Raw genomic sequence first — 135,588 nt, forward strand, 5'->3', positions numbered from 1 at the left:
GGGTAAGAGTTAGGTGTTAGGGTTTGTGTTAGCATTGGGGTTGGGGTTATATTTCGGTTAGGGGTTCGGTGTTCTGGATAGGTTTAGAGTTATTGTTAGTGTTAGTGTTAGTGTTAGGGTTAGAGTTAAGTTAGACTTCGGGTTAGGGTTAGGGTTAGGATTAGGGTTTGGCATTAAGTTTAGGGTTAGGGTTAAGTTGAGGTTTAGGGTTAGCGTTAGGGTTAGGGTTATAAGTGAGAGTTAGGTTTAGGGTTAGTATTAGGGATACGCTTATGGTTAGGTTTAGGATTAGATTTTGGCATTAGGGTTAGTGTTATGGTTAGGTTGAGGTTTAATGTAAGGCTCATGGTTAGGGTTACAAGTTAGGTTTATTGTTAAGGTTAGGGTTAGCAGAAGGGTGAGGGTTAGGGTTAGATGTTAGTGTTTGTGTTAGGGTTATGGTTGGTGTTAGGGTTACGTTAGGGTTAGAGTTAGTGTTTGGGTTTCGGTTAGAGGTTAGTGTTAGTGTTAGCGTTAGTGTTAGAGTTGGGTTAGGGTTAGGTTTAGGGTTAAGTTTAGGATTAATGTTAGGGTTAGAGGTTAGTGTCAAGATTAGATTTAGGGATAGGTTTAGGGTTAGGGTTAGGGTTAGGGTTAGACAGAGTTAGTGTTAGGGTTAGCCTTAGGTTTAGGGTTAGAGGTATGTATTAGGGTTAGTTGTAGGGTTAGTGTTGGGGTTAGAGTCAGAGTTAGGTTTAGGGTTTATGGTTAGGCCTAGGGCTATGGTTAGGGTTAGTGTTAGGTTTAGGTTTAGGATTAAGCATACAATTAGGGTAAGGGTTCGAGGTTATGGTTAGGGTATTGGTTAGGGTTAGGTTTATGGGGAGGGTTAGGGTTTGAGTATAGTGTTAGGGTTAGGGTTAGAGGTTATGGTTAGGGGTAGGGTTAGGATTACGGTGAGGTTTAGGTTTAGGGTTAGGCTTAGGATTATAGGATTAGAGTTAGGCTTAGGGTTAGGGTTAGGGTTAGAGGTTAAGTTTAGGGTTAGGTTTAGGGTTAGGGTTAGAGGTTAGTGTTAGGGTTAGTGTTACTGTTAGGGTTAGGGTTTCGATTAGGGTTTGTCATTAGCATTAGGGTTAGGGTTATATTGATGTTTAGGGTTAGGTTTAGGGATAGGGTTACAAGTTAAGTTTAGTGTTAGCGTTAGTGTTAGGGTTAGAGGTTAGTGTTAGGTTTAGTTTCAGGGTTATGGTTAGGGATAGGGTTAGGGTTAGGTTTAGGGTTAGGGTTAGAATTAATTTTAGGGTTAGATGTTAGTGTTTGGGTAAGGGTTAGGTTTAGAGTTAGGGTTAGGATTAGGATTTGGGTTAGGTTTGGCTTAGGGTTAAGTTTAGTTTTAGGGTTACTGTTCGGGTTAAAATTAGGGTTTGGCGTTTCGGGTTAGGGCTGGGGTTAGGGTTAGGGTTAGGTTTATGGTTAGGGTTAGAGTGTTACGGTTTGGTTTAGGGTTAGAGGTTAGGGTTAGGGTTTGCGTTATGGTTATGGTTATGGTTATGGTTAGTGTTTGGGTTCGGATTAGTGTTAGGGTTAGAGGTTAGGCTTATGTTTAGGGTTAAGGTTATGAATTAGGGTTAGGGATAGTTTTAGGGTTAGGATATAGGGTTAGGTTTTGGGTTAGTGGTAGGTTTATGGTTAGGTTTAGGGTTAGTTTTAGGTTTTGGGTTAGGCTTACGTTTGGGTTAGGTTTAGGGTTAGGGATAGGTATAGGGTTAGTGTTAGAGGTTAATGTATGGGTTTGGATTAGGGTTTGGTTTAGGATTAGGTTTAGGGCTAGAAGTTATGGTTTGCTTTGGGTTTAGGTTTAGGGTTAGAGTTAAGGTTAGGCTTAGGCTTAGGAATAGGATTATAAGGTTAGGGTTAGGTTTACAGTTAAGGTTATGGTTTGGGTTAGAGGTTAAGTTTGGGTTAAGGTTAGTGTTAGGGTTAGTGTTCGGTTAGGGTTAGAGGTTAGGGTTAGGGTTGGGTTATGGTTACGGTTAGGGTTAGGGTTAAGGTAATGGTTATGGGTTAGTGTTAGTGTTAGGTTTAGGTTTAGGGATAGGTTTAGGGTAAGGGGTTAGGATTAGGTTTATGGTTACCATTATGGTTATTGCTCAGGTTCAGATTAGTGTTAGGGTTAGTTGTTAGGCTTATGGTTAGGGTTAAGGTTATGGATTAAGCTTAGGGTTATGGTTAGGGACAGGGTAGGTTTAGGTTTAGGGTAAGGGTTAGGGTTAGAGATAGGGTAAGAGTTAGGATTAGGGTTAGACCATAGGTTTAGTGTTAGGGTTAGGGTTATTTTTAGGGTTAGGGTTAGAGTTAGGGATAGGTTAAGATTTAGGATTAGGGTTAGAGGCTAGGTTTAGTGTTAGGCTTAGGTTTATTGTTAGGGTTAGGTTTACGTTTAGAGTTTAGTGTTAGGTTAGGGTTAGTGTTATGGTTAGTGTTGGCTTTAGGGTTAGTGCTAGAGTTAGTGTTATGATTAGGTTTAGGGTTAGAGTTAGTGTTATAGTTAGTGCTTAAGGTTAGGTTTAAGGTTAGTGTTAGGGTTAAAAGTTAAGTTTAGGTTTAAGGTTAGGTTTAGTGTTAGGGTTAGAGATTAGTGTTAGGGTTAGGGTTTGGGTTAGGGTTATGGTTCTAGTTCAGGGTTAGTGTTAGCATTAGGGTTATAGTTAGGGTTAGGGTTAGATTTATGTTTAGAAGTTAGCGTTAGATTTAGTGTTAGGGTTATTGTTAGTGTTAGGGTTAGTCTTAGAGGTTAGTGTTAGTGTTAGGGTTAGGGTTGAAGCTTAGGTATAGGGTTAGGTTATGTTTAAAAGTTAGCTTTAGTGTTATGTTTGGGGTTAAGGTTACGTTGAGGTTTAGGGTTATGGTTAGGGTGTTGTTTAGAAGTTTGGCTTGTGTTAGTTTTAGTGTTAGGGTTAGGGTTATGTTTAGGGTTAGGCTTAGAGGTTAGGTTTAGGATTAGGGCTAAGGTTAGGGTTAGGGTTAGTGTGAGGTTTAGGTTTAGGGTTAGTGTTAGGGATAGTTTTATGGTTAGTGTTAGAGTTTAGTGTTACTGTTAGCTTTAGGATTAGGTTTATGTTTAAGTTTAGGGTTAGCGTTAGGTTTAGGGGTTAGGTGTTAGGGATAGGTTAGGGTTACAGTGAGGGTTACGCTTAGTGTTACAGTTCAGATTAGGGTTTGTCATTAGGGTTAGGGTTAGGGTTAGGTTGAAGTTAGGGTTAAGGTTAGGGTTAGGTTTACGGTGAGAAGTTAAATTTAGTGTTAGTGTTAGGGTTAGGGTTAAGGTTAAGTTTAGGGTTAGAGGTTAGTGTTAGGGTTAGGGTAGGTGTTATGGTTAGGGATAGGGTTAGGTTTAGGTTTAGGGTTAGGGTTAGAATTAAGGTTAATGTTTTATGTTAGTGCTAGGCTTAGGGTTAGGGTTAGGGTTAGGGTTAGGACTTGCCTTAGGGTTAGGGTTAGTGTTAGTTAGGGTTAGGCTTAGTGTTAGTTTTATTGTTAGGGTTAAGATTTGGGTTTGGCGTTAGGGGTTAGGGTTAGTGTTAGGATTAGGGTTAGGGTTAGAGTGTTAGGGTTAGTGTTAGGTTTAGCGTTAGAGGTTAGGTTTAGGGTTAGGCTTATGGTTATGGTTATGGTTATGGTTAGTTTTTGGACTTGGATTAGTGTTAGGGTTAGAGGTTAGGCTTATGCTTACCATTAAGGTTATGTATTAGGGTTAGTGTTAGGGTTAGGGTTAGGGTTAGGCTTGAGGGTTAGGTTGTAGTTTTGAGTTAGGGTTAGGTTTAGGGTTAGGTTTAGGGTTAGGGTTAGATTTGGGTTAGGATAAGGGTTAGGGTTATGTTTAGGTTTAGAGTTAGTGTAAGGGTTAGTGTTAGGGTCAGGGTCAGGGTTAGGTTTAGGTTTAGGGTTAGGATTACGGTTAGGGTTAGGGTTAGGGTTAAGTTTAGGGTTAGAGTTAGGGTTATGGTGAGGGCTAGTTTTAGCGTTATGCTTAGGATTATAGGATTATAGGATTATAGGATTAGAGTTAGGCTTAGGGTTACGGTTAGTGTTAGGGTTAGGGTTAGAGATTAGGGTTAGGGTTAGTGTTACTGTTATTCTTAGGGCTTAGGGTTAGGGTAAGGGTTACAATTAGAATTTGTCGATAGAGTTAATTTTAGTGTTAGATTGAGGTTTAGTGTTAAGGTTAAAGATATGGTTAGAAGTTAAGTTTAGTGTTAGAGTTAGGGTTCGGGTTATGCTTAGTGTTAGAAGTTAGTGTTCGGGTTAGGTTTATGGTTAGGTTTAGAGTTATCATTAGGGTTAAGTTTAGGTTTATGGTTAGGGTAATAATTAATATTAGGGATAGAGGTTAGTGTTAGGTGTTGGGATAGGGTTATATTTAGGTTTAGGGTTAGAATTTGTTAAACAGGTTTAGGGTTAGCGTTAGGCTTAGGGTTATTGTTAGGATTTGGCTTAGGGTTAAGGTTAGTGTTAGGATTAGTGTTAGGTTTAAGGTTGGGGCTTGGCGTTAGAAGCTAGTATTAGGGTTATTGTTAGTGTTAGGTTTAGGGGTAGGTTAGAGTGTTAGGGTTAGGGTTAGGTGTAGGATTAGAGGTTAGGGTTAGGGTTAGGGTTAGGGTTAGCCTTATGATTAGTGCTTGGGTTTGGAGTACTCTTGGGGTTATAGGTTAGGCTTATGGTTAGGGTTAGGGTTATGGATTAGGGTTAGGGTTAGTGTTATTGTTAATGTTATGGTTAGGCTTTAGGGTTAGAGTGTGGGTTGGGGTTAGGGTTAGGTTTAGGGCTAGGTTTAGGGTTAGGGTTAGGTTTGTGATAGGTTTAGGGTTAGGGTCAGGTTTACGGTTAGAGTTATAGTTTAATGTAAGGGTTAGGGTTAGGTTTAGGATTAGAGTTAGGGTTAGAGGTTATAGTTAGGGCTAGGGTTATGCTTAGAGGTAGGGTTAGGGTTAGGCTTAGGGTTATAGGGTTACGGTTAGGGTTAAGGTTACGGTTAGGTTTAGAGTTTGGGTTAGGTTTGGGTTTGGTTTTGGTTTAGCATTAGGTTTAGGGTTAGAGTTAGAGGTTAGTGTAATGGTTAGGATTATGGTTAGGGTTAGGGTTAGAGGTTAGGGTTAGGGTTAAGGTTAGAGTTAGGGTTATGTTTAGGCTTAGGGTTTGGGTTAGGCTTAGGACTACAGGGTTAGGGTTATGGTTATGGTTATGGTTTAAGGTTAGGGTTACAGTTAAGGTTAGAGTTAGTTTTAGAGTTATGGTTAGGGTTAGGTTAGGCTTAGGCTTAGGATTATAGGATTAGTGTTAGGCTTAGGGTTAGGGTTTAGGTTAGGGTTGGGTTTTGTTTAGGGCTTAGCATTAGGGTTAGGTTTAGGGATTAAGGTTAGTGTCATGGTTAGGGTTAGGGTAATGGTTAGGGGTTAGTGTTAGTCTTATGATTAGGGTTAGGGTTAGCATTAAAGTTAAATTTGGGTTTAGGTTTAGTGTTAGTGTTAGGTTAGTTTTAGAGTTAGTGTTATGGTTCGATGTTAGCCTTAGGTTTAGGGTTAAGGTTAGCATTACGGTTAGGGTTAGGGTTAGGGTTAGGCTTTGAGGTTAGGGTTAGGGTTAGGGTTAGGGGTAATGTTAATGCTCAGGTTTAGGGTTAGTGTTAGGATTAGAAGTTCGAGTTAGGGTTAGGTTTAGGGTTTTGGCTAGGGTTACGGTTAGAGTTTAGTGTTATGGTTATGGTTAGGGTTAGAGTTTAGTGTTAGGCTTAGTGTTAACGTTAGTGTTGGGGTTAGTGTAAGGGTTAGAGTTAGGGTTATGGTTAGGTGTAGCATTAGGTTTACTGTTATGGTTAGTGGTTAGAGTTAGGGTTATCATTAAGGATAGTGTTAGGGTTAGGGTAAGTGTTTAGTTTTAGTGTTAGTGTTAGTGTTAGGTTTAGGTTTGAAGCTTAGGTTTAGGGTTAGGGTTATGTTTAGAAGTTAGCTTTAGGGTTATGTTAAGGATTAGGGTTAGTTTGTGGTTTAAGATTAGGGTTAGGGTGAGGGTTAGAAGTTTGGCTTGTATTAGGGTTAGGGTTAGTGTTAGGGTGAGTTTAGCGTTAGGGTAAGCGTTAGGGATAGTTTTAGGGTTCGGGTTAGGGTTAGAGTTATGGTTAGGGTTAGGATTAGTTTCAGGATTTGGCTTAGGTTTAGGGTTAGTTTTAGGGTTAATGTTAGGGTTAAGATTAGGGTTTGGCGTTAGGGGTTAGGGTTATTGTTAGGGTTAGGGTTAGAGTGTTAGTGTTAGGATTAGGTTTAGGGTTAGAAGTTAGGGGTAAGGATAGGTTAAGGTTATGTTTAGTGTTTGGGTTCGGATTAGTCTTAGGGTTAAAGTTAGGCTTATGATTAGGGTTAAGGTTATGGATTACAGTTAGGGTTAGGGTTAGTGTTAGGGTTAGGGTTAGGATACAGGGTTAGATTTTGGGTTAGGGTTAAGTTTAGGGTTAGGTTTAGTGTAAGGGTTAGGTTTTGGGGTAGGCTTACGTTTGGGTTAGGCTTACGTTTGGGTTAGGTTTAGAGTTAGGTTTAAGTATAGGATTAGAGTTAGAGGTTAGTGAAAGGGTTAGGATTAGGGTTAGAGGTTATGGTTAGTGTTAGGGTTAGGGTTTTGTGTAAGGGTTAGGGTTAGGGTTAGTGTTAGGCTTAGGCTTAGGCTTTGGCTTAGGATTATAGGGTTAAGATTAGGGTTAGGGTTATGGTCATGGTTAGGGTTAGGGTAATGGTTAGAGGTTAGTGTTAGTGTTAGTGTTAGTTTTTTGGTTAGGGATAGGTTTAGGGTAAGAGGTTAGGTCTAGGTTTAGAGTTAGCGTTATGGTTAGTGTTCGGCTTTGGACTAGTGTTAGGGTTAGATGTTAGGCTTTTGGCTAGGGTGTGAGTTCGGGTTAGATTTAGGGTTAGGGTTAGGTTTAGGGTTATGTTTAGATTTAGGCTTAGGATTATAGGGTTAGGGTTAGGTTTAGGGTTTGGGTTAGGTTTGGTTTAGGGTTAGGGTTAGGGTTAGGGTTAGGGTTAGAGTTCGAGGTTAGTGTAAGTGTTAGATTTAGGGTTAGGGTTAGGGTTCGGGTTAGAGGTTATGGTTAGTGTTATGGTTAGGGTTAGGGTTATGTTTAGGGTTAGGATTAGGGTTAGGCTTAGGGTTACAGGGTTAGGGTAAAGATTAAGGTTAGGGTTAGATTTTAGGGTTAGGTTTAGTGTTATGTTTAGGGTTAGGGTTAGGCTTATGCTTAGTTTTATAGGATTAGGATTAGGCTTAGGGTTAAGGTTAGGGTTAGAGTTTAGGGTTAGGGTTAGTTTTAGTGTTAGGGTTAGGGCTTAGGGCTAGATTTAGGGTTACGTTTGGGTTTATGGCTTAGTGTTAAGGTTAGGATTAGGGGTTAGGTTTAGGGTTATGGTTAGGTTAGGGTAATGGTTAGGTGTTAGTGTTAGTGTTAGTGTTAGGGTTAGGGTTAGGGTTCGGGTTACAGGTAGATTTGGGTATAGGTTTAATGTTAGTGTTAGGGTAGGGTTAGTGTTGGGCTACTGGTTAGATGGTAGCATTAGGTTTAGTATTTAGGTTAGGATTAGGGTTAGGTTTAGGGTTGGTCTTAGGCTTTTCGTGTTAGGTTTAGGATTATTGTTGGGTTTGGTTCGGGTTTAGAGTTTAGTGTTAGGGTTAGGATTACTATTAAGGTTCGTGTTGGGGTTAGGGTTAGGTTTAGAGTTAGTGTTAAGGTTAGGTTTAGGGTTAGGTTTAGTGTTATGGTTATTTGTTAGGGTTAGGGTTAAGGTTGGTGTTAGGGTTAAAAGTTAAGTTTACGGTTAAGGTTATGTTTAGGGAATGGGTTAGGGGTTAGTGTTTGGGTTAGGGTTAGGGTTAGGTTTAGAATTACATATAGATTTGGGTTAGGTTTATGGTTATTGTTAGGTTTAGCTTAGATTTAGAGGTTAGTGTAAGTGTTAGTGTTAAGGTTACGGTTAGGGTTAGGTTTAGGTTTAGGGTTAGAGTTTATGGTTAGGGTTAGGCTTAGGCTTACACTTAGGATTATAGGGTTAGTGTTAGATTTAGTGTTAGGGTTATGGTTAGGGTTAGAGGTTAAGGTTAGGGTTAAATTTAGGGTTAGGGTTAGTGTTAGGTTAGGGTTAGAGTTAGGGTTAAATTTAAGGTTAGTTTTAGTTAGGTTAGGGTTACGTTTGTGGTTAGTTAGGGTTAGGGTTAGTGTTAGGTTTAAGTGTTAGGGACAGGGTTAGGGTTAGGTTTATCATTAGCATTAGGGTTAGTGTTAGGGTTAGGGTTAGTGTTAGCGTTAGGGATTAAGCTTAGGGTTAGGCTTCACTTTAGGGTTAGGTTTCTGTTTAGGGTTAGGCTGTGTTTTACGGTTAGGTATAGGGTTAGGTTTAGGCTTATATTTAGGGTTAGGGTTTGGGTTTGGTTTAGGGTTAGGTTTAGGGTTAGGTTTAGGGTTAGGGATAGTTATAAGGTTAGGGTTAAGTTTAGGGCTAGGCTTAGGGTTAGAGTTTAATGTTAGTATTAGGGTTTGTTTTAGGGTTAGGTTTAGGGCATAGGGTTACGGTTAGGGTAAATGTGAGTGTTTGGGATAGGGTTAAAAGTTAGAGTTAGAGATTAGTGTTAGGGTTCAGGTTAGAGTTAGAGTTTAGGGTTAGAGTTAGCGTTAAATTTATGGTTACGGTTATGGTTAGGGTTAGAAGTTAGTGTTAGTATTAGGATTGGGGTTGCGGACAGTGTTAGAGTTAGGGTTAGGTTTAGGTTGGAGTTAGGTTTAGGGGTTAGGTGTTAACGATAATGTTAGGGTTAGGGTTATGGTTACAATTAGGATTAGGATTAGGGTTAGAAGTTAGTGTTAGTTTTAGTGTTAGTGTTAGGGGTAGGTTTACGGTTAGGGTTATGTGTATGTTAGGGTTAGGTTTAGGGGTTAAGTGTTAGGGATTTTGTCAGGGTTAGGCTTCAGATTGTGGATAGGTTTAGGGTTACTATTACATATAGGGTTAGGTTTAGGGTTAGGGTTAGGATTTGGGTTAGGTTTAGATATTCGGTGTTAATGATAGGGTTAGGGTTATTGTTAGTGTTACGGTTAAGGTTAGGGTTGCGTTTAGGGTTACAGCTAGAGTCAGTGTTAGAGTTATGTTTAACATTAGGAATTCGGGATGGGGTTAGGGTACTTGTAATTGTTAGGCTTAATGTGAGGTTTAGGGTTAAGTTTAGTATTAGGGTTATGGTTTAAGTTAGGGTTAGGTTTAGGGTTAGTTTTTGGCTTATTTTTAAGGTTAACTTTAGGTCTTAGTGTTACAGTTAGTGTTAAGGATAGTGTTTGGGTTAGGGTTAGGTGTTAGAATGAGATGTTTAGGTTAGGCTTAGAGTTATGGGTACGGTTAGTGTTAGACTGTAGTGTTAGTGAGGGTCTTAGGTTTATGTTTAGGGTTAGGGTTGGAGTTAGAATTTAGGGTTAGGGTTAGTGTTAGGGTAAGGGTTACGGTTACTGCTAGTGTTAGGGTTAGGTTAGGGTTAAGTTTAGGGGTTTGGTGTTAGGGACAGTGTTAAGGTTAGGTTACGGTTTACGGTAAGCGTTAGGGTTACGATTAGGGTTAGGGTTAGGTTTAAGGTTAGAGGTTATGGTTAAGGTTAGTGTTAGGGTTTAGGGTAAGGGTTAGGGTTAGGGTTAGTGTTAGGCTTTAGGCTTAGGCTTTGGCTTAGGATTATAGGGTTAGGGTTAGGGTTAGAGTTAGAGTTAGGGTTAGAGGTTAAGGTTTTGGTTACGGTTAGGGTTAGGGTTCAGTGAGGGTTAGAGTTTAGGATTTGGGATAGGGTTATGGTTAGGGTTAGGGTTAGGGTAATGGATAGGGGTTAGTGTTAGTGTTAGTGTTAGTTTTTTGGTTAGGGATAGGTTTATGGTAAGAGTTTAGGTCCTGGTTTATGGTTAGCGTTATGGTTAGTGTTTGGGTTTGGATTAGTGTAAGGGTTAGATGTTAGGCTTTTGGCTAGGGTTTGAGTTAGGGTTATATTTAGGGTTAGGGTTGGGTTTAGAGTTATGTTTAGATTTAGGCTTAGGATTATAGGGTTAGGGTAAAGGTTAGGTTTAGCGTTTGGGTTAGGTTTGGCTTAGGGTTAGGATTAGGTTTATTGTTAGAGTTCGAGGTTAGTGTAAGTGTTAGAGTTAGGATTAGGGTTAGGGTTCGGGCTAGAGGTTATGGTTAGTGTTATGGTTATGGTTAGGGTTATGTTTAGGGTTAGGTTTAGGGTTATGTTTAGGGTTAGTGTTGGCTTATGCTTAGGTTTATAGGATTAGGGTTAGGCTTAGGGTTAAGGTTAGGGTTAGAGTTTAGGGTTAGGGTTAGTTTTAGTGTTAGGGTTAGGGCTTAGGGCTAGAGTTAGGGTTACGGTTGTGTTTAGGGCTTAGCGTTAAGGTTAGGATTAGGGGTTAGGTTTAGGGTTATGGTTAGGTTAGGGTAATGGTTAGGGGTTAGTGTTAGTGTTAGTGTTAGTGTTAGGGTTAGGTTTAGGATTAGGATAGGGTTCGGTTTACAGTTAGATTTGGGTTTAGGTTTAATGTTAGTGTTAGGGTAGGGTTAGTGTTGGGCTTCTGGTTAGATGGTAGCATTAGGTTTAGTGTTTAGGTTAGGATTAGGGTTAGGTTTAGTGTTGGTCTTAGGCTTTTAGTGTTAGGTTTAGGGTTATTGTTAGGGTTTGGTTTAGGTTTAGAGTTTAGTGTTAGGGTTAGGGTTAGTGTTAAGGTTCGTGTTGGGGTTAGGGTTAGTTTTAGAGTTAGGTTTAGTGTTATGGTTATTTGTTAGGGTTAGGGTTAAGGTTGGTGTTAGGGTTAAAATTTCAGTTTATGGTTAAGGTTATGTTTAGGGATAGGGTTAGGGGTTAGTGTTTGGGTTAGTGTTAGGGTTGGGTTTAGAGTTAGGTATAGATTTGGGTTAGGTTTATGGTTATTGTTAGGTTTAGGTTAGATTAAGAGATTAGTGTAAGTGTTAGTGTTGGGGTTACGGTTAGGGTTAGGTTTAGGTTTAGGTTTAGAGGTTATAGTTATGGGTAGGTTTAGGCTTACGCTTAGGATTATAGGGTTAATGTTAGTTTTAGTGTTAGGGTTATGGTTAGGGTTAGAGGTTAGAGTTAGGGTTAAATTTAGGGTTAGGGTTAGTGTTAGGTTAGGGTTAGAGTTAGGGTTAAATTTAGGGTTAGTTTTAGTTAGGTTAGGGTTATGTTTGGGGTTAGTTATGGGTTAGGGTTAGTGTTAGGTTTGTGTTAGGGACAGGGTTAGGTTTAGGTTTATCATTAGCGTTAGGGTTAGTGTTAGGGTTAGGGTTAGGGTTAGTGTTAGGGTTAGGGATTAGGCTTAGGTTTAGTCTTTGCTTTAGGGTTAGGGTTACAGTTAGGGTTAGGCTGAGATTTATAGTTAGGATTAGGGTTAGGTTTAGGCTTATGTTTTAGATTAGGGTTAGGGTTTGGTTTAGGGTTAGGTTTAGGGTTAGGTTTAGGCATTGGGTTAGGTAAGGTTTAGGGTTATCGTTTGTGTTAGCATTAGATTTAGGGTTAGGTTTAGGGTTAGAGTTAGGTTTAGGATTAGGTTTGGGAGTTAGATTTAGAGGTTAGGGTTAGGGTCAGGGTTAGGGATTAGGGTTAAGGTTAGTGTTAGGGTTAATGTTAAGCTCAGTATTAGCATTAGGGTTAGGGATAGGTTTAGGGTTAGAGTTAGGTTTATTGTTAGGGTTAGGTTTAGGGCTAGGATTAGTGTTAGGTTTAGGTTTAGGGATAGGATAGGGTTAGGGTTAGGGTTAGGGTTAGGTTTCAAAGTTAGGTTTATGGTTAGGTTTAGGTGTTAGGGTTAGGGTTAACTTTAGGGTTGGTGTTAAGGTTTGGATTATGCTTAGGTTTAAGCTAGAAGGTTAGGGTTAGAGGTAGGATAGCGTTAGGTTTAGGGTTAGGTTTTGGGTTAGGGTTAGGTTAGGTTTAGGTTTTAGGTGTTAGTGATAAGGTTAGGTTTATTGTTAGGTTTAGGGTTAGGATTAGGTTTAGAGGTTAGGTGTTAGGGTTAGGGTGAGCTTTAGGTTTAATGTTAGGTTTATGGTTAGGGTTATTGTTAAGGTTAGGGATTAGGGTTACGGTTAGTGTTATTGTTAATGTTTTGGTTAGGCTTTAGGGTTAGAGTGTGGGTTGGGGTTAGGGTTAGATTTAGGGCTAGGGTTAGGGTTAGGGTTAGGTTTGTGATAGGTTTAGGGTTAGGGTCAGGTTTACGGTTAGAGTTATAGTTTAGTGTAAGGGTTAGGGTTAGTTTTAGGGTTAGAGTTAGGGTTAGAGGTTATAGTTAGGCTTAGGGTTATGTTTAGGGGTAGGGTTAGGTTTAGGCTTAAGGTTATAGGGTTAGGGTTAGTGTTAGGGTTAAGGTTACGTTTAGGTTTAGAGTTTGGGTTAGGTTTGGGTTTGGTTTTGGTTTAGCGTTAGGTTTAGGGTTAGAATTAGAGGTTAGTGTAATGGTTAGGGTTAGGGTTAGGGTTAGAGGTTAGGGTTAGGGTTATGGTTAGTGTTAGAGTTATGTTTAGGGTTAGGGTTAGGGTTAGGCTTAGGACTAGAGGGTTAGGGTTAGTGTTAGGGTTAGGGTTAGGATATAGGGTTAGATTTTGGGTTAAGGTTAAGTTTAGGGTTAGGTTTTGTGTAAGGGTTGGGTTTTGGGGTAGGCTTAGGTTTGGGTTAGGCTTAGGTTTGGGTTACGTTTAGAGTTAGGTTTAGGTATAGGATTAGAGTTAGAGGTTAGTGTAAGGGTTGGGATTAGGGTTAGGGTTAGGGTTAGAAGTTATAGTTAGGGTTAGGGCTAGAGTTTTGGGTAAGGGTTAGGGTTAGGGTTAGTGTTAGGCTTAGGCTTAGGCTTTGGCTTAGGATTATAGGGTTAAGATTGGGGTTAGGGTTAGGGTTAGAGGTTAAGGTTTTGGTTACAGTTAGGGTTAGGGTTCGATGAGGGTTAGAGTTTAGGAATAGGATTAGGGTTATGGTTATGTTTAGGGTTAGTGTAATGGTTAGGGGTTAGTGTTAGTGTTAGTGTTAGTTTTTTGGTTAGGGATAGGTTTAGGTTAAGAGGTTAGGTCTAGTTTTACATTTAGGCTTAGGGTTAGGGTTAGGGTTAGTTATAGAGGGTTAGGGTTATATTTAGGGTTAGGTTTAGGATTTGTTTTAGGCTTTGGTTTAGGGTTAGTTGTTAGGGTTTAGTATTAGGGTTAGGGTTAGTGTTAGGCATTAGGGATAGGGTTTGTGTTAGTGTTAATGTTAGGTTTATGATTAGGGTTAGGGTTACGGTAGGGTTAGGTTTAGGGTTAGTGTTAGGTTTAGGGCTAGGGATTAGCTTAGGGATAGTGCTGGGGTTAGGGTTATGGTTTGGGTTAGTGTTACGATTAGGTTTCGGGTTATTTTAGGGTTACAGATAGGGTTAGGGTTAGGGTTACAGTTGGGGTTAGGTTTAGGTCTACGGTTAGGATTAAGTTTTGTGTAAGGTATAGGTTTAGGGTTAGGGGTTTGTGTTAGGGATTGGGATAGGGTTAGGGTTAGGGTTAGGGTTAGGGTTAGGGTTAGGGTTAGATATTTGTGTTAGGGTTAGTGTTAGTGTTAGGGTTACAGTTAGGGTTACGGTTACGGACAGTGTTAGCGTTAGGTTTAGGTTTAGGGATTAGGGATAATTTTAGGGTTAGGGTAAATTTGCCTAAAGGTTAGGTTTAGGGTTAGTGTTAGGATTACGGTTAGGGTTAGGGTTAGGATTATGGGTTATGTTTTAGTGTTAGTGTTAGTGTTTGGGATAACGGTTAGAGTTGGTGTTAGTATTATGGTTAGGTTTACGCTTAGGGTTAGGGATTATGGTTAGTTTCAGGGTTAGGGTTAGGGTTAGGTTTAGGGTTAGTGTTAGTGTTAGGGCTAGGGATAGGTTTAGGTATAGTGTTAGAGCGAGATTTTGGGTTAGGGTTAGGGTCACGAGTAGGTTTAGAGTTACGTTTAGGGTGCACAGTAGGGTTAGGATTACGTTTAGGTTTAGGGTTAGAGTTAGGGTTAGGGTTAGCATTAGGGTTAGTGATAGGTATAGGACTAGGCTTAGATGTTTGGTGTTACTCATAGGGTTAGTGTTAGGGTTACGGTTAAGTTTAGTGTTGGGTTTAGGTTTAGGGTTAGGGTTAATGTTTAGGGTTAGGTTTTGTTTTAGGGTTAGGGTTAGGTTTAGGTTTATGTTTAGGGTTAGGTTTAGGGTTAGCTTTATAGGTTAGGTTTAGGGTTAGGGTTAGGTTTATGTTTATGTTTAGGGTTAGGGTTAGGATTAGGTATTAGGGTAGGGGGTATGGTTAGTGTTTATGTTTAGGTTTCTGGTTAGGCTTAATGTTAGGTTTAGGTTTAAGGATAACTGTTAGGGTTAGTGTTAGGTTTAGGGTTAGCGTTAGCGTTAGGGTTAGGGTTAGGGTTAGAGTTAGAGTTCAAAGTTAGTGTTAGGGTTGGTGTTAGGTTTATGGTTACTGTTAGGGTTAGGGTTAGGTTATGGTTTGGTTTATTGGTTAGGTGTTAGGGTAAGAATTAGTGTTAGGGTTAGGGTTAGAAAGATAGTGTTAGAGTTACGGTTAGTTTCATGGTTAGGGTTAGGGTTAGAATTAGGGTTAGTGTTAGGGTTAGAATTAGGGTTAGGGTAAGTCTTCGGTTAGGGTTTGGTTTAGGTTTTGGCTTAGGGTTTCAGGATTTGGGTTTGTGTTATGGTTAGGTTTAGGGTTAGGGATTAGGGATAGGATTAGGGTGAGTGACAGGGTTAGTGTTAGGTATTAGGTTTAGGGTTAGGGTGAGGTTTAGGGTCAGGGTTATGGGTTAGGTGTTAGGAATAAATTTAGGGTTAGTGTTAGGGTTAGGTTTAGGATAGTGTTAGGGTTAGGGGTTAGGGGTTAGGCGTTAGGGTTAGTTTTAGCATTATAGTTAGGTTTATATTTAGGGATAGCATTATGGTTAGCTTTAGGATTAGGGTTAGAATTAGGGTTAGGGTTAGGGTTAAGTTTAGGTATAGTTTTAGGTTAGGGTTAGGTTTAGGGTTAGGATATGGTTAGGGTTAGGGTTTGGGTTAGGATTAGGGTTTTATGATTAGGGTTAGGGTTAGAATTTAGAGTTAGGTTTAGGATTAGGCTTAGGGTTAGAGTTAGGTTTAGGGTTCTGTTTATGGCTTAGATAATAGGGATATGGTTAAAGTTAGGCTATGTGTTATGGTTAGGGTTAGCATTATGATTAAGTTAAGGGTTAGGGTTAGGTTTAGTATTCGGTTCAGGTTTATGGTTAGGGTTAGTGTTAGGTTTAGAGTTAGGGTTAGGGTTATGTTTAGGGATACGGTTAGGTTTAGGGTTAGTGTTACGGTTTTGGTTAGGTTTAGGGTTAGGGTTAGACCTAGTTTTAGTGATAGTGATAATGTTATACTTAGGCTTAAGGTTATGGTTAGCTTTAGGGATAGGATTATGGTTAAGGTTAGGGTTAGGTTTAGGTTTAGGTTTAGTGTTAGCGTTAGGGTTAGGGTTAGGGCTAGGGTTAGGGTTTGTGTTAGTGTTAGGGTTAGGGTTAGGCTTAGGGTTAAGGTTATGGTTAGGGTTATGGTTAGGGGTTAGAGTTAGAGGTTCGGGTTAGGGTTAGGGTTAGTGTTACCATTATGGTTAGGGTTAGTTTAGGGTTAGATTTAGGGGTAGGTGTTAGGGATAGGTTCAATGTTAGGCTTCGGATTATGATTAGGGTTCGGGTTACGATTAGGTTTAGGGTTCGGTTTAGGGTTAGGTTTAGGATTAAGGTTAGTCCTAGTGTTAGCATTTGGGTTAGGGTTAAGGGTAAGGTGTTAAGGATATGTTTAGGTTTATGTTTAGTGTTACAGGTAGGGTTATGGTTACATTAAGAGTTACAGTTAGGGTTAGTTTTAGTGTTAGGGTTCGGGTTAAGGATTCATGATAGGGTTACTGTTAGTGTTAGGGTTAGTGTTAGAGGATAGGTTTAAGGTTAGGGTTACGGTTATGGTAAGGCTTAAGTTTAGGTGTATGGATTAGGGTTAGTGTTTGGGTTATGGTTAGGGTTAGGTTTAGTGTTAGGGATTTGGGTTAAGTTTAAGGATAGCATTAGTTTTAGGCTCAGCATTAGGATTAGGGTTAGGGATAGGTTTAGTGTTAGGGTTAGGTTTTTTGTTAGGGTTAGGGTTACGGATTGGGTTAGGGTTAGGTTTAGGTTTAAGGTTAGTGTTAGGTTTAGGGTTGGGGTAAGTTTTAGGGTTAGTGTTTGGGTTAGGGGTTAGAGTTAAGGTTACGTTTAGGGTTAGGTTTAGGGTTAGGATTAGGGTTAGGTTTAGGGTTAGGCTTATGGTTAGGTTTAAGGTTAGGGTTATCGTTATGGTTAGAAGTTAGCTTTAGGTTTAGGGTTGGAGTTAGGGTTACGTTTAGGGTTAGGTTTAGGGATAGGGGAAGGTTTAGGATAAGGGTTAGAGGTTAGGGTGATGATTAGCGTTAGGTTTAATGTTACGGTTAAGTTACGGTTAGTGTTAGGTTTAGGGTTAGGGTTAGGTTTAGGGTAGGGATGAGTGTTAGGTTTAGGTTTATGGTTAGGGTTATGGATTAGGGTTAGGGTTCTGGTTACGCTTATCGTAAGGGTTAGGGATTAGTGTTAGAGTTAATTTTAGGGTTAGTTTAGGGTTAGGGTTAGGCTTAGGGTTGCTTTAGGGTTAGGGTTAGTGTTAAGGTTAGCATTAGGGTTAGGTTTACACTTAGGTTTAGGGTTAGGGTTTTGATTAGGGTTAGGGGTTAGAGTTAGATGTTAGGGTTTGGGTTAGTGTTAGGGGTAGCATTTAAGGTTAAGGTTATTGTTAGGGTTATGGTTATGGTTAGGTTTAGAAGATTGGGTTAGTGGTAGTGTTGGGGTTTGGGTTACAGTTCGTGTTATGGTTAGGTTAGTGTTAGGTATAGGGTTTAGTTGTTAGGGCTAGACTCAGGGTTAGGCTTCGGATTACTATTAGGTTTCCAGTTACAATTAGGTTTAGAGTTAGGGTTAGGGTTAGGGTTTGGGTTAGGGTTAGGTGTTAGGTGTTAAAAAATATGGTTAGAGTTATGGTGAGTGTTACTGTTAGGTTTAGGGTTATGTTTAGGGTTACAGTTAGGGTTCTTGTAAAGGTTAGGTTTAGTGTTAGGAATACTGGATAAGTTTAGTGTTATGGTTATGGTTAGGTTTAGAGGGTTGGGGTTATGGTTATGGTTAGAATTATGGTTAGGATTAGTGTTAGCATTTGGGTTTGGCTTAGGGGTTACGTGTTAAGGATATGTTTAGGGTTATGGTTAGGGTTATGTTTAAGGTGAGGGTTACATTAAGTGTTACAGTTAGTGTTAGTGTTAGTGTTAGGGATAGGTTTAGGATTAGGGTTAGGGTTTGGTTTAGGGGCTAGTTTTATTGTTAGGGTTAGGGTTATGGTAAGGCTTAATGTTAGGTGTACGGATTAGGGTTAGTGTTCTGGTTAGGGTTAGGGTTAGGGATAGGGATTTGGTATAGGGTTACAGATAGCGTTAGTGTTAGGCTCAGTATTAGGATTAGGGTTAGGGATAGGTTTAGGTTTAGGGTTAGGTTTATTAGGATTAGGGTTACAGATAGGGTTACAGTTAGGTTTAGGTTTAAGGATAGGTTTAGGGTTAGGGTTAGTTTTGGTGTTATTGATTAGGGTTAGGGCTAGGGTTATGGTTAGTGTTAGGTTTAGGGTTAGGATTAGGGTTAGGGTTAGGGCTAGGAATATTGTTAGGTATAGTGTTAGTGTTAGGGTTAGGGCTGGTTTAGGGATTAGGTTTAGGGTTAGTGTTAGGGTTATGTTTAGGGTTAGGGGTTAGGTGTTATTGATATGTTTATGGTTTGTGCTAGGGTTAGGTTAGGGGTTAGATGTTAGTGATAAGTTTATGGTTAGTGTTAGGGTTAGGTTAGGGTTAGGATTAGGGTTAGGGGTTAGGAGTTAGGGGTTATTCTTAGGGTTATAATTAGGGTTAGGGGTAGGGTTAGGCTTAGGTTTAGGTTTAGGGTTAGCCTTAGGGTTAGGATTAGGGTTAGAGGTTAGCTTAAGGTTTAGTGTTAGGGTTAGGGTTACAGTTTTGATTAGGTTTAGGGATATGTCAAGGGTTAGGGTTAGGGTTAGGGTTAGCGTTAGGGTTAGGGTTATGGTTAGTGTTAGGTTATGGGTTAGTTTTAGAGGGTTAAGTTTAGGGTTAGGGTTATGATTAGTGTTATGGTTACGGCTAGGTTAGGTTTATGGTTAGTGCTAGTGTTATGGTTAGGTTAGGTTAATGGATAGGTTAGGCACTATGTTTAGTGTTAGGGTTAGGGTGAGGGTGAGGGTTAAGTTTAGGGGTTAAGGTTATGGTTAGGCTTAGGTTTAGGGTTAGGTTTAGGCTTACATTTAAGATTTGGGTTAGCGTTAGATTTAGGGTTGGGGTTAGGGCTAGCGTTAGGTTTAGAGTTAGGGTTAGGTTTAGGGTTATTGTTAGCTTTAGGATTAGGGTTAGGGTTAGGGTTAGGGTGAGACTTAGTGTTAGGGTTAGGGTTAGGGTTAAGGTTAGGGTTAGAGTTAGGGTTAGTGTGGGTGTTAGGATTAGGTTTATGGTTAGGTTTAGGGTAAGGGGTTAGAGTTAGAAGTTAGGGTGAGTGTTAGGGTTAGTGTTAGTGTTAGGGTTAGGGTTAGGGGTAGGGTTAGGGTGAGGTTTAGGGTTAGGGTTATGGTTATGTTTAGGGTTAGGGGTTAGTGTTAGTGGTTAGGGTGAGAGTTAGGGTTAGTGTTAGTTTTAGTGTTACTGTTAGGGCTAGGGTCAGGTTAGGATTATATTTAGGGGATAGGTGTTAGGAATAGCATCAGGGTTAGGCTTCGGATTATGGTTAGGGTTCGGGTTATGATTAGGCTTAGGGTTAGCGTTAGGGTTCCCCTTAGAGTTAGGATTACACAGAGTTAGTGTTATCATTTGGATTAGTGTTAGTGGTTAGGTGTTAAGGATATGTTTTGGGTTATCGTTTGGTTTACAGTTAGGGTTAGGGTTACATTAAGGGTTACAGCTATGGTTAGTGTCAGTGTTAGGGTTAGGGTTAGGCCTTAGGGATAGGTTTAGTGTTAGGCTTAAGGTTAGGGTTAGGGGCTAGGTTTATGTTTAGGATTAGGGTTATGGTAAGGCTTAAGGTTAGGGATACGGATTAGGGTTAGTGTTCGGGTTAGGTTTATGGTAATGTTTGGTGTTAGGCATTTGACTTAGGTTTACAGATAGAGTTAGTGTTAGGCTCAGTATTAGGATTACGTTAGGGATATGTTTAGGGTTAGGGTTAGGTTTATTGTTAGGGTTAGTGTTACAGATAGGGTTAGGGTTAGGTTTTGGGTTGAGGATAGGCTTATGTTTATGGTTAGGGTTAGGGTTAGGGGTTAGGGTTAGGGCTACTGTTAGGGTTAGTTTTAGAGTTAGGATTATGTTTAGTGTTAGGGTTAGGGTTATGGTTAGGTTTAGGATTAGGGCTATGGTTAGTGCTAGGAATAAAGTTAGGGATAGTGTTAGGATTAGGGTTAGGGTTAGGGTTAGGTTAGAGGTTAGCTTTAGGGTTAGGTTTGGTGTTAGGGTTACATTTAGGTTTAGAGTTAAGAATAGCCGAAGGGTTAGGATTAGGGTTAGAATTTAGGGTTATGGTTAGGGTTATGGTTAGTGTTAGGTATACGGTTAAATTTATGGTTAGGGTTAAGTTTAGTGTTAGGTTTAGGCTTAGGTTTATGGGTAGTGTATGGAAATATTGTTAGGTTTAGGGTTAAGTTTAGGTTGAGGGTTAGTGTTAGGGTTAGGATTAGGTTTCGGGTTAGGCTTATCGTTAGGTTTAGGGTTAGATTTAGGCATAGGATTAGGGTTAGGTTTAGGGTTAGTGTTATGGTTCGAGTTAGAGTTTAGTGTTAGGGTTAGGATAAGGCTTAGGGTTAGAGTTAGTTCAGGGTTATGGTTAGAGCTTAGTTGTTAGGGATAGGGTTCAGGTTAGGCTTCAGGTTATGGGTTAGGGTTAGGGTTAATCATAACCCTAAACCATAACCAGGTTTAGGGTTATGATTAAGTTTAGGGTTAGGGTTAGGTTTAGGGTATAGGGTTTGGTTTAGGGTTAATGTTAGGGTTATTTTTAGTGTTAGGGTTAGAGTTCGAGGTTAGGAATAGTGTTAGGTTTAGCGTTAGGCTTTTGGTTAGGCTTCGTTTTAGGTTTAGGTTTAAGGTTAGGGTTAGGTTTAGGATTTGGGTTAGGGATAGGTTTAGGGTTAAGGTTAGGCTTAGGGTTAGGTTTAGGGATAGGGTTAGTGTTACAGTTACAGTTTAGGGTTATGGTTATGGTTATGGTCAGGGTTAGTGTTAAGGTTATGATTAGAGGTTAGCATTAGGGTTAGAGTTAGGGTTAAGGTTGGGTTAGCGTTAGGGTTAGCGTTACGGTTACACTTAGTCTAGGTTCGGGTCAGGTTTAGGGGTTTGGTTTTAGGGATAGGGTCAGGCTTACACTTCGGATTATGCTTAGGTTTAGGGTTACTCTTAGGTTTAGGGTTAGTGTTTAATGGTTACGGTTAGGGTTAGTGTTTAGACTTAGGGATAGGATTAGGCTTAGTGTTAGAATTAGGTTTTGGGTTATTGTTAGGGCTTAGATCTTAGGGATAGGATTAAGGTTAGGCTTCACCTTAAGTTAGGGTTAGGGTTATGATTAGATTCAGGGTTATGGTTAGGGTTAGTGTTAGGTTCAGGTTTAGGTTTAGGGTTAGTATTAGGTTTAGGGTTAGGGTTAGGGGTTAGGTGTTAGGGATACGGTTATTGTTAGGGTTAGCTTTAGTGTTAATGTTAGGGTTATGCTTAGGGTTAGTGTTAGGCTTAGTGTTAGGGTTAGGGGTTTGGTGTTAGGGATATTGTTAGGGTTAGGCTTCAGGTTGCTGTTAGGATTTGGGTTATGATTAGGTTTAAGTTTAGGTTTAGGATTAGCATTAAGTTTAGGCTTAGTGTTAGGGTTAGTGTTAGGTTTAGGGTTAGGGTTAAAGGTTAGCAGTTAGGTTTTAGGGATACAGTTAGGGTTAGGGTTAAGGTTAGTGTTAGGGTTAGTTTCAGGGTTAGGGTTATGGTTAGGGTTAGGGCTAATGGTTAGGGTTAGGATTACGGTTATGTTTAGGTTTAGGATTAGGATTAGGGTTTGGGGTAAAAGTTAGGGTTAGGGTTAGGGTTAGGTTTAGCAACAGGGCTCGTGTTACAGTTACAGTTCAGGATTATGGTTAGAGTTAGGGTTAGGGATAGGGTTAGGGTTATTGTTAGACATTAGTGTTAGGGTTAGTGTTAGTGTTAAGGTTAGGGCTTAGTTTAGGATTAGATGTTAGCGTTAGGGTTATTGTTAGGGTTACTGTACGGGCATAGGGTTAGGGTTAGAGTTGTGGTTAGTGTTAGGGCTAAGGGTTAGGGTTAGTGTTAGGGGTTAGTGTTATGTTAGGTTTAGGGTTAGGGTTAGGGTTAGGATTTGGGTTAGGGTTAGGGTTAGGTTTAGGGTTAGGATTAGGGTTAGAGTTTGGGTTAGGGTTAGTGTTAGGGTAATGGTAATGATTAGGGTTGGGGTTAGAATTTAGGGTTAGCATTAGTGTTAGGGTTAGGGTTCGGTTTAAGTTTAGGGTTAGGTTAGGGTTCGGTTTAGGGGTTAGTGTTATGGTTAGGGTTAGCATTATGATAAAGGTTACGGTTAGGGTGACGGATTAGGGTTATGGTTAGGGTTAGGTTTCAGGGTTAGGGTTAGGGTTAGTGCTAGGTATTAAGGTTAGTGTTAGGGTAAAGGCTAAGGTTAGTGTTAGGCTCAGTATTAGGATAAATTTTATGTATAGGTTTATGGTTAGGGTTACGTTTATTGTTAGGGTTATTGTTAGGGATAGTTTTAGGGTTAGGGTTAGGGTTACGGATAGGGTTAGAGTTTGGGTTAGGGTTATGGTTAGGGTTTAGGGTTAGGCTTAGGGTTAGTGTTAGGTTTAGAATTAGGGTTAGTGTGAGGTTTAGAAGGTTAGGGTTAGACTTAGGGTTAGGGTTAGTGTTAGTGTTAGGGTTTGGTTTAGATTAAGGTTTAGGGTTAGAGGTTAGGATTTAGGGTTAGGGTTGGAGTTAAGAATTAGGGATAGGGTTCGGGTTAATGTTAGGGTTAGGTTTACATTTAGGTTTACGGATAGGGTTAGGGTTAGTGTTAGGTTTAGGGTTATGGATTAGGGTTGGGTTAGTCTTAGAGTTCGAGATCGGTTAAGGTTTAGGTTTAGGTTTAGTCAAGGTTAGGGTTGGTGTTAGGGTTAGGGTTTGGGTTGTGGTTAGGGTTAGATTTAGGGTTTGGTGTTATGATTTAGAGTTAGGTTTAAGGTTAGTGTTTGGTTTAGGTTTAGGGTTAGTGTTAGGGTTGTTATTAGGATTAAGGGTTAGGGTTAGATTTAGGGTTAGTGTTTGTTTTAGGTTTACGGTTAGGTTTAGGGTTGTTATTAGGATTAAGTGTTAGGGTTTGGGTTAGGGTTAGGGTTTGTTAGGTTTAGGATTAGGGTGAGAGGTTAGGTGTTAGGGAAAGGTTTGGTGTAGGCTTCAGCTTATGGTTATGGTTAGGGTTACGAATAGGTTTAGGGTTAGGGTTAGGGTCATTGTTAGGTTTAGGGTTAGGTTTGGGGTTAGTGTTAGGTTTAGGGTTAGGGCTAGGGGCTAGGTATTAGGGATACGTTTAGGGTTATGGTTAGGTTTAGGGTTAGATTTAGGATTTGTGTGAGGGTTAGAGTTAGGGTTAGGTTTAGTGATAGGGTTAATGTTATGGTTACAATTTAGGGTTATGGTTAGGGTTAGGGTTAGTGTTATGGTTAGAGGTAAGCGTTAGGGTTAGAGTTAGGGTTAGTGTTCGGGCTTAGGGTTAAGGTTAGCGTTATGATTAAGGTTAGGGCTAAGGGTTAGGGTTAGTGTTAGGGGTTAGTGTTACGTTAGGGCTAGGGTTAATGTTAGGTTTGGTCTTGGTTTATTGTTAAGGTTAGTGTTAGGGTTAGAGTTAGAATTAGGTTTAGAGTTTAGTGTTATGGTCAGTGTTAGGGTTATGGTTAGTGTTAGGTTTAGGGTTAGAATTTAGTGTTAGCATTAGTGTTAGGGTTAGCGTTCCGTTTAAGATTAGGGTTAGGTTAGGGTTCAATTTAGGGGTTAGTTTTACAGTTAGGGTTAGTGATAAATATTACGGTTAGGGTGACAGATATAGGTTAGTGTTTGGGTTAGGTTTAGGATTAGGGTTAGTGTTAGGGATTAGAGCTAGTGTTAGTGTTAATGTTAGGTTTAGTGTTAGGCTCAGTATTAGGATGAGGTTTAGGCATAGGTTCACGGTTAGGGTTAGGTTTATTGTTAGGGTTAGTGTTAGGGATAGGGTTAGGATTAGGTCTAGGGTTAGGGATAGGGTTAGGATTAGGGTTAGTGTTATGGTTAGGGGTTAGGATTAGGGTTAGTGTTAGGGATTAGGTCTAGTGTTAGTGTTAGGGTTAGGTTTAGTGTTAGGATCAGTATTAGGATGAGGTTTAGGCATAGGTTACAGTTAGGGTTAGGTTTATTGTTAGGGTTAGTATTAGGGATAGGGTTAGGGTTAGGTTTAGGGTTGGGGATAGGGTTAGAATTAGGCTTAGTGTTATGGTTAGGGGTTAGGGTTAGTGTTAGTTTTAGGTTTAGGATTAGGTTTAGCGTAAGGTTTAGAAGGTTAGGGTTAGAGTTAGTGTTAAGGTTAGTGTTAGGGTTAGGGTTTGGGTTAGATTAAGGGCTAATGTTATGGGTTAAGGTTTAGGGTTTGGGTTAAGGTTAGTGATTAGGGATAGGGTTATTGTTAGTGTTAGGGTTACGGTTAGGGTTAGGGTTTGGTTTAGGTTTAGTGTTAGGCTTAGAGTTAGTTTTAGGGTTTGGGTTAGGGTTAGGGTTTATGATTAGGTTTAGGGTTAGTGTTAGGTTTAGGGTTTAGTTTTAGAGGTTAGGGTTAGGGTAAGCGTTAGTCTTAGGGTTAGGGTTACGGTTAGGGTTAGGTTAAGTTTAGATTTAGGGGTTAGGTGTTAGGGATATGGTCAGGGTTAGGCTTTGGATTACGGTTAGGCTTTGGGTTATGATTAGGTTTAGGGTTAGGCTTAGGGTTAGTTTTAGGGTTATTATTATTGTTAGGGTTAGTGTTAGCATTTGGGCTAGGGTTATGGGATAGTTGTTACGGTTGTGTTTAAGGTTCTGGTTAGGGTTACTGTTAGGGTTAGGGTTACATTAATGGTTACCGTTAGGGTGTGTTACTGTTAGGATTAGTGTTACGGATAAGTTATCGGGTTAGTGTTAGTGTTAGTGTTAGGGTTAGGGTTAGGGTCTAGTATTATGGTTAGGGTTAGTGTTATAGTAAGGCTTAAGATTAGGGCTATGGATTAGGGTTAGTGTTCTGGTTAGGGTTAGGCTTAGTTTTACTGTTAGCAGTTTGGTTTAGGGTTATAGATAGCGTAAGTGTTAGGCACAGTATTAGTATTAGGGTTAGGGATAGGTTTAGGGTTAGGATTAGGTTTATTGTTAGGGTTAGCATTACAGATAGGGTTAGGGTTAGGGTTAGGGTTAGGGTTAGGGATAGGGATAGTTATAGGGATAGGTTTAGGTTTAGGGGTTAGTGTTAGGTTTAGCGTTACTGTTAGGTTTAGGTTTAGGTTTAGGGTTAGGGTTAAAAGGTTTGGGTTTGTGTTATGGTTAGGGTGAGGGTTAGGGTTAGGCTTTGGGTTAGGGTTACATATTAGGCTTAGGGTTAGGTTTAGGATTAGGGTTAGGGGTTAGGTTTTGGGTTAGAGTTAGGGTTAATTTTAGGGTTAGTATTACGTTTTAGGCTTAGGGTTACGGTAAGTTTTAGCGTTAGTTTTAGGGTTCACGTTAGGCTTAATTTTAGGGATGGGGATAGGTTTAGGACAAGGATTACGGCTATGGTTAGGATTAGGGTTACTGTTAGGGTTAGTGTGAGGGTTAGTGTTAGAGTTTGGGTTAGGTTTAGGGTTAGGGTTAGGTGTTAGGATTAGGATTAGGGATTATGTTTGGTGTTAGGGTTAGGGTTAGGATTAGGTTTAGGTTTAGGGTTAGGGTTAGGGCTAGGAATAGTTTTAGGGATAGTGTTAGTGTTAGGGTTAGGCCTGGGTTAGGGATTAGGTTTAGGGTTATGTTTAGGTTAGGGATTAAGTTTAGGGTGAGGGTTAGGGTTAGGGGTTAGGAATCGGTTTAGTGTTAGGCTTAACGTTAGGGTTAGTGTTAAAGTTAGGTTTAGGGTTAGGGTTAGGTTTAGGGTTAGGTTTAGGGTTATGGTTTCGTTAGCGATTAGGGTTAGCATTAGGGCTAGAGTTAGGCTTAAGGTTAGGTTTAGGTCACAGTTAGGTTTAGGGTTAGGGTTAGGGTTAGGTTTAGGGTTATGGTTAGGTTAGGCATTAGGTTTAGGATTGGTTTAGGTTTAGGGTTAGGTTTAGAGTTAGGGTTAGGGTTAGAGATTAATCTTAGGGTTAGGTTTAGGGTTGGGTTTAGTGTTAGGTTTAGGCTTATTTTTAGGGATAGTGATAGGGTTATGTTTAGGCTTAAGGTTAGGGTTAAGTTTAGCGTTTGGGTTAGAGTTAGGGGTTAGAGTTAGAGTTTAGGGTTTGTGTCAGGGTTAGTTTTAGAGTTTAGGGTTACGGTTATGGTTAGGCTTAGGGTTAGGGTCAGGGTTAGGATTAGGGTTAGTCTAAGTTATAGTGATAAGATAGTGTTAGTGTTAGGCCTAACGTTAGGGTTAGGGTTATGCTTAGGTTTAGAGTTGGTTTACGGTTAGGTTTAGCATTTCAGTTAGGGTTAGAATTATGGTTAGGGTTAGGGCTAGCATTAGGTTTAGTGTTAGGGTTAGGTTTAGGGATAGTGTTAGCGTTAGGGATAGGGTTAGTGTTAGGTGTTAGATTTAGAGGTTAGTGTTAGTGTTAGAGTTAAAGTTAGTTTTAGTGTTAGGGTTAGGGTTAGTGTTAGGTTAGTGTTAGATTTATTGGTTAGGTGTTAGGCATAGCGTCAGGGTTAGGCTTCGGATTTCTGTTAGGGTTAAGCTTACAATTAGGTTTAGGATTAGCATTTCTGTTAGGGTTAAGCTTACGATTAGGTTAGGGTTAGGGGTAGGGGTAGGGTTAGTGTTAGGGTTAAGATTATGGTTAGGGTTAGTGTTACCATTTGGTTTAGGGCTCCGGGTTAGGTGTTAAGGATATCTTTAGGGTTATGGTTAGGGTTAAGGTTAGGTTTAGGGTTACATTAAGGTTTAGAGTTCGGGTTAGTGTTAGGGATTAGGGATAGGTTTAGTGTTTGGATTAGGGTTGTGTTAGGGGCTAGTTTTACGGTTAGTGTTAGGGTTATGGTAAGGCTTAAATTTATGGGTATGGATTAGGGTTCGTGTTCATGTTACAGTTAGGGATTTGGGTTAGGGTTACAGATAGCTTGTTAGGCTCAGTATTAGGATTAGGGTTAGGAATAAATTTAGGGTTAGGGTTAGGTTTATTTTTAGTGTTAGGGTTACGGATATGTTTAGGGTTAGGTTTCGTGTTAAGGATAGAGTTAGGGTTAGGACTAGGGTTTAGGGTTAGGGTTAGGCTTAGGTTTTGGGGTTAGGGTTAGGGTTATGATTAGGGTTAGCTTAAGTTTTCAGATTAGGGTTAGAGTTAGGGTTAGGTTTATGGTTAGGTTCAGGGTTAGATTTAAGTTTAGGGCTAGGAATACGGGTAGGGATAGTGTTAGGGTTAGGGTTAGGTTAGGGTTAGGGTGAGCGTTAGGTTTAGGGGTTAGGGTTAGGGTTTGCATTAGGCTTATTGTTAGGGTTAAGGATTAGTGTTAGTGTTAGTGGTAGGGTACATTTTAGGGTTAGGGTTATGGGTTAGAGATAGATGCTAGGCTTAGGGTTAGGTTTAGGGTTAAAGTTACGTTTAGCGTTATGGCAGGGCTGGTTTAGGTTTAGGGTTACAGTTAGGTTTGGGCTTTGTTTTAGAATTAGGTATAGGGTTAAGTTTAGGCTTAAGGTTAGGATAAGGGTTAGAGTTAGGGTTAGATGTAGGGTTAGGGTTAGCATTTGGATTAGGGTTAGGGTTCGTGTTAGTTTTAGGATAGCGATAGTGTTAGGGTTAGGTTTCGGGTTCAGGTTAGGGTTAGTGTTAGAGTTAGGTGTTAGAGTTATTTGTGAGGTTTAGGGTTAGGGTTATGGGTTAGGTTTAGGTTTAGGGTAGGGGTTAGGGTTTGGGTTAGGGTTAGGGTTAGGTTTAGGGTTAGGGTAATGGATTAGGCTTTGTGTCAGTGTAAGTTTTAGGGTTAGGGTTAGGCTTAGATTTAGGGATAAGTATACGGTTAGGGTTAGGGTTAGGGTTAGTGTTACGGTTAGGGTTAGGATTAGTATTAGGTTTAGGGTTAGGGTTAGGGTGAGGGTTAGGTTTAGGCTTTGGGTTAGGTTTAGGTTTAGGGTTAGGGGTTATGGTTAGTGTTAGTGTTAGGGTTAGGGCTACGAATAAGTTTAGCAATAGCATTAGTGTTAGGGTTAGGGCTGGGTTAGTGATTAGGGTTAGGGTTAGTGTTAAGGTTTGTTTAAGGTTAGGGGTTAGGTGTTTGGCATAATGTTATGGTTAGTTTTAGGGTTAAATTAGGGTTAGGTTTAGGATTTGTGGTTAGGGGTTATGCTTATGGTTAGGGTTAGGGTAAAGGTTAGGCTTATAGTTAGGGTTAGGCTGAGTGTTAAGTTTAGGGTTAGAGGTTAGCTTTAGGTTTAGTGTTAGGGTCGGGGTTATGGTTAGAGTTAGGGTTAGGGATAGGGTAAGGGCTAGGTTTAGGGATAGGTTTAGGGTTAGGGTTAGGGTTAGCGGTAATGTTATTTTATGGGTTAGTTTTTAGCATTATGGTTAGGGTTAGGGATATTTTTACCATTACAGTTACTGTGAGGGTTATGGTTTGTGTTAGGGTTAGGGTTATGTTTAGGGTTTTGGTTAGGTTAGGGATTAGGGTTAGCGTTAGGGTGGGGGTTAGGGTTAGGTGTTAGGCTTATTTTTAGGGTGAGAGTTAGGTTTAGGGTTAGGGTTAGGACTAGTATTAGGTTTAGGTTTAGTGTTAGCATTAGGGATAGGGTTAGGTTTAGGGTTAGAGTTAAGGTTATGTTTAGAGTTGGAGTTACAGTTAGAGGTTAGGGTTACGGTTACTGTTAGGGTTAGGTTAATGTTAGTTTTAGGTGTTAGGAGTTAGGGATAGGGTCAGGGTCAGTCTTCGCATTACTGTTAGGATTTGGGTTACAATTAGATTTAGGTTAGGGTTAAGGTTAGGATTATGGTTACTGTTGGTGTTAGCATTTTGGTTAGGGTATTGGTTAGGTGTTAAGGATATATTTAGGGTTATGGTTAGGGTTATGTTTTTGGTTAGGGTTACATTAAGTGTTACAGTTAGGGTTAGTGGTAGTGTTAGTGGTAGCGTTAGGGATTAGGGATAGCGTTAGTTTTAGGGTTAGGTGCTAGTTTTACCATTAGGGTTAGGGTTATGGTATGGATTAAGGTTAGGGATACGGATTAGTGTTATTGTTTGGGGTAGAGTTAGGATTAGGTTTAGTGTTAGGGATTTGGGTTAGGGTTACGGATAGCATGTTAGCCTCAGTATTAGGATTAGGGTTAGGGATAGGTTTAGCTTTATGTTTAGGTTTATTTTTAGCATTAGGGTTAAAGATAGTGTTAGGTTTAGGTTTAGAATTAAGCATAGCGTTCCGGTTAGGGTTAGTTTTGGGGTTTAGATTTAGGTTTAGTGTTAGGATTAGGGGTTAGGCTTAGGGTTATTGTTAGGCTTATGTTAAGTTTTAGGATTATGGTTAGGGTTAGGGTTAGGGTTAGGGTTAGGGTTAGGGTTAGCATTAGGGTTCAGGCTAGGAATACGGTTAGAGATACTGTTAGTGTTAGTGTTTGGGTTAGGGTTAGGGTTAGGGTTAGGGTTAGGGTTAGAGGTTAGCTTTAGGTTTATGGTTGGGTTTAGGGTTACGTTTAGGGTTAGGGTTAGGGATAGGGAAAGGGTTAGGATTAGGGTTAGAGGTTAGGGTTATTGTTAGGGTTAGTGTTAGTGTTAGTGTTAGGGTTAGGGTTACAGATAAGTTTAATGTTAGGGTTACCGTTAGTGTTAGGTTTAGGGTTAGGGTTAGGTTTATGGTTGGGATTAGGGTTAGGTTTAGGGTTAGGGTTAGGATGAGGATTAGGATTAGGGGTTAGACTTAGCGTCCGTGTTAGGCTTATCGTTTGGTTTACAGATTAGGGTTAGGGTTAGTGGTAGGGTTTGGTTTAGAGTTAGGGTTAGGGTTAGCGGTTAGAGTTAGATGTTAGGTTTAGGGTTAGGGTTAGGGTTAGGGGTTAGAGTTAGATGTTAGGCTTAGGGTTAGGGTTACGGTTAGTGTTAGGGTTACGGTTAGGGTTAGGGTTGCTTTAGGGTTAGGGTTAGGCTTAGTTTTAGGCTTAGTTTTAGGATTAGGGATAGGGTTAGTTGTAGGCTTAAGCTTAGGTTTAGGATTAGGGTTAGGGTTAGGGTTAGGTATAGTTTTAGCTTTAGGATTTGGTTTAGTGTTAGGGATAGTGTTAGTGTTAGGGATAGTGTTAGGGTTAGGGTAGGGTTAGGGTTAGGGTTAGGGTTCAGGTTCGGGTTCCGGTTAGGGTTAGGTTTAGGTGTTAGAATGATATATTAGGGTTAGGGTTAAGGTTATGGTTAGAGTTTAGGGTTATTGTTATTGTTAGGTTTATGGTTAGGGTTAGGGTTAGAAGTTAGGTTAGGTTTAGTGTTAGGGTTTTGGTTACAGTAAGGGTTATGGTTAGTTTAGGGTTAGGTTTAGGGGTTAGGTGTTAGGGATAATTTCATGCTTAGTCTTCAGATTACGGTTAGCGTTCCAGTTATGCTTAGGTGTAGAGTTAGGGTTATGGTTACAGTTAGGGTTAGGGTTAGAGTTTGGTGGGTTAAGTGTTAGGTGTTAAGGTATCGTTATGGTTATGGTTAGGGTTAGTGTTAGTGTTAGGGTTACGTTTTTGGTTACGGTTAGTGTTAGTGTTAGGGTTAGGTTTAGGGTTATGGTTAGGACTTAGGCTTAGGGTTAAGTTTAGGGTTAGGATTAGTGTTAGGCTCAGTATTAGGATTAGGGTTAAGGATACGTTTAGGGTTAGGGTTAGGCTTATTGTTAGGGTTAGCGTTATTGATAGGGTTAGGGTTAGGTTTAGGGTTAGGGTTAGGAGTTAGAGTTAGAGTTTAAGGGTAAGGTTAGGTTGAGTGTTAAGGTTAGGGTTATGGTTAGGGTTAGGTTAGGTTTAGATCTAGGGTTTAGGTGTTAGGGATAGGGTCAGTGTTAGGCTTGGGCTTACGGTTAGGTTTCGGGTAACTATTAGCTTTAGTTTTAGAGTTTGGGCTTCAGTTAGGATTACGGTTAGAGTTACTTTTAGCATTTGGGTTAGGTTTAGGCTTTATTTGTTAAGGATATGTTTAGGGGTATAGTTAGGATTACGGTTAGGGATAAGGTTACATTAAGTGTTACGGTTAGCATTAGTGTTAGTGTTAGGGTTAGGGTTATGGATTTGGGATAGGGTTAGTATTAGCGTTAGGGTTAGGTTTACGGCCTAATTTTATGGCTAGGGTTAGGTTTATGGTAAGGATTAAGGTTAGGGGTATGGATTAGGGTTAGTGTTCGTGTTACGGTTAGGGTTAGTTTTAGTGTTAGGGATTTGGGTTAGGGTTACGGATAGTTTTAGCTTTAGGTTCAGTATTAGGATTAGGGTTAGGAATAGGTTTAGGTTTAGGGTTAGGTTTATAGTTAGGGTTACATTTACGGATAGGTTTAGGGTTACGTTTAGGGTTAAGGATAGGGTTAGGGTTAGGGTTAGGGTTTAGGATTAGAGTTTAGGGTTACCTTTAGGGTTAGGATTAGGGTTAGGGTTAGGGTTAGGGCTATGAATAGTGTTAGGGATAGTGTTAGTGTAAAGGTTAGGGCTGTGTTAGGTATTAGGGTTAGGGTTAGTGTTAGGTTTATGATTTGGGTTAGGGGTTAGGTGTTAGGGATAAGGGTATATTTAGTTTTAGGGTTAGGTTAGGGATAGGATTATCGTTAGGGGTTAGGTGTTATGGTTATGGTTAGCGTTAGGGTTAGTGTTAGGCTTAGGTTTAGGTTTAGAGTAGGCTTAGTGTTAGGATTAGGGTCACAAGTGAGCTTTAGGTTTAGTGTTACGGTTAGAGTTATGTTTAGGGTTAGGATTAGGGCTATGACAAGGGTTAGGTTTAGCTTTAGGGTTAGGGTTAGGTTTAGGATTCGGGTGAGTGTTAGGTTATGAGTTAGTTTTAGAGGTTAAGCTTAGGGTTAGGGTTCGCGATAGGTTTAGGGTTAGTGTTGTGGTTACAGTTATGGTTAAGGTTATTAGTGTTAGTTTGGGTTTACGTTTAGGGTTATGTTTAAGTTAGGGATTAGAGTTAGGGTTAGGTTTAGGGTGAGGTTTAGGGTTAGTGGTTAGGGATAGGTTTAGGGTAAGCCTTATCCTAAGGTTTAGTGATTAGGGTTAGGTTTAGGGTTAGGTTCAATGTTAGGTTTAGTGTTAGTGTTAGGGTTAGGGATTAGCCTTATGTTTAGGGTTAGGTTTTGGGTTAGGGCTATTCTTAGTTTTAGGGATAGGGATAGTGTTAGGGTTAGGCTTATGGTTAGGGTTAGGGTTAAATTTAGGGTTAGAGTTTGAGGTTAGGGTTAGGGTTAGGTTTAGGGCTAGGGTTAAGGTTAGGTTTAGGGTTAGGCTTAATTTTAGGAATAGAGATAGTGTTAGGGTTAGACTTAAGGTTAGGTTTAGGGTTAGGGTTAGGGTTATTGTTAGGGTTAGGATTAGATTAAGGGTTAGGTTTAGGATTTGATTTTGGGTTAGATTTAGAGTTTGGGCTAGGGCTAGAGTTACGTTTAGTGTCAGTGTTACATTTACGGTTTGTGTTAGCCTTAGGGTTAGGGTTAGGGTTAAGGTTAGGTTTATGGTTAGGGCTTACAGTTAGAGGTTAGGGTCAGTGTTAGGGTTAGTGTTACGGTTAGGGTTAAGATTAGTTTAGGAATTAGGTGTTAGGGATAAGGTTATGGTTAGTCTTAGAGTTAGGTTAGGCTTAGGATTATGGTTAGAGTTAGGGTTAGGTTTAGGGCTAGGGTTAGCATTTGGTTTAGGGGTAGACTTAGGTTTAGGCTTAGCATTAGGATTCGGGATAGAGCTTAGCTTTAGGTTTAGTGTTAGGGTTAGGTTTACAGTTAGGTTTAGTGTTAGGCATATGGCAAGTGTTAAGGTTATGTTTGGGGTTAGGCTTAGGGTTAGGCTTAGGGTTAGTGTTAGGTTATGTGTTAGTTTTAGAGGGTTATAGTTAGGGTTAGGGTTAGGGTTATGCTATGGTTAGGGTTCGGGTTAGGTATTACAGTAGGTTTAATGTTAGTATAAGGGGAAGATTTAGGGTTAGGGTAAGGGATTAATGTTAGGTTTAGGGTTAGGGTCATGGTTAGGGTTAGCATTAGGTTTAGGTTTTTAGGTTAGTGTTAGTGTTAGGGTTAGGGTTAGTGTTAGTGTTACAGTTACGATTACAGTTACAGTTAGAGTTATGGTTAGTTATAGGGTTAGGGTTAGGTTTTAGGTTATCGATAGGTTAGGGATTAGGGTTAGGTATTAGTGTTTGGTTTAATGTTAGGGTTAGTGTTCGTCTCAGTATTACGATTAGGGTTAGGGATATGTTTAGGGTTAGGGTTAGGTTTATTGTTAGGGTTAAGTTTACAGATAGGGTTAGGTTTTGGGTTAGGTTTAAGAACAGGTTTAGAGTGAGGGTAAGGGTTAGGGGTTAGTGTTCGGTTTAGGGTAAGGTTTCGGTGTTAGGTTTACGGTTATGATTAGTGTTAGCTTTAGGGTTAGGATTAGGGTTACAGTTCGGGTTAGGGCAAGGAATATGGTTAGGGTTAGTGTTAGTATCAGGATTAGGTCTGTCTTAGTGATTAGGGTTAGGGTTAAAGTTAGGGTTATGGTTAGGTTTAGGGGTTAGGTGTTAGGGATATTGTGATGGTTCATGTTAGGGTTAGGATTATGGTTAGGGTTATGGTTATGGTTAGGGTTAGCATTAGGGTTAGGTGTAGGCTTAAGTTTATTGTTAGTGTTAAGCTTAGGGTTAGAATTAGGATTGAGTGTTTAGCTTTAGGTTTAGTGTTAGGGTTAGGTTTATGATTAGATTTAGGGTTAGGAATATGGCAAGTGTTAGGGTTAGAGTTAGCGTTAGGCTTAGGGTTACGGTTAGAGTTATTGTAGGTTATGGGTTAGTTTTAGAGGGTTATTGTTAGGGTTATGGTTAGGGTTAGAGTTACGGTTACGGTTACAGTTACGGTTAGGGTTAACGTTAGTGTTAAGGATAGGATTAGGTTTAAGTTTATCGTTAGGTTAGGGATTAGGGTTAGGGTTAGTGTTAGGTTTAGGGTAAGGATTAGTGTTAGGGTTAGTGTGTGAGTTAGGGTTATGGTTAGGTTTAGGTTTAGGGTTAGTTTTAGGGCTAGAAATACGGTTAGGGATAGTGGTAGGTTGAGGGTTAAGGTTAGAGGTTAGGTTTAGGGTTAGGGTTATATTTAGGGTTAGGGTTAGGGATAGGTGAAGGGTTAGATTTAGGGTTATAGGTTAGGGTTGCAGTTGTGGTTAGGGTTAGGGTTACCATTAGGTTTAGGGCTACAGTTAAGTTTATGGTTTGGGTTACGGTTAGTGTTAGGTTTAGGGTAAGGGTTAGGTTAGGTATTAGGGTTAGATTTAGGGTGAAGGTTAGTGTTAGGGGTTAGAACTGGTTTCGGGTTAGGCTTATCATTACGGTTAAGGATTAGGGTTAGGGTTAGTGTTAGGTTTATGGTTATGATTATGGTTAGGTTTAGGGTTAGAATTAGGGTCAGTGTTATGTTTAGGTTTAGGGTTAGTGTTAGAGATTAGTTTTATTGTTAGTGTTGGGGTTAGGGTTAGGTTTAGGGTTAGGGTTACGTTTAGGTTTAGGGTTAGGGATAGGTGAAGTGTTAAGATTAGGGTTAGAGGTTAGGGTTATGGTTAGGGTTAGGGTTACCATTAGGGTTAGTGTTATGTTTAAGGTTACGGTTATGGTAAGTGTTAGAGTAGTGTTTAGGGTTAATTTTAGGTTTAGGGTTTGGGTGAGGGTTAGGATTAGGAGTTAGTGTTAGGTTTCGGGTTAGGCTTATCATTAGGGTTAGGGATTAGGGTTAGTGTTAGTGTCAGGGCTAGTGTTAGGGTTAGGGTTTGGGTTAGCGGTTGGAGTTAGAGGTTAGGGTTAGGGTAAGGTGAGGGTTAGAGTTAAGGTTAGGGCTAGGGTTGGGGTTGATTTAGGGTTAGGGTTAGTTTTAGGATTAGGGAGAGGCATAGTTTTAGGCTTAAGGTTAGGTTTAGGGTTAGGTTTAGAGTTAGTTTTAGAAGGTAGGGTTAGGGTTAGTGTTAGGGTTTGGGTTATAGTTAGGGTTATGGTTAGGTTAGGGTTAGGTTTAAGGTTTAGGGTTTAGGGATAGGCTGAGTGTTAGGCTTCATATTACGATTAGGGTTCCAGTTATCACTATGTTTATGGTACATGATAGGGTTAGGGTTAGGGTTAGTGTTAGGGTTAGGGTTAGGGTTACGGTTAGGATTAGGGTGAGGGTTTGGTTTAGGGTTAGGTTTTAGGTGTTAAGGATATGTTTGTTTTATGGTTAGGGTTATGGTTAGGGTTAGGGTAAGGATTAGGTTTAGGGTTAGGTTTAGTGTTTTTGTTAGGCTCAGTATTAGGATTAGGGTTAGGGATAGGTTTTGGGTTACTGCTAGTTTTATAGTTAGGGTTAGCATTACAGATAGGTTTAGGTTTAGTGTTAGGTTTAGGGTTAGTGATAGGGTTAGCCTTAGGGTTAGTGGTTACTTTTAGGGTTAGGTTTAGGGTTAGGGGTTAGCGTTAGTGTTAGTTTTAGGGTTAGAATTAGTGTTATGGTTATGGTTAGAAGGTTATGTTTAGAGTTATGGTTAGGGTGAGTGTTAGAGATAAGGTTAGGGTTAGGTTTAGGGTTGTGGCTTGAGGTTAGGGATTGGGTTAGGGTTTGGGTTAGGGTTCAGGATAAGGGATAGGATTACGCTTAGTGTTAGGGTTAGGATTAGTTTTAGGGTTAGGGTTAGGATTGGGGATTATGTTTAGCTTTAGGGCTAAGTTTAGGGTTACATTTAGGGTTAAGGTTAGGGCTGGGTTAGGGATTAGGGTTATGGTTAGTGTTAGAGATATGGTTAAGTTTAGGGGTTAGGTGTTAGGGATAAGGTTATGGTTAGTATAAGGGTTAGGTTAGGGTTAGGATTAGAGTTAAATTTAGGGTTAGGCTTAGGTTTGGGGTTAGGGTTAGGATTAGGTTTAGAGGTTAGCTTTAGGTTTAGTGTTAGTGTCAGAGTTACGGTTAGGGTTAGGGTTAGGGATAGGGCAAACATTAGGTGTAGGGTTAGGGTTAGTTTTAGGGTTAGGGTTAGGTTTAGTGTTAGGTCATGGGTTTGTTTTAGAGGGTTAGGCTTATGGTAAGTGTTTGGGTTAGGGTTCTTGTTATGGTTACACTTACAATTAGGATTATGGTTATTGTTAGGTTTAGAGTGGTTTAGGTTTAGGGTTATTGTTAGGTTAGGGATAAGGGTTAGGGTTAGTGTTTTGGGTGAGGGTTAGTGTTAGGATTAGGTTTAGAGGTTAGCTTTAGGTTTAGTGTTAGTGTCAGGGTTACGGTTAGGGTTAGGGTTAGGGATAGAGCAAACGTTAGGTGTAGGGTTAGGGTTAGTTTTAGGGTTAGGGTTAGGTTTAGTGTTAGGTTATGGGTTTGTTTTAGAGGGTTAGGCTTAGGGTTAGGGTTTGGGTTAGGGTTCTTGTTATGGTTACACTTACAATTAGGATTATGGTTATTGTTAGGCTTAGGGTGGTTTAGGTTTAGCGTTATTGTTAGGTTAGGGATTAGGGTTAGGGTTAGCGTTATGGTGAGGGTTAGGGTTAGGGGTTAGGGATAAGTTTAAGATTAGGCTTATTGTTAGGTTTAGGGATGAGGTTTAGGATTAGTGTTAGGTCTAGTGTTAGGTTTAGGAATATCGTTAGTGTTAGGGATTAGGCTTAAAGTTTGTGTTATGTTTAAGGTTATGTTTAGGGTTAGGGTTAGGCTTAGTTTTAGGGATAGGGATAAGGTTATGGTTAGGCTTAAGGTTAGCATTAGGGTTAGGTTTAGGGTTAGGTTTTGGATTTGGGTTAGGTTTTATTTAGTGTTAGGTTTAGGGCTAGCGTTAGGTTTAGGGTTAGGGTTAGGGTTATGGGTTAGAGTTAGAGGTTAGGGTTAGGTTTAGTGCTAGTGTTAGGGTTAGGGTTATGGTTGGGTTTCGGGTTAGGGTTAAATTACTGTTAGGGTTAGGGTTAGTGTTAGGGTTAGTGTTAGGTTAGTTTTAGGGTTAGGGTTAGTGTTAGTGTTAGGGTTAGGGTTATGGTTAAGGTTCGGGTTAGGGTTCAGTTATTGTTAGATTTAGATGTTAGGTGTTAGGGATAGGGTCAGGGTTAGGCTTCAGATTATGCTTATCGTTTGCATTAGGATTAAGTTTAGGGTTAGGGTTAGAGTTAGGGTTAGTGTAAGGATTACGGTTAGGGTTAGTGTTAACATGTTTGTTAGGGTTTGTGGTTAGGTGTTAAGGATATTTTAGGGCTATGGCTGCGGTTATGTTTAGTGTTAGTGTTACATTAAGGGTTACAGTTAGGGTTAGTGTTAGTGGTAAGTTTAAGTTTAGGAATTAGGGATAGGGTTAGTGTTAGTGTTAGGGTTAGGGTTAGAGTCTAGCTTTATGGTTAGGGTTAGGGTTATGGTAAGGCTTAAGGTTAAGGGTATTGGTTAGGGTTAGTGTTCCAGTTAGGGTTAGAGTTAGGTTTAGTTTTAGGGATTTGGGTTGGTGTACGGATGGCGTGTTAGGCTCAGTATTAGAATTAGTGTTGGGATAGGTTTAGGGTTAGGGTTAGGTTTATTGTTAGGGTTAGGGTTATGAATAGGGTTAGGGTTAAGTTTAGGGTTAAGGATAGGGTTAGGGTTAGGTTTAGGATTTAATGTTACTGTTAGGGTTAGGGTTAGGTTTACGTGCTAGAATTAGGGTTATGTTTAGTATTAGGTTAAGGATTAGGATTAGGCTTAGTGTTAGGGTTAGTGTTATGGTTATGGTTAGGGTTAGGGCTAGGAATACTGTTAGGGATAGTGTTAGGTTTAGGGTTAGGCTTAGGGTTACGGTTAGGGTTAGGGTTAGAGGTTAGCTTTAGGGTTAGGATTGGGGCTAGGGTTACATTTAGGGTTAGGGTTAGAGATAGGGGAAGGGTTAGGATTAGGATTAGACGTTAGGGTTACCTTTATAGTTAGGCTTGTGCTTAGGGTTAGGGTTAGGTTGAGGGTTAAGGTTACGGTTAACATTACGGTTAGTGTTAGGTTTAGGGTTAGTGTTTGGGTAGGGATTAGGGTTAGTTAAGGTTAGGGGTTAGGGTTAGGGTTCGTGTTAGGCTTATTTTTATGGTTATTGTTTAGGGTTAGAGTTAACGGTAAGGTTAGGATTAGGGTTAGGGATTAGATTTAGATGTTACATTTTAGAGGGTTAGGCTTAGGGTTAGGCTTAGGGTTAGGGTTAGGGTTATGGTTAGGGTTAGGGTTATTTTTACAGTTATGGTTACAGTTAGGGTTATGGTTAGTGTTAGAGTTATGTTTAGGGTTATGGTTAGGTTTGGGATTAGGGTTAGAGTTAGGGTTAGGGTGAGTGTTACGGTTATGGGTTAGGGATAGGTTTAGGGTTAGGCTTATTGTTAGGGTTAGGGATTAGGGTTACAATTAGGGTTAGTTTTAGGGTTAAGTTTAGGGTTAGTTTTAGGTTTAGGGATTAGGCTTAGGGTTAGGTTTAAGTTTAGGTTTAGTGTTAGGGTTATGCTTAGTTTTAGGGAAAAGGATAGGGTTATGGTTAGGCTTAAGTTTTGGGTTAGGGTTAGGGGTAGGGTTATGTTTAGGGTTTAGAGTTAGAGGTTAGGGTTACTGTTAGGGGTTAGGGTTATGTTTAGGGGTTAGAGTTAGAGATTAGGGTTAGGGTTAGGGTTAGTGTTAGGGTTAGGGTTTCGGATAATGTTAGGGTTAGAGTTAGGGTGAGGGTTAAGTTTAGAGGTTAGAGATAGTTGTAAGGGTTAGGCTTAGGATTAGAGTTTGGGGTTAAGGTTATTGTTAGGGTTATGGTTAGGGTTAGGCTTAGAAGTTAGGGTTAGGATTAGTGTTAGGGTTTGGGTTACGGTTAGGGTTATGGTTAGGTTAGTGTTAGGTTTAGGAGTTATTTGTTAGTGATATGCTCAGTGTTACGCTTCAGATTACGGTGAGGTTTCCAGTTACGATTAGGTATAGTATAAGGGTTAGGGTTAAGGTTAGGGTTATGGTTAGTATTATGGTTATGGTTTGGTTAGGTGGTTATGGTTATGGTTTGGATTATGGTTATGGTTTGGTTAGGGTTAGGTTAGGATTATGGTTATGGTTTGGTTAGGGTTAGGTGTTAGTTGTTAAGGATATGTTAAGGGTAATGGTTAGGGTTACGGTTAGTGTTACGGTTTGGGTAAGTGTTAGGGTTAGTGATTAGGGTTAGGTTTCAGGTTATTGTTAGTGTTAGGCTCAGTATTAGGATTAGGGTTAGAGATCGTTTTACGGTTAGGGTTAGGTTTATTCTTAGAGTTAGCATTATGGATATGGTTAAAGTTAGGTTCAGAGTTAGGGATACAATAGGGTTAGGTTTAGGGTTAGTGTTAGGGTTAGTGGTTAGGTTTAGGGTTAGTGTTAGGGTTAGGATTATGGTTAGGGTTAGTGTTCAAAGGTTAGGGTTAGAGATTCGGTTAGGGTGAGGGTTAGCGTTACTATTTGGTTTAGGTTAAGTTTTAGGGATAGTGGCTAGGGTTTGGGTTAGTGTTTGTGTTTGGGTTAGGGTTAGGCTTAGAGAAAGGGTTATGTTTAGTGTTAGGGTTAGGTGTATAGTTAGGGTTAAGGTTAGGTTTAGAGATTATGTTTAGGGTTAGGGTTAAGGCTAGTGTTAGGTTTAGGTTTAGGTTTAGGTTTAGGATTAGGGCTTAAAATAGGGTTAGGGATAATGGTCGTGTTAGGGTTAGTGTTAGGGTTAGGGTTAGGGTTAGGGATTAGGGTTAGGCTTAGTGTTCGGGTTATGGTTAGGGTTAGGGGTTAGGTGTTAGGGATAAGGTTATGGTTAGTGTTAGGGTTAGGTTAGGTTTAGGATTAGTGTTAGGGGTTATGGTTATGCTTAGGGTTAGGGTTAGGGTTAAGGTTAAGCTTAGGTTTATTTTTAGTGTTAGGCTTATGGTTAGGATTAGAGTTAGAGGTTAGCTTTAGGTTTAGGGTTAGGGTTAGGGTTACTGTTAGGGTTAGGGTTAAAAATAGGGCAAAGGTTAGGGTTCACGTTAGGCTTAGTGTTAGCGTTAGGTTATGGGCTAGTTTTACTGGGTCAGGTTTAGGCTTATGGTTAGTGTTAGGGTTAGAGTTGGGTTTAGGGTTATGGTTAGGTTAGGGATTAAGGTTAGGGTTAGTGATAGGTTGAAGGTGAGGGTTAGATTTAGAGGTTAGTGATAGGCTTAAGTTTAGGCTTACCGTTAGGGTTAGGGATTAGGGTTAAGGTTAGGGTTAGGTTTAGGGTTAGGTTGAGGGTTAGTGTTAGGGTTAGGATTAGGCTTAGGGTTCAGTTTAGGGTTAGGGTTAAGGTTAGGTTTGGCTTAGCTTTAGGGATATGGATAGGATTATGTTGAGGCTTAATGTTAGGTTTAAGGTTAGGGTTAGGATTAGTGTTAGGGGTTAGAGTTATAGGTTAGGGTAAAGTTAGGGATAGTGATAGTGTTAGGGTTACGGTTAGGGTTAGGATTAGGCTTAGGGTTAGGGTTAGTTTTAGGGTTAGGCTTAGTTTTAGCGATGGGTTTAGGATTATGGTGAGGCTTAAGGTTAGGGTTAGGGTTAGGGTTACGGTTAGGGTTAGGGTTAGGGGTTAGACTTAGAATTTAGGGTAAAGTTAGAGTTAGTGATAGGGTTAGGGTTTGGGTTAGGGTTAGGGATAGGGTTTGGGTTAGGGTTAGGGGTTAGACTTAGAATTTAGGGTAAAGTTAGAGTTAGTGATAGGGTTAGGGTTATGGTTAGGGTTAGTGTTACGGTTTGGGTTAGGGTTAAGGTTATGTTTAGGTTTAGGGTTAGGCTTAGTTTTAGGGTTAGGTATATGGTTATGTTTAGGCTAATTTTTAGGGTTAGAGTTAGGTTTAGGGTTAGGTTTAAGGTTAGGATTAGGCTTACTTTTAGGGTTTAGTTTAGGGTTAGGTTTAGGGTTAGGGTTAGGTATTATGTTTGGGTTAGGGTTAGGGTTAGTGCTAGGGTTGGGGTTAGGTTTAGGTTTAGGGTTAATCATTGTTTTTACTGTTAGTGTTAGGGTTACGGTTAGGGTTAGGGTTAGGCTTAAGGTTTGGTTTAGGGTTAGGGTTAGGGGTTAGAGTTAGAGTTTAAGGTAATTGTTAGAGTAAGGTTTAGGGTTAGAGTTTAGGGTTAGGGTTAGTGTTCTGGTTCTGGTTATGGTTTGGCTTAGGGTTAAAAGTTAGTGTTAGTGTTAGTGATAGGGTTAAGGTTACAGTTAGGTTTAGTGTTAGGTTAGGGTTAGGGTTAGGAGTTAAGTGTTAGAGATAGGGTCAGGGTTAGGCTTCGGATTACAGATAGGGTTAGGGTCACTATTAGGTTTAGGGTTAGGTTTTGGGTTAGGGTTAGGTTTAGGCTTTGTGTTAGGGTTAGGGGTTAGGTGTTAAGGATATGGTTAGGGTTATGGTTAGAATTATGGTTAGGGTTAGCGTTATGTTAAGTTTTAGGGTTAGGGTTAGTATTAGGGTTAGGTTTATGGATTAAGGATAGGGTTAGTGATAGGGTTAGGTGTTAGTGTTAGAAAATTAGTGTTATAGTTAGGGTTAGGGTTTGGTTTAGGTTTAGGTTTAGGGTTTTGGGCTTAGGGTTTGTGTTAGGGTTTGGGTTTTGGTTAGGGATTAGGGATATGGTTAGGTGAGTGTTAGTGTAAGGGTTAGGGTTAGGGTTAAAGATTAGGGTTAGTGTTACATTTAGGGTTAGGGTTAAGGGTTAGGTGTTAGGGACAGGGTTAAGGTTAGGGATAGGGTTAAGGTTAGGGTTAGGGTTAGGGGTTAGGGGTTAGACTTAGGGTTAGGGTTATGGTTAGGTTTAGGGTTAGGTTTAGATTTAGGGTTAGTGTTACGGTTAATATTAGCATTAGGGTTAGGATTATTTTTAGGGTTACAGTTAGGGTTAGGGTTAGTGTTAGGGTATTTGTTAGTTTTAGATGGTTAGGGTTAGAGTTAGGATTAGGCTTATGTTTAGGGTTTAGGGTTAGGGTTAGAGCATAGGGTTAGAGTTAGCATTAGTGTTAGGGTTAGGGGCTAATATTTAGGGTTAGTGTTAGTGTTAGGGTTACTAATTAGGCTTATGGTTAGGTTTAGCGTTAGGTTTAGATTTAGTGTTAGTTTTAGGGTTAGGATTAGCGTTAGGGTTACGGGTTAGGTGTTAGGGATAGGGTTAGGGTTAGGTTTAGGTTTATGGTTAGGGTTAGGGTTAAGGATGGTGTTAGGTTTACTCTTAGGGTTTAACGTCACTATTATGGTTAGTGTTAGGGTTAGGTTTAGGGTTATTGTTAGCGTTAGAAGTTGGTTTAGTGTGAGGGTTATGGTTACGGATACGGTTAGTGTTAGTGTTAGGGTTAAGGTTAGGTTTAGGGTTAGTGTTAGCATTAGTGTTTGGGATTAGATGTTAGGGACAGGGTTAAGGTTAGGCTTTGGGTTACGGTTAGGGTTAGGGTTACAATTAGGTTAAGGTTTAGCCTTAGGTTTAGTGTTAGATTTAGGGTTAGGTTTAGCGTTACGGTTAGGGTTTGGTCTTAGTGATAGTGTTAGGGTTAGGGTTAGGTTTACGGTTAGGGTTAGGGTTAGTGTTAGGGTTAGCCTTTAGTGATAGGGTTAGGCTTAGGGTTAGGGTAAGTGTTATCTTTAAGTTTAGGGTTAGATTGAGGTTTAGGGTTATGTTTAGTGTTAGGGTTAGAAGTTAGGTTTAGTGTTAGGGTTAGGATAAGGGTTAGGGGTTAGGGTTGGGATTAGCGTTAGGTTTAGGATTTTGGTTATGGTTAGGTTTAGGGTTAGGGTTAGCGTTAGGGTTAGTTTAGGGTTAGGGTAAGGGTTATGTTTAGTCTTACACGTAGGATTACGTTTAGAGATTAGGGTTGAGGTTAGGTTTAGATTTAGGCTTGGGTTTAGGGTTAGGGTTAGGGTTAGGTTTCGTTTTAGGTTTAGGGTTGGTGTTAGGGTTCATGATTATAGTTAGGTTTAGGGTTGGGGTTTGGGTTAGAGTTCGGGTTATGGTTAGACAAGGTTAGGGCTGCGGTTAGGATTAGGGTTAGGGTTATGGTTAGGATTAGGGTTAGGGTTAGGGATTAGTGGTTAGGGTTAGGGGTAGGGTTAGAGTTAGTGTTAAGGTTTTATGGTTTGGGTTAGGGTTATGGTTACGGTTAGGGTTGGGATTAGGGTTAGGGTTTAGAGTAAGTGTTAGTCTTAGGTTTAGGGGTAGGGTTAGCATTAGGGTTAGGTTTATGGTTAGGGCTTAGTATTAGGGTTAAAGTTAAGGTTAATGTTAGGGTTAAGTTTAGGGTTAGGGTTAGTGTTTGGGTTAGCATTAGGTTTAGGGCTGGTTTTAGTTTTAGGGTTAGTCTTAGGGTTAATGTTAGGCTTTGGGCTAGGTTTAGAGGTTTGATTTATGGTTAGGTTCAGGGTTAAGTTTAGGTTTAGCGTTAGGTTTAGGATTTGGTTTAGGGTTAGTTTTCGTTTTATGGTTAGGGTTAGTGTTAGAATTATTGTTAGGGTGAGGGGTTTAGGGTTATCGTTTTGGAGAGGGTTAGGGTTAGGATTAGGGGTCAGGGTTAGTGTTGGTGTTAGGATTGTGTTGGGGGTTAGAGCTATTGTTAGTGTTAGAATTAATATTTGGGTTAGTGTTAGGTGTAAGTGTTAGAGGTTAGGGTAAGTGTTAGGGTTAGGTTTTAGGATTAAGGTTAGTGTTAGGTTTATGTTTAGGGTTAGGGTTTGGGATAGAATTTAGGATTAGGGTTAGTGTTATGTTTAGGATTATGGTTAGTGTTAGGGTTATAGTTAGGTTAACATTAGATTTAGTGTTGGGTTAAGGTTATGATTAGATTTAAGGTTAGGGTTAGGTTTAGGGTTTGTTTTAGAGTTAGCGTTAGGATTAGGTTTATGGTTATAGGTTAGTTGTTAGAAACAGGGTTAGGGTTAGGCTTCGGGTTATGGTTAGCGTTAGGGTTATGAATAGGTTTAGTGTTAGGGTTATGTTAGCGTTTGGTTTAGGGTAATGGTTAGGTTTAGTGTTAGGGTTAGTGTTAGGATTAGGTGTAGGTTTTTGTGTTAGGTTTTAGTGTTAGGGTTAGGGTTATATTTTGTGTTAGGGTTAAGGTTAGGTTTAATGTTAGGATTAGGTTAAGGGTTAGGGTTAGTGTTAGGCTTAGGGTGAGTGTTAGGTTTAGCATTAGGTTTCGGTTTAGGGTTAGCATTAGGGTTAGGATTAGGTTTAGGTTTAGGGTTAGGTTTACTGTTAGAGTTAGGGATTAGGTTTTAGGGATAGTGTTAGGGTTAGGCTTTAGGTTTTGGTTATTGTTAGGGTTAAGAATAGGTTTAGGTTTAGGGTTTGGGTTAGCGTTAAGTTTAGGGTTATGGTTAGTGTTATGTTTAGGTTTAGGTTTATGGATTAGGATTTAGGGATAGGGTTAGGTTTAGGGTTAGGGTTAAGGTTAGTGTTAGGGTTAGTTTTAGGTTAGGATTAGGATCAGGTTAGTAGGGTTAACGTTTAAGGTTAGGGTTAGGGTTAGTGTTAGGGTTAGGGTTAGGTTTAGGTTTAGGTTTAGGGTTAGGTTTAGATTTAGATGTTAGTGTTAAGGTTAGGGTTAGGTTTAGGCTTAGGTTAAGGTTTAGGGTTAGAGTTAGGCTTAGGTTTAGGTTTAAGTTTAGAGTTAGGGTTAGGGATTAGGGTTAGTGTTAGGGTTAGGGTTCGGGTTAAGTTTAGATTAAGACAAGGTTACGGTAGGGGTTAGGATTAGGTTGTGGGTTATGGTTATGGTTAGGGTTAGGGTTTGGGATTAGGTGTTAGGTTTATGGGTAGGGTTAGTGTTTGGCTTAGGGTTAGAGTTTTATGGTTTGTGTGAGGTTTTGGGTTAGTTTCAGGGTTAGGGTTAGTGTTTAGGGTTAGGGTTAGTGTTAGCCTTAGGTTAGGCTTAGGGTTCGGGTTAGGGTTAGTTTTATGGTTAGGGGTTATGTTTAGGGTTTGGTTTAGGGTTAGGGTTAGGGTTATGGTTATGGTTATGGTTCGGGCTGGTTTTAGTTTTAGTGTTAGAGTTAGGGTTAGGATTAGGCTTTGGCTTATGGTTAGAGGTTAGATTTAGGGTTAGGATTAATGTTACATTTAGTGTTAGGTTTAACTTTAGGTTTAGGATTTGGGTTAGGGTAAGGTTTAGTGTTAGGGTTAGGGTTAGCATTATGGTTAAGCTGAGGGTTAGGGATTAGGGTTTGTGTTAGGCTGAGGGTTAGTGTTATGGTTAGGATTCAGGGTTAGTGTTAGTATTAGGGTTAGCATTAGGGTTTAGGGTTATGTTTAGGGTTAGGGTTAATGTTTTGATTAGTGTTAGGGGTAAGAGTTAGAGCTTAGGTTTAGGGTTAGGATTAGGTTTAGAGTTTAGTGTTAGGGTTGGTGTTAGCGTTATGTTTAGTTTTAGGGTTAGGGTTAGAAGTTAGGGTTAGTGTTAGGGTTAGGTTTATGGTTAGGATTAGGGTTAGGTTAGCATTAGGTTTATGGTTGGGTTACAGTTATGATTAGGTTTAGGTTTAGGGTGAGGGTTAGGGTTGGGCTTAGAGGTTATGAATAGAGTTGGGTTAGGTTGAGGGTTATGGTTAGAGGTTAGCGATTGTTTTAGGGTTAGAGTTAGGGTTGGGTTAGTGTTAGGGTTTATGCTTCGGTTCAGGGTTAGGCTCAGTGTTAGATTTGGGTTAGGGATGCGTTAAGGGTTAGGGTTAGTTTGGTGTGTAGTTTTACGGTTAGGGTTATGTTTAGGGTTAGAGTTAGGTTTAGGGTTAGGGTTAGGAATAGATGTTATAGTTCGGAGTAGGTTTAGGATTATGGTTAGATTTAGGGTTAGGGTTAGTGTTAGGGATAGGGTTAGGTGTTAGGTGATAGGGTGAGGGTTAAGTTTAGGCTTCGGGTTATGGTTAGGTTTAGGGTTACGATTAGGTTTAGGGTTAGTCTTACGGTTATGGTTATGGTTAGGGTTAGGTTTAGTGTTAGTGTTAGGGTTCGATTTTGCATTAGAATTATGGGTGAGGTGTTAGGAATAGAGGTAGGGTTAGTGTTACTGTTAGGGTTAGGGTTAGGGATAGTGTTAGGTTTAGGGTTAGGGTTTAGGGTTAGTTATACGGTTAGGGTTAGGGTTGGGGTTACGGTTAGGCTTCGGGTTATGGTTAGGTTTAGGGTTATGATTAGGTTAGTGTTAGTATTAGTGTTAGTTTATAGGACTAGGGTTAGGGTTAGCGTTATGGTTAGAGGCTAGCATTTGGTTTAGGGTTAGAGGTAGGGTTAGGGTTAGGGTTAGGCTTAGAGGTTATGGTTATGGTTACGGTTAGGGTTAGGGTTAAAGCTTAAGTTCAGGTTTCGGGTAAGGGTTAGTGTTAGGGATGGGGTAAGGGTTAGTATTAAGGTCAGTGATTAGTTTTAGGTTTAGCTTTATGGTTAGTGTTAGGGTAAGGTTTAGAGGTTAATGTTAGGGTTAGGGTTAGGATTAGGGTTACTTTTAGGGTTAGGTTTAGGGTTAGGTTTAGGGTTAGGGTTAGAGTTAGTTTTAGAGTAAGGTTTAGGCTTAGAGTTATGGTTTGTGTTAGGGCTACAATTATTTTAGGGTTAGGGTTAGGGTTAGGGTTAGGGTTAGGGTTAGGGTTATGATTAGGGTTAGCATTTAGTGTTAGGGTTAGGGATAGGGTTAGGGTTATGGTTAGGGTTACCATTTAGGGTAAGGTTTAGTGTTAGGTTTAGTGTTATGGTTAGGGTTAGTGTTAGGTTGAGGTTTAGGTTTAGGTTTAGAGTTAGGGTTAGGTTTAGGGTTATGTTTAGGGTTAGGGTAAGGTTTAGGGATTAGGTTTAGGGTTAGGGTTAGGGTTCAGGTAGGGTTTGGTTAAGACAAGGTTAGGGTTGGACTTTAGGATTAGGGTTAGTGTTATGGTTAGGGTTAGGTTTTGGGATTATGGATTAGTCTTACAGTAGGTTTGAGGTTTGGGTTATGGTTAGGGTTTTATGGTTTGATTATATCTATTGTTAGTGTTAGGCTTAGGGTTAGGGTTTGGGTTAGGGTTTAGGGTTAGGGTTAGTGTTAGGCTTAGGTTCAGGCTTAGGGTTAGGGTTAGGGTTAGGTTTATGGTTCGTGGTTTGTGTTATGGTTATGGTTATGGTTATGGTTATGGTTATGGTTATGGTTTGGGTTAGGGTTACGGCTGGGTTTAATTTTAAACTTATGCTTAGGATTAGGTTTAGTCTTTCGGGTAGGCTTAGAGATTAGATTTAGGGTTAGGGTTAGGGTTAGGTTTACGTTGAGCTTTAGGTTTAGGATTTGGGTTATGGTTACGTTTACGGTTAGGGATAGGGTTAGGGATAGGATTAGGGTTAGGGTTAGGGGTTAGGGTTAGGGGTTAGTGTTAGTGTTTTGGTGAGGGTTAGAATTATGTTTACGGGTCAGGGTTAGTGTTAGTGTTAGTGTTAGGGTTAGTGTTAGGGGTTAGGGTTATAGTTAAGGTTAGGGTTAACGTTTGTGTTACGGTTAGGGTTACGAGTTAGAGTGTAGGGTTAGGGTTAGTGTTAGCGTTATGTTTAGTGTTAGGGTTTGTGTTAGAAGTTTGAATTAGGTTTATTGTTAGGGTTAGGTTTATGCATATGGTTACAGTTAGGGTTAGGTTAGCATTAGGTTTAGAGTTGGGTTAGGGTTATGATTAGGTTTAGGGTTAGGTTTAGGGTTTGTTTTAGGGTTAGCGTTAGGTTTATTGTTAGGAATACGGTTTAGGTGTTAGGGATAGGGTTAATGTTAGGCTTCAGGTTACGGTTAGGGTTAGGGTTATGAATAGGTTTAGGGTTAAAGTTAGGTTAACGTTAGGTTTAGGGTTATGGTTATGGTTAGTGTTAGGATTAGGGTTAGGATTAGGGGTTAGGTGTTAGGATTAGGGTTAGGGTTAGGGTTAGTTTTATGCTTAGTGTTAGTGTTAGTTTTAGGGTTATGGTTGGGTTAGGGTTAGAGTTTAGGTTGAGTGTTAGGGTTACAGTTCTGGTTAGGTTTATGGTTAGGTTTTAGGGTTAGGGTTAGCGTTAGTGTTAGGGTTGAGTTTAGTGTTAGTGTTAGGGTTAGGTTTAGTTTTTGGGTTGGGGTTATAGGTTAGATTTAATGTTAGGTTAAGGGTTAGATTTAGGTTTAGCGTTAGGTTTAAGATTTGGGTTAGGGTTAGGTTTAGGTTTAGGTAGCATTATGTTTAGGTTTAGGTTTATGGGTTAGGGTTCTTTTTAGGGTGAGGGTTCGGGTTAGGGTTAGGGGTCACGTTTAGGGTTAGTGTTCGGATTAGTGTTAGGGGTTAGGGTTATTGTTAGGGTTAATTTTGGGGTTAGGGTTAGGGGTGTTTGAGGTGAGGGTTAGGGTTCGGGTTAGGTTTATAGTTAAGGGTCAGGGTTAGTGTTAGGTTTATGTTTAGGGTTAGGGTTAGGTTAAAAGTTAGTATTAGGGTTAGTGTTATTGTTAGGATTATTGTTAGGGTTAGGGTTAGAGTTAGGTTAGCGTTAGGTTTATGTTTGGCTTAGGGTTATGATTAGAATTAGGGTTTGGTTTAGGGTTAGAATAGGGTTAGTTTTAGGTTTAGCATTAGGATTAGGCTTATGGTTATGGATTAGGTGTTAGCGATAGGGTTATGGTTTGGCTTCGGGTTACGTTTAGCTTTAGGGTTATGTATAGGTTAAGGGTTAGGCTTGGGTTTAGCATTAGGTTTAAGGTTATGTATAGTTTTAGTGTTAGGGTTAGGGTTAGGTTAGGGTTAGGTTTCTGGGTTAGGGTTTAGGGTTAGGGTTAGTGTTAGGGTTTGTGTTAGGGTTAGGTTTAGGGTTAGTGTTACGATTAGGTCTAGGGTTAGGGTGAGGTTTAGGGTTAGTGTTAGGGTTAGTGTTAACTTTAGGTTTAGTTTTAGCATTAGGGTTAGGATTAGGGTTCGGTTTAGGGTTATAGTTAGGGGTTAGGTTTTAAGGATAGTGTTAGTGTTAGGCTTTGGGTTATCATTAAGTTTAGGGTCATGAATAGGTTTAGGGTTATGTTTGGGCTTAGCGTTAGGTTTAGTGTTAGGTTTAGGTTTAGGGTTAGGGTTAGGGTTAGGGTTATTGTTAGGGTTAGAGTTATGGATTTCGAGTTAGGGATAGGGTTAGGGTTAAGGTTAGTGTTAGGATTAGTTTTACGGTTTGGGTTAGGATCATGGTTAGAGTTAGGGTTTAGGGTTGGGGTAGTGTTAGTGTTAGGGTTAGGTTTAGATTTAGGTTTAGGGTTAGTGTTAGGTTTAGAGGTTAGGGATATGCTTAGGTTTGGTTTAGGCTTAGGTTTAGGGTTAGGGTTAGAGTTTGGATTAGGTTAAGTGTTAGGGTTAGGTTTAGGTTTAGGGATTAGTGTTGCGGTTAGGATTAGGCTTTGGTAAGTGTTAGGGTTAGGTTAAGACAAGTTTATAGTTGGGGTTAGGATTAGGGTTATGGTTATGGTTAGTGTTAGGGTTTGGGATTAGAGATTAGGCTTAGGGGTATGGTTAGGGTTTGGGTTTTTGTTTGGATTTTATGGTTTGAATTAGGGTTAGGTTTAGTGTTAGGGTTAGGTCTAGCATTAGGGTTAGGGTTTAGGGTTAGGGTTTTATTAGGCCTAGGTTTAGGCTTAGGGTTAAGGTTAGGGTTAGGTTTATGGTTGGGGGTGTTAGGGTTAGGGCTGGTTTTAGTTTTAGGGTTAGGGTTAGTGTTAGGATTAGGCTTTGGGTTAGGGTTAGAGGTTAGATTTAGGTTTAGCGTTAGGGTTAGCTTTAGCTTTATGTTTAGTATTTGGGTTAATGTTAGGTTTATGGTTATGGTTAGGTTTAGGGTTAGTGTTACTGTTAAGCTGAGGTTTAGGGGTTAGCATTAGTGTTAGGATGTTGTTTAGGGTTTGGTTATTGGTCAGCGTTAGTGTTAGTGTTAGAGTTAGGGGTTATGGTTATGGTTAGGGTTAGTTTTAATGTTTGTGTTATGGTTAGGGGTAAGAGTGAGAGGTTAGGATTAGAGTTAGGGTTAGAGTTTAGGGTTAATGTTGGTGTTAGGTTTATGTTTAGTGTTAGGGTTAGGGTTAGAAGTTAGGGATTGCGTTAGTGTTAGTTTTACGGTTAGGATTAATTTTAGGTTAGCATTAAGTTTAGGGTTGTGTTAGGGTTATGATTAGGTTTAGGGTTAGGGTTAGGTTTAGGGTTAGTTTTAGGGTTAGCATTAGGTTTAGGGTTAGGATTACGGGTTAGTTAGTGTTAGGCTTCGGGTTACGTTTAGGGTTAGGGTTATGAATAGGTTTAGGGTTAGGGTTAGATTTAGCGTTAGGTTCAGGGTTATGGTTAGGGTTAGTGTTAGAATTAAGGTTAGGGTTAGGTGTTAGGTGTTATGATTAGGTTTAGGATTAGTGTTAGGTTTAGAGTTAAGGTTAGTGTTAGGTTTAGTTTTAGGGTTAGAGTGGCATTAGTGTTTAGGGTTAGGGTTTAGGGTTAGGGTTAGGGTTAGGTTTAGCTTTAGGGTTAGGATTAGTGTTAGGGTTAGTGTTAGTGTTCGGTTTAGGGAATAGGGTTAGGATTAAGGTTAGGATTACTGTTAGTTTTAGGGTTAGGTTTAGACAAGATTAGGGTTGGGGTTAGGATTCAATTTAAGTTTATAGTTAAGGTAAGGGTTAGGTTTAGGTTTTGGGGTTAGCTGTTAGGGTTAGTGTTAGGTTTAGGTTTAGGTTTAGGTTTAGGTTTAGGGTTAGGTTTCGGGATCGGGTTAGGGTTAGTGTTAGGGTAAGACCAGTTTAGGGTTGGGGTTGGGTTTGTGTTAGATTTATCTTCAGGGTTAAAGTTAGTGTTAGAGTTTGGGGTTAGGGTTAGGATTAGGGTTAGGGATAAGTTTGTGTTAGGGTTAGGGTTTTATGGTTAGAGTTAGGGTTTAGGGTTAGTGTTTGGTTTAGCTTTAATGTTAGTGTTAGGGTTAGTGTTAGAGTTAGTGTTAAGTTTAGTGGTTAGGTGTTATGGATCAGGTTAGTGTTAGGCTTTGGGTCACGGTTAGTGTTAGGGTAAGGGTTAGGTTTAGGTTTAGGGTTAGGGTTACGTTTAGAGTTTAATGTTAGGGTTAGTTATAGGGTTAGGGTTAAGGTTTGGTTTAATGTTAGTGCTAGGAGTTAGGCTTAGTGTTAGGGTTAGGTTTACGGTTAGGGATAGGGGATACTCTTAAGGTTAAGTTTAGGGTTAGTGTTTTTTTTTTTTTTTGTTAGTGTTAGGGGTTAGAGTCAGAGGTTAGGTTTAGGCTTAGGGTAAGGGTTAGGGTTAGGGTTAGTGTCTACGGTTAGGGTTAGTGTTAGGTTTATGTTTAGGGTTAGGGTTAGGATTAGAAGTTAGTGTTAGGGTTACGATTAGGTTAATGGTTAGTGTTGTGATAGGGTTAGGGATTTATTATAGAGTTAGTGTTAGGATTAGATTTTGGGTTAGGGTTAGGGGTTAGGTGTTAGGGACAGGGTTAGTGTTAGGCTTCGGGTTATGGTTAGGGTTAGTATTATGGTTAGCTTTAAGGTTAGGGTTAAGTTTAGCATTATGTATACGGTTAGTTTTAGGGTTAAGCCTAGGTTCAGGATTTGGGTTTGATTTAGGGTTAAGGTTAGGCTTAGGCTTAGTTTTAGGGTGCGGGTTAGGTTTAGGATTAGTGTTAGGGTTAGTTTTTGGTGTTAGGGTTAGTGTTAGGGTTAGAGGTTAGGGATAGCGTTAGTTTTAGGTTTACCCTTAGGGTTAGGGTAAGGGTTACGGTTAGGTTTAGATTTAAGCTTAATGTTAGGTTTATTCTTAGGTTTAGGGTTAGGGTTAGGATTAGGTTTAGGGTTAGGTTTAGTGTTAGGCTTTCGATTAGGTATTAGGTTTTGGGTTAGGATTAGGGTCCGCTATGGGTTTAGGGTTAGGGTTAGAAAAGGTTAAATTTGGGGTTAGGATTAGGGTTAGGGTTATGATTAGGGTTAGGTTTATGGTTTGGAATAAGAGGTTAGAGATAGCTGTAGTTTAGGGTTTGGGGTAGGGTTAGGGTTTTATGCTTTGGGTTAGGGTTAGGCTTAGGGTTAGGGTTAGGGTTAGGATTAGTTTTAGGGTTAGGGTTAGGATTTAGTGTTAGTGTTAGCGTTAGGATTAGAGTTATGGTTAGTGTTAGGGTTAGGATTAGGGCTGGTTTTAGTGTTATTTGAGGGTTAGGGTTAGTGTTAGGCTTTGTATTATAGTTAGAGTTTAGATTTAGGGTTAGTGTTAGTTTTTGGGTTAGGTTTAGCGTTGGTTTTAGGATTTGTGTTAGGGTTACTTTTAGCGATAGTTTTAGGTTTAGGGTTAGCGTTAGGGTTAGGGCTTAAGGATAGTGTTAGAGTGGGGGTTAGAGTTAGGGTTAGGGATAAGGGTTAGTTTTAGTGTTAGGGTTTGTGTTAGGGGTTATGGTTACGGTTAGGGTTTGGGTTAATGTTTTGGTTACGGTTAGGGCTAAGAGTTAGAGGTTAGGGTTAGGGTTAGAGTTAGAGTTGAGGGTTAGCGTTAGTGTTGTGTTTATGTTTTGGGTTAGGGTTGTGGTTAGAATTTAGTGTTAGGGTTAGGGAAATAGTTAGGGTTAGTGTTAGGGTTAGGTTAGCGTTAGGTTAAGGGTTGAGTTAGGGTTATAATTTGGTGTAGGGTTAGGTTTACGGATAGTTTTTGGGTTAGCATTAGGATTAGGGTTAGTGTTAAGTATTAGGTGTTAGGGATAGGGTTAGGGTTAGGATTTGGGTTACGGTTAACATTAGGGTTATGAATAGGTTTAGGGTTATGGTTAGCTTTAGTGTTAGGTTTAGGGTTATGGTTAGGTTTAGTTTTAGGGTTAGGCTTAGTGTTAGGGTTTGGTGTTAGGGTTTAGGGTTAGGGTTAGATTAGGATTTGGATTAGTGTTAGGGTTAGTGATACGATTAGGTTTAGGGTTAGTGTTTGTGTTAGGTTTAGTGTTAATGTTAGGGTTAGCGTTAGGTTTAGGGTTAGTATTAGGGTTAGGATTAATTTCAGGTTGAGGGTTAGGGTTATGTTTAGGGTTAGGGTGAGTTTTTAGGTTTTAGGGATACGGTTAGGGTTAGGCTTCGGTTTATGGTTGGGGTTAGGGTTATGAATAGGTTTAGTGTTACACTTGGTGTTAGCGTTAGGGTCAGTGTTAGGTTTAGGTTTAGAGTAAGGTGTTAGGTGTTAGGGATAGGGTTAGGGTTAAGTTCAGTGTTAGCGTTAGTTTTATGGTTAGAGTTAGGATCAGGGTTAGGGTTAGGGTTTAGGGTAAGTGTTAGTGTTAGGGTTAGGGTTAGGGTTAGTTTTAGGTTTAGGGTTAGGTTTAGGTTAAGAGTTTAGGATTAGGGTTAGGGTTAGGCTTAGATTTAACTTTAGGGTTATGGTTAGGTTTAGGTTTAGGGTTAGGGTTATGGTATTGGATTAGGGTTAGTGTTAGGGTTAGATTTAGGGATAGGGTTAGACAAGGTTAGGGTTGGGGTAAGGATTAGGGTTAGTGTTATGGTTAGGGTTAGGGTTAGCATTTAGGATTAGGCGTTAGGTTTAGGGGTAAGGTTCGGATTTGGGTTAGGGATTTATGTTTTGGTTTAGGGTTTGGTTTGGTGTTAGTGTTAGGGTTAGGGATAGGGTTAGGGTTTAGGGTTAGTGTTAGTGTTAGGCTTAGGGTTAGGGTTAGTATTAGGCTTAGGGTTAGGGTTAGGTTTAGGGTTTAGTTTAGGTTTGGGTTAGGTTTAGGGTTAGGATTAAGTTTAGGCTTAGGGCTGGGTTTAGATTTAGGGTTAATTTAGGCTTAGGCTTCGGCTTTAGGTTAGGGTTAGATGTTAGATTTAGGGTTAGTGTTAGGGTTACTGTTAGGTTTAATATAGGTTTAGGATTTGGATTAGGTTTAGGTTTAGCGTTACAGTTAGGGTTAAAGTTAGTGTTAGGATTATCGTTAGATTTAGGGGTTAGGGTTAGAGTTAGGGTTATCGTTAGGGTTAGGGTCAGGTTTAGGGGTTAGGCTTTGTGTTAGGGTGAGTGTTAAGGTTAGGGTTAGGGGTCAGGGTTCATATTGGTGTTAGGGTTTAGGGTTATGGTTAGGGTTAGGGTTAATATTTGGGTTTGGTTAGGGCTAAGAGTTAGAGGTTAGGGTTATGGTTATGGTTAGGTTTAGAGTTTAGGTTTAGGGTTAGTGTTAGGTTTATGTTTACAGTTAGGGTTAGGGTTAGAGTTAGAATTTAGGGTTTGGGTTAGTGTTAGGTTTATGTTTAGTGTTAGGATTAGGGTTAGAATTTAGGGTTAGGGGTAGGTTAAGAGGTTAGGGTTAGTATTAGGATTAGATTTAAATTTAGGGTTAGCGTTAGGGTTAGGTTTAGGGTTAGGTTTAGGGTTAGCATTTGGGAATAGGGGTTAGGTGTAGTGGTAGGGTTGGGATTTGCGTTAGGGTTTTATGTTTTAGGTTATGGTTTTGTTTAGTGTTAGTGTTAGGGTTAGGGTTAGGGTTAGGGTTAGGGTTAGGGTTTGGGTTTAGGGTTAGGTTTAGTGTTAGTCTTACGATTAGGGTTAGCGTTAGGGTTAGGTTTGGGTTAGGTTTAGGGTTAGGATTAAGTTTAGGATTAGGGCTATATTTAGATATAGGGTTAAGTTTAGGGTTAGGTTTAGGCTTTGGGTTTGGGTTAGATGTTAGATTTAGGGTTAGGGTTAGGGTTACTGTTAGGTTTAATATAGGTTTAGGATTTGGATTAGGGTTAGGTTTAGGGTTACGGTTAGGGTTACAGTTAGCGTTGGGATTATCGTTAGGTTTAGGGTTTAGGGTTAGATTTATGGTTATCGTTAGGGTTAGGGTCAGGTTTTTGGGTTAGGCTTAGTGTTAGGGTGAGGGTTTGGGTTAGGTTTAGGGGTAAGTGTTCATATTAGTGTTAGGGTTAGGGTTAGGGTTTAGGGTTATGGTTAGTGTTACGGTTAATATATGGGTTAGCATTAGGGATAAGAGGAAGAGGTTAGGGTTAGGGTTACGGTTAGGGTTAGAGTTTAGGTTTAGGGTTAGTGTTAGGTTTATGTTTACAGTTAGGGATAGGGTTAGAATTTGGGTTAAGGTTAGTGTTAAAGTTATTGTTATGTTTATGAATATGGTTAAGGTTAGGTTAGCGTTAGGTTAGGGTTGCTTTAGGGTTATGATTAGGTTTAGGGTTAGGGTTAGTTTTAGGGTTAGCGTTAGGTTTAGGGTTAGAGTTACAGGTTTGGTGGTAGGGATAAGGTTAGTGTTAGGCTTTGGGTTACGGTTAGGGTTAGGGTTATGAATAAGTTTAGTGTTAGGGTTAGGTTTAGCGTTAGGTTTAGTGTTTTGGTTAGAGTTAATGTTAGGATTAGGGTTATGGATTAGGTGTTAGGTTTAGGGTTAGGGTTAGGGGTTCATGTTATTTTTAATGTTAGTGTGAGGGTTAGTTTAAAGTTAGGGTTAGGGTTAGGGTTTGAGTTCAGGGTAAGGGTTAGTGTTAGGGTTAGGGTTAGGATTAGGTTTAGGGTTAGGGTTAGGTTTAGGTTAAGAGGTTAGGGTTAGTGTTAGGGTTAACTTTAGTCTTAGGTTTAAGGTTAGGGTTAAGGTTAGGGTTAGGGTTAGGTTTAAGGTTATGTTTAGGGTTAAGGTTAGTGTTAGGATTAGGGTTAGGGTTCGGCGTTAGGTGTTAGGGATAGTGTTAGTGTATGTTTATGGTTTGCATTAGGGTTAGGATTAAGGTTAGGGTTAGGGTTAGTTTTAGGGTGAGATTTAGGTTTAGGGATAGTGTGATGGTTAGGGTTTAGGGTTAGGGTTTGGATTAGGGTTAGGTTTAGCTGTTAGGTTTAGGCCAAAAGGTAAGTTTTAAGGTTAGGGTTAGGGTTAGCGATAGCGTAAGGTTTAGGGTTAGGATTAGAGTTAGGTTTAGGGTTAGTGTTGGAGTTAGCATTAGCTTTAGGGCTAAGGTTAGGGTTAGTGTTAGGTTTAGGTTTAGGATTAGGGGTTAGGATTTAGGGATAGTTTTAGGGTTAGGGTTAAGCTTAGTGTTAGTGTTAGTTTTAGGGTTAGGGTTAGGATTATGGTTAGGGTTATGGTTTAGTGTTATGGTTAGTGTTAGGTTTACGGTTAGGGTTAGGTTTAGGGGTTAGGTGTTAGGGATAGGGTTACCGTTAGGCTTTGGGTTACTTTTAGTGTTAGGGTTACAATTGGGTTTAGGGTTAGGGCTGGGGTTAAATTTAGGGTTTTTGGATAGAGGTCAGGGTTATGGTTAGGGTAACGGTTTGGGTAAGTGTTCGGGTTAGAGTTAAGGTTACTATTAGTTTTAGGTTTAGATTTATTGTTAGGTTTGTGGTTAGTGTTAGGGTTAGGCTTAGGTTTAGATTTAGGGTTAGTGTTAGGGTTAGGATTAGTTTTAGGGTTAGGGTTAGGTTTAGGTTTAGGGTTAGGGGTTAAGTTTTAGGCATAGGTTTAGGGTTAGGCTTCATATTATGGTTATGTTTAGGGTTAGGTTTAGTGTTATGGTTAGGTTTAGGGGTAGGTTAGGGTTAGTGTTAGGTTTCAGTTTACTTTAGGGTTAGGGTTAGGTTTTGGGTTAGGGTTAGGATTTCGTTTAGGCTCATGTATAAGGTTAGTGTTAGGGTTAGTTTTAGGGTTAGGGTTAGCGTTAGATTTAGGTTTAGTGTTAGGATTAGGGTTTCAGTTAGGGTTAGGTTTAAGGTTAGCATTAGGGTTAGTTTTAGAGTGAGTGTTAGCTCTAGGCTTATTTTTAGGATTAGGGTTTATGGTTAGGGTTAGGGTTCGGTTTAGGGTTAGTTTTAGGGTTAGAGGCTAGGGATAGGGTTTGTGTTAGGTTTAGGGTTAGTCTTTAGGTTTGGGGTTAGTGTTAGTGTTCGGGTCAGGGCTAGGGGTCAGGGTTAGGGTTGGGGTTAGGGCTAGGTTTATTGTTTGGGTTAGGGTTTAGGTTTGCGTTAGGGTTATTGTAAGTGGTAGGGTTAGGTTTAGGTTTATGATTAGGTTTAGGATTTGGCTTAGAAGTTAGGTTTAGTTTCAGTGTTTTTGTTAGGGTTAGGCTTAAGGTTAGTTTTAGTGTTAGGGTTAGGGTTAGGGTTAGGGTTAGGGTTAGGGTTAGGGTTTGGGCACGGGATGGGCTTAGTGTTAGGGTTAGGGTAAGACAAGGTTAGGGTTGGAGTTAGGGTTAGGGTTAGATTTATCTTTAGGGTTAGGGTTAATGTTAGAGTTTGGGGTTAGTGGTTAGGTTTAGCTTTAGGTTTATGTTTTGTGTTAGGGTTAGGGTTTTATGGTTATTGATAGGGTTAGGGGTTATTGTTTGGTTTAGGCTTAAGGTTAATGTTATGGTTAGGGTTAGAGTTAAGGTTATGGTTAGGGATTAGGTGTTAGGGATATATTTAGTGTTAGGCTTTGGGTTACAGTTAGGGTTAGTGTTATGATTAGGTTTAGTTTTAGGGTTAGGGGTACGGTTAGAGTTTATTGTTAGTGTTAGTGTTAGGGATAGGGTTAAAGTTATGGTTATGCTTAAGGTTAGTTACAGATTTAGCATTAATGTTTGAGTTAGTGTTAGTGTTAGGCTTAGGGTTAGGTGTTAGGGTTAGGGTTAGTGTGTAGCGTTAGTGTTAGTGTTAGGTTTATGTTTAGTTTTAGGGTTAGGGTTAGATGTTAGGGTGAGGTTTTCAATTAGGTTTAGGGTTAGTGTTAGGGATAGGGTTAGGGATTTGCTATAGGGTTGGGTTAGGGTTAGGGTTATAGTGTTAGAATCAGGGTTAGGGTTATGTTTAGGGTTAGGGTTTAGGTTACGTTTAGTGTTACATTTACTGGTTAAGTTTTAGGGTTGGGGTGAGGATTCGGGTTAGTGTTATGGTTACGTTTAGGGTTAGGGTTAGCATTTTAATTAGATTTAGGATTAAGGTTACATTAGGTTTAGGGTTAGGGTTAGCGTGAAGTTTTGTGTTAGCTTTAGGGTTATAGTTAGGGTTAGGTTTAGTGCTAGGTTTAGGGTTAGGATTAGGGGTTAGGTGTTAGGTGTTAGGGATTAGGGGTTAGTTTTAGGATTAGTGTTACAGTTCGGCTTTTGGTTAGGGTTATGTTTAGGGTTAGAATTATTGTGTTATGGTTAGGTTGAGGTTTAGGGTTAGGGTTAGGGCTAGGATTAGACGTTAGGTTAAGTTTTAGTGTCAGGGTTAGCACTAGGGTTACTGTTAGTGTTAGGTTTAGGGTTGAGGTTAGAAGTTAGGTTTAATGTTAGTGTTAGTGTTAGGATTAGGGTTAGTGTTATGGTTATGGTTAGGGTTAGGGTTTGAGTTAGAGGTTAGTTTTAGGGTTAGGTTTAGGTTTAGGGTTCGGTTAGGGAAATGGTATGGTTTAGGGTTAGGGTTAGTGTTATGGTTATGGTTAGGGTTAGGGTTTGGTTTAGCATTAGGTTTAGGTTTAGGTTTAGGGTTAGTGTTAGGTTTAGGTTATGGTTAGGGGTAAGGAGTTAGGGATAGGATTATGTTTAGGTTTTGGGTTAAGGTTAGTTTTAGGGTTAGTTTTAGACTTGGGATTAGGATTAGGGTTAGGGCTATTTAGGGTTAAGGTTAGCTTTAGGCTTAGGTTTACTGTTAAGGTTATGGTTAGGGTTAGGTTAGGGTTAGGTTTCGGGTTTAGTGTTAGGCATAGGATTAGGGTTAGACTTCACATTAGGGTTAGGTTTAGGGTTAGAGATACGGTTTGGGTTAGGGTTAGGGTTAGGTTAGCTTTATGTCTAGGGGTTTGGTGTTAGGGATAGGATTATGGTTAGGGTTCGGGTTACTGTTAGGGTTAGTTTTTCGATTCAGTTTAGGATTAGGGTTAGGTTTAGGGTTATGGATTTGGGTTACATTTAGGGTAAGGTTTAGGGTTAGTGTGTTGTTTAGGGTTAGGGTTAGTGGTATGGTTACGATTAGGTTTAGGTTTAGGGTTAAAGTGAGTGTTAGGGTAAGGTTTAGTTTTAGGTTTAGGATTAGGGTTAGGGTTAGGGTTTATGGTTAGGGTTAAGTTTAGGGTTAGTGTTACGGTTACGGTTAAGGTTAGAGTTAGGTTAGGATTAGGTTTGGGGTTAGGTGTTAGGCATAGGGTTAGGTTTAGGCTTCGGATTAGGGTTAGGGTTAGTTTTACGGTTAGGGTTAGGGTTAGGTTTGGGGTTAGTCTAGCGTTAGGTTTATGGGTTAGATATTAGATATAGGGTTAGTGTTAGCCTTCAGGTTACTGTTAGGCTTAGGTTCATGATTGGGTTTAGGGTTCGGTTTAGGGTTATGGTTATGGTTTTTGCTTAGGGGTTAGGGTTAGGGTTAGGTTAGGATTAGGTTTAGGGTTAGGGTTAGTTTAAAGTTAGGTTTAGGTTTAGGGTTACGGATAAGTTTAGTGTTAGGGTTAGTGTTAAGTTTAGTTTTAGGGTTATTGTTAGGGTTAGGGTTAGGGTTAGGATTCGCTAACGGGTTAGGTTTAGGGTTAGGGTAAGACAAGATTAGGTTCGGGTTGTGGTTAGGTTTAGATTTATCTTTAGGGTTAGGGTTCGAGTTAGAGTTTGGGGTTAAAGTTTAGGTTTAGAGTTAGGTTTAGGATTTGTGTTAGGGCTATTGTTTTATGGTTAGTGTTAGGTTTTAGGGTTAGTGTTTGGTTTAGGCTTAGGGTTAGGGTTATGTTTGGGTTTAGAGTTAGGGTTAGGGTTAGGGGTTAGGTGCCAGGGATAGAGTTAGTGTTAGGCTTTTGTTTACATTTAGGGTTAGCATTATGATTAGGCTTAGTGTTAGGGTTAGGGTTATGGTTAGAGTTTTGTGTTATGCTTAGTGTTAGTGTTAGGGTTAAAGTTATGTTAAGGGTTAGGGTTAGTTATAGGGTTAAGGTTAACTTTTGGGTTACAGTTAGTGTTAGAGGTTAGGGTTAGTGGTTAGGGTTAGGGTTAGTGTGCAGGGTGAGGTTTAGTGTTAGGTTTATGTTCAGTTTTTGTGTTAGCGTTCGAATTTAGGGTTAGTGTTATGATTAAGTTTATGGTTATTGTTAGAGATAGGGTTATTGATTTGGTAGAGGGGTCAATTTTAGGGTTAGAGTTATGATTAGAGTTAGGGTTAGGGTTAGAATGTCAGTGTTAGGGTTAGGGTTAGGTTTAGGGTTAGGTTTAGGGTTAGGGTTAGTGTTACGGTTTAGTTAAGGTTAAAGTTAGCGTTAAAATTAGATTTATGATTAGGGTTATAGTTAGGATTAGGCTAGGTTTAGGGTTAGTGTGAGGTTTAGGGTTAGGTTTAGGGTTAGGGTTACTGTTAGGGTTAGGTTTATGATTGTTTTAGGGTTAAGTTTATGTTAGGGTTATGGTTTGGGGTTAGGTGTTAGGGTTAGGGTCAGGGTTTGGTTTAGGGATAGGGTTTGGTTAGGGTTAGAGTTAGGGTTAGGGTTAGTTTAAGGTTATGGTTAGGTTTAGGATTAATTTTAGTGTTACGTTTAGGATTACAGATAATGTTAGTGTTAGGGTTAGAGTTAGTGTTATTGTTAGGGTTAGGCTTAGGTTTAGGGTTAGGGTTAGGGTTCGGGATTGGGTTAGGGTTAGGGTTAGGATAAGACAAGATTAGGGTTGGGGTTATGGTTAGGGTTAGATTTATCTTTAGGGTTAGGGTTAGGGTTAGAGTTTGGGGTTAGGGTTTAGGTTTAGGGTTAGGGTTAGGTTTTGTGTTAGGGTTAAGTTTTGTATTAGTGTTAGGGTTTTATGGTTAGTGTTAGGGTTTAGGGATAGTGTTTGTGTTAGTCTTAGCATTAGGGTTATGCTTAGGGTTAGAGTTAGGGTTAGGGTTAGGGGTTAGGTGTAAGGGATAGGGTTAGTGTTAGGCTTTGAGTAATGGTTAGTGTTAGGGTTATGATTAGGTTTAGGGTTAGGGTTATGGTTAAAGTTTAGTGTTAGGGTTAAAGTTATGGTTAGGGTTAGGGTTGGTTATAGAGTTAGGGTTAAGTTTTGGGTTATGGTTAGCATTAGGGGTTAAGGTTAGTGGTTACAGATATGGTTAGTGTGTAGGGTTACGGTTAGTGTTAGGTTTATGTTTAGTTTTAGTGTTGGGGTTCGAAGTTAGGGTTAGGGTTATGATTATGTTTACGGTTATTGTTAGGGATAGTGTTAGAGATTTGGTAGATGGGTTAGGGTTAGAATTAGGATTAGAGTTAGGGTTAGCGTTAGAGTGTTAGTGTTAGAGCTAGACATAGGGTTAGGTTTTGGGTTGGGTTTAGGTTTAGTGTTAGGGGTTAGCATTTAGGGTTAGGGTTAGTGTTACAGTTAGGTTTAGGGTTAGGATTAGCATTATAATTAGATTTACATTTAGGGTTATGGTTAGGGTTAGGCTTAGGTTTAGGGTTAGCGTGAGGTTTAGGGTTAGGGTGAGGGTTAGGCTTAAGTTAAGGGTTAGGTTTAGGTTTAGGTTTAGGGTTAGGGTTAGTGTTAGGGTTCAGGTTAAGGTTAGGGTTAATGTTAGTTTTAGGGTTAGGTTTAGGTTTAGTGTTACTGTTAGGGTTAGAGTTAAGGTAAGAGGTTAGATTTAGGTTTAGGTTTAGGTTTAGGTTTAGGTTGAGGATTAGGGTTACGGTTAGCGTTTGGGATAGTTTAAGGTTTAGGGTTAGGATTAGTGTTGGGCTTAGCGTTAGTTTTAAGGTTAGGGTTAGGGTTAGTGTTAGGTTTAGTTTTAGGGTGAGGAGTTAGGAGTTTGCGATAGGGTTAGGGTTAGGGTTAATGTTAGTTTTAGGGTCAGTTTTAGGGTTAGGGTAAGGATTAGGGTTAGGGTTAAGGTTAAGGGTTAGGGTTAGGTTTAGTGTTAGGGTTAGTGTTATGGTTAGGTTTAGGGTTAGGGTTAGGGTTAGGTTAGGTTTAGATTTTGGGGTTAGGTATTAGGGATAGGGTTAGAGTTAGGCTTCGGGTTAGGTTTAGTGTTAGGGTTACTGTTAGAGTTAAGGTTAGGTTTAGGTTTAGCATTAGGTTTATTGTTAGTGTTAGGTTTAGGATTTGGGTTAGGGTTAGGGTTAAGGTTAGGGATAGGGTTAGTTACACGGTGCGTGTTAGGTTTAGGTTTAGTGTTCGGTTTAGAGATTGGGTTTAGGGTTAGAGTTAGGGTTAGTGTTAGGTTTAGGGTTAGAGGTTAGGGTTAGGGTTTGTGTTTGGTTTCATGTTAGGGCTTAGGTTTCGGGTTAGTGTTAGTGTTATGGTTAGGGCTAGGGGTCAGGGTTAGGGTTAGTGGTTAGTGTTAGGGTTACTGTTAGGGTTAAGGTTTGGGTTAGGGTTATGGTTAGTGTTAGGTTTAGGTTGAGGTTTAGGGTTTGTGTTAGGGTTAGACGTTAGGTTTAGTTTTAGTGTTAGTGTTAGGGTTAGGGTTAGTTTTAGTGTTAGGGTTAGGGTTAGAGGTTAGGGAATGGGTAAGGTTTAGAGTTAAGGTTAGGATTAGGGTTAGTGTTAGGGTTCGGGTCGGGTTAGTGTTAGGGTTAGGGTAAGACAAGTTTAGGGTTGGGGTTAGGATTATGGTTAGATATTTCTTTAGGGTAAAGGTTAGGGTTAGAGTTTGTGGTTAGTGGTTAAGTTTCAGGTCAGGGTTTGGTTTTGTGTTATGGTTAGTGTTTTATAGTTAGTGTTAGGGTTTTGGGTTAGTGTTTGGTTTAGGCTTAGGTTTAATTTTATGGTTAGGGTTAGGTTTAGGTTTAGGGTTAGAGTTAGGGTTAGAATTAGAGGTTAGTTTTAGGGCTAGTGTCAGGGTTAGAGTTAGTGTTACTGTTAGGGCTAGGGTTAAGGTTAGTGTTATAATTAGAATTAGGATTATGGTTATGGTTAGGGTTAGACTTAGGTTTAGGGTTAGCATGAGGTTTCTGGTTAGGTTTAGGTTTAGGGTTACGGTTAGGGTTAGTTTTAGGTTTAGGGTTATTTGAGGGGTTAGGTGATAGGGATAGGGTTAGTGATATGTTTAGAGTTTGGGTTAGGGTTCGGGTTAAGGTTAGGGTTAGTGTTAGTTTCAGGTTGAGGTTTAAGTTTAGGGTAATTGTTAGAGTTAGTGTTAGGATTAGGGTAAGTGGTTAGGTTTAGGTTTAGGGTTAGGTTTAGGGTTAGGGTTGGCATCAGGGATAGGTTAAGGGTTAGGGTTAGTGTTAGTGTTGGGGTTAGTGTTAGGTTGTGGATTAGTATTAGGTTTAGTTTTATGTTTAGGTTTAGGATTAGGGGTTAGGAGTTAGGGATAGGTTAATGTTAGTGTTAATATTAGTTTCAGGGTTAGTGTTAGGATTTGGGTTAGGGTTATAGTTTAGGGTTAGGGTTAGGGTTAGTTTAGGGTTGCGGGTAGGCTTAGGTTTAGGGTTAGGTTAGGGTTATGTTTAGGGGTTAGGTGTAAGGGATAGTGTTAGTATTAGCCTGCGGTTTAGGGTTAGGGTTAGGTTTAAGTTTAGGATTAGGGTTAGGGGTAGTTTAGCATTAGGTTTAGTGTTTAGATGTTAGGGACAGGGTTAGGGTTAGGATTCAGGTTACCGTTAGGGTTAGGGTGACGTTTGGGTTTGGGGTTAGGGTTAGGGTTAGCGTTAGGGTTAGGGTTTGGCGTTAGGTGTTAGGGTTAGTGTTAGGGTTATGGTTTGGGTTAGGGTTAGTGTTAGAGTTAGGATTATGATTCAGTTTAAGTTTAGGGTTAGTGTTAGGGTTAGTGTTATGGTTAGAGTTAGGGTTAGGGTTAGGCTTAGGGGTTAGCATTTAGGGTTAGGGTTAGGGTTAGTGTTACGGTTAGTTTTAGGGTTAGGGTTAGCATTATAATTAGATTTAGGGTTAGGGTTATGGTTATGGTTAGGCTTAGGGTTAGGGTTAGGGTGAGGTTTAGGTTTAGGATTAGGGTTAAGGTTATGGTTAGGGTTGTTAGGTTTAGGGTTAGGGTTAAGGTTTACGTGTTAGGGATAGGGTTAATGTTATGCTCAGGGTTTGCCTTAGGGTTCGGGTTAAAGTTAGGGTTAGTGTTAGTTTTAGGGTGAGGTTCAGTTTGAGGGTTAGCGTTAGGGTTAAGGTTAGGGTTAGGGTTAGGGTTAGGGTTAGGTTTAGGGTTAGGTTTAGGATTAGTGTTGGGGTTAGGGTTAGGGTTAGGGTTAGAGTTAGAGTTACGGTTATGGTTTAGGTGTTAGGGATAGGGTTAGTGTTAGGTTTATGGTTAGTGTTAGGTTTAGGGTTTGGGTTAAGGTTAAGGTTAGGGTTAGATTTAGTTTTAGGGTGAGTGTTAAGTTTAGGGTTAGCATTAGGGTTAGTGTTTAGGGTTAGGGTTAGGATTAGGGTTAGGATTAGGGTTAGGTTTAGGGTTAGCAGTATGGGTTGGGTTTAGTGTTAGGGTTAAGGTTTGGGTTAAGGTTATGGTAAGTGTTAGGGTTAAAGTTTGGGTTAGTGTTATGGTAAGTTTTAGGGATAGGTTTACTGTTAGATGTTAGGTTTATTGTTAGTGTTAGCATTAGGGTTAGGATTAATTTTAGGGTTAGGTTTTGCGTTAGGTTTAGGTTAGGTTTAGGGGTTAGGGTATAGGGTTGGGGTTATTGTTAGAGTTATTGTTATGGTTAGGTTTGAGTTAGGGTTAGTGTTATAATTAGATTTAGTATTCAGGTTGGCATTGCGGTTAGGCTTAGGGTTTGGGTTAGCGTGAGGTTTAGGGTTAGCTTTAGGTTTAGGGTTAGGGTTAGGGTTAGTGTTAGGTTTATTGTTAGGGTCACGGCTTCGGTGTTTGGGATAGAATTACTGTTATGTTTAATGTTTGGGTTAGGGTTAGGGTTAAGTTTAGGGTTAAGGTTAGTTTTAGGTTGAGGCTTATGTTTATGGTTAGTGTTAGGTTTAGGGTTTAGGGTTAGGGTTTGGGTTAGGCTTAGGGTTACGTTTAGAGGTTAGAGTTAGGGTTATTGTTAGGGTAAGGGTTCATGCTTAATTTTAGGGTTTGCGTTAGCATTAGTGTTAAGGCTAGGGGTCAGGGTTAGTGTTCGAGTTTAGGGTTAGGGTTAGTGTTAGGGTTTGGGTTTGGGTTAGGGTTAGTGTTAGGGTTCGGTTTAGTGTTAAGTTTAAGGTTCATGTTAGGGTTATGGTAAGTGTTATGGTTAGGTTGTGGTTTAGGTTTAGAGTAAGGTTTGGGTTTAGCATTAGGGTTAGGATTAGGTTTAGTTTTACCATTAGGTTTAGGGTTAGGGTTAGAATTAGAGATTAGTTTTAGGGTTAGTGTTAGGGTTAGTGTTAGGGTTAGGGTTCAGTTAGTGAAAGGCTAAGGTTTAGGGCTAGGGTTAGGGCTAGTGTTGCGGTTAGCGTTAGAGTTAGGGTTGGTGTTAGTGTTAGTGTTAGGTTTAGGTTTAGGGTTAGGGTTAGTGTTAGGTTTAGAGTTAGGGTTAGGGGTAAGGGGTTAGGGATAGGGTTATGGTTAGGTTTATTGTTAAGGTAAGATTTAGGGTTAGTTTTAGTGTTGGGATTAGAATTAGCTTATTGTTACTGCTTTGGATTAGGGTTAGCTTTAGCGTTAGTGTTATGGTTAGTGTTATGTTTAGGGATAGGTTATTGTTAGGTTTAGGGGTTAGGTGTTAGGCATAGGGTTATTGTTAGGCTTCAGGTTAGGTTAGGGTTAGGGTTACGCTTAGGGTTATGTTTATTGTTAGGTTAGGGTTAGGTTTAGGGGTTAGGTGTTCCGGATAGGATTAGGATTAGGCTTCGGTTTACTGTTAGGTTTAGCTTTATGATTGGGTTTAGGGTTAGGGTTAGGTTTAGGTTTATGGTTTTGGGTTAGGGGTTAGGGTTAGGGTTAGGGTTAGGAGTATGGTTACAATTAGGTTTAGGGTTAGGGTAAGGGTTAGGGATAGTGTAAGTTTTAGGATTAGGGTTAGTTTTAGGTTTAGTGTTAGGGGAAGTGTTAGGGTTGGGGTTAGGGTTAGTGTTAGGGTTAGGTTTAGGGTTATAGGTTAGTTTTAGGATTAGGGTTAGGGTTAGGGATAGGTTAAGTTTTAGGTTAAGGGTTAGGCTTAGAGTTAGTGTTAAGGTTAGGTTTAGGGTTAGGGTTGGCGTTAGGTTTTCGTTTACAGTTATGGTTAGTGTTAGTGTTAGGGTTAGGGTTAGGGTTAAGGTTAGTGTTAGGGTTAGTTTTAGTTTTAGGGTTAGGCTTTGGGTTAGGTTTAGGGTTTATGGTTAGAGTTAGGTTTAGGGTTAGTGTTACAGTAAGGGTTAGAGTTAGAGTTAGTTTAGGATTAGTTTTGGTGTTACTTGTTAGGCAAAGGGTTATGGTTAGGTTTCGCATTAGATTTAGGGTTACGTTTAGGGTTAGGTTTAGGGTTATTTTAGCATTAGGTTTAGGGGTTATGTGTTAGGGATAGGGTTAGGGTTAGGCTTCGGTTTACTATTATGGTTAGGTTTACGATTTGGTTTAGTGTTATATTTAGGGTTAGGGTTATGGTTTGGGGTTAGGAGTTAGGTATAGGGTTAGTATTTGTGTTAGGTTTAGTGTTAGGTTAGGGTTAGGTTTAGGTTTAGTTTAAGGTTAGGGTTAGGTTTAGGATTAAGGTTAGAGTTAGTTTAGGGTTACAGATATGGTTAGTGTTAGGGTTAGTGTTAGTTTTAGGGTTAGGTTTAATTTTAGGGTTAGGGTTAGGGGTCAGGATCAGGTTAGGGTTAGGGATAGGTTAAGACAAGATTAGGGTTCGGGTTATGGTTAGGGTTAGATTTATCTTTAGTGATAATTTTAGGGTCAGAGTTTGGGGTTAGGGTTTAGGTTTAGGGTTTGGGTGTGGGTTGTGTTAGGGTTAGTGTTATATAGTTAGTGTTAGGGTTAGGGTTAGTGGTTAGGTGTTAGGGATCGGGTTAGTGTTAGGCTTTGGTTTACAGTTAGGTTTAGGGTTATGATTAGGTTTAGGTTTAGGGTTAGGGTTATGGTTTACGGTTAGAGTTTAGTGTTAGGGTTAGTGTTAATGTTAGGGTTAAAGTTATGGTTAGGTTTAGTGTTACTAATAGGGTTAGGGTTAATTTTTGGGTTGTGGTTAGTGTTAGGGTTTAGGGTTAGTGTGTATTATTAGGTTAGTGTTAGGTTTAGGTTTAGTTTTAGTGTTAGGATTCAAAGTTAGGGTTAGGGTTTCGATTAGGTTTACGGTTACTGTTAGGGATAGGGTTAGGGATTGGTAGAGGGGGTAGTGTTAGGGTTAGAGTTAGGATTAGAGTTAAAGTTAGGTTTAGGGTTAGAGTATTAGAGTTAGGGTTAGGGTTAGGTTTAGGGTTAGGTTTAGAGTTTGGGTTAGGCTTAGGGTTAGGGTTGGGGTTAGCATTTAGGGTTACGATTAGCGTTAGGGTTAGTGTTACGGTTGGGTTTAGGTTTAGGGTTAGCGTTATAATTAGATTTAGCATTAGGGTTATGGTTATGTTGAGGCTAGGGTTAGGGTTAGCATTAGGTTTAGGATTAGGGTTAGGGTTACGGTTAGGGTTAGTGTTAGGTTTAGGGATTTTTGAGGGGTTAGGTGTTAGCAATAGGGTTAGTGTTATGTTTAGGGTTTCAGTTAGGCTTTGGGTTAAGGTTAGGGTTAGTGTTAGTTTTAGGGTGAGGTTTAGGTTTATGGTTAGTGTTAGGGTTGGAGTTAGGGTTAGGGTAAGAGGTTAGGTTTTGGGTTAGGGTTAGGGTTAGGTTTAGGATTAGAGTTACGGGTAGGTTAAGGTTTAGGTTTAATTTTAGCCTTAGGTTTAGGTTTAGGGTTAGGGCTAGTGTTAAGGTTAGGTTTAGTTTTAGGTTTTGGGTAAGGTGTTAGTAGCTAGGGATAGGGTTAGAGTTAGGGTTAATATTAGTTGTAGTGTTAGGGTTAGGATTAGGGTTAGGGTTACGGTTTAGGGTTAGTGTTAGGGTTGGTTACCGTTACGGTTAGGCTTAGGGTTAGGTTTAGGTTCAGGGGATAGCTGATAGGGATAGCATTAGAGTTAGGCTGCGGGTTAGGGTTAGAGTTCCTTTTAGGGTTAGGGTTAGGGGTAGGTTAATGTTAGGTTTAGGGGTTAGGTGTTAGGGAATGAGTTAGGGTTAGGCTTCGGGTTATTGTTAGTGTTAGGTTTACTTTTGGGTTTAGGCTTAGGGTTAGGGTTAGAGTTAGGATTTGGGGTTAGGTGTTAGGGTTAGGATTATGGTTATTGGTTTGGATTCATGTTAGGGTTAGACTTATAGTTACAATTCAGTTTAAGTTTAGTGTTAGTGTTAGGGTTAGTGTTAGTGTTATGGTTAGGTTTAGGGTTAGTGTTAGTATTAGCGTTAGAGTTCGGTTTAGGTTTAGATGTTACTTTTAGTGTTAGGGTTAGTGCTAGGGGTCAAAGTTAGGGTTAGTTGATAGGATTAGGGTTAGTGTTAGGTCTAGGGTTAGGGTTATGGTAAGTGTTAGGGTTATGTGGAGGTTTAGGGTTAGGGTTAGGTTTAGGGTTAGAAGTTAGGTTTAGTGTTAGTGTTACGGTTAGGTTTAGGCTTATTGTTACGGTTAGCTTTAGGGTTAGGGTTAGGGTTAGAGATTAGTTTTAGTGTTAGTGTTATGGTTAATTTTAGGGAAGTGGTAAGGTTTTGGTTTAGGGTTAGGGTTAGGCTTAGGGTTAGGTTTGGGGATAGACGTAGGTTTAGTTTTAGGGTTAGGGTTAGTGTTAGGTTTGCATTTAGGTTTAGGCATAAGGAGTTAGGTATAGGGTTATGGTTAGGGTTAGTGTTAAGTTTAGTGTTAGAGTTGGTTTTAGGGTTAGGGTTAGGGTTATGGTTAGTTTAGGGTTAGGATTATGTTTAGGATGACGGTTAGGGTTACGTTTAGGGTTACGGATAAGGATAGTGTTAGAGTTAGTCTTAGTGTTAGTGTTAGTGTTGGTGTTAGGGTTAGGTTTAGGTTTAGAATTAGGGTTAGGATTAGGTTTTGGGATCGGGTTAGGGTTAAGATTAGGGTAAGACCAGGTTAGGGTTGGGCTTAGGGTTAGGATTAAATTTATCTTTAGGTTAAGGATTACGTTTAGAGTTTTGGGTTAGGGGTTAGGTTTAGGTTTAGGGTTAGGGTTTGTGTTAGGGTTAGGGTTTTATGGTTAGTGTTAAAGTTTAGGGTTAGTGTTTGGTTTAGGCTTACGTTTAGGGTCACGGTTAGGTTAAAGTTAGGGTTAGGGTTAGTGGTTAGATGTTAGGGATAGGGTTTGTGTTAGACTTTGGGTTACGGTTAGGATTAAGGTTATGATTAGATTTAGGGTGGGGTTTTGGGTTACGGTTAGTGTTTAGTGTTAGGGTTAGAGTTAGGATTAGGTTTAAGATTATGGTTAGGGTTAGGGTTAGTTATAGTGTTAGGGTTTATTTTGGGGTTAGGGTTAGTGTTAGGGGTTAGTGATAGGGGTTAAGGTTAGGGTTAGTGTGTAGGGTTAGGGTTAGTGTTAGGTTTATGTTTAGTGTTAGGGTTAGGGTTAAACGTTAGGGTTAGGGTTACCATTAGTTTTACGGTTAGAGTTAGGGATAGGATTAGGGATTTGGTATAGGGTTAGTGTTAGCGTTAGTTTTAGGATTAGAGTTAGGGTTAGGGTTAGAGTGTTAGTGTTACAGTTAGGGTTAGGGTTTGGGTTACGTTTAGGGTTAGGCTTAGGGGTTAGCTCTTAGGGTTAGGGTTAATGTTATGGTCAAGTTTAAAGTTAGGGTTAGTGTTATAATTAGATTTGGGATTAGGTTTATGGTTAGGGTAAGGCTTAGCTTTAGGGTTACCATGGGGTTTAGGGTTAGTTTTAGGGTTAGGGTTACAGTTAGGGTTAGTGTTAGGTTTACGGTTAGGGTTAGGTGTTTGGTGTTAGGGATATGGTTATTGTTATGTTTAGGGTTTGGGTAAGGGTTTGGGTTAAGGTTAGGGTTAGTGATACCTTTAAGGTGAGGTTTAGGTTGAGGGTTAGTGTTAGGGTTATTGTTTAGGGTTAGGGTTAGGGTTAGGCTTTGGGTTAGTGTTAGGGTTAGAGATTAGGTTTAGGTTTAATGTTAAGTTTAGGGTTAGGACTTAGGTTTAGGGTTAGGTTAGTTTTAGGGTTAGGGCTAGTGATCAGGGTTAAGGTTAGGGGTTAGGGTTAGGTTAGTGGTATGGTGTAAGTTTAGGGTTAGGGTTAAGATTAGGGTTAGGGGTTAGGGTTAGGTTAGTGGTATGGTGTAAGTTTAGGGTTAGGGTTAAGATTAGGGTTAGGGTTATGGTAAGTGTTAGGGTTAGGTTATAGTTTAGGGTTAGGCTTAGGGTTAGATATTAGATTTGGTGTTAGTGTTATGGTTTTGGTTAGGGTTAGTGTTATGGTTTAGTTTAGGGTAAGAGGTTAGTTTTAGGGTTAGGATTAGGGTTAGGGTTAGCGTTAGGGTTAGTGTTAGGGTTAGTGTTAGGTTGTAATTTAGGGTTAGTGTTAGTTTTTGTTTAGGGTTAGCGTTAGGTTTAGGGAGAGGGTTAGGTTTAGTCTTATGTTTAGGTTTAGGGTTAGGGGTTAGGAGTTAGGGCTAGGTTTAGGGTTAGGGTAATGTTAGTTTCAGTGTTAGGTTTAGGATTATGGTTAGGGTTATGGTTTAGGGTTAGGGTTACGGTTAGGGTTCGTGTTAGGGTTAGGTTTGGTTCAGGTTAGGGTTAGGTGTTAGGGATAGGATTAGGGTTAGGCTTCGAGTTACTGTTAGGTTTAGGGTTATGATTGGGTTCAGGGTCAGGGTTATGTTTAGGGTTAGGTTTAGAATTTGGGGTTAAGGGTTAGGGTTAAGGTAATGGTTTGTGTTAGTGTTAGGGTTAGAGTTATGGTTACGATAAGGTTTAGGTTTAGGGTTAGTGTTAGGGTTAGCCTTAGGTTTCGGTTGAGGGCATTAGGGTGAGGATTAGGATTAGTGTTAGGTTTAGGGTTAGGTGCTTTATTTTAGGGTTAGGGTTAGAGTTAGGCTTCGAGTTATGGTTAGGGTTAGGATTAGTGTTAGGGTTAGGATTATTGTTAGGTTAGGGTTAGGGTTAGGGTTAGGGTTTGGGTTAGTTTAGGGTTAGGTTAGTTTTAGGATTATGCTTAGGATTACATTTAGGGTTACGGATAAGTTTAGTGTTCGCGTTAGTGTTAGTGTTAGGGTTAGGGTTATGGTTATGGTTAGGGTTATGGTTACGGTTCAGGATCCGTTTTTGATTAGCGTTAGGGTAAGACAAGGTAAGGCTTCAGTTTAGGGTTATGGTTAAATTTATCTTTAAGGATAGGGTTTGAGTTTGGGGTTAAGTGTTAGGTTTAGGGTTAGTGTTAGGGTTTATATTAGGGTTAGGATTTTATGAGTTAGCATTAAGTTTATAGTTAGTGTTAGGTTTAGGGTTTGGGTTATGGTTAAGGTTAGTGTTAGGGTTAATTTTAAGGTGAGTGTTAGGTTTAGGGTTAGGCTTAGGGTTAGGTTTAGGGTTAGGGTTAGGTTTAGAGGTTAGGGTTATGGTTAGTGTTAGGTTTAGGTTTAGAGCTTAAGTTTAGTCTTAGTGTTAGCGTTAGGGTTATGGCTAAGTGTCAGGGTAAGGGTTAGGGGATAAGGTTAGGGTTAATGTTAGGGTTAGGCTTATGGTTGCGGTTAGTGTTTTGGGTTAGGTTTAGTGTTAGGGTTAAGGCTTTGGTTAGGTTTATGGTATGTGTTACGGTTAGGTTGTGGTTTAAGGTTAGGGTTAGGGTTAGATGTTAGGTTTAATGTTAGTGTTATGGTTAGGGTTAGTGGTAGGGTTAGGTTAGGGTTAGATTTAGGGGTTAGGTGTTAGGGATAGGGTTAGAGTTAGGCTGCGGATTAGCATTAGGGTTAGGTTTACAGTTAGGGTTAGGGATAGGGGTAGGTTAGCAATAGGTTTAGGGGTTAGCTATTAGGGATAGGGTTAGGTTTAGGCTTCGGTTACTGTTAGGGTTAAGTTTGGGTTTAGGTTTCAGGTTAGAATTTGGGGTTAAGGTTAGGGTTAGGATTAGGGTTAAAGTTAGGGTTAAGATTCGGTTTAAGTTTAGGGATAGTGTTAGGGTTAGGTTTAGTGTTAGGGTTAGGGTTAGGGTTAGGGTTATGGTTAAGGTTAGTGTTTGGGTTAATTTTAGGGTGAGTGTTAAGTTTAGTGTTAGGCTTATGGTTAGGGTTAGCATTAGGCTTAGGTTTAGAGGTTAGGGATTTGGTTAGTGTTAGGTTTAGGGTTAGGGCTTAGGTTTAGTGTTAGTGTTAGCATTAGGGTTAGGGCTAAGTGTCAGGGTTAGGGTTAGGCAATAGGGTTAGGGTTAGTGTTAGGGTTAGGGTTATGGTTATGGTTAGCGATATGGGTTACGTTTAGTGTTAGGGTTAAGGTTTTGTTTAGGGTTATGGTAAGTGGTTTGTTAGGTTGTGGTTTAGGTTAGGGTTAGGGTTAGATGTTAGGTTTAATGTTAGTGTTAAGGTTAGGGTTAGGGTTAGGGTTAGGTTTTAGGTTAGGGTTTGGGTTAGGTTTAGAGTTAGTTTTATGGGTAAGTGTTTATGATTGGGGTTATGGTTAGGGTTAGTATTATGGTTAGGTTTAGGTTAGGTTTAGCGTTATAATTAGATTTAGGATTAAGGTTAGTGTTAGAGTTAAGTTGAGGTTTAGGGTGAGCGTGAGGTTTAGGGTTAGCTTTATGGTTTGAGTTAGCATCAGCGATAAGGCTTATGGTTAGTGTGTAGGGTTAGGGTTAGTGGTAGGTTTATGTTTAGTTTTAGTGTTATGGTGGGAAGTTAGGGTTAGGGTTACGATTAGGATTACGGTTATTGTTAGGGATAGTTTTATGGATTTGGTAGAGGTGGTAGTGTTAGTGTTAGAGTTAGGATTAGAGTGAGGGTTAGGGTTAGAGTGTTAGTGTTAAATTTAGGGTTAGGGTTAGGTTTAGGGTTAGGGTTAAGGATTGGGTTAGGTTTAGGGTTAGGGTTAGGGGTGAGCATTTAGGGTTAGGGTTAGGGTTTGACATGGTTTATGTTTGTGTCCCCCAGGCCTCATGAGTTTGCATTGTTCATTTGTGATGGTTCATTGTATAGTGCTTGGATTGGTGGTGACAGTGCTCCACCCATATAGGGGTGGAGCCACGATGTGATGTAATGGCAGCAAGAAAGTGTTTTTTTTGTGTGTGTGGTTCAAGTTTGCTGTTGCTGGCTGCAATGAAGTGCAGCGCAGCCATGCCTGCCTGTGTTGGAGCCAACTGAGTGTGGACTGAAACCTCCAAAAACTGTAAGAAATAAACCTTTGCATTCCCAACTTTGTGCTTTAGGTATTTTATCTCAGCGAAGAGCATAAAGTAACTAAGACAGGGTTAGTGTTATGGTTAGATTTATGGTTCGGGTTAGAGTTATAATTAGATTTAGGATTAGGGTTATGGTTAGGTTTAGGCTTAGGTTTAGGGTTAGCGTGAGGTTTAAGTTTAGGTTTAGGGTTAGGGCTACAGTTAGTGTTAGTGTTAGGTTTAGGTTTAGTTGATGGTTTAGGTGTTAGGGATAGGGTTAGTGTTATGTTTAGTGTTTGGGTTAGCATTCGGGTTAAGGTTAGGGTTAGTGTTAGTTTTGGGGTGAGGTTTAGGTTTAGGGTTAGTGTTAGGGTTAGGGTTAGGGATAGGGTAAGAAGTTCGGTTTAGTGTTAGGGTTAGGTTTAGGGTTAGGGTTAGCATTAGGGAGAGGTTAAGGGTTAGCGTTAGTATTAGTGTTGGGGTTAGCGTTAGGTTTAGCATTAGGGTTAGGTTTAGTGTTAGGTTTAGGTTTACGGTTAGGGGTTAGAAGTAAGGTATAAGGTTAGGGTTAGGGTTAATATTAGTTTTAGGGTTAGTTTGAGGGTTAGGGTTAAGATTAGGGTTAGGGTTATGGTTGAGGTTTATGGTTAGGGTTAGGGTTAGTGTTAGTGTTATGGTTAGGGTTAGTGTTAGGGTTAGGTTAGGGTTAGCTTTAGGGGTTAGGTGTTAGGGATAGGGTTAGAGTTAGGCTCGGGTTAGCATTAGGGTTAGGTTACATTTAGGGTTAGGGATAGGGGTAGGTTAACATTAGGTTTAGGGGTTAGGTGTTAGGGATAGGGTTAGGTTTAGGCTTCGCTTACTGTTAGGGTTAGGGTTAAGTTTGCGTTTAGGGTTAGGGTTAGGATTAGGGTTAGGGGTTAGGGTTAGGGTTAGGGTTAGCATTAGGGTTAAAGTTAGGGTTAAGTTTCGTTTAAGTTTAGGGATAGTGTTAGGGTTAGTGTTAGTGTTAGTGTTAGGGTTAGGGGTAGGTTTAGGGTTAGGGTTTTGGTTAAGTTTAGTGTTAGAGTTAATTTTAGTGTGAGTGTTAGTTTTAGGGTTAGGCTTAGGTTTAGAGTTAGGGTTAGGGTTAGGGTTAGGTTTAGAGGTTAGGGTTATGGTTAGTGTTAGGTTTAGGGTTAGGGCTTAGATTTAGTGTTAGTGTTAGCGTTAGTGTTAGGGCTAAGTGTCTTGGTTAGGGTTAGGGAATAGGGCTAGGGTTAGTGTTAGGTTTAGGGTTATGGTTATGGTTAGTGTCATGGGTTAGGTTTAGTGTTAGGTTTAAGGTTTTGGTTAGGGTTATGGTAAGTGTTAGGGTTAGGTTGTGGTTTAGGCTTTGGTTTAGGTTTAGATGTTAAGTTTAATCTTAATGTTCATGTTAGGGTTAGGGTTAGGTTTAAGGTTAGGTTTAAGTTTAGGTTTTGGGTTAGGTTTAGGGTTAGGCTTAGGGGTTAATGTTTATGGTTGGAGTTATGGTTAGGGTTAGTATTATGGTTAGGTTTAGGTTGGGTTTAGTGTTATAATTAGATTTAGGATTAAGGTTAGCATTAGTGTTAGGCTTAGGGTTAGGGTTAGTTTGAGGTTTATGGTTAGCTTTAGGGTTAGGGTTAGCATTAGGGATTAGAGCTATGGTTAGTGTGTAGGGTTAGGGTTAGTGTTAAGTTTATGTTAATTTTTATTGTTATGGTTGGAAGTTATGGTTAGGGTTACGATTAGGTTTATGGTTATTGTTAAGGATAGTGTTAGGGATTTGGTAGAGGTGGTAGTGTTAGTGTAAGAGTTAGGATTAGAGTGAGGGTTAGGGTTAGAGTGTTAGTGTTAGAGTTAGGGTAGAGTTAGGTTTAGGGTAAGGGTTAAGGTTTGGGTTAGGTTTAGGGTTAGGGTTAGGGTTAGTGTTTGTCATGGTTTATGTTTGTGTCCCCCAGGCCTCATGAGTTTGCATTGTTTATTTGTGATGGTTCATTGTATAGTGCTTGGATTGATTGTGTCAGTTCTCCAACCATATAGGGGTCGAGACAGGATGCGATGTAATGGCAGCAAGAAGGTGTGTCCTTTTTTTTTTTTTTCTTTTTTTTGCTGGTTCGAGTTTGCTGTTGCCGGCTGCAATGAACTGCAGCCCTGCCATGCCTTCCTGTGTTGGAGCCAACTGAGTGTAGACTGAAACCTCCAAAAACTGTAAGAAATAAACCTTTCCTTTCCCAACTTAGGGCTTTACGTATTTTATCTCAGCGACGAGCATAAAGTAACTAAGACACGGTTAGTGTTACAGTTAGATTTAGGGTTCGGGTTAGAGTTATAATTAGATTTAGGATTAGGTTTATGGTTAGGGTTAGACTTAGGTTTAGGGTTAGTGTCAGGTTTAGGTTTAGATTTAGGGTTAGGGTTACAGTTAGTGTTAGTGTTAGGTTTAGGGTTAGTTGAGGGTTTAGGTGTTAGGGATGGGGTTAGTGTTATGTTTAGGATTTGGGTTAGCGTTCGGGTTATGGTTAGGATTAGTGTTAGATTTAGGGTGAGGTTTAGGTTTAGGGTTAGTGTTAGGGTTAGGGTTAGGGATAAGGTAAGAAGTTCGGTTTAGTGTTAGGGTTAGGTTGAGGGTTAGGTTTAGCATTAGGGATAGGTTAAGGGTTAGCGTTAGTGTTAGTGTTGGTGTTTGTGTTAGGTTTAGGGTTAGGGTTAGGGTTAGTGTTATGTTTAGGTTTAGTGGTTAGAAGTAAGGGATAAGTTTAGGGTTAGGGTTAATATTAGTTTTAGGGTTAGTTTTAGGATTAGGATTAAGATTAGGGTTAGGGTTACGGTTGAGGGTTAGTGTTAGGGTTAGTGTTTTTGTTAGGGTTGGGGTTAGGGTTAGTGTTAGGGTTAGGTTAGGGTTAGGTTTAGTGGTTAGGTGTTAGGGATAGAGTTCGAGTTAGGCTGCTTTTTAGTGTTAGGGTTAGGTTTAGTGTTAGGTTTAGGGATAGGGTTAGGTTAGCATTAGGTTTAGGGGTTAGTTGTTAGGGATAGGGATAGGTTTAGGCTTCGATTACTGGTAGTGTTAGGGTTAAGTTTGGGTTTAGGGTTAGGGTTAGGGTTTGTGGTTAGGGTTAGGATTAGGGTTAAAGTTAGGGTTAAGATTCGGTTTAAGTTTAGTGATAGTGTTAGGATTAGGTTAGGTTTAGGTTTAGGGTTAGGGTTAAGGTTAGTGTTTGGGTTAATTTAGGGTGAGTGTTAGGTTTAGGGTTAGGCTTAGGGTTAGGGTTAGGTTTAGGGTAAGGGTTAGGTTTATGTTTAGTTTTAGTGTTATGATGGGAAGTTAGGGTTAGGGTTATGATTACGTTTATGGTTATTGTTAGGGACAGTGTAAGGGATTTGGTAGAGGGGTTAGTGTTATTGTTAGAGTTAGGATTAGAGTGAGGGTTAGGGTTAGAGTGTTAGTGTTAGAGTTAGGGTTAGGGTTAGCTTTATGGTTAGGGTTAAGGTTTGGGTTAGGTTTAGGGTTAGGGTTAGGGTTTAGCATTTAGTGTTAGGGTTAGCGTTTGTCATGGTTTGTGTTTGTGTCCCCCAGGCCTCATGAGTTTGCATTGTTCATTTGTGATGGTTCATTGTATAGTGCTTGGATTGATGGTGTCAGTGCTCCAACCATATAGGGGTGGAGCCAGGATGTGATGTAATGGCAGCAAACGGTGTGCCTTTTTTTGTTTTGTTTTGTTTTGTTTTGTTTTGTTTTTGTGGTTCGAGTTTGCTGTTGCCGGCTGCTATGAACTGCAGCCCAGCCATGCCTGCCTGTCTTGGAGCCAACTGAGTGTAGACTGAAACCTCCAAAAACTGTAAGAAATAAACCTTTGCATTCCCAACTTTGTGCTTTAGGTATTTTATCTCAGCGACGAGCATAAAGTAACTAAGACAGGGTTAGTGTTATGGTTAGATTTACTGTTCCGGTTAGAGTTATAATTAGATTTAGGATTAGGGTTATGGTTAGGGTTAGGCTTAGGTTTAAGGTTAGTGTGAGGTTTAGGTTTAGGTTTAGGGTTACAGTTAGGGTTAGTGTTAGGTTTAGGTTTAGTTGATGGTTTAGGTGTTAGGGATAGGGTTAGTTTTATGTTTAGGATTTGGGTAAGCATTCGAGTTAAGGTTAGGGTTAGTGTTAATTTTAGGGTGAGGTTTAAGTTTAGGGTTAGTTTTAGGGTTAGGGTTAGGGATAGGGTAAGAAGTTGGGTTTAGTGTTAGGGTTAGGTTTAGGGTTAGGGTTAGCATTAGGGATAGGTTAAGGGTTAGCGTTAGTTTTAGTGTTGGGGTTAGCATTAGGTTTAGGGTTAGTTTTAGGTTTAGGTTTATGTTTAGGGGTTAGAAATAAGGGATAATGTTAGGGTTAGGGTTAATATTAGTTTTAGGGTTAGTTTGAGGTTAGGGTTAAGATTAGGTTTAGGGTTAGGGTTAGGGTTAGGGTTAGGGTTAGTGTTAGTGTTACAGTTAGGGTTAGTGTTAGGGTTAGGTTAGGGTTAGGTTTGGGGGTTAGGTGTTAGGGATAGTGTTTGAGTTAGGCTGCACTTTAGCGTTAGGGCTAGGTTTACAGTTCGGGTTAGGGATAGGGGTAGGCTAGCATTAGGTTTAGGGGTTAGGTGTTAGGGATAGGGTTAGCTTTAGGCTTCGTTTACTGTTAGGGTTAGTTTTAAGTTTGGGTTTAGGGTTAGGGTTTGGAGTCACGGTTAGGTTTAGGGTTAGGGTTAGGTTTTGGATTAGGGTTAAAGTTAGATTTAAGATTCGGTTTAAGTTTAGGGATAATGTTAGGCTTAGGTTTAGTGTTAGGGCTACGGTTAGGTTTAGGGTTAGGGTTTTGGTTAAGTTTAGTGTTTGGTTTAATTTTATGGTGAGTGTTATGTTTAGGGTTAGGATTAGGGTTAGGGTTAGCGTTAGGGTTAGGTTTAGAGGTTAGGGTTATGGTCAGTGTTAGGTTTAGGGTTAGGGCTTAGGTTTAGTGTTAGTGTTAGCGTTAGGGTTAGGGCTAAGTGTCAGGCTTAGGGTTGGGGAATAGGGTTAGGGTTAGTGTTAGGGTTAGGGTTATGGTTACGGTTAGCGTTATGGGTTAGGTTTAGTGTTAGGGTTAAGGTTTTGGTTAGGGTTATGTTAAGTGTTAGGGTTAGGTTGTGGTTTAGGGTTAGGGTTATTGTTAGATGTTAGGTTTAATGTTAGTGTTAAGGTTAGGGTATGGGTTAGGTTTAGGGTTAGGCTTAGGGGTTAGTGTTTATGGTTGGGGTTAGTGTTAGGGTTAGTATTATGGTTAGGTTTAAGTTAGGTTTAGCGTTATAATTAGATTTAGGATTAAGGTTAGCATTAAGGTTAGGCTTAGGGTTAGGGTTAGCGTGAGATTTAGGGTTAGCTTTAGGGTTAGGGTTAGCATTAGGGATTAGGGTTATGGTTAGTGTGTAGGGTTAGGGTTAGTGTTAGGTTTATGTTTAGTTTTAGTGTTATGATTGGAAGTTATGGTTAGGGTTATGATTAGGTTTACGGGTATTGTTAGGGAAAGTGTTAGGGATTTGGTAGAGGGAGTAGTGTTAGTGTAAGAGTTAGGATTAGAGCTAGGATTAGGGTTAGAGTGTTAGTGTTAGAGTTAGGGTTAGGGTTAGGTTTAGGGTTAGGTTTAAGGTTTGGGTTAGGTTTAGTGTTAGGGTTAGGGGTTATCATTTAGGGTTAGGGTTAGGGTTTGTCATGGTTTATGTTTGTGTCCCCCAGGCCTCATGAGTTTGCATTGTTCATTTGTGATGGTTCATTGTATAGTGCTTGGATTGATGGTGTCAGTGCTCCACCCATATAGGGGTGGAGCCAGGATGCGATGTAATGGCAGCAAGAATGTGTGTCTTTTTTTTTGCTGGTTCGAGTTTGCTGTTGCCGGCTGCAATGAACTGCAGCCCAGCCATGCGTTCCTGTCTTGGAGCCAACTGTGTGTGGACTGAAACCTCCAAAAACTGTAAGAAATAAACCTTTCCTTTCCCAACTTAGGGCTTTACTTATTTTATCTCAGCAACGAGCATAAAGTAACTAAGACAGGGTTAGTGTTACGGTTAGATTTAGGCTTTGGGTTAGAGTTATAATTAGATTTAGGATTAGAGTTATGGTCAGGGTTAGGCTTAGGTTTAGGGTTAGCATGAGGTTTAGATTTAGGGTTAGGGTTACAGTTAGGGTTAGTGTTAGGTTTAGGGTTAGTTGAGGGTTTAGGTGTTAGGGATATGGTTAGTTTTATATTTAGGATTTGGGTTAGCGTTCGGTTTAAGGTTAGGGTTAGTGTTAGTTTTAGGGTGAGGTTTAGTTTTAGGGTTAGGGATAGGGTAAGAAGTTCGGTTTAGTGTTAGGGTTAGGGTTAGTGTTAGGTTTAGCATTAGGGATAGGTTAAGGGTTAGCGTTAGTTTTAGTATTGGGGTTAGCGTTAGGTTTAGGGTTAGGGTTAGGGTTAGTGTTATGTTTAGGTTTAGGGTTAGGGGTTAGAAGTAAGGGATAAGGTTAGGGTTAGGGTTAATATTAGTTTTAGTGTTAGTTTTAGGGTTAGCGTTAAGATTAGGTTTAGTGTTACGGTTGAGGGTTAGGGTTAGGGTTAGGGTTAGTGTTAGGGTTATTGTTAGGGTCAGTGTTAGGTTTAGGTTAGGGTTAGATTTATTTGTTCGGTGTTAGCGATAGGGTTAGAGTTCTGCTGTGTGTTCACATTAGGGTTAGGTTTACGGTCAGGGTTAGGAATAGGGGTAGGTTAGCATTAGGTTTACGAGTTAGGTGTTAGGGATATGGTTAGGTTTAGGCTTCGGTTACTGTTAGGGTTAGGGTTAAGTTTGGTTTTAGGGTTAGGGTTTAGAGTTACTGTTAGTGTTAGGGCTAGGGTTACGGTTAGGGTTATGGTTAGGGTTTTGGATCGGTTTAGAGTTAGGGTTAGGGAACGACAAGGTTAGGCTGGGGTTACGGTTAGGATTCGATTCATCTTTAGGTTTAGGGTTAGGGTTAGAATTTTGGGTTAGGGGTTAGGTTTAGGGTTAGTGTTAGGGATTGTGTTATGTTTAGGATTTTATGGGTAGGTTAGGGTTTAGGGTTAGTGTTTGGTTTAGGCTTAGGGTTAGTGTTATCGTTAGGATTAGAGTTAGGTTTACGGTTAGGATTTAGGTGTTAGAAATAGGGTTAGTGTTAGGCTTCAGGTTACATTTAGGTTTAGCGTTTTGATTAAGTTTAGGGTTATGCTTAGCGTTAGCGTTAGGTTTAGGGTAAGTGTTAGGTTTAAGTTTGGTTTAAGGTTATGGTTAGGGTTAGGGTTAGTTTTAGGGTGATTGTTAGGTTTAGGGTCAGTGTTAGGTTTAGGGTTAGGTCTTAGGTTTAGGGTTAGTTTTATTGTTAGGGTTAGGGGTAGGGGTCAGGGTTTGAGTTAGGGTATAGTGTTAGGTTTAGTATTAGGGTTAGAGTTAGGTTTGGTGGTATGGGTTAGGTTTAGTGTTAGGGTTAAGGATTGGGTTAGGGTTATTTAAGTCTTAGGGTTAGGTGGAGGCTTAGGGTTAGGTTTAGGGTTAGGGTTAAGGTTTTAAGTTAGGTTTAGTGTTAGTATTAAGGTTAGGTTTAGGGTTACTGTTAGGGTTAGCATTAGCGTTTGGTTTAGGGTTAGGATTAGAGGTTAGTTTTAGTGTTTGTGTTAGGGTTAGGGTTAGGGAAAGGGTAAGGTTTAGGTTTAGGTTTCATGTTAAGGTTAGTGTTAGGGTTGGGGATAGCCTTAGTTTTAGGTTTAGGTTTAGGGTTAGGGTTAGTGTTAGGTTTAGGTTTAGGGTTAGGCATAGAGAGTTAGGCATAGGGTTATGGTTAGGGTTAGGGTTAATGTTAGTGATAGGGTTAATTTTTGTGTTAGGGTTAGGGTTAGGGTTAGTTTAGGATTAGGCTTACGGTTAGGATTACGCTTAGGGTTACGAATAAGGTTAGTGTAAGTTTTAGTGTTAGGGTAAGGGTTAAGTTTAGGGTTAGTGTTAGGGTTCAGGATTGGGTTAGGTTTAGGGTTAGGGTAATACCAGGTTAGGGTTGGGCTAAGGGTTAAATTTAAATTTATCTTTAGGGTTAGGTTATGGTTAGAGTTTGGGGTTAGGTATTACGTTTAGGTTTAGGCTTAGGGTTTGTGTTAGGTTTACGGTTTTATGGTTAGTGTTAGGGTTTAGGTGAGTGTTTGGTTTAGGCCTATGGTTATGGTTATGGTTAGGGTTAGTGTTAGGGTTAGGGTTAATGGTTAGGTGTTAGGGATAAGGTTAGTGTTAGTCTTTGTGTTACGGTTAGGGTTAGGGTTATGATTGGGTTTAGGCTTAGGGTTAGTGTTACAGTGAGAGTTTAGTGTTAGGGTTAGTATTAGGGTTAGGTTTAAGATTATGGATAGGGTTAGGGTTAGTTATAGGTTTAGGGTTAAGTTTATAGGTTATAGGGTTAAGGTTATAGGTTAGGGTTAGTCTTATTTTTAAGGTGAGGTTTATTTTGAGGGTTAGTGTTAGGGTTAGTGTTTAGGGTTAGGGTTTGGGTTAGGGTTAGGGTTAGGGTTAGAGGTTAGTTTTAGGTATAGTGTTAGGTTTAGAGTTAGGGCATAGGTTTAGGTTTAGGGTTAGTGTTAGCATTAGGGCTAGTGTTCAGGGTTAGGGTTAAGGGTTATGGTTAGGGTTACTGTTGGATTAGGGTTGGGCTTAGGGTTAGGGTTATGGTTAGTGGTATGAGTTAGGTTTAAAGTTAGGGTTAAGGTTATGTTTAGTGTTATAGTAATTGTTAGGGTTAGGTTGTGGTTTAGTGTTAGTGTTAGTGTTAGGGTTAGGGTTAGGGTTAGGGTTAGATGTTAGGTTTAGTGTTATTGTTAGGCTTAGGGTTAGGTTAATGTTAGGGATAGGGTTGGGGTTAGGTTTAGGGTAAGAGGTTAGTTTTAGGGTTAGGTTTAGTGTTAGTGTTAGGGTTAACAATAGGTTAAGTGTTAGTTTTAGTGTTATTGTTGGGCTAAGCGTTAGTTTTAGTGTTAGGGCTAGGGTTAGTGTTATGTTTAGGTTTAGGGATAGAGGTTAGGAGTTAGGGATAGGGTTAGGGTTAGGGTTAATGTTAGTTTTAGCTTTAGGGTTAGGATTAGGGTTAGGGTTACGGTTTAGGGTTAGGGTTAGTGTTAGGGTTTAGGGTTAGGGTTATTGTTGGTTTAGGGTTAGGCTTAGGGTTACGATTATGGTTAGTAGTATTGGTTAGGTTTAGGGTTAGGGTTAAGGTTATGGTTAGGGTTATGGTAAGTGTTAGGGTTAGGTTGTGGTTTAGGGTTAGGGTTAGGGTTAGATGTTAGGATTAGTGTTAGTGTTAGTCTTAGGGTTAGGGTTAGTGTTAGGGTTTTGTTGGGGTTAGGATTAGGGAAAGAGGTTAGTTCTAGGGTTAGGTTTAGGTTTAGGGTTCGGGATAGATTAAGGGTTAGTTTTAGTGTTAATGTTGGGCTAAGCATTAGTTTTATTGTTAGGGTTATGGTTAATGTTATGTTTAGGTTTAGGGTGAGGGGTTTTGAGATAGGGATAGGGTTAGGGTTAGGGTTAATGTTAGTTTTACTGTTAGAGTTTAGGATTAGTGTTAGGGTTACTGTTTAGGGTTAGGGATAGGGTTATGTTTAGGGTTAGGTTTAGGGTTAGTTTGTGTTAGCTTTAGGGGTTAGGTGCTAGGGATAGAGTTAGGGTTAATGTTAGGTTTAGGGTTACCTTTGGGTTTAGGGTTAGGTTTAGGTTTAAGGTTAGGGTTAGGGTCAGGATTTGGGGTTAGGGGTTAGGGTTAGGGTTAGGGTTATGGTTTGTGTTAGGGTTATGGTTAGGGTTTTGATTATGATTAGGTTTAGTTTTAGGGTTAGTGTTAGGTTTAGGGTTAGTGTTATGGTTAGCTTTAGGTTTATGTTGAGGATTAGCATTAGGGTTAGGATTAGGGTTAATGTTAGGGTTAGGCTTAGGTTTAGGGTTAGTGTTAGGTGCTGGTGTTAGGGATAGGTTATAGTTAGGCTTTGTGTTATGGTTAGTTTTAGGGTTAGTGTTAGGGTTTGGATTACGATTAGGTTTAGTTTTAGGGTTAGTGTTAGGTTTAGTGTTAGTGTTAGGGTTAGCCTTAAGTTTAGGTTCAGGGTTAGCATTAGGGTTAGGATTAGGGTTAGTGTTAGGGTTAGGCTTAGGTTTAGGGTTAGTGTTAGGTGCTGGTGTTAGGGATAGGTTATAGTTAGGCTTTGTGTTATGGTTAGTGTTAGGTTTAGGTTTAGTGTTAGGCTTAGATTTAGGTTTATGTTAGTGGTAGGTTTAGGTTTAGGGTTAGGTTTAGGGTTAGGTTCAGAATTATGTTTAGGTTTACTGATAAGGTTAGTGTTAGCATTAGTGTTAGTGTTAGGGTTATGTTTAGGGTTAGGGTTAGGGTTAAGGTTAGGGTTAAGGTTAGGTTTAGCATTAGGGTTTGGGATTGGTTTAGGGTTAGGGTTAGGGTTAGACAAGTTTAGGCTTGGGGTTAGGGTTAAGGTTAGATTTATCTTTAGGGTTAGGATTAGAGTTTGGGGTTAGGGGTTAGGATTAGGGTTAGTGTTAGGTTTTGTATTAGGGTTAGGGTTTTATGGTTAGGTCTAGGTTTTAGGCTTAGTGTTTGGTTTATGCTTAGGTTTAGGTTTAGGATTAGGGTTAGAGTTAGGGTTATGTTTAGGGTTTTGGTTTTAGGGATAGCGTTAGGGATAGGCTTCGTGTTATGCTTAGGGTTATGGTTAGTGTTAAAGTTAGGGTTACTGTTAGTGTTAGGGTTAGAGTTACGTTAGGGTTAGGGTTAGGGTTAGGGTTAGTATTAGGTTTAGGGTTAGTTTAGGGTTAGGGTTAGGTTTAGGTTTAGGGTTAGGATTACGTTTAGGGTTACGGATAATGTTAGTGTTAACGTTAGTGTTAATTTTAAGGTTATGGTTAGGGTTAGGGTTATGGTTAGGCTTAGGTTTAGGGTTAGGGTTAGGTTAGCGTTAGGTTTAGTGATTATGTGTTAGTGATATTGTTTGGGTTAGGCTTCGGTTTACTGTTATGGTTAGGTTTACGATTGGTTTAGGTTTAGGGTAAGGGTTATCGTTTGCGGTTAGGGTTTAAGTTTAGGGTTAGGGTTTGGGATAGGGTTAGTTTTAGGTTAGGGTTAGGGTTAGGGTTAGTTTAAAGTTAGGGTTAGGTTTAGGATTAAGTTTAGGGTTACGTTTACGGTTACAGATATGGTTAGGTTTAGGGTTAGTGTTACTGTTAGGGTTAAGCTTAGGTTTAGAGTTATTGTCCGGTTTTGGGATCAGGTTAGGTTTAGGTTAAGACAAGATTGGGGTTCGGTTTATGTTTAGGAATACATTTATTTTTAGGGTTAGATTTAGGCTCAGAGTTAGGGGTTAGGTTTAGGGTTAGGGTTAGGGTTTGTTTTAGGGTTAGCGTTTTATTGTTTTGTGTTAGTGTCAGCGTTAGTGTTTGGTTTAGGCTTAGGTTTAGGGTTATGGTTAGGGTTAGAGTTAGTACTAGTGGTATGGGGTTAGGTGTTAGGGATAGGGTTAGTGTTAGTCCTTGGGTTATGGGTAGGGTTAAGTTTATGATTAGGTTTAGGTTTAGGGTTAGGGTTAGAGTTAGTAGTTAGGGTTAGTGTTAATGTTAGTGCTAAAGTTATGGTTAGGGTTTGGGTTAGTTACAGGGTTAGGGTTAAGTTTTGTGTTACGGTTAGTTTTAGGAGTTAGGGTTAGTGGTTAGGGTTAGGGTTAGTGTGTGGGGTTAGGATTAGAGTTAGGTTTATGTTTAGTTTTTCTTTTAAGGTTTGAAGTTTGTGTTAAGGTTATGATTAGGTTTAAGGTTTTTGTTAGGGACAGGTTTAGGAATTTGGTAGAGGGGGTAGTGTTAGGTTTAGAGTTAGGATTAGAGTTAGGGTAAGGGTTAGAGTGTTAGTGTTAGAGTTAGGGTTAGGGTTAGGTTTAGGGTTAGGGTTAGGGTTTGGGTTAGGTTTAGGGTTAGGTTTAGGGGTTACAATTTAGGGTTAGGTTTAGGGTTTGTTTTATGGTTAGGTTTAGGGTAGGGTTGCATTATAATTGGATTTAGGATTAGGGTTATGGTTAGGTTTAGGCTTAGGTTTAGGGATAGCATGAGGTTTCGGGTTAGGATTCTGGTTAGGGTTACAGTTAGGGTTAGTGTTAAGTTTACGGTTAGTTGAGGGGTTAGTTGTTAGGGATAGGGTTAATGTTATGTTTAGGGTTTCGTTTAGTGTTCGGGTTAAGGTTAGGTTTAGTGCTAGTTTTAGGGTGAGGTTTATGTTTAGGGTTAGTGTTAGGGTTAGTGTTAGGGTTAGCTTAAGAGGTTAGGTTTAAGGCTAGGGTTAGGTTTAGGTTTAGGGTTAGCGTTAGGGTTAGCATTAGGGTTAGGGTTAGTTTATTGTTCTGGTTAGGATTAGGGTTAGTTTAGGGTTTGGCTTATGTTTAGGATTAGGGTTGGGTTATGTTTATGATTACGTATAAGGTTAGTGTTAGCGTTAGTGTGAGTGTTAGGGTTATCGTTAGGGTTAGGGTTAGGTTTCGGGATCGGTTTAGTGTTAGGGTTAGGGAAAGACAAGTTTAATATTGGGGTTAGAGTTAGGGTTAGATTTATCTTTAGGGTTAGGTTTAGGGTTAAAATTTGGGGTTAGGTGTTAGGTTTAGGGCTACTGTTAGGGTTTGTGTTAGGGTTAGTGTTTTATGGTTAGGTCTAGGGTTGAGAGTTAGTGTTTGCTTTAGTTTTTGGGTTAGTTTTAGGGTTAGGGTTAGAGTTAGGGTTATGGTTAGGGTTCAGATTTTAGGGATAGGGTTAGTGTCAGGCTTTGGGTTATGGTTAGGGTTAGGTGTATGATTAGGTTTAGGGTTTGGGTTAGGGTTACGGTTAGAGTTTAGTGTTAGGCTTAGTCTTAATGTTTGGGTTAAATTTATGGTTAGTGTTAAGGTTAGTTATAGGGTTAGGTTTAAGTTTTGGGTTACAGTTAGTGTTAGGGGTTAGGGTTAATAGTTAGGGTTATGGTTAGTGTGTAGGGTTAGTGTTAGTGTTAGGTTTATGTTTAGTTTTAGTGTTAGGGTTGGAAGTTAGGGTTAGGATTATGATTAGGTTTACAGTTATTGTTAGGGATAGGGTTAGGGATTTGGTAGAGGGGGTAGTGCTAGGGTTAGTTTTAGGATTAGATTTAGGGTTAGAGTTAGAATGCTAGTGTTAGAGTTAGATTTAGGGTTAGGCTTATGGTTAGGGTTAGGGTTTGTGTTAGGTTTAGGGTTAGGGCTAAGGGTTAGCATTTAGGGTTAGTGTTAGGGTTAGTGTTACAGTTAGGTTTAGGGTTCGGGTTACCGTTATAATTAGATTTAGGTTTAGGGTTATGGGTAGGGTTAGGCTTAGGTTTAGGGTTAGGTTTAGGGTTAGGGTTACGGTTAGGGTTAGTGTTAGGTATAGGATTAGTTGAGGGATTAGGTGTTATGGATAGGGTCAGTGTTATGTTTAGGATTTGGGTTAAGGTTTGGGTTCGTGTTAGTTTTCGGGTGAGGTTTAGGTTTAGGGTTAGTGTTAGGGTTAGGGTTAGGGTAAGAGTTTAGGTCTAGGGTTAGGTTTAGTTTTAGGGTTAGGGTTAGTGTTAGGGGTAGTTTAAGGGTTAGCGTTTGTGTTAGTGTTGTTGTTAGCATTAGGTTTATGGTTAGGGTTAGAGTTAGTGTTAGGTTTAGGTTTAGGGTTAGGGGTTAGGAGTTAGGGATAGAGTTAGGTTAGGGTTAATATTAATTTTAGGGTTAGTTTTAGGCTTAGGGTTAGAGTTAGGGTTATGCTTAGGATTCAGGTTTTAGGGATAGGGTTAGTGTTTGGCTTCAGGTTACAGTTAGGGTTAGCATTATGATTAAGTTTGGTGTTAGGTTTAGGGTAAGCTTTAGGTTTAGGGTTAGTGTTAGGTTTAGGTTTTGGGTAAAGGATAAGGTTAGGGTTAGGTTTAGTTTTAGGGTGAGTGTTAGGTTTAGGGTTACTGTTAGGGTTAGGGTTTAGGGTTAGGGTTAGGGTTAGGGTTAGGGTTAGGGTTAGTGGTTAGGGGTAGGGTTATTGTTAGTTTTAGGGTTAGGGTTAGGGATAGGGTTAGTGTTAGTGTTAATATTAGTTTTAGTGCTAGGGTTAGCATTAGGTTTGCATTACGGTTTAGGGATAGGGTAGGGGTTAGGCATAGGTTTATGGTTATGGTTAGGTTTAGGATTAGTGTTAGGTTAGGGATAGGTTTAGGGTTTAGGTGTTAGTGATACAATTAGGGTTAGGCTTCAAGTTATTGTTAGGTTTAGGGTTAAGATTGGGTTTAGGTTTAGGGTTAGGGTTAGGATTTGTGGTTAGGGGTTAGGGTTAGTGTTAGGGTTATGGTTTGGGTTAGGGTTAGGGTTAGAGTTAGGGTTACAATTTGATTTAGGCTTAGTGTTACGGTTAGCCTTAGGTTTAGGTTGAGGGTTAGCATTAGGATTAAAATTAGGGTTAGTTTTACTCTTAGGATTAGGTTTAGGATTAGGCTTATGTGCTAGTTTTAGTGATAGGGTCAGGGTTAGGCTTCATGTTATCGTTACTGTTAGGGTAGGGTTAGTGTTAGGGTTAGGCGTAGGGTTAGGGTTAGGTTAGTGTTAAGATTAGGGTTAGGGTTAGTTTAGGGTTAGGGTAACGTTACGTTTAAGGGTTATGTATTAGGGATAGGGTTAGGGTTAGGCTTTGATTTACGGTTATGGTTAGGTTTACGATTGGGTTTAGTGTTAGGTTTAGGATTAACATTATGGTTTCGGGTTAGGGGTTAGGGTTAGGGTTAGGGTTAGGGTTAGGGTTAGTTTAAGTTTAGTTTTAGGTTTAGGATTACGGTTAGGGTTATGTTTAGTGTTACGTATAAGGTTAGTGTTAGGGTTAGTGTTAGTGTTAGGGTTAGGGTTAGGTTTAGGGTTAGGGTTAGGGTTCGAGATTAGGTTAGGGTTAGGTTAAGACAAGATTAGGTTTCGGGTTATGGTTAGGGTTAGATTTATCTTTAGGGTTAGGGTTACAGTCAGAGTTTGGAGTTAGGGTTTAGTTTTAGGGTTAGGGTCGGGTTTTGTGTTAGGGTTAGGGTTTTATGGTTAGTGTTAGGGTTTAGGGTTAGTGTTTGGTTTAGGCTTAGGGTTAGAGTTATGGTTAGGGTTAGAGTTAGGGTAAGGTTCAGGGGTTAGGTGTTAGGGATAGGGTTAGTGTCAGGCTTTGGATTATGGTTAGGGTTAGGTTTAGGGTTAGGGTTACGGTTAGAGTTTAGTGTTAGGCTTAGTCTTAATGTTAGAGTTAATTTTATGGTTAGGGTTAGAGTTAGTTATAGGGTTAGATTTAAGTTTTGGGTTACAGTTAGTGTTAGGGGTTAGGGTTAGTGGTTAGGGTTATGGTAAGTGTGTAGGGTTAGTGTTATTGTTAGGTTTATGTTTAGTTTTAGTGTTAGGGTTGGAAGTTAGGGTTAGGGTTATGATTAAGTTTACAGTTATTGTTAGGGATATGGTTAGGGGTCTGGTAGAGGGGGTAGTGTTAGCGTTAGAGTTAGGATTAGATTTAGGGTTAGAGTTAGAATGTTAGTGTTAGAGTTAGATTTAGGGTTAGGTTTATTGTTAGGGTTAGGGTTTGTGTTAGGTTTAGGGTTAGGGTTAGGGGTTAGCATTTAGGGTTAGTGTTAGGGTTAGTGTTACAGTTAGGTTTAGGGTTTGGTTAGTGTTTTAATTAGATTTAGGGTTAGGATTATGGGTAGGGTTAGGCTTAGGTTTAGGGTTAGCCTGAGGTTTATGGTTAGGTTTAGGGTTAAGGTTACGGTTAAGGTTAGTGTTAGGTATAGGGTTAGTTGAGGTATTAGGTGTTAGGGATAGGGTCAGTGTTATGTTTAGGATTTGGGTTAAGGTTCAGGTTAAGGTTAGGGTTCGTGTTAGTTTTTGGGTGACGTTTAAATTTAGGGTTAGTGTTAGGGTTATGGTTAGGGTTAGGGATAGGTTAAGGCTTTGAGTTTGTGTTAGTGTTGTATTTAGGGTTAAGTTTATGGGTAAGGTTAGAGTTAGTGTTAGGTTTAGGTTTAGGGTTAGGGGTTAGGAGTTAGGGATAGGGTTATGGTTAGGGTTAATATTAATTATAGGGTTAGTTTTAGGGTTAGTGTTAGGATTAGGGTTAATGTTATGGTTGAGGGTTAGGGTTAGGGTTGTGGTAGTGTTAGGATTAGGGTTAGGTTAGAGTTGGGTTTAGGTGTTAGTTGTTAGGGTTAGGGTTAAAGTTAGTTTGTGGGTTAGCATTAGGGTTAGGGTTACGGTTAGGATTAGGGTTAGAGGTAGGTTAGCATTAGGTTTAGGGGTTAGGTGTTAGGGATAGCGTTATTTTTAGGCTTCGGTTACTGTTAGGGTTAGGGTTACATTTGGGTTTAGGGTTAGGGTTACAGTTAGGGTTTGAGGTTAGGGGTTATTGGTAGGTTTAGGGTTATGGTTTGGGTTAGGTTAGGCTTAGAGTCAGGGTTACAATTCGTTTTAAGTTTATGGATAGTGTTAGGTTTAGGGTTAGGGTTAGGGTTAGGTTTAGGTTTAGGGTTAGCGTTAGGGTTAGTATTAGGGTTAGTCTTAGTGTTAGGGTTAGGTTTAGGGTTAGGGTTAGGTGCTGGTGTTACGGAGGAGTGTTAGGGTTAGGCTTCATGTTATGGTTATGGTTATGGTTAGGGTTAGTGTTAGGGTTAGTTTACCATTAGGGTTAGGGTTAGAGTTACGTTTATAGTTATGGATACGTTTACTGTTAGTGTTAGTGTGAGTGTTAGTGTTATGGTTAGGGTTAGGGTTAAGGTTAGGGTTAGGGTTAGGGTTCGTTATTGGTTTAGGGTTAGGTTTAGGGAAAGACAAGGTTAGGCTAGGTGTTAGGTTTAGTGTTACATTCATCTTTAGGGTTAGGTTTGGATATTGGAGTTAGGGTTTAGATTTAGGGTTAGTGTTAGAGTTTGTGTTAGCATTAGATTTTTATGGTTATGGCTAGGTTTTAGGGTTAGTGTTTGGTTTAGGCTTGGGGTTAGTGTTAGTGTTAGGGTTAGGTTAGGGTTACGGTTAGGATTTAGGTGTTCAGGATAGGGTTAGTCTTAGGCTTTGTGTTACAGTTTGGGTTAGCGTTACGTTTAAATTTAGGCTTAGAGTTAGGTTTAGTGTTAAGTTTATGGTAAGTGTTAGGTTTAGTGTTTGAGTTAAAGTTAAGTATAGGGTTAAGATTAGTTTTAGGGTGAGTGGTATGTTTAGGATTAGTGTTAGGGTTAGGGTTTAGGGTTAGGTTTAGTGTTAGGCATAGGGTTAGGGTTAGCGTTGGCCGTAGGGGTTAGGTTTAGTGTTAGTGTTAAGGTTTGCGTTAGGGTTATGTTAAGTCTTAGGGTTAGGTGGAGGTTTAGGGTTAGGGTTAGGTTTAGGGTTAGAACTTAGGCTTAGTGTTAGTATTAAGTTTAGGTTTAGGGTTACTGTGAGGGTTAGCCTTAGGGTTAGGGTTAGGGTTAGAGGTTAGTTTTAGTGTTAGTGTTAGGGTTATTTTTAGGGTTAGGGAAAGGTTTAGGTTTAGGGAAGGGTTAGGGTTGGGGATAGCCTTAGGTTTTGTTTTAGGGTTAGGGTTTTAGTTAGTGTTAGGTTTAGGTTTAGGGTTAGACATAAGGAGTTAGGGAAAGGGTTATGGTTAGGTTTAGGGTTAAGGTTAGTGTTAGGGTTTGTTTTAGGGTTAGGGTTAGTGTTAGTTTAGGCTTAGGATTAAGTTTAGGATTATGGTTAGACTTACGTTTAGGGTTACAGATAAGGTTAGTTTTAATGTTATTGTTAGTGTTAATGTTAGGTTTAGGGTTAAGTTAAGGGTTAGGTTTAGGGTTAGGGTAAGACCAGGTTAGGGTTGGGCTCAGGGTTATGGTTAGATTTATATTTAGTTTAGGTTATGGTTAGAGTTTGGGGTTAGGGGTTAGGTTTATGGTTAGGGTTAGGTTTTGTGTTAGGATTCGGGTGTTATGGTTAGTGTTAGCGTTTAGGGTGTTTGGTTTAGGCTTATGGTTAGGGTCATGGTTAGGGTTAGAGTTAGGGTTAGGGTTAGTGGTTAGTTGTTAGGGATAAGGTTAGTGTTAGACTTTGGGTAACAGGGTTAGGGTTATGATTAGGTTTAGGCTTAGGTTTAGGGTTACGGTTATAGTTTAGTGTTAGGGTTAGTATTAGGGTTAGGTTTAAAATTATGAATAGGGTTAGGGTTAGTTATAGGGTTAGGGTTAATGTTAGGGGTTAGGGATAGGGGTTAAGGTTAGAGTTAGTGTGTAGGGTTAAAGTTAGTGTTAGGTTTATATTTCGTGTTAGGGTTAGGGTTACAAGTTAGGGTTAGGGTTACGATTAGTTTTATGGTTCGAGTTAGGGATAGGGTTAGGGATTTGGTATAGGGTTAGTGTTACGATTAGAGTTAGGGTTAGGTTTAGAGTGTTAGTGTGATAATTAGGTTTACAATAAGGTTTAGGGTTAGGGTTTGGGTTAGGTTTAGGGTTAGGCTTAGGGGTTATCGTTTAGGGTTAGGGTTAGGGTTATGCTTATTGTTACTGTTAGGTGTAGTGTTAGGGTTAGCATTATAATTAGATTTATTATTAGGGTTATGGTTAGGGTTAGGCTTAGGGTTAGAGTTAGCATGAGGTTTAGGGTTAGGTTAAGGGTTACAGTTTGGGTTAGTGTTAGGTTTAGGGCTAGGGTTAGTAGTTAGGTGTTAGGGGTAGTGTTAGTGTTATGTTTAGGTTTTGTGTTAGGGTTCAGGTTAAGGTTAGGGTTGGTGTTATTTTTAGGTTGAGGTTTAGTTTGAGGGTTAGTGTTATGGTGAGGGTTTAGGGTTAGGATTTGTGTTAGGGATAGGGTTAGGGTTAGAGGTTAGGTTTAGGTTTAGTGTTAGGTTTAGAGTTAGGGCTTAGGTTTAGGGTTAGGGTTAGTGTTAGCGTTAGGGCTAGAGTTCAGGATTTGGGTTAGGAGTTAGAGTTAGTGTTAGGGTTAGGGTTAGGCTTAGGGTTAGGGTTATCGTTAGTGGTATCAGTTAGGTTTAGGGTTAGGGTTAAGGTTACGGTTAGGGTTATGGTAAGTGTTAGGGTTAGGTTGTGTTTTGGGTTAGGGTTAGGGTTAGGGTTAGTTTTTAGTTTTATTGTTGGTGTTAGGCTTAGGGTTAGGGTTGGGTTTAGGTTTAGGATAAGAGGTTAGTTTTAAGTTTAGGGTTAGGGTGAGTGTTAGGGGTAGGAATAGGTTAAGGGTTAGGTTAGTGTTAGTGTTGGGCTAAGCGTTAGTTTAATGTTAGGATTAAGGTTAGTGTTATGTTTAGGTTTATAGTTAGGGGTTAGGAGTTTGGGATAGGGTTAGGGTTAGGGTTAATTTTAATGTTAGCGTTAGGGATAGAATTAGAGTTAGGGTTACGATTTAGGGTTATGGTTAGGCTTAGCCTTAGGGTTAATTTGAGGATTAGGGTTAGGGTTAAGTTAGGGTTAGTTTTAGGTGTTAAGTGTTAGGGATAGAGTTAGGGTTAGGCTTTGGGTTAATATTAGGTTTAGGGTTACCGTTGGGTTTTGGGTTAGGTTTAGGGTTAGTGTTAGTGTTAGGATGTGGGGTTAGGGGTTAGGGTTAGGGTTAGGGTTAGGGTTAGGGTTATAATTAGGTTTAGGTTTAGGATTAGTGTTAGTTTTAGGTTTAGTGTTAGGGTCAGCCTTAGGTTTAGGTTGATTGTTAGCATTAGGGTTACGATTAGGGTTAGTGTTAGGGTTAGGCTTATGTTTAGGGTGAGTGTTAGGTGTTGCTGTTAGGGATAGGGTTATGGTTAGGCTTGGTGTTATGGTTAGTGTTAGGTTTAGGTTTAGTGTTAGGCTTAGGGTTAGGGTTATGTTAGTGTTTGGTTTTAGGGTTAGGGTTAGTTTAGTGTTACGGTTAGGTTTAGGGTTAGGTTAAGGATTACATTTAGGGTTACGGATAAGGTTAGTGTTAGCATTAGTGTTAGTGTTAGGATGATGTTTAGGGTTAGGGTTACGGTTACGGTTACGGTTAGGATTACGGTTACAGTTTAGTGTTAGTGTTAGTGTTAATCGTAGGGTGAAAGTTATGGTTAGGGTTAGGGTTAGTTATAGGGTCAGGGTTAAGTTTTGCATTAATGTTAGTGTTAGGGGTTAGGGTTAGTGGTTAGGGTTAGGGTTAGAGTGTATGGTTAGGGTTAGTGATAGGTTTATGTTTAGTTTTACTGTTAAGTTTTGAAGTTAGGGTTAGGGTTACGATTAGGTTTACAGTTATAGTTAGGGATAGGGTTAGGGATTTGGTAGAGGGGATAGTGTTAGGGTTAGAGTTAGAATTGGAGTTAGGGTTAGGGTTAGAGTGTTAGTGTTTGAGTTAGGGTTAGGGTTAGGTTTAGGGTTAGGTTTAGGGTTTGGGTTAGGTTTAGGGTTAGGGTTTGGGGTTACAATTTAGGGTTATGGTTAGCGGTAGTTTTCATGTTATGGTTAGGTTTAGGGTTCGGGTTAGCCTTATAATTAGATTTAGGATTAGGGTTATGGTTAGTATTATACTTAGGTTTAGGGTTAGCGTGAGGTTTAGGTTTAAGGTTATGGTTAGGGTTAGTGTTAGGTTTAGGGTTAGTTGAGGGTTTAGGTGTTAGGGATAGGGTTAATGTTACATCAAGGTTTTGGGTTAGGGTTCGGGTTAAGTTTAGGGTTACTGTTAGTTTTAGGGTGAGGTTTAAATTTAGTTTTAGTGTTAGGGTTAGATTTAGGGTAAGAAGTTAGTTTTAGGGTTCGAGTTAGGTTTAGGGTTAGGTTTAGGGTTAGCGTTATGGTAAGGTTTAGTTTAGGGTTCGGGTTAGGGTTAGGGTTAGTTTAGGGTTGGGGTTAGGTTAAGGGTTAGGGTTAGGGTTAGGGTTACGTTTATGGTTACGGATAAGGTTAGTGTTACCGTTAGTGTGAGTGTTAGGATTATGGTTAGAGTTAGAGTTAGGTTTAGGATTAGGTTTAGGGATTGGTTTAGGTTTACGGTTAGTGAAAGACAAGGTTAAGCTTGGGGTTATGGTTAGGGTTAGATTTATCTTTAGGTTTAGGTTTAGGGTTAGTGTTAGTGTTAGGATTAGGCTTAGTTTAGGGTTGGGGTTATGTTTAGGGTTAGGGTTAGCCTTATGTTTTTGGTTACGTATAAGGTTAGTGTTAGCATTAGTGTTTGTGTTAGGGTTATCATTAGGGTTACGGTTAGGGTTCGGGATCGGTTTAGGTTTAGGGAAAGACAAGGTTAGGCATGGGGTTAGGGTTAGGGTTAGATTTATCTTTAGGGTGTTACGGTTAGAGTTTGGTGGAAGGGGTTAGGTTTAGGTTTAGGGTTAGGGTTTGTGTTAGGCTTAGGGTTTATGGTTAGTGTTAATGTTTAGGGTTAATGTTTGGTTTAGGGTTAGGGTTAGGTTTATGGTTAGAGTTTAGTGTTAGGGATAGTATTAGGGTTAGGTTTAAGATTATGGTTAGGGTTAGGGTTAGTTATAGGGTTAGGTTTAAGTTTGGGTTTAGGGTTAGTGTTAGGGGTTATTGATAGGGGTTAAGGTTAGGATTAGTGTGTAGGGTTAGGGTTTGTGTGAGGTTTAGGTTTACATGTTAGGGTTAGGGTTACGATTAGTTTTACGGTTTAGGGGTTAGGTTTAGGGTTAGGGTTACGGTTAGGGTTATTGTTAGGATTCCGGTTATGGCTAGGTGTTAGCTGTTAGGGATAGGGTTAGTGTTATATTTAGGGTTTGGGTTAGGGTTAGGGTTAAGGTTAGGGTTAGTGTAAGTTTTAGGGTGAGGTTTAGGTTGAGGGTTAGTTTTAGGGTTAGTGTTTAGGGTTACGGTTTGGGTTAGGGTTAGGTTTAGGTTTAGAGGTTTAGGTTTAGGTTTAGTGTTAGGTTTAGAGTTAGGGCTTAGGCTTAGGGTTAGTGTTAGTGTTAGGGCTAGGGGTCTGCGTTAGGGTTAGGGGTTAGGGTTAGTGTTAGGGTTAGGGTTAGGGTTAGTGCTATGTGTTATGTTTAGGGTTAGCAATCATTTTAGGGTTAGGGTTATGTTAAGTGTTATGGTTATGTTGTGGTTTAGGGTTAGGGTTAGGTTTAGGGTCAGATGTTAGGTTTAGTGTTAGTGTTAGGGTTAGGGTTAGGGTTAGGGTTAGTGTTAGTGTTAGGGTTAGTGTTAGATTTAGGGTTAGGTTAAGATGTTAGTTTTAGGGTTAGGTTTAGGTTTAACGTTAGGGATACTTTAAGGGTTAGGTTTAGGAGTAGTGTTATATTTAGGTTTAGGGTTAGGAGTTAGAAGTTAGGAATAGGGTTAGTGTTAGGGTTAATGTTAGTTTTAGTGTTAGGGTTAACATTAGGCTTAGCGTTACAGTTTTGGGTTACAGTTTGGGTTAAGGATAGGGTTACGGTTAGGATTAGGGTTAGGTTAGGGTTAGGTTTAGGGTTTAGGTGTAGTGATAGTATTAGGGTTAGGCTTCGGGTTACTGTTAGGTTTACGGTTATGATTGTGTTTAGGTTTAGGGTTAGGATTTGGGGTTAGTGGTTAGGGTTAGTGTTAGGGTTATGGTTTGGTTTATGCTTAGGGTTAGAGTTAGGGTTAGGGTTAGGGTTACAGTTAGTTTAAGGTTAGGGTTACGTTTAGGATTATGGTTAGGGTTACGTTTAGTGTTACACATAACTTTAATGTTAGGGATAGTGTTAGTGTTAGTGTTAGATTTAGGGTTAGGCTTAGGGTTAGGGTTCGAGATCACATTAGGGTTAGGGTTAGGTTAAGACAAGATTAGGATTCTGGTTATGGTTAGGGTAAGAATTACCTTTAGGGTTAGCATTACGATCAGAGTTTGGGGTTAGGGGTTAGGTTTAGGGTTAGGCCTAGGTTTTGTGTTAGGGTTAGGGTTTTATGGTTAGTGTTATGGTTTAGGGTTAGTGTTTGGTTTAGGCTTAGATTTAGAGTTATGCTTAGGGTGAGAGTTAGGGTTAGGGTTATAGGTTAGGTGTTAGAGTTAGGGTTAGTGCTAGGCTTTGGGTTATGGTTAGGGTTAGGTGTATGATTAGGTTTATGTTTGGGGTTTGTGTTATGGTTAGAGTTTATTGTTAGGGTTAGTCTTACAGTTAGGGTTAAATTTATGGTTATCGTTAGGGTTAGTTATAGGGTTAGGTTTAAGTTTTGGGTTACAGTTAGTGTTAGGTGTTAGGGTTAGTTTTTAGGGTTATGGTTAGTGTGTAGCGTTAGGGTTTGAGTTAAGTTTATGTTTACTTTTAGTGTTAGGGTTGGAAATTAGGGTTAGGGTTACAATTAGGTTTACAGTTATGTTAGGGATTGGGTTAGGGATTTGGTAGGGGGGGTAGTGTTAGGGTTAGAGTTAGGATTATATTTATGGTTAGGGTTAGAGTGTTAGTGTTAGAGTTAGGGTTATGGTTAGGTTTAGGGTTAGGGTTAGGGTTATGGTTTGGGTTAGGATTAGGGTTAGTGTTAGGGTTACGATTAGGATTAGGTTTAGGATTAGTGTTAGCTTTAGGCTTAGTGTTAGGGTTAGACTTAGGTTTAGGTTGATTGTTAGCATTAGGGTTAGGTTTAGGGTTAGTGTTAGGGTTAAGCTTAGTTTTAGGTTTAGTGTTAGTTGCTGGTGTTAGGGGATAGGGTTATGGTTAGTGTTAGGTTTAGGTTTAGTGTTAGGCTTAGGGTTAGGGTTATGTTAGTGTTTGGTTTAGGGTTAGGGTTAGTTTAGGATTAGGGTTAGGTTTAGGGTTAGGTTCAGGATTACGTTTAGGGTTACGGATAAGGTTAGTGTTAGCGTTAGTGTTAGTGTTAGGATTATTTTTAGCTTTAGGGTTAGGGTTACGGTTACGGTTATTTTACAGTTACAGTCTAGTGTTAGTGTTAGTTATGTTTACTTTTAGTCTTAGGGTTGGAAATTAGGGTTAGGGTTACAATTAGGTTTACAGTTATTGTTAGGGATAGGTTTAGGGATTTGGTAGAGTCGGTAGTGTTAGGGTTAGAGTTAGGATTAGAGTTAGGGTTAGAGTGTTAGTGTTAGAGTTAATGTTAGGGTTAGGCTTAGGGTTAGGTTTAGGGTTTGGGTTAGGTTTAGGCTTAGGGTTAGGGGTTACAATTTAGGGTTATGGTTAGGGGTAGTGTTTGTTTTATGGTTAGGTTTAGATTTCGGGTTAGCCTTATAATTAGATTTAGGATTAGGGTTATGGTTAGTATTAGACTTAGGTTTAGGGTTAGCGTGAGGTTTATGTTTAAGGTTACGGTTAGGGTTACTGTTAGGTTTAATGTTACTTGTGGGTTTAGGTGTTAGGGATAGGGTTAGTGTTATGTCTAGGGTTTGGGTTAGGGTTCGGGTTAAGTTTAGGGTTACTGTTAGTTTTAGGGTGAGGTTTAGGTTTAGGGTTAGTGATAGGGTTAGGGTTAGGGTAAGAGGTTAGTTTTAGGGTTACAGTTAGGTTTAGGGTTAGGTTTAGGGTTAGCGTTAGGGTAAGGTTTAGTTTAGGCTTCGGGTTAGGGTTAGGGTTAGTTTAGGGTTGGGGTTAGGTTTAGGGTTAGGGTTAGGGTTACGTTTATGGTTACGGATAAGGTTAGTGTTAGCGTTAGTGTAAGTGTTAGGGTTATGTTTAGGGTTAGAGTTAGGTTTAGGGTTAGGTTTCAGGATCGGTTTAGGGTTAGGGTTAGGGAAAGACAAGGTTAAGCTTGGGTTTAGGGTAAGGGTTAGATTTATCTTCAGGTTTAGGGTTAGGGTTAGTGTTAGAGTTAGGGTTAGGGTTAGTTTAGTGTTAGGTTAAGATTAGGCTTAGTTTAGGGTTGGGGTTATGTTTAGCGTTAGGGTTAGGCTTATGATTATGGTTACGTACAAGGTTAGTGTTAGCGTTAGTGTGAGTGTTAGGGTTATCGTTAGTGTTACAGTTAGGGTTCGGAATCGGTTTAGGTTTAGGGTTAGGGAAAGACAAGGTTAGGCTTGGGGTTAGGGTTAGGGTTAGATTTATCTTTAGGGTTTGTGTTAGGGTTAAAATTTGGGATTAGGGGTTACGTTTAGGGTTAGTGTTAGGGTTTGTGTTAGGGTTAGGGTTTTATGGTTAGGTATAGGGTTGAGGGTTAGTGTTTCGTTTAGTCTTCGGGTTAGTTTTAGGCTTAGGGTTAGAGTTAGGGTTACAGTTATGATTTAGGTGTTAGCCATAGGTTTAGTGTAAGGCTTCGGATTACAGTTAGGGTTAGCGTTATGATTAAGTTTAGGTTTAGGGTTAAGGTTAGTGTTAGGTTTAGGGTTAGTGTTAGGTTTAGAGTTTGGGTTAAGGATAAGGTTAGGGCTAGGTTTAGTTTTAGGGTGAGTTTTACGTTTAGGGTTATTGTTAGGGTTGGGTGTAGGGTTAGGGTTAGTGTTTGGGTTAGGTTTAGAGGTTAGCATTAGGTTAGGTTTAGGTTTAGAGTTAGGGCTTAGGTTTAGGCTTAGTGTCAGTGTTAGGGTTAGAGCTATGGGTCAAGGTTAGGCTTATGGGATAGGGTTAGTGTTAGTGTTAGGTTTAAGGTTTGGGTTAGGGTTAGTGTTAGGGCTGGTGGTATGGGTTAGGTTTAGTGTTAGGGTTAAGGTTTGGATTAGGGTTATGCTAAGTGTTAGGGTTAGGTGGAGGTTTAGGGTTAGGGTTAAGTTTAGGGATAGAACTTAAGTTTAGTGTTAGTGTTATGGATAGGTTTAGGGTTAGTGTTACGGTTAGCGTTAAGGTTAGAGTTAGGGTTATATGTTAATTTTTTTGTTAGGTTTAGGGTTAGAGTTAAGGTTAGGGTTCGGGTTAGGGAAAGGGTAAAGTTTAGGTTTAGAGTTAGTGTTAGTGTTAGTGTTAGGGTTAGGGTTAGGGTTGGGGATAGCCTTAAATTTAGGTTTAGTGTTAGGGTTAGTCTTAGGTTTAGTTTTAGGGTTAGGCATAAGGAGTTAGGGATATGGTTATGGTTAGAGTTAGTGTTAAGGCTAATGTTAGGGTTAGTTTTAGGGTGAGAGTTATGGTTATTTTAGGGTTAGGGTTAGGTTTAGGATTACGATTAGCGTTACATTTAGGATTATGGATAAGGGTTAGGGTTAGCGTTAGGTTTAGGGTTAGTGTTAGGTTTAGAGTTTGGGTTAAGTATAAGGTTAGGGTTAGGTTTAGTTTTAGGGTGAGTGTTAGGTTTAGGGTTATTGTTAGGGTTGGGTTTAGGGTTAGGGTTAGAGGTTAGCATTAGGTTAGTGTTAGGTTTGGGGTTAGGGCTTAGGTTTAGGGTTAATGTTAGTGTTAGGGTTAGGGCTATGGGTCAAGGTTAGGGTTAGGGGATAGGGATAGGGTTAGTGTTAGGGTTAGAGTTAGGGTTAGGGTTAGGGTTAGTGTTACGGCTGGTGGTATAGGTTAGGTTTATTGTTAGGGTTAAGGTTTGGGTTAGGGTTATGGTAAGTGTTAAGGCTAGGGTTAGGGTTAGGGTTAGGGTTAGGGTTAGGGTTAGGGTTGTGGATAGCCTTAGATTTAGCTTTACTGTTAGGGTTAGTCTTAGGTTTAGTTTTAGGGTTAGGCATAAGGAGTTAGGGATACGGTTATGGTTAGAGTTAGTGTTAAGGTTAATGTTAGGGTTAGTTTTAGGGTTAGGGTTAGGGTTATTTTAGGGTTAGGGTTAGGTTTAGGATTACGATTAGGGTTACGTTTAGGATTACTGATAAGGTTAGGGTTAGTGTTAGTGTTAGTGTTTGTTTTAGGGTTAGGTTTAGGGTTGGGTTTAGGATTCGGGATTGGGTTAGGTCTAGGGCTAGGGTTAGACCATGTTAGGGTTTGGCTTAAGCTTAGGGTTAAATTTATTTTTAGGGTTATGGTTACAATTAGAGTTTGGGGGAAGGGGTTAGGTTTAGGTTTAGGATTAGGGTTTGTTTTAAGGTTAGGTTTTATGGTTAGTGTAAAAGTTTAGTGTTCGTGTTTGGTTTAGGGTTAGGGTAAGGTTTACGGTTAGAGTTTAGTGTTAGAGTTTGTATTAGGATTAGGTTTAAGATTATGGTTAGGGTTAGGGTTAGTTATAGGGTTAGGGTTAATTTTAGGTTTAGGGTTATTGTTAGGGGTTATGGATAAGGGTTAAGGTTAGGGTTAGTGTGTAGGGTTAGGGTTAGTGTTAGGTTTAGGGTTACATGTTAGGGTTAGGGTTACGATTAGTTTTACTTTTTAGGGGTTAGGTTTAGGGTTAGGGTTAGGTTTAGGGTTATTGTTAGGATTCCGGTTAGGGTTAGGTGTTAGGTGTTAGGGATAGGGTTATTGTCATGTTTAGGGTTTGGGTTAGGGTTCGGGTTAAGGTTAGGGTTAGTGTTAGTTTTAGGATGAGGTTTAGGTTGAGCGTTAGTTTTAGGGTTAGTGTTTAGGTTAGAGTTTGGGTTAGGGTTAGCGTTAGGGTTAGGGTTAGGGTTAGAGGTTAGGTTTAGGTTAAGTGTTAGGTTTAGGATTAGGGCTCATGTTTAGTGTTAGGGTTAGTGTTAGTGTTGGGGCTAGGGCTCTACGTTAGAGTTAGGGGTTAAGGTTAGGGTTAGGTTAGGGTTAGGGTTAGGTTAGTGGTATGTGTTATTTTTTAGGGTTAGGGTTAAGGTTAGGTTTAGGGTTATGTTATGTGTTATGTTAAGTGTTAGGGTTAGGTTGTGGTTTAGGGTTAGGGTTAGGTTTAGGGTCAGATGTTAGATTTAGTGTTAGTATTAGGGTTAGGGTTAGTGTTACGGTTATGGTTAGGGTTAGGTTTAGCCTGATGGTTTTAGGGTTAGGGTTAGAGTTAGGGTTAGGGTAAGAGGTTAGTTTTAGGGTTAGGGTTAGGGTTAGGTTTAACATTAGGGATAGTTTAAGGGTTAGGTTTAGGGTTAGTGTTATATTTAGGTTTAGGGTTAGGAGTTAGGAGTTAGGGATAGGGTTAGGTTTAGGGTTAATGTTAGTTTTAGGGTTAGGGTTAACATTAGGCTTAGCATTACAGTTTTGTGTTAGAGTTGGGGTTAGGGATAGGGTTGCGGTTAGGATTAGGTTTAGGGTTAGGATTAGGTTAGGGTTAGGTTTAGGGTTTAGATGTAATGATAGGATTAGGGTTAGGCTTCGGGTTACTGTTAGGTTTAGGGTTACAATTGTGTTTAGGTTTAGGGTTAGATTTAGGATTTGGGGTTAGGGGTTAGGGCTAGTGTTAGAGTTATGGTTTGGGTTAGGGTTAGGGTTAGGGTTAGGGTTAGGGTTACGGTTAGTTTAAGTTTAGGGTTAGGTTTAGGATTAAGGTTAGGGTTATGTTGAGTGTTATGGATAACTTTAGTGTTACGGATAGTGTTAGTGTTAGGGTTAGGGTTAGGTTTAGGCTTAGGGTTAGGGTTCGAGTTCGGGTTATGGTTAGGGTTAGGGTTAGGGTTAGTGTTACGGTTATGGTTAGGGTTAGGTTTAGCCTGATGGTTAGTGTTGTGTGTTAGGGTTAGGGTTAGTGTTAGGGTTAGGGTGAAGGTTAGGGTTAGTGTTACAGTTAGTGTTAGGGTTATGTTTGGGTTCGTGTTAGGGTTATAGTTAGGTTTAGTGTTAGGGTTAGGGTTAGGTTTAGTGTTAGTGTTAGTGTTTGGGTTAGAGTTACAGTTATGGTTAGGGTTATGGTTAGGGTTACAGTTAGGGTTAGGATTAGGGTTAGGGTTAGTGTTACAGATAGGGTTGAGGGTTAGTGTTAGGGTTAGGGTTACGTTTAGGTTTATTGTTAGGGTTTCTAACACAATTAGGGTTAGGATTAGGGTTAGAGTTAGTGTTATGCTTATGGTTAGGTTTAGAGTTTAGTTGTTAGTGATATGGTTAGGATTAGGTTTTCGATTACGTTTAGGGTTAGGTTTACGTTTAGGGTAGGGTTAGTGTAAGGGCCAATGTTAGTTTTAGGATTAGGGTTAGAGTTAGCATTAGGTTTTGGGTTAGGTTTAGGGTTAGGGTTCGGGATTAGGTGTTAGGGAAAGGTTTAGGGTTAGGGTTGCCGTCAGGTTTAGGTTAGAGTTACTTTAAGGGTTACGGTTAGTGTTAGGTTTAGGATTAGTGTTTGTCATTAGGTTAGGTTTAGTGTTAGGTTAAGGTTAAGGTTAGGCTTAGGATTAGGGGTTAGAAGTTAACTTTAGTGATAGGATTAGGGTTAGCGTAAGGGTTAGAGGTTAAGTTTATGATTAGTTTTAGGGTTATGATTAGTGTTATGGTTAATGTAAGGTTTAGGGTTAGAATTAAGGTTATGTTTAGGGTTAACATTATGGTTAAGTTTAGGTTTAGGGTTTGGGTTAGTGTTAGGTTTAGAGTTAGGTTTAGTGTTATGGGGTTACTGTTAGTGTTAGTGTTAGGGTTAGGTTTAGGTTTAAGTTTAGATTTAGCAGTTTGTGTTTGTGTTAATGTTAGAGTTAGGGCTAGTGTTATGGTTATAATTTAGTGTTAGTTTTACGGTTTGGTTAGCATTACGGTTAGTGTTAGGTTTAGTGTTGTGGTTAGAGTTTAGCATTACTTTTAGTGTTAGAGTTAGGGATAGGGTTAGGGTTAGGGTTAGGGTTAGGGTTAGGGTTAGGCTTAGAGGTGATGGTTAGGGTTAGGGTTAGGCTTAGGGTTCAAGCTTAAGTTTAGTGTTAGGTTTAGTGTTAGTGTTAGGGTTAAGGTTAGGGTTAGTGTTAGGGTTAGTGTTAGGGTTTGAGTTAGGGTTAGGGTTAGGGTTAGGGTTAGCGTTAGAGGATAGAGTTAGGCTTAGGGTTAGGGTTAGGGTTAGGGTTAGGGTTATGGTTAGGGTTAGGTTTACAATTAGGTTAGGGCTTGGGTTAGGGTTAGGGTTAGGTTTAGTTTTAGGGTTAGATTTTCCGTTAGATTTAGTGGTGGGTTTGGGTTCGGTTTAGGGTTAGGCTTAGGTTTAGGGTTAGGGTTAGAGGATAGCATTTGGTTTAGGGTTAGAGTTAGGTTTAGTGTTAGGCTTCGAGGTTACGTTTAGAGTTAGGGTTAGTGTTAAAGCTAAGGTTCATTTTTGTGTTAGGGTTAGTGTTAGGGTTAGGGATAAGGCAAGGGTTAGGTTTAGGGTTAGTAGTTAGTTTTATGGTTAATGTTATGATAAGGGTTCGGTTTAGGTTTAGAGGTTAGTGTTAGGGTTCGGTTAGGGTTAGCGTTAGGGTTAGGGTTACAATTAGGGTTAGGGTTAGGGTTACAGTTACGGGTATGATTAGAGTTAGCATTACAATTAAGTTTGGGTTAGGGTTAGGGTTAGGGTTAGGGTTAGGGTTAGGCTTAGGTTTAGGGTTAGGTTTTGCGTTAGATTTAGTGTTAGGGTTATGGTTAGGATTAGGTTTAGGGGTTAGGGGTTAGGGTTAGGTTTAGGGTTAGGAATAGTGTTAAGGTTAGGGTTAGGGGTTATTATTAGGGATAGGGTTAGGGTTAGGTTTTGGTTTAGGTTTAGGCTTGGTGTTAGGTTTGGGGTTAGGGTTAGTGCTAGGGTTAGAGTTTAGGGTTAGGTTTAGGGTTAGGGTTTGGGTTAGTGTTAGGGTTAGGATTATGGTTAGAGGTTAGCGTTTGGTTTAGGATTAGCGTTAAGGTTAGGGTTATTGTTAGGCTTTGAGGTTATGCTTAATGTTAGTGTTAGGGTTAGATTTAAAACTTAGGGTTAGGGGTAATGTTAGTATTAGGGTAAGGGACAGGATAATGGTTAGGATTAGGGTTAGTGGTTAGTTTTAGGGTTAGGGATACGGTTAAGGTTCGGTTTAGGTTTACATGTTGGTGGTAGGATTAGTGTTGGGGTTAGCGTTAGTTTTTAGGTTTCAAGTTAGAGTTAGAGTTAGGGTTAGGGTTAGTGTTAGGGTTAGACTTAGGATTATGGCTAGGGTTAGGGCTACCATTAGTTTAGGGTTAGGCTTAGGGTTAGGTTTTGCGTTACATTTAATGTTAGGGTTAGGTTTAGTTTTAGGTGGTATGTGTTTGGGATAAGGTTATGAGTTATTGTTAGGTTTAGGGTTAGGGTTATGGTTAGGGTTAGTGTTTAGGGTTAGGTTTAGGGTTACGGTTAGTGTTATGGTCAGGGTTAGGGTTATTTTGAGGTTTAAGGTTAGTGTTATTTTTAGGGTTAGAAGTTATATGTAGTGTTACATTTCAAGTTAGGGTTAGGGATAGGTTTAGGGTTAGGGTTAGTGTTAGAGGTTAGGGTAAGTGTAAGGGTTAGGCTTAGGGTTACATTTAGGTTTAGAGGTATGTGTTAGGGTTAGGCTTAGTGTTGGTGTTATGGTTACGGTTAGGGTTAGATTTAGGGTTATGCTAGGGTTAGTGTTAGAATTAGGGTTAGGTATTACAGTCAGTGTTAGGGTTAGTTTAAGGGATAGGTTTAGGGTTAGGGTAAGGAATCAATGTTAGTTTTAGGGTTAGCGTTATGGTTAGGGTTAGGTACGGCTTATTGTTAGTGTTAGCGTTAGCGTTAGAGGTTAGTGTTAGTGTTATGGTTAGTGTTAGGTTTAGTATTATGGTTAGAGTTTAGTGTTAGTTTAAGGGTTAGTCTTAGGGTTAGGGTTAGTTTAAGGGTAAGGGTGATGGTTAGAGGTTAGCATTCAGTTTAGGGTTAGAGTTAGTGTTAGGGTTAGTGTTAGGGTTAGACTTAGAGTTGATTGTTAGTGTTAGGGTTAGTCTTAGGGTTAAAGCTTAGGTTCAGGGTTAGGTTTAGGGTTATGGTTAGGGGTTGGGATAGAGTAACGGTAAGGATTAGGGTTAGAGGTTAGGTTTAGGGTTAGGGTAAGGGTTATCGTTCGGGTTAGTGTGAGGGTTAGGGTTAGATTTATAGTTAGGTTTAGGGTTAGGTTTAGGCTTAGTGTTATGGTTAGGGATAGGGTTACAATTAGGTTACTGTTAGGGTTTGGGTTTGTGTTAGATTTAGTGTTAGGGTTAGGTTTAGGGTTAGATTTAGGGGTGAGGTGTTAGGGTTAGGATTAGGGTTAGGGTTATGTTTATGGTTAGAACTAAGGTTAGGGTTATGGATAGGGTTAGCGTTTAGGGTTAGTGTTAGGTTTAGTGTTAGTGTTATGGTTAGGGTTAGTGTTGAGTTGAGGTTTAGTGTTACGGTTAGGTTTAGGATTAGGGTCATAGTTAGGTTTAGGGTTAGGGTTAGGATTAGAAGTTAGGGTTAGGAGTTGGGTTACGGTTATGGTTACCCTTTATGTTAGGTTTAGTGTTAGAGTTAGGGTTAGGCTTTAGGTGTTAGGGAGAGGGTTAAGGTTAGGCTTCAGGTTACGGTTCGGATTAGGATTACGATTAGGTTTAGGGTTAGGCTTTGGGTTATGGTTAGGGTTAGGGTTAGTTTTAGTGTTAGTTTTAGTTTAAGGTTTAGTGTTAGGGTTAGGGGTTAGGTGTTAGGGATAGAGTTAGTGTCAGGGTTAATTTGTGGTTAGAGTTAGGGTTATGGAAAATGTTAGGATTAGGGTTAGGGTTTATAGTTAGTGTTAATGTTAGGGTTAGGGTTAGGGTTATGGTTAGTCTTCGGGTTATGGTTAGGAGTACATTTACGATTATGTTAGCATTAGGGTTAGGGTTAGGGTTAGATGTTAAGGATGGGTTTAGGGTTCAGGTTAGTGTTACGGTGGAGTTTAGGGTTAGGTTTAGTTTTAGGGGTAGGGATTAGGTGATAGTGATAGGGTGATGGTTTAGTTGAGGGATATGTTTAGTGTTAGTTTTAGGTTTAGGGTTAAGGTTAGGGTTAGGGTTAGGGTTAGTGTTATGATTAGGCTTAGGGTTAGGGTTAGGGGTTAGGTGTTAGAGTTAGAGTTAGGTTTAGGGTAATGTGCAGAGGTTAGCCTTAGCTTTAGGTTTAGAGTTAGGGTTAGGGTTAGAGTTTAAGTTTAGGATTAAGGTTACGCTTAGAGTTTAGGGTTACTGTTAGGGTAAGTTTTAGTGTTATGCTTAGGGTTAGCTTTATGGTTAGAGTTTAGGGTTATGGTTAGATTTAGGGTTAGGGTTAATGTTAGGGTTAGGGTTAGTGTTAGGCTTTGGGTTATGGTTATGGATAGGGTTAAAATAAGGTTAGGGGTACGGTTAGGGTTAGGCTTACGTTTAGGGTTTTCGTTAGATTTACAGTTAGGGTTAGGGTTAGGGTTAGTGTTATGGGGTTCGGGTTATTGTTAGGGTTAGGGTTAGGGTTAGTGTTAGATTTAGCGGTTAGTGTTAGTGTTAGGGTTAGAGTTAGGGCTAGCGTTACGGTGAGAGTTTAGTGTTAGTTTTAGTGGTAGTTTTAGCTTTAGGGTTAGTGTTAGGCTTAGGGTTGTGGTTAGAGGTTAGCATTGCTTTTAGTGTTAGGGTTAGGGTTAGGCTTAGAGGTGATGGTTTGTGTTATCGTTAGGCTTCGGATTCAAGCTTAGTTTCAGGGTTAGGTTTAGTGTTAGGGTTAGGGATAGGGTTAGTGTTAGGTTTAGTGTTAGGGTTAGAGTTAGGGTTAGGGTTAGGGTTAGGGTTGGGTTTAGGGTTAGGCTTAGGGTTATGGTTAGGTTTAGAGTTACAATTAGGTTAGGGTTAGGGTTAGGGTTAGGGTTAGCTTTAGGGTTAGGGTTAGTTTTAGGGTTAGAGTTAGGGTTAGAGTTAGGGTTAGACTTACGGTTATGGTTAGTGTTAGCCTTACAATTAGGTTTGGGTTAGGGTTAGGGTTAGGCTTAGGCTTAGGATTAGGGTTAGAGTTTGCATTAGATTTAGTGTTAAAGTTAAGGTTAGGATTAGGTTAAGAGGTTAGGTGTTAGGCATAGGGTTATGTGTTAGGGTAAGTTTTAGGGTTAAAGTGATGGTTACGGTTAGCGTTTAGCATTAGTTTTAAGGTTATGGCTCGTGTTAAGGTTAGGTTTAGGGTTAGGTTGAGGTTGAGGTTGAGGTTTAGGGTTAGGGTTAGGGTTAGAAGTTATTTTAAGTGTTATGTTTATTGTTAGGGATAGGGATAGGTTTAGGCTTAGGGGTAGTTTTGTGGTTAGGTTTACAGTTAGAATTAGGGTTAGGGTTATGCTAGGGTTAGGGTTAGGGTTAGGTATTACAGTCAGGGTTAGGCTTAGTTTAAGGGTTAGGGTTAGGGATACGGTAAGGGATTAATTTTAGATTTAGTGTTAGGGTTATATTTAGGGATAGGGTAAGGGTTAGAATTAGGGTTAGAATATAGGTTTAGGGTTAGTGTTACGGTTATTCTTAGGCTTTGGTTTAGGGTTAGAGTTTAATCGTAGGGTTAGGCTTCGGGTTAGGGTTAGTGTTAGGCTTATGTTAGGGTTAGGGTTAGGGTTAGGTTTAGGTATAGGGTTAGAGTTAGGGTTAGATTTAGGGTTTGGATTACGGTTGGCTCTTAGGGTCAAAGTTAGGGTTAGGGTTAGTGTTAGGTTTAGGTTTAAGGTTATGGCTAGTGATAGTTTTGGGTCAGGGTTAGGTTTCAGTGTTACCATTAGGGTTAGGTTTAGTGTTAGAGTTAGATTTGAGTGTTAGGGTTAGCCTTAGGGTTAGGGTTATAGTTAGGGTTAAGGTTAGGTTTAGGTTTAGTATTACAGTTAGGTTAAGTGTTAGTGTTAGTGTTAGGGTTTGGGTTAGTTTTAGGGTTAGGGTTAGGGATAGTTTTAGGATTAGGTTTAGAGTTAGCATTAGGTTTAGAATTAGGGTTAGGGTTAGGTTTATGGGTTTGGTGTTAGGTGTTAGGGATAGGGTTACGGTTAGTGTTATGGTTAGGTTTAGGTTTAGGTTTAGGTTTAGGTTTAGGGTTGGGTTTAGAAGTTAAGGTTAGCTTTAGGGTTAGGGTTAGAGTTTATTGTTAGGGTTAGTGTTAGGGTTAGTGTTGAAACTTAGGGTTAGGGTTAGGGTTAGGGTAGTGTTAGGTTTAGGTTTAGGGTTAGGGTTAGCATTAGAGTTAGTGATAGTGTTGGGTTAGGGTTAGGGTTTATGGTTATGGTTAGGGTTCGGTTTAGCCTGAGGGTTAGTGTTGTGTGTTAGGCTTAGGGTTAGTGTTTGGGTTAGGGTGAAGGTTAGGGTTAGTGTTACTGTTAGGGTTAGGCTTAGTGTTTGGGTTCGGGTTAGGTTTATAGTTAGGTTTAGGGTTAGGGTTAGGGTTAGGGTGAAGGTTAGGGTTACTGTTACAGTTAGGGTTAGTGTTTGGGTTCGGGTTAGGTTTATAGTTAGGTTTTGGGTTAAGGTTAGGGTTAGGTTTAGGGTTAGTGTTTGTGTTTGTGTTAGAGTTACATTTAGGGTTATGTTTACGGTTAGGTTTACGGTTAGGGTTAGGATTAGGGTTAGGGTTAGGGTTATAGATTGGGTTGGGGTTAAGGTTTGGGTTAGGGTTAGGGTTAGAGTTAGTGTTACGTTTAGGTTTAAAGTTACGTTTAGGGTAGGGTTTATGTAAGGGCCAGGGTTAGTTTTAGTATTAGGGTTAGAGGTAGCGTTAGGTTTTGAGTTAGGTTTAGGTTTGGGGCTCGGGATTAGGTGTTAGGGATTGGATTAGGGTTAGGGTTACCGTCAGGTTTAGGTTAGAGTTACTTTAAGCGTTAGGGTTAGTGTTAGGGTTAGGATTAGCGTTTGTCATTATGGTTAGGTTTAGTGTTAGGTTAAGGTTAAGGTTAGGTTTAGGATTAGGGTTAGAAGTTAAGTTTAGTGATAGGATTAGGGTTAGGGTTAGGGTTAGGGTTAGAGGTTAAGTTTATGATTAGGTTTAGGGTTAGGGTTAGATTTAGGGGTGAGGTGTTAGGGTTAGGATTAGGGTTAGGGTTAGGGTTATGTTTACGGTTAGAACTAAGGTTAGGGTTATGGATAGGGTTAGCGTTTAGGGTTAGTGTTAAGTTTAGTGTTAGTGTTATGGTTAGGGTTAGTGTTGAGTTGAGATTTAGTGTTACGGTTAGGTTTAGGATTAGGGTTATAGTTAGGTTTAGGTTTAGGGTTAGGATTAGAAGTTAGGGTTAGGAGTTGGGTTACGGTTATGGTTACCCTTTATGTTAGGTTTAGTGTTAGAGTTAGGGTTAGGCTTTAGGTGTTAGGGAGAGGGTTAAGGTTAGGCTTCAGGTTACGGTTCGGATTAGGATTATGATTAGGTTTAGGGTTAGGCTTTGGGTTATGGTTAGGGTTAGGGTTAGTTTTAGTGTTAGTTTTAGTTTAAGGTTTAGTGTTAGGGTTAGGGGTTAGGTGTTAGGGATAGAGTTAGTGTCAGGGTTAATTTGTGGTTAGAGTTAGGGTTATGGAAAATGTTAGGATTAGGGTTAGGGTTTATAGTTAGTGTTAATGTTAGGGTTAGGGTTAGGGTTATGGTTAGTCTTCGGGTTATGGTTAGGAGTACATTTACGATTATGTTAGCATTAGGGTTAGGGTTAGGGTTAGATGTTAAGGATGGGTTTAGGGTTCAGGTTAGTGTTACGGTGGAGTTTAGGGTTAGGTTTAGTTTTAGGGGTAGGGATTAGGTGATAGGGATAGGGTGATGGTTTAGTTGAGGGATATGTTTAGTGTTAGGTTTAGGTTTAGGGTTAAGGTTAGGGTTAGGGTTAGGGTTAGTGTTATGATTAGGCTTAGGGTTAGGGTTAGGGGTTAGGTGTTAGAGTTAGAGTTAGGTTTAGGGTAATGTGCAGAGGTTAGCCTTAGCTTTAGGTTTAGAGTTAGGGTTAGGGTTAGAGTTTAAGTTTAGGATTAAGGTTACGCTTAGAGTTTAGGGTTACTGTTAGGGTAAGTTTTAGTGTTATGCTTAGGGTTAGCTTTATGGTTAGAGTTTAGGGTTATGGTTAGATTTAGGGTTAGGGTTAATGTTAGGGTTAGGGTTAGTGTTAGGCTTTGGGTTATGGTTATGGATAGGGTTAAAATAAGGTTAGGGGTACGGTTAGGGTTAGGCTTACGTTTAGGGTTTTCGTTAGATTTACAGTTAGGGTTAGGGTTAGGGTTAGTGTTATGGGGTTCGGGTTATTGTTAGGGTTAGGGTTAGGGTTAGTGTTAGATTTAGCGGTTAGTGTTAGTGTTAGGGTTAGAGTTAGGGCTAGCGTTACGGTGAGAGTTTAGTGTTAGTTTTAGTGGTAGTTTTAGCTTTAGGGTTAGTGTTAGGCTTAGGGTTGTGGTTAGAGGTTAGCATTGCTTTTAGTGTTAGGGTTAGAGTTAGGCTTAGAGGTGATGGTTTGTGTTATCGTTAGGCTTCGGATTCAAGCTTAGTTTCAGGGTTAGGTTTAGTGTTAGGGTTAGGGATAGGGTTAGTGTTAGGTTTAGTGTTAGGGTTAGAGTTAGGGTTAGGGTTAGGGTTAGGGTTGGGTTTAGGGTTAGGCTTAGGGTTATGGTTAGGTTTAGAGTTACAATTAGGTTAGGGTTAGGGTTAGGGTTAGGGTTAGCTTTAGGGTTAGGGTTAGTTTTAGGGTTAGAGTTAGGGTTAGAGTTAGGGTTAGACTTACGGTTATGGTTAGTGTTAGCCTTACAATTAGGTTTGGGTTAGGGTTAGGGTTAGGCTTAGGTTAGGATTAGGGTTAGAGTTTGCATTAGATTTAGTGTTAAAGTTAAGGTTAGGATTAGGTTAAGAGGTTAGGTGTTAGGCATAGGGTTATGTGTTAGGGTAAGTTTTAGGGTTAAAGTGATGGTTACGGTTAGCGTTTAGCATTAGTTTTAAGGTTATGGCTCGTGTTAAGGTTAGGTTTAGGGTTAGGTTGAGGTTGAGGTTGAGGTTTAGGGTTAGGGTTAGGGTTAGAAGTTATTTTAAGTGTTATGTTTATTGTTAGGGATAGGGATAGGTTTAGGCTTAGGGGTAGTTTTGTGGTTAGGTTTACAGTTAGAATTAGGGTTAGGGTTATGCTAGGGTTAGGGTTAGGGTTAGGTATTACAGTCAGGGTTAGGCTTAGTTTAAGGGTTAGGGTTAGGGATACGGTAAGGGATTAATTTTAGATTTAGTGTTAGGGTTATATTTAGGGATAGGGTAAGGGTTAGAATTAGGGTTAGAATATAGGTTTAGGGTTAGTGTTACGGTTATTCTTAGGCTTTGGTTTAGGGTTAGAGTTTAATCGTAGGGTTAGGCTTCGGGTTAGGGTTAGTGTTAGGCTTATGTTAGGGTTAGGGTTAGGGTTAGGTTTAGGTATAGGGTTAGAGTTAGGGTTAGATTTAGGGTTTGGATTACGGTTGGCTCTTAGGGTCAAAGTTAGGGTTAGGGTTAGTGTTAGGTTTAGGTTTAAGGTTATGGCTAGTGATAGTTTTGGGTCAGGGTTAGGTTTCAGTGTTACCATTAGGGTTAGGTTTAGTGTTAGAGTTAGATTTGAGTGTTAGGGTTAGCCTTAGGGTTAGGGTTATAGTTAGGGTTAAGGTTAGGTTTAGGTTTAGTATTACAGTTAGGTTAAGTGTTAGTGTTAGTGTTAGGGTTTGGGTTAGTTTTAGGGTTAGGGTTAGGGATAGTTTTAGGATTAGGTTTAGAGTTAGCATTAGGTTTAGAATTAGGGTTAGGGTTAGGTTTATGGGTTTGGTGTTAGGTGTTAGGGATAGGGTTACGGTTAGTGTTATGGTTAGGTTTAGGTTTAGGTTTAGGGTTAGGTTTAGAAGTTAAGGTTAGCTTTAGGGTTAGGGTTAGAGTTTATTGTTAGGGTTAGTGTTAGTGTTAGTGTTGAAACTTAGGGTTAGAGTTAGGGTTAGGGTAGTGTTAGGTTTAAGTTTAGGGTTAGGGTTAGCATTAGCGTTAGTGATAGTGTTGGGTTAGGGTTAGGTTTAGGGTTTACGGTTATGGTTAGGGTTCGGTTTAGCCTGAGGGTTAGTGTTGTGTGTTAGTGTTTGGGTTAGGGTGAAGGTTAGGGTTAGTGTTACTGTTAGGGTTAGGCTTAGTGTTTGGGTTCGGGTTAGGGTTATAGTTAGGTTTAGGGTTAGGGTGAAGGTTAGGGTTACTGTTACAGTTAGGGTTAGTGTTTGGGTTCGGGTTAGGTTTATAGTTAGGTTTTGGGTTAAGGTTAGGGTTAGGTTTAGGGTTAGTGTTTGTGTTTGTGTTAGAGTTACATTTAGGGCTACGTTTATGGTTAGGTTTACGGTTAGGGTTAGGATTAGGGTTAGGGTTAGGGTTATAGATTGGGTTGGGGTTAAGGTTTGGGTTAGGGTTAAGGTTAGAGTTAGTGTTACGTTTAGGTTTATTGTTAGGGTTTCTGACACAATTAGGTTTAGGATTAGGATTAGTGTTAGTGTTATGGGTATGGTTAGGTTTAGAGTTTAGGTGTTAGTTATAGGGTTAGGGTTAGGCTTTGTATTACGTTTAGGTTTAGAGTTACGTTTAGGGTAGAGTTTATGTAAGGGCCAGGGTTAGTTTTAGTATTAGGGTTAGAGGTAGCGTTAGGTTTTGAGTTAGGTTTAGGGTTAGGGCTCGGGATTAGGTGTTAGGGATTGGATTAGGGTTAAGGGTTACCGTCAGGTTTAGGTTAGAGTTACTTTAAGCATTAGGGTTAGTGTTAGGGTTAGGATTAGCATTTGTCATTATGGTTAGGTTTAGTGTTAGGTTAAGGTTAAGGTTAGGTTTAGGATTAGGGTTAGAAGTTAAGTTTAGTGATAGGATTAGGGTTAGGGTTAGGGTTAGAGGTTAAGTTTATGATTAGGTTTAGGGTGACGATTAGTGTTAGGGTTAGGGTTAGTGTTAGTGTTAGTGTTAGTGTTAGGGTTAGGGTTAGGGTTAGGTTAGGGTTAGGTTTGGAGTTAGGTTTAGGGTTAGGTTTAGGGTTAGAGGTTAGTGTTTGGTTTAGGATTAGAGTTAGGTCTAGGGTTATTGTTAGGCTTTGATGTTATGCTTAATGTTAGGTTTAGTGTTAGGGTTAGGGTTACGGTTAGGGTTAGGGTTAGGGTTAGAGGATAGCTTTTGTTTTAGGGTTAGTGTTAGATTTAGTGTTAGGCTTCGAGGTTATGTTTAGGGTTAGGTTTAGGGTTAGTGTTTAATCTAAGGTTCATTTTTGTGTTAGGGTTAGTGTTAAGGTTAGGGATAAGGCAAGTGTTAGGATTAGGGTTAGGTGTTAGTTTTAGGATTAGGGTTATGATAAGGGTTAGGGTTAGGTTTAGAGGTTTGTGTTAGGGTTAGGTTAGGGTTAGGGTTAGGGTTAGAATTAGGGTTAGGGTTAGGGTTATGGTTACGGTTATGGTTAGAGTTAGCATTACAATTAGGTTTGGGTTAGGCTTAGGGTTAGGATTAGGCTTAGGCTTAGGGTTAGGGTTCGGTTTTGATTTAAATTTAGTGTTAGTGTTATGATTAGGTTTAGGTTTAGGGGTTAGGTGTTAGAGATAGGGTTATGGGTTAGGGTTAGTTTTAGGGTTAAGGTGATGGTTAGGGTTAGCATTTAGAGTTAGTTTTAAGGTTATGTTTAGTGTTAAGGTTAGGGTTACGGTTAGGTTGAGATTTAAGTTTAGGGTTAGAAGTTATGTTAAGTGTTAGGTTTAGGGTTAGGGTTAGGTATAGGTTTAGTCAGAGTTAGTGTTAGGGTTAGGATTATAGTTAGGATTATGTTAGTGTTAGGTATTAAAGTCAGGTTTAGGGTTAGTTTAAGGGGTAGGTTTAGGGTTATTGTAAGGCATTAATGTTAGATTTAGTGTTAGGTTTATGTTTAGAGATAGGTTAAGGGTTAGGATAAGGGTAAGAGTATAGATTTAGGGTTAGGGTTACGGTTATTGTTAGGCTTTGTGTTAGGGTTAGAGTTTAGGGTTAGGGTTAGGTTTAGTGTTTGGGATAGTGTAAGGGTTAGGATTAGGTTTAGACTATAGGTTTAGGGTTAGGGTTACGTTTATTGTTAGGCTCTGGGTTAGGGTTAAAGCTTAGTGTTAGGATTAGTCTTTGGGTTAGGGTTAGTGTTAGGCTTAGGGTTAGCGTTAGCGTTAGGGCTAGGGTTAGAGTTAGTGTTAGGGTTAGTGTTAGTGTTTGGGTTAGGGTTAGGGTTAGGGTTGATGCTTAGGTTCAGAGTTAAGGTTAGGGTTACGTTTAGGGTTAAGGTCAGGGTTAGAGATAGTGTTGGGTTAGGGTTAGGTTTAGTGTTTGGGTTAGAGTTAAGTGTTAGGGTTAGTGTTAGGGTTAGGGTTATAGTTAGGGTTAGGGTTAGGTTTAGAGTTAGTGTTTCAATTATGTTTAGTGTTAGTGTTAGGGTTAGGGTTACGGTTTGTATTAGGGTTAGTTTAGGGATAGTTTAAGGATTAGGATTAGAGTTAGCGTTAGGTTAAGAGTTAGGATTATGGTTAGGTTTTGGGGTTAGGTGTTAGGTGTTAGGTGTTAGGGATAGGGTTAGGGCTAGTGTTATTTTTAGGTTTAGGTTAGGGCTAGTTTTAGGGTTAGGGTTATTGTTAGTGTCAGGATTATGGTTTGTCCTTAGGGTTATGGCTAGGTTTAGGTTTAGGTTTAGGTTTAGGCTTAGGATTAGGGTTAGGTTTAGGTTTAGGTTTAGAGTTAAGTGTTATGGTTAGTGTTAGTGTTAGGGTTGAAGCTTAGGGTTAGGTTTATTTTTGGGTTAAGTTTAGGTTTAGGGTTAGCGTTAAGGTTAGTGATAGTGTTGGCTTAGTTTTAGGGTTTATGTTTATGATTAGGCTTATGTTTAGCCTTAGGTTTAGAGTTGTGTGTTAGGGTTAGGGTTAGGGTTAGGTTTAGTGTTAGGTTTAGGGTTAGGTTTAGTGTTAGGTTTAGGGTTAGGGTGAGTGTTAGTGTTAGTGTTACAGTTAGGGTTAGGGTTGGTGTTAGTGTTAGGGGAAGGGTTAGAGTTAGGGTTATGGTTATGGTTAGAGTTAGATTTAGGGTTAGTGTTAGTGTTCTGATTAGAATTACAGTTAGTGTTAGGGTTAGTGTTACAGTTAGGATTAGGGTTAGTGTTAGGTTTAGGGTTAGGGTTTGGGTTAGGGTTAGGGTTATGTTTAGGGTTATGTTTAGAGTTTAGGTGTTAGTGATAGGGTTAGGGTTAGGCTTCCAATTACGGTTAGGCTTAGGGTTACGATTAGGGTAGGGTTAGTGTAAGGGCTAGGGTTAGTTTTAGGATTAGGGTTCGATTTAGCGTTAGGTTTTGGGTTAGGGTTAGGGTTACAGTTTTGGATTAGGTTTTAGGGAAAGATTTAGGGTTAGGGTTATCGTTAGGTTTAGGTTAGCATTAGGTTAAGTGTTAGGGTTAGGATTAGGGTTTGTCATTATGGTTATGGTTATTGTTAGGTTGAGGTTTAGGGTTAGGTTAGGGTTAAGGTTAAAAGTTAATTTTAGGGATAGGGTTAGGGTTAGGGTTAGGGTGGGAGGTTAAGTTTATGTGTAGGTTTGGTTTTAGGATTAGTGTTAGGGTTAATATTAAGTTTAGGTTTAGGGTTAGAATTAAGGTTATGTTTAGGGTTAAGGTTAAGGTAAGGATTAGGTTTAGCGTTCAGTTTAAGGTTAGGGTTAGGGATATGTTTAGGGTTAGGTTTAGTGTTATGGCGTTAGTGTTAGTTTTAGGGTTAGGGTTTATTTAGCTGTTAGTGTTAGGGTTAGAGATAGGGCCAGTTTTATGGTTATAGTGTAGTGTTAGTTTTAAGGTTAGGGTTAGCATTAGGGTTAGTGTTAGGGTTAGGTTTTGGTTAGAGTTTAGCATTCCTTTTATTGTTAGAGTTAGGGTTAGGGTTAAGGTTAGGGTTAGGTTTAGGCTTAGAGGTGATAGTTAGGGTTAGGGTTAGTCTTAGGGTTCAAGCTCAGGTTCAGGGTTAGGTTTAGTGTTAGTGTTAGGTTAAGTTTTAGCCATGGTGTTAGGGTTATGGTTAGAGTGAATTTTGGGTTAGGGTTAGTGTTATGTTTAGGGTTAGTTTTACAATTAGGTTAGGGCTTGGGTTAGGGTTAGGGTTAGGGTTAGGGTTAGGTTTAGGGTTAGGGTTTTCGTTAGATTTAGTGGTGTGTTAAGGTTAGGTTTAGGGTTAGTGTTAGGTTTAGTGGTTAGGGTTAGGTTTAGGTTTAGGGTTATAGGTTAGCGTTTGGTTTGGGGTTAGTGTTAAACTTAGGGTTAGGTTTGGAATTATGCTTACGGTTACTGTTAAAACTAAGGTTCAGGGTTAGTGTTAGGGTAGGTCTTAGGGTTAGGGATAGGGCAAGGGTTAGGGTTAGCATTAGGGTTAGGTTTAGGTTTAGGGTTTGTGTTTGCATTAGATTTAGTGTTAAGGTTAAGGTTAGGCTTAGGTTTAGGGGTTAGGTGTCAAGGATATGGTTATGGGTTAGGGTTAGGTGTAGGGTTAGCCTGATGGTTATGGTTAGGGTTTAGGGTTAGTTTTAAGGGTACTTTTAGTGTTACGGTTACAGTTAGCCTTAGGTTGAGGTTTAGGGTTAAGTTTTGGTTTAGGTTTATGGTTTGGATTTGGGTTAGGGTTATGCTAGGGTTTGGGTTAAGTATTACAGTCAGGGTTAGGGTTAGTTTAAGGGGTAGGGTTAGGGTTAGGGTAAAGGATTAATGTTAGATTTAGTGTTAGGGTTATGTTTAGGGATAGGTTAAGTGTTAGGATTAGGGTTAGAGTATAAGTTTACGGTTAGGTTTACAGTTATTGTTAGGCTTTGGATTAGAGTTAGAGTTTAGTGTTAGGGTTAGGCTTCTTTAGTTTAGGGTTAGTGTTAGGGTTATGTTTAGGGTTAGGATTAGGGTTACGGTTAGGATTAGGGTTACGGTTAGAGTTAAGGTTAGCGTTAGTGTTTGTGTTACGTTTAGGGTTAGGGTTGAAGCTTAGGGTTAGTGTTAGTTTTAGTGTTAGGTTAGGGTTAAGTTTAGGGTTAGTGATAGTGTTGGGTTAGGGTTAGGTTTCAGGGTTACTGTTAGGGTTAGGTTTACTGTTATTGTTAGGGTTAGGTTTAGGGTTAGGGTTATAGTTGAGTGTTAGCGTTAGGGTTAAGGTTAGGGTTAGGGTTAGTGTTACAGTTAGGTTTAGTGTTAGGGTTAGTGTTTGGGTTAGAGTTAGGGATAGTTTTAGGATTATGATTAGAGTAAGGTTTACAGTTAGTGTTAGGTTTAGGTTTAGGTGTTAGTTGTTAGGTGTTAGGTATAGGGTTAGGTTAGTGTTATGTTTAGGTTTAGGTTAGGGTTAGTGTTAGGGTTAGGGTTAATGTTAGGTTTAGGATTATAGTTTGTCATTAGTGTTATGGTTAATTTTAGGTTTAGGTTTGGGTTTAGGATTGGGGTTAGGTTTAGAGGTAAAGGTTAGTGTTAGGGTTAAAATTAGAGTTTAGTGATAGGGTTAGTGTTAGTGGTAGGGTTGAAGCTTAGGGTTAGGTTTAGGGTTAGGGTTAGTATTAGGTTTAAGGTTAGGGTTAGCGTTAAGGTTAGTGATAGTGTTGAGTTAGGGTTAGGGTTTATGGTTACGGTTAGGGTTAGCTTTAGCCTTTGGGTTAGAGTTGTGTGTTAGTTTTAAGGTTATAGTGAGGGTTAGGGTTAGTGTTACAGTTAGGGTTAGGGTTAGGGTTAGGGTTAGGGTTAGGGTTAGGGTTAGACATAGGGTTAGGGTTACCGTTAGGATTAGGTTTAGTGTTAGTTATCCGGTTAGAGTTACAGTTAGGGTTACGGTTGGGGTAAGTGTTAGTGTTACAGTTAGGGTTAGGTTTAGTGTTAGGGTTAGGGTTAGGGTTAGGGTTAGAGTTAGGGTTAGGGTTACTGGCACAATTAGGGTTAGGATTAGGTTAGGTTTATGGGTCAGGTTAGGTTTAGAGTTTAGGTGTTAGTTATAGGATTAGGGTTAGGCTTCTGATTACGGTTAGGATTAGGGGTTACATTTTGGGTAGGGTTAGTGTAAGGGCTAGGGATAGTTTTAGCATTAGGGTTCGAGTTAGCGTTAGGTTTTGGGTTAGGTTTAGTGTTACGGTTTGTGTTTAGGTGTTAGGGATATATTTAGGCTTAGGGTTACAGTTAGGTTTAGGTTAGCGTTAGGCTAATGGTTAGGGTTAATATTTGATTTAGGATTAGTGTTTGTCATTTTGGTTAAGGTTAGTGTTAGGTTGAGGTTTAGGTTTAGGTTCGCGTTAGGGTTAGATGTTAAGTTTAGTGATAGGGTTAGGGTTAGGGTTAGTGTTAGAAGTTAAGGTTATGGTTAAATTTAGGATTAGGGTTAGGGTTAGTGGTTAGGTTTGGGGTAGGGTTACAGTTAGTGCTGGGGTTTGGTTTAGAGGTTAGTGTTAGTGTTAGGATTCCATTAAGGTTAGTGTTAGTGTTAGTGTTAGGGTTAGTGTTAGAGTTAGGGTTAGGGTTAGGCTTAGGGTGATGGTTAGGGTTAGGGTTAGTGTTACAATTAGGTTAGTGTTAGGCTTAGAGTTAGGGTAACATTTAGTGTTTGCCTTAGATTTAGGGTAAGGTTTAGGGTTAGTGTTAGGTTTAGGGGTTAGGTGTTAGGGATAGGGTTATGGTTTTGGTTAGGGTTATGGTTAGGGTGAGGGCTAGGGTTAGTTTTAGGGTTAGAGGTAGTGTTAGGGTTAGGGTTACATTTAGCATTAGAATTTAGGGTTAGGGTTAATTTTAGGGTTAGTTTTATGGGGTTAGGTGTTAGGGATAGGGTTATGGTTTTTGTTAGGGTTAGAGTTAGGGTGAGGGTTGGGGTTAGGTTTTGGGTTAGGGTTAGGGATAGGATTAGAATTTGGGGTTAGGGTTAGGTTTACGTTTAGGGTTAGGGTTAAGATTATGTTTAGGTTTAGGGTTAGGGGTTAGATATCGTTAGAGTTAGGGTTAGGGTTAGGTTTATCCTTAGATGTTAGCATTAGGTTTAGGTTTTGATTTAGGGTTAGGGTTAGAGTTAAAAGTTCGGGTTAGTGTGAGTGTTATGGTTAGAGTTTAGGGTTAGTGTTATGTAAGTGTTAGGGTTAGAGTTAGGTTTAGGTTTAGGATTATGATTAAGGTTAGGGTTAGGGTTTAGGAGTTAGGGAGATTGTTAGGGTTAGGCTTTGGGTTATTGTTAGGTTTAGGGTTACCATAAGATTTAGGGTTAGGGTTTGGTATAGTGTTGGGGTTTTGGTTAGTTTTAGGGTTAGTTTTAGAGTTAGGGTTAGGGTTAGGAGTTAAGTGTTAGCGATAGTGTTAGTGTTCAGTTTAGGGTTCGGTTTAGGGTTAGGGTTAGGGTTAGGGATAGTGTTAGGGTTAGAGTAATGGTTTATGGTTAGGGTTAGGTTTAGGTTTAGGGTTCGGGTTAGTGTTAGGTTTAGGGTTAGGGTTAGTGCTAGGCTTAATGGGTTAGGGTTAGGGTTAGGTTTATGGTTAGGGTTCATTTTAGAGTTAGTGTTAGGGTTAGGTTTAGGGGTTAGGTTTTAGCGATAGGTGTAGGGTTAGGTTTAGTGTTAGTGTTAAGCTTAGTGTTAGTGTTAGTTTTAGGGTTAGTTTTAGTGTTAGTGCTAGGGTTAGAGGTTAGTCTTAGCCTTAGAATTAGGGTTATGGTTAGTGTTACGGTTAGATTTTAGGGTTTGGTTTAGGGTTAAGTTTAGGTTTATGGTTAGAAGTTAGTGTTTGGTTTAGGGTTCGAGTTAGGGTTAGGTTTAGGATCAGGGTTAGGCTTAGAGTTTATGGTTAGGGTTAGGGTTAGAGTGAAAGCTTTGGCTCAGGGTTATGCTTACTATAAGGGTTAGGGTTAGGGATAAGTTCAATGTTAGGTTTAGGGTTAGCCGTTAGTTTTAGGGTTAGGGTTATGGTTAGAGTTAGAGTTAGGTTTACAGGTTAGTTTTAGGGTTAGGGTTAGTGCTAGGTTTAGTGTGAGGGTTAGGGTTAAAGTTAGGGTTAAGGTTAGGGTTAGGTTTAGGCTTTTCACTAGATGTAGTGTTAGGATTAGTGTTAGGTTCAGGTTTAGGGTTAGGGTTAGGTTTTACAGTCAGGGTTAGGGTTACATTAACGAGTAGGTTTAGGGTTAGGGTAAGGGATTAATGTTAGGTTTAGGGTTAGGGTTATGGCTAGGGTTAGGATTAGGGTTAGGGTTAGGTTAGGATTAGAAGTTAGGTTTAGGTGTAAGGTGTTAGGGATAGGGTTATGGGTTACGGTTAGCGTTAGTCTTAGGTTTAGGGTTAGGGTTAGGTTTATGGTTAGAGTTCGTGTTTAGTGTTAGGGTTATGCTTAGGGTTATTGTTATTTTTTTTTTTTTTTGGTCTTTTTCCTTTTTATCCATACCACGGATCGAATTCACAATGCCTGCTTGCAAGGCAGGGGCTTATGCCACTGAGCTCAATCCCCAGCCCCTCTAATGTTTAATGATAGGGTGAGGTTGGGGTTTAGGGTTAGGGTTAGGGTTAGGGTTAGAAGTTAAGTATAGTCTTAGGTTAATGGTTAGGGTTAGGGATAGCTTTAGGGTTACAATGAGTGTTAGAAGTTACGGTTAGTGTTAGGTTTAGTGTTAGGGTTAGGGTTAGGGTTAGGATTAGGGTTAGGGTTAGGGTTAGAGGTATGGGTTACATTTAGGGAGAATATTAGGGTTAGGGTTATGCTAGAGTTAGGCTTAGGGTTAGAGTTAGGTTTTACAGTCAGGGTTAGTGTTAGTTTAAGGAGTAGGGTTATGGTTAGGTAAGGGATTAATGTTAGCTTTAGGGTTAGGGTTATTGTTAGGGTTAGAATTAGGGTTAGCATTAGAAGTTAGGGTTAGTGGTAGGGTTAAGGTTATGGTTATGTTTAGGGTTAGGGTTACTGTTAGGTTTAGGGTTAGGGGTTAGATGTTAGAGAGAGGGTTATGGTTAGCCTTTCGGTTATGGTTAGGGTTAGGTTTACAATTAGGTTTAGTGTTATGCTTATGGTTAGGTTTAGCGTTATAGTTAGGATTAGTATTAGTTTTACGGTTAGGTTTAGCGTTAAGGATAGGGGTTAGGTGTTAGGGATAGGGTTAGGGTTAGGGTTAGTTTTATGGTTAGGGTTAGGGTTAAGGATAGTCTTAGGTTTACTGTTAGGGTTTAGGGTCACTATAAGGGTTAGGGTTAGGGTTATTGTTAGCGTTAGAAGTTGGTTTAGTGTGAGGGTTAGGGTTATGGTTACGGTTATGGTTAGAGTTAGGGTTAGGGTTAGGGTTAGGATTAGTGTTAGCTTTAGTGTTAGGGATTAGATGTTAGGGAGAGAGTTAAGGTTAGGCTTCAGGTTATGGTTAGGGTAAGAGTTACAATTAGGTTAAGGTTTAGGCTTAGGTTTAGGATTAGGTTTAGTGTTAGATTTAGGGTTAGGTTTAGCGTTACTTTTAGGGTTAGGTCTTAGGGATAGGGTTAGGGTTAGGGTTAGGTTTACGGTTAGGGTTAGGGTTAGGGTTAGGGTTAGGGTTAGTCTTTAGGGATAGGGCTAGGCTTAGGTTTAGGGTAAGTTTTATCTTTAAGTTTAGGGTTAGGTTGAGGTTTAGGGTTAGGGTTAGTGTTAGGGTTAGAAGTTAGGTTCAGTGTTAGGGTTAAGGTTAGGGTTAGGGTTAAGCTTAGTGTTAGTGTTAGGTTTAGGATTTGGTTTAGGGTTAGGTTTAGGGTTAGGTTTAGGTTTAGGGTTAGCGTTAGTGTTAGGTTTAGAATTAGATTCAGGGTTAGGTTTAGGGTTACGTTTAGGAATAGGTTTCGAGGTTAGGGTTAAGGTTAGTGTTAAATTTAGGCTTGCGTTTAGGGTTAGGGTTAGGGTTAGGTTTTGTTTTAGGTTTAGGGTTAGTGTTAGGGTTCAGGATGAGTGTTAGGTTTAGGATTAGGGTTCGGGTTACAGTTGGGGTTATGGTTAGACAAGGTTAGGGCTGTGGTTAGTATTAGGGTTAGGGTTATGGTTATGGTTAGGGTTAGGGTTTGGGATTAGGGGTTAGTGTTAGGGGTAGGGTTAGGGTTTGGGTTAGGGTTAAGGTTTTATGGTTTGGGATAGCTTTAGGCCTAGGGTTAGGGTTATCATTACGGAAAGAGTTAGGGTTAGTGTTAGGGGTCAGGGTTAATGTTAGTGTTAGGATTAGTGTTGGGGGTTAGGGCTATTGTTAGGGTTAGGCTTAATATTTGGGTTAGTGTTAGGTGTAAGTTTTAGAGGTTAAGGTAAGTGTTAGAGTTAGGGTTAGAATTTAGGGTTAGTGTTAGTGTTAGGTTTATGTTCAGGGTTAGGGTTTGGGTTAGAAGTTAGGATTAGGGTTAGTGTTATGGTTGGGATTATGGTTAAGGTTAGGGTTAGAGTTAGGTTATCGTTCGATTTAGTGTTGGGTTAGGGTTATGATTAGATTTTGGCTTTAGGTTTAGGGTTAGGTTTATTGTTTGTTTTAGAGTTAGTGTTAGGATTAGGTTTATGGTTACAGGTTACTTGTAGTAATAGGATTAGGGTTAGGCTTCGGGTTATGGTTAGCAATAGGGTTATGATTAGGTTTAGGGTTAGGGGTAGGTTTAGCGTTTGGTTTAGGGTTATGGTTAGGTTTAGTGTTAGGGTTAGTGTTAGGATTAGGGGTAGGTTTTGGGGTTAGGGATTAGCGTTAGGGTTAGGGTTACGTTTTATATTAGGGTTAGGGTTAGGGTTAGGGTTAGTGTTACAATTAGGTTAAGGTTTAGGGTTAGTGTTTTAGCGTTAGGTTTCTGTTTATGGTTACGTTAGGGTTAGGATTAGGTTTAGGTTTAGGGTCAGGGTTATTGTTAGAGTTAGGGGTTAGGTTTTAGGGATAGTGTTATGGTTAGGCCTTGGGGTATGGTTAGTGTTAGGGTTAAGAATAGGTTTAGGTTTAGGGTTTGGGTTAGCTTTAAGTTTAAGGTTATGGTTAGGGTTAGTGTTAGGTTTACGTTTAGGGTTATGGATTAAGTTTTATGCATAGGGTTAGGGTTAGGGTTAAGGTTAGTGTTAGACTTAGTTTTAGGGTTAGGGTTAGGATCAGGGTTAGGGTTAGGTTTTAGGGTTAGGGTTAGGGTTAGTGTTAGTGTTAGGGTTAGGTTTAGGTTTAGGCTTAGGTTTAGGGTTAGGGTTAGAGTTAGGGTTAGGTTTAGGTTTAGGGTTAGGGTTAGGGATTATGGTTAGTGTTAGTGTTAGGGTTCCGGTTAAGTTTAGATTATGACAAGGTTACGGTAGGGTTTAGGATTAGGTTGAGGGTTACGGTTATGTTTAGGGTTAGGGTTTAGGATTAGGGGTTAGGTTTCGGGGTAGGGATAGTGTTTGGCTTAGGGTTATGGTTTTATGGTTTGTTTTAGGTTTATTGTTAGTGTTAGGGTTAGGGTTAGGGTTAGTGTTTAGGGTTAGGGTTCGTGTTAGCCTTAGGTTTAGGCTTAGGGGTTTGGTTAGGGTTAGTCTTATTTTTAGGTGTTAGGGTTAGGGTTAGGGTTAGGGTTATGGTTAGGGCTGGTTTTAGTTTTAGTGTTAGGGTTAGGGTTACGATTAGGCTTTGGGTTAGGGTTAGAGGTTAGATTTAGGGTTACATTTAGGGTTAGGGTTAGGCTTACGTTTAACTTTAGGTTTAGGATTTGGGTTAGGGTAAGGTTTAGGGTTAAGTGTAGGGGTAGCTTTAGGGTTAAGGTGAGAGTTAGGGGTTAGGGTTAGTGTTAGGGTGAGGTTTAGTGTTATGGTTAGGAGTCAGGTTTAGTTTTAGTATTAGTGTTAGCGTTAGGGTTTAGGTTTATGTTTAAGGTTATGGTTAATGTTTTGGTTTGGGTTAGGGGTAAGAGTTAGAGGTTTGTGTTAGGGTTACGTTATGGTTAGAGTTTAGTGTTAGGGTTAGTGTTAGGTTTATGTTTAGTGTTAGGGTTATGGTTAGAAGTTAGGGTTAGGGTTAGTGTTAGGGTTAGGTTTATGGTAGGATTAGGGTTTGGGTTAGGTTAGCGTTAGGTTTAGGGTTGGGTTAGGGTTATGATTAGGTTTAGGCTTAGGGTGAGGGTTAGAGTTGGGCTTAGAAGTTATGTATAGGGTTAGGGTTATGGTTAGAGGTTAGTGATTGGTTTAGGGTTTGGGTTGGGTTAGGGTTAGGGTTAGTGTTAGAGATTATTGTTAGGGTTATGGTTTATGCTTCAGTTCAGGGTTAGGCTTAGTGTTAGGATTTGGGTTAGGGATAGGGTAAGGTTTAGGGTTAGTTTGGTGGGTAGTTTTAGGGTTAGTGTTACAGTTAGGGTTAGAGTTAGTTTTAGGGTTAGTGTTAGAGTTAGGATTAGGTTTAGGGTTAGTGTGATGTTTAGGGTTAGGTTTGAGTTAGGGTCAGTGTTAGCCTTAGCCTTAGGGTTATGTTTAGGTTAAGGGTTACAATTAGGTTAGTGTTAGGGTTAGTGTTAGGTTTATGGGTGAGGGGTTAAGGATAGGGTTATGAGTTAGGGTTAGGGTTATGGTTAGCGTTAGGGCTAAGGTTAGGTTTATGGTAAGGGTTAGCGTTTAGGGTTAGGGTTAGTGTTAGGATTAGTTTTATTGTTAGGGTTAAGTTGATGTTAAGGATTAGGGTTAGGATTAGAGTTAGGTTTAGGTTTAGGAGTAGATGTTATGGTTCGGAGTAGGTTTAGGGTTATGGTTACATTTAGGGTTAGGGTTAGTGTTAGGGTTAGGGTTAGGTGTTAGGGGTTAGGGTGAGGGTTAAGTTTAGGCTTCAGGTTACATTTAAGTTTCGGGTTACAATTAGGTTTAGGGTTAGGCTTACAGTTAGGCTTAGGTTTAGGGTAAGGTTTAGAGTTATGTTTAGGATTTGGCTTAGGATTAGGTTTAGATTTAGGGTTAAGGTTAGCATTAGGGTTAGGATTAGGGTTAGGTTTAGGGGTTAGGGTTACTTTTAGGGTGAGTTTTAGGGCTAGGGTTAGGGTCAGGGTTAGTGTTAGGATTAGCGTTAGGGGTTAGGGTTATTTTTAGGATTAGGGTTAATATTTGGGTTAGGGTTAAGGGAACTGTTAGAGGTAAGGGTTAGGGTTAGGGTTAGGGATAGAGTTTTGGGTTAGGGTTAGTGTTAGGTTTATTTTGTTAGGGTTAGTGTTAGAATTTAGGGTTAGGTTTAGTGTTAGGGTTAGGGTTAGGTTTTGGGTTAGAGTTAGCGTTAGGGTTAGGGATTTGCATTATGATTAGAGTTAGGGTTTAGTTAGGGTTAGGGTTAGGTTAAGACAAGGTTAGGGTTGGGGTTACAATTAGGGTTAGGACTATGGATAGGGTTAGGGTTAGGTTTTGGGATTAGGGGTTATGGTTAGGTGTAGGGTTAGGTTTTCATTTAGGATTAGGGTTTTATTGTTTGGGTTAGGTTTAGGGTTAGTGTTAGGGTTAGTGTTATGGTTTAGGGTTAGGGTTAGTGTTAGGCTTAGGTTTAGGCTGAGTTTTAGGGTTAGGTATATGTTTATAGTTAGGGGTTAGGGTTAGAGTTAGGTTTAGGGTAAGTGTTAGGGTTAGGGTTAGTGTTTGGGCTGGGTTTAGTTTTAGGGTTAGGGTTAGGGTGAGGTTTAGGCTTTGGATTAAGGTTAGAAGTTAGGCTTAGGGTTAGTGTTAGGGTTACAGTTAGCTTTAGCTTTAGGATTATGATTTGGGTTAGGGTTAATTTTAGGGTTAGGTTTAGGATTTGAGTTAGTGTGAGCCTTAGGGTTAGGGTTAGGGTTAGGGCTAGGGGTTAGGTTAGTGTTAGTGTTAGGGTTAGGATTATGGTTAGGTGTCAGGCTTAGTGTTACTGTAAGTGTTAGGGTTAGGGGTTAGTGTTATGGTATGGTTATGGTTAATGTTTGGCTAAGGGTTAGGGGTAAGAGTTAGAGGTTAGGGTTAGGGTTAGGGTTAGGGTTAGAGATTTGGGTTAAGGTTAGTGTTAGTTTTATTTTTAGTGTTAGGCTTATGGTTATAAGTTAGTTTTAGGGTTAGTGTTAGGATTAGGTTTATGGTTATGCTTAGGGTTAGTGTTAGGTTAGCGTTAGGTTTAGGGTTGAGTTAAGGTTATGATTAGGTTTAGGGTTAGGGTAAGACAAGGTTAGTGTTGGGGTTAGCATTAGAGTTAGATTTATCTTTAGGATTAGGGTTAGGGTTAGAGTTTGGGGTTAGGAGTTAGGTTTAGGGTTAGGGAAAGGGTTTGTGTTAGGGTTAGTCTTTTATGTTTAGTGTTAGTGTTTAGGGTTAGAGTTTGTTTTAGGCTTTAGGTTTAGGGTTAGGGTTAGAGCTAGCGTTAGGGATAGGGTTTAGGTGTTATGGATAAGGTTAGTGTTAGGCTTTGGGTTACAGTTAGGGTTATGATTAGGTTTAGGTTTAAGGTTAGGGTTACGGTTAGAGTTCAGTGTTTGGGTTAGTGTTAGGGATAGGGTGAAGGTTATGTTTAGGTTTAGGGTTAGTTATAGGGTTATGGTTATGGTTTGGGTTAGTGTTAGATTTAGGGCTTAAGGTTAGTGTTAGGTTTAGGCTTATGGTTAGGGTTTGCTGTTACTCTTAATGTTAGTGTTAATGTTAGTGTTTGGGTTAGGGTTAGGGGTTAGAGACAAAAGTTAAGTTTAGTCTTAGGGTAAGGGTTAGGCAGGGTTAGTGTGTAGGTTTATGGTCAGTGTTAGGTTTATGTTTAGGGTTAGGGTTAGGGTTAGAAGTTAGGGTTAGCTTTACGATTAGGTTTAGGGTTAGTGTTAGGCATAGGATTAGGGATATGTTATAGGGTTATGGTTAGGATTGGAGTTAGGGTCAGTGTTAGGGGTTAGGTGTTATGGACAGGGTTAGTGTTAGGCTTTGGGTTACGATTAGGGTTACAGTTATGATTAGGTTTAGGGTTAGGTTTAAGGTTAGTGTTAGGTTTATGTTTAGTTTTAGAGTTAAGTTTAGGGTTATGTTTAGGGTTAGTGTTATGGTTAGGGTTAGGGCTGGGTTTAGTATTATGTTTAGGGTTTGGATTAGGTTTAGGCTTTGGGTTAGCGTTAGAGGTTAGATTTATGGTTAGGGTTCAGGTTCGGGTTAGGATTAGCATTAGGTTTAGGATTTGGCTTAGGGTTAGTTTTAGGTTTAGGTTTAGGATAAGGGTTAGCGTTAGGGTTATGGTTAGGGTTAGGCTTATTATGTAGGGTTAATGTTAGGGTGGGGGTTAGGGTTACTGTTAGGTGTCAGGGTTAGTGTCAGTGTTATGGTTAGTGTTAGTTGTTAGGGTTATGGTTAGAGTTTGGGTTAAAGTTTTCATTAGTGTTAGGAGTAAGTGTTAGACATTAGGGTTAGGGTTAGAGTTTAGGGTTCGGGTTAGTGTTAGGTTTATGTTTATGTTTAGGGTTGGGTAAGAAGTTAGTGTTCGGGTTAGTGTTAGTGTTAGGGATATGGTTAGGTTTAGGGTTATGGTTAGATTTACCTTTAGGGTTAGTTTTAGGGTTAGAGTTTGGAGTTAGGGGTTAGGTTTAGGTTTAGGGATAGGGTTTGTGGTAAGGTTAGGCTTTTATGGTTAGTGTTACGGTTAAGGGTTAGTGTTTACTTTAGGCTTAGGGTTAGGTATAGGGTTAGGGTTAGAGTTAGGGTTAGGAGTTAGGTGTTATGGATAGGGTAACTGTTAGGCTTTGGGTTACGGTTAGGGTTAGGGTTATGATTAGGTTTAGGGTTAGGGTTAGGTTTATGGTTAGAGTTCAGTGTTAGGGTTAGTGTTAGGGTTAGGTTTAAGGTTATGCTTATGTTCAGGTTTAGATATAGGGTTAGGGTTAAGGTTTGGGTTAGGGTTAGTGTTAATGGTTAGGGTTATGGTTAGGATTTGGGGTTACTCTTAAGGCTAGGGTTAGGTTTCGTGTTTGGGTTATGGTTAGGGGTTAGAGTCAGAGGTTAGTTTTATGCTTAGGGTAAGGGTCAGGTTTCGGGTTAGCGTGTAGGTTTAGGGTTAGAGGTAGGTTTATGTTTAGGGTTAAGGTTGGAGTTAGAAGTTAGGGTTAGGGTTACGATTAGGTTTAGGGTTAGTGTTAGGTATAGGATTAGGGATTTGAAATAGGGTTAGGATTAGGATTAGAGTTAGGGTTAGGGTTAGGGGTTAGGTGTTTGGGATAAGTTTAGTGTTAGGCTTTGGCTTATGTTTAGTTTAGGGTTAGGGTTAGGGTTAGCATTAGGTTTAAGATTTGTGTTAGGATTAGGTTGAGGTTTAGGGTTAGAGTTATAAGTTAGGGTTAGGGTTACGATTAGGTTTAGGATTAGTGTTAGGGATAGGTTTTGGAATAGGGTTAGGATTAGGATTAGAGTTAGGGTTAGGGTTTTGGGTTAGGTGTTTGGGATAGGGCTAGTGTTAGGCTTTGGATTACGATTACTTTAGGGTTAGGGTAAGGTTAGGGTTAGCATTAGGTTTAGGATTTGTGTTAGGATTAGATTTAGGGTTAGGGTTAGATTTAGGGTTAGCATTAGGATTAGGTTTAGGGGTAGGTGTTAGGGTTAGTGTTAGGGTGAGTGTTAGGGTTAGGGGTCAGGGTTAGTGTTAGGGTTAGGGTTAGTTTTAGGGGTAAGGGTGATGGTTAGGATTTGGGTTAATGTTTTGGTTAGGGTTAGGGGTAAGAGTTAGAGGTTAGGGTTAGGGTTAGGGAAAGGGTTAGAGTTTACGGTTAGGGTTGGTGTTAGATTTATATATAAGGTTTGGGTTAGGGTTAGAAGTTAGGGTTAAGGTTAGTGTTAGTTTTAGGGTTATGGTTAGGGTTAGGGATAGGTTTAGTTTAGCATTAGGTTTATGTTTGGGTTTTGGTTAGGAAAGTTTTAGGATTAGGTTTAGTGTTAGATTTAGGGTTGGTTTTAGTTTTAGCCTTAGGATTAGGTTTAGGGTTACATATTAGCTGTTAGGGCTAGGTTAAGGGGTAGGCTAGGTTTAGGGTTATGAATAGGTTTAGGGTTAGCATTGGTGTTAGCGTTAGGTTTAGTTTTAGGGTTAGTGTTAGTGTTTGGTTTAGGTTTAGAGTTATGGGTTAGTATTTAGGGATAGGGTTAGGAGTTAGGGTTAAGGTTATGGTTAAGGTTAGGGTTAGTTTTAGGTTTAGGGTTTGGATTAGGGTTTGGGTTAGGGTTAGGGTTTAGGGTTAGGGTTAGTGTTGAGTTAGGGTTAGTTTTCAGTTTAGGAATACGGTTAGGATTAGGTTTAGAGGTTAGGGTTTGGGCTAGGTTTAGATTTATGTGTGGGTTTAGGGTTAGGTTTAGTGTTAGGGTTAGGTTTAGGTTTAGGTTTAGTGTTAGTGTTAGGGTTAAGGATTAGAGTTACGGTTCTGGTTAGGGTTAGGGTTACAATTACGGTTAGACAAGGTTAGGGTTGGGGTTAGGATTAGGGTTAGGGTTAGGTTTACGGTTTGGGATTAGGGGTTAGGGGTAGGGTTAGGTTTTGGGTTACAGTTAGGGTTTTATGGTTTGGGTTAAGGTTAGGGCTAGGGTTAGGGTTAGCGTTAGGGTTTAGAGTTAGAGTTATTGTTAGCCTTAGGGTTAGGGTTAGGGTTAGGTTTATTGTTAGAAGTTAGGTTTAGGGTTAGGGTTAGTGTTAGGGTTAGGTTTAGGGCTGGGTTTAGTCTTAGGGTAAGGGTTATGGTTTGGGTTACGCTTTGGATGAGGGTTAGAGGTTAGATTTATGGTTAGGTTTAGGGTTAGGTTTAGGTTTAGGTTTAGGATTTCGTTTAGGTTTAGCTTTAGGGTTAGGGTTAGGGTTAACATTATGGTTAGGGTTAGTGTTAGGGGTTAGGGTTATTGTTAGGTTGTAGGTTAGGGTTAGTGTTAGGGTTCACGGTTAGTGTAATGTTAGGATTTGTGTTAGGGGTTAGTGTTATTGTTAGTGTTATGGTTAATATTTTGTTAGGTTTAGGTGTAAGCGTTATAGTTGAAGGTTAGGGTTAGTGTTTAGGTTTAGATTTAGTGTTAGGTTTATATTTAGGGTTATGGTTAGTGTTTAAATTTAGTATTAGGGTTAGTGTTAGTGTTATGATTATGGTTAGGGTTAGGGTTAGGGTTAGTGTTAGGTTAGCGTTAGGTTTATGGTTGGGTTAGGGTTATGATTAGATTTAGGTTTAGGCTTAGGGTTAGATTTAGGGATAGTTTTAGGTTTAGCATTAGGATTAGGCTTAAGGTTTTGGGTTAGGTGTTAGCGATAAGGTTAGTGTTTGGCTTTGGTTAAGTTTAGCGTTAGGGTTATGAATAGGTTAAGGGTTAGGCTTAAGTTTAGCATTAGGTTTATGGTTATGGATAGCTTTAGTGTTAGGGTTAGGGTTAGGTAAGGGTTAGGTTTCTGGGTTATAGTTTAGGGTTAGGGTTAGGGTTAAGCTTTGTATTAGGGTTAGGGTTAGTGTTGCGATTAGGTTTGGTGTTAGGGTGAGGTTTAAGGTTAGTGTTAGGGTTAGCGTTAGCTGTAGGTTTCGGTTTAGCGTTAGGGTTAGGATTAGGGTTAGGGTTAGGTTCAGAGCTAAGTGTTAGGTTTTAGGGATAGTGTTAGTGTTATGGTTATGGTTATGGTTAGGTTTAGGGTTATAAATAGGTTTAGGTTTAGGGTTGAGCTTAGCGTTAGGTTTAGGTTTATGTTTAGGGTTAGTGTTAGGTTTAGGTTTAGGTTTAGGGGTTTGGAGATAGGGATAGGTTTAGGGTTATGGTTAGGGTTAAGGTTAGTGTTAGGATTCATTTTAGGTTTAGTGTTAGCATCAGGGTTTGAGTTAGGGTTTAGGGTTAGTGTTAGGGTTAGGATTATGTTTAGGTTTTGGTTAGTGTTAGTGTTAGGGTTAGGGTTAGACGTAAGGTTTAGGTTTAGGGTTAGGTTTGGTTTAGGCTTAGGGTTAGGTTTAGAGTTAGGATTAGGTTTAGTGTTATGGTTAGGTTTAGGGTTAGGGATTAGGGTTACTGTTAGTATTAGGGTTCGGTAAGGTTTAGGGTTAGGTTAAGACAAGGTTACAGTTTGGGTTAGGATTAGGCTTAGGGTTATGGTTAGGATTAGGGTTAGGCTTTGGGATTAGGGTTTAGGGTTATGGGTAGGGTTAGGGTTTGGGTTATTGTTAGAGTTTAATGTTTGAGTTAGGGTTAGGGTTAGTGTTAGGGTTAGGGCTAGGATTAGGGTTAGGATTTAGGGTTAGGGTTTTGTTAGGCTTAGGTATAGCCTTAGGGTTAGGTTTATGGTTAGGGGTTAGTGTTAGGGTTAGGGCTGGTTTTAGTTTTAGGATTAGGGTTTTGGTTAGGCTTTGGGTTAGGTTTAGAGGTTAGATTTAGGTTTAGGGTTAGAGTTAAGGTTAGTTTTAGCTGTAGGTTTAGTATTTGGGTTTGGGTTAGGTTTATGGTTAGGGTTAGGTTTAGGGTTAGTGTTACTGTTAAGGTGAGGTTTAGGGCTTAGTGTTAGTGTTAGGTTTAGGGCTTAGGGTTATGGTTAGGGTTAGTTTTAATGTTTGTGTTAGTGTTAGGGGTAAGAGTTAGAGGTTAGGTTTAGGGTTATGGTTAGAGTTTAGGGTTAACGTTGGTGTTAGGTTTATATTTAGTGTTAGGGTTAGGGTTAGAAGTTAGAGTTAGGTTTAGTGATAGGGTTACGGTTAGGATTAGTGTTAGGTTAGCATTAGGTTTAGGGTTGGGTTATGGTTATGATTAGGTTTATTGTTATGGTTATGTTTAGGGTTAGTTTTACGGTTAGCATTAGGTTTAGGGTTAGGATTATGGGTTAGGTGTTAGGGATAGGGTTAGTGTTAGGCTTCGGGTTATGGTTAGGGTTAGGGTTATGAATAGTTTTAGGGTTAGGGTTAGATTTAGCGTTAGGTTTAGGGTTATGGTTAGGGTTAGTGTTAGGATTAGGGTTTGGATTTGGGGTTAGGTTTTAGGGTTAGGTTTAGGGTTAGTGTTAGGTTTAGGGTTAAGGTTAGTGTTAGGTTTAGTTTTAGGGTTAGAGTGGTGTTAGTGTTAGGGTTAGGGGTTAGGGTTAGGGTTAGTGTTAGGGTTAGGGTTAGGTTTAGGTTTCGGTTTCGGTTTTGGTTTAGGGTTAGGGTTAGGGTTAGGTTTAGAGGTTAGGGTTAGGGTTAGGTTTAGCTTTGGGCTTAGGGTTTGGTTTAGTGATTAGGGTTAGAATTACTGTTAGTTTTAGCGTTAGGTTTAGACAAGATTAGGGTGGGGGTTAGGGTTAGGTTTAGGTTTATGTTTAGGGTTAGGTTTAGGGTTTGGTGTTAGTGGTTAGGGTTATGGTTAAGTTTAGGTTTAGGTTTAGGGTTAGGTTTTGGGATCGGGTTAGTGTTAGTTTTAGGGTAAGACAAGGTTTGGGTTGGGGTTTGGGTTAGGGTTAGATTTATCTTCAGGGTTAAAGTTAGTGTTAGAGTTTGGGTTTAGGGTTAGGATTAGGGTTAGATTTAGGGTTTGTGTTAGGTTTAGGTTTGTATGGTTAGTGTTATGGTTTAGGGTTAGTGTTTGATTTAGGCTTAGTTTTAGGGTTAGAGATAGTGTTAGAGTTAGTTTTAAAGTTAGGGATTAGGTGTTATGGATAGGGTTAGTGTTAGCCTTTGGGTTACGGTTGGTGTTAGGGTTATGATTGGGTTTAGGGTTAGGGCTATGCTTATGGTTAGAGTTTAGTGTTAGGGTTAGTTATAGGGTTAGGGTTAAGGTTTGATTTAGTGTTAGTGCTAGGGGTTAGGCTTAGTGTTAGGGTTAGGTTTATGGTTAGGGTTAGGGGTTACTCTTAAGGTTAGGATTAGGGTTAGTGTTTGGGTTAGTGTTAGGGGTTAGAGTCAGAGGTCAGGGTTAGGCTTAGGCTAAGGGTTAAGGTTAGGGTTAGTGTCTAGGTTTAGGGTTAGTGTTAGGTTTATGTTTAGGGTTAGGGTTAAGGTTAGAAGTTAGTGTTAGGGTTACAATTAGGTTTAGGGTTAGGGATTTGGTATAGAGTTAGTGGTAGGATTAGTGGGTTCATGTTAATGTTAGGGTTAGGGTTAAGTGTTAGCGTTATAGTTAGTGTTAGGGTTAATATTTGGGTTAGTGTTAGGGATAAGAGTTAGAGGTTTGGGTTAGGGTTTCGGTTAGAGTTAGAGTTTAGGGTTAGGCTTAGGGTTAGGTGTATGTTTACAGTTAGCGTTAGGGTTAGAATTTAGGGTTAGGGTTAGTGTTAGGTTTATGTTTAAGTTTATGGATAAGGTTAGAATTTAGGGTTAGTGTTAGTGTTAGTGTTATGGTTATGTTTATGATTATGGTTAGGGTTAGCGTTAGGTTTAGGGTTGGGTTAGGGTTACGATTAGGTTTACGTTTAGGGTTAGGGTTAGGTTTAGGGTTAGTTTTAGGGTTAGCATTAGGTTTAGGTTTAGAGTTAAGGGTTTGGTGTTAGGGATGGGGTTAGTGTTAGTGTTTGGGTTACAGTTAGGGTTAGGGTTATGAATACGTTTAGGGTTAGGGTTAGGTTTAGCTTTAGGTTTAGTGTTTTGGTTAGGGTTAATGTTAGGATTAGTGTTATGGTTTACCTGTTAGGTTTAGGGTTTGGGTTAGGGTTCGTGTTAGGGTTAATGTTAGTGTGAAGGTTAGTTTAAGGCTAGGGTTAGTATTAGGTTTAGAGTTTAGGGTTAGGGTTAGTGCTAGGGTTAGAGTTAGGATTAGGTTTAGTTTTAGGGTTAGGGTTAGGTTTAGGTTTAGAGGTTAGGGTTAGTGTTAGGATTAGCTTATGCTTAGGGTTAAGATTAGGATTAGGGTTAGGTTTAAGGATATGTTTAGGGTTAAGGTTAGGGTTAGTTTTAGGGTTAGGGTTACGGTTAGGGAATAGTGATAGGTATAGGGTTAGGATTCTTGTTAGATTTAGGGTTAGATTTACACAAGGTTAGTGTTGGGGTTATGGTTCGTATTAGGGTTATGGTTAGGGTTAGGTTTAGGTTTTGGGGTTAGTGATTAGGGTTAGGGTTAGGGTTAGCATTAGGGTTCGGATCGGGTTAGAGTTAGGGTTAGGGTAAGACCAAGTTAGGGTTAGGGTTACATTAGCGTTAGGTTTATGGGTTAGGAGTTACGGATAGTTTCAGTGTTAGGCTTTGAATTACTGTTAGGGATAGTTTTACAATTGGGTTTAGGGTTATGGTCAGGATTAGAGTTATGGTTATTGGTTAGGGGTTAGGGTTAGGGTTTGTGTTAGAGTTAGTGTTAGGGGTATGGTTATGATTGGGTTTAGGTTTAGGGTTAGGGTTAGGCTTAGGGATAGGTAAGGTTTAGGATTAGGCTTAGTTTTAGGGTTATTAGAGGAAGGGGTTTGAGTTAGAGTTAGGGTTATGGTTAGTGTTACGGTTAGTGTTAGGGTTAGTGTTAGGATTAGGGTTAGTGTTTGGTTTAGGATTAGGATTCGGGTTGTGGTTATGTTTAGAGTTAGGGTTAGGGTTAGGGGTTAGGTGTTAGGGATAGGGTTAGTGTTAGGCTTTGGGTTATGGTTACAGTTAGGGTTATGATTAGGTTTATGGTTAGTGTTAGGGTTATGGTTAGAGTTTAGTGTTATGGTTAGTGTTAGGTTTAGTGTTAAGGTTATGGTTAGGGTTAGGTTTAGTTATAGGATTACGTTTAAGTTTTGGATTAGTGTTGGTGTAGGGGTTAGAGCTAGGGGTTAGGGTTAGGTTTAGTGAGTAGCGTTAGGGTTAGTGTTAGGTTTATGTTTAGTGTTAGTATTAGGGCTAGAAGTTAGGGTTAGGGTTACGATTAGGTTTAGGGTTTGTGTTAGGGATAGGGTTAGGGATTTGGTATATCGTTAACGTTAGGGTTAGGATTAGAGTTAGGGTTAGGGTTAGTGTGTTAGTGTTAGAGATAGGGTTCGGGTTAGGTTTAAGGTTATTGTTTGTGTTAGGTTTAGGTTTAGGGTAAGGGGTTAGTGTTTAAGGTTAGGGTTATTGTTAGGGATAGTGTTACACTTAGGTTTAGGGTTAGGGTTAGTGTTATAATTAGAATTAGGATTAGTGTTAGCGTTAGGGTTAGGCTTAGTTTTAGGGTTAGCATGAGGTTTAGGGTTAGGTTTAGTGTTTGAGTTAGGGTTACGGTTACAGTTAGTGTTAGGATTAGAGTTAGGGTTAGGGGTTAGGTATTAGGGATAGTGTTAGTGTATGCTTAGGGTTTGGGTTAGGGTTAGGATTAAGGTTAGGGCTAGGGTTAGTTTTAGGGTGAGATTTAGTTTTAGGGTTAGTGTTATGGTTAGGGTTTAGGGTTAGGGTTTGGGTTAGGGTTAGGTTTAGGTTTAGAAGTTAAGTTTAGTGTTATTGTTAGGGTTAGGGTTAGGGTTAGAGTTAGGGTTAGGGTTAGAGTTAGGTTTAGGCCAAGACGTAAGATTTAGGGTTAGGGTTAGGATTATGGTTAGTGTTAGGGTTAGGGTTATGGTCAGTGTTAGGGTTAGTGTTAGGGTTAGTGCTAGGATTAGGGTTAGTGTTTGGTTTAGGCTTAGGATTAGGGTTGTGATTATGGTTAGAGTTAGGGTTAGGTTTAGATTTAGGGATAGGGTTAGTGTTAGGTTTGGGTTGTTGTTACGGTTAGGGTTATGATTAGGTTTATGTTTAGTGTTAGGGTTATGGTTAGAGTTTAGTGTTATGGTTAGTGTTAGGCTTAGGGTTAAGGTTATCGTTAGGGTTAGGGTTAGTTATAGGTTTAAGTTTAAGTTTTGGGTTAGTGTTAGTGTTAGGGGTTAGGGTTAGGGGTTAGGGTTAGGATTAGTGTGTAGTGTTATGGTTAGTGTTAGGTTTATGTTTAGTGTTAGAATTAGGGTTAGAAGTTAGGGTTAGGGTTACGATTATGTTTTAGGTTTGTGTTTTGGATAGGTTTAGGGATTTGGTATAGGGTTAACATTAGGGTTAGGATTTGAGTTAGGGTTAGGGTTAGTGTGTTAGTGTTAGAGATAGGGTTCGGGTTAGGTTTAAGGTTATTGTTTGTGTTAGGTTTAGGTTTAGGGTAAGGGGTTACTGTTTAAGGTTAGGGTTATGGTTAGGGATAGTGTTATTGTTAGGTTTAGGGTTAGGGTTAGTGTTATAATTAGAATTAGGATTAGTGTTAGTGTTAGGCTTAGGCTTAGTTTTAGGGTTAGCATGAGGTTTAGGGTTAGGTTTAGTGTTTGAGTTAGGGTTACGGTTACAGTTAGTTTTAGGATTAGGGTTAGGGTTAGGGGTTAGGTATTAGGGATAGTTTTAGTGTTTGCTTAGGTTTTGGGTTAGGTTTAGGATTAAGGTTAGGGTTAGGGTTAGGGTTAGGTTTGGTTTTAGTGTGAGATTTAGTTTTAGGTTTAGTGTTATGGTTAGTGTTTAGGGTTAGGGTTGGTTAGGGTTAGCTTTAGGTCTTAGGTTTAGGGTTAGGGTTAGTATTAGGGTTAGGG

This window comes from Cavia porcellus, unplaced genomic scaffold (assembly GCF_034190915.1).
Source record: "Cavia porcellus strain 051 isolate PalLab524CR breed Dunkin Hartley unplaced genomic scaffold, mCavPor4.1 scaffold_35, whole genome shotgun sequence".
NCBI lineage: Eukaryota > Metazoa > Chordata > Mammalia > Rodentia > Caviidae > Cavia > Cavia porcellus.